The 121,896-nt window shown below is 37.2% G+C and overlaps 6 protein-coding genes and 1 long non-coding RNA gene across 17 annotated transcripts in view; 3 read left to right on the forward strand and 4 right to left on the reverse strand.

Annotated features, from left to right (window-relative positions):
* LOC139768218 (peroxidase) overlaps positions 1–154 on the reverse strand; it is a 16,147-nt gene extending 15,993 nt beyond the window's left edge. For both annotated transcript variants that reach the window (XM_071698183.1, XM_071698185.1), the window contains exon 1: positions 1–154. This exon is cut by the window's left edge. In XM_071698183.1, the coding sequence (XP_071554284.1) occupies positions 1–33 (33 nt within the window). In that variant the 5' untranslated portion in view covers positions 34–154.
* Positions 155–22,223: 22,069 nt separating this feature from the next.
* Positions 22,224–29,915, forward strand: LOC139768219 (uncharacterized). The gene is made up of 2 exons (XR_011717313.1): positions 22,224–23,039; positions 29,688–29,915. It is a non-coding gene; the product is annotated as an uncharacterized lncRNA (long non-coding RNA).
* A 10,646-nt stretch (positions 29,916–40,561) lies between these two features.
* LOC139768371 (ATP-dependent DNA helicase PIF6-like) lies at positions 40,562–41,068 on the reverse strand. Its single transcript, XM_071698490.1, has one exon. It carries the CDS (start codon positions 41,066–41,068, stop codon positions 40,562–40,564), a length of 507 nt encoding a protein of 168 aa, XP_071554591.1.
* Positions 41,069–56,521: 15,453 nt separating this feature from the next.
* LOC139768220 (salivary peroxidase/catechol oxidase) lies at positions 56,522–76,686 on the reverse strand. Of its 6 annotated transcripts, none has more exons than XM_071698188.1 (14): positions 68,555–68,972; positions 67,901–67,987; positions 65,521–65,664; positions 64,784–65,084; positions 64,347–64,564; positions 60,428–60,604; positions 59,874–60,070; positions 59,532–59,715; positions 59,084–59,426; positions 58,840–58,996; positions 58,581–58,754; positions 58,298–58,496; positions 57,971–58,076; positions 56,522–57,881 (listed from the first exon to the last, which is right to left on the reverse strand). In XM_071698188.1, the coding sequence occupies exons 1-14, from the start codon at positions 68,634–68,636 to the stop codon at positions 57,794–57,796; spliced, it is 2,457 nt and encodes an 818-aa protein (XP_071554289.1). In that variant the 5' UTR covers positions 68,637–68,972; the 3' UTR covers positions 56,522–57,793. The 6 variants fall into 6 exon arrangements, with proteins under 6 accessions (XP_071554289.1, XP_071554288.1, XP_071554293.1 ...); XM_071698187.1 differs by having other exon boundaries at positions 64,784–65,096; XM_071698192.1 differs by lacking the exons at positions 67,901–67,987; positions 68,555–68,972 and adding an exon at positions 76,449–76,686 and having other exon boundaries at positions 64,784–65,096.
* Positions 76,687–77,579: 893 nt separating this feature from the next.
* LOC139768221 (synaptic vesicle glycoprotein 2B) lies at positions 77,580–93,447 on the forward strand. Of its 5 annotated transcripts, none has more exons than XM_071698196.1 (12): positions 79,891–79,915; positions 86,844–86,906; positions 87,299–87,460; positions 89,141–89,303; positions 89,415–89,536; positions 89,823–90,070; positions 90,740–90,897; positions 91,011–91,209; positions 91,293–91,407; positions 91,955–92,114; positions 92,554–92,681; positions 92,804–93,447. In XM_071698196.1, exons 1-12 carry the CDS (start codon positions 79,906–79,908, stop codon positions 92,872–92,874), a joined length of 1,599 nt encoding a protein of 532 aa, XP_071554297.1. In that variant the 5' UTR covers positions 79,891–79,905; the 3' UTR covers positions 92,875–93,447. The 5 variants fall into 5 exon arrangements, with proteins under 5 accessions (XP_071554298.1, XP_071554297.1, XP_071554294.1 ...); XM_071698193.1 differs by lacking the exon at positions 79,891–79,915 and adding an exon at positions 81,573–81,721; XM_071698195.1 differs by lacking the exon at positions 79,891–79,915 and adding an exon at positions 82,419–82,723.
* Positions 93,448–93,662: 215 nt separating this feature from the next.
* LOC139768224 (sorting nexin-4) lies at positions 93,663–98,450 on the forward strand. Its single transcript, XM_071698200.1, has 10 exons — positions 93,663–94,097; positions 94,613–94,719; positions 94,848–95,064; positions 95,150–95,255; positions 95,356–95,465; positions 95,916–96,053; positions 96,229–96,439; positions 96,998–97,130; positions 97,208–97,322; positions 97,405–98,450. The coding sequence occupies exons 1-10, from the start codon at positions 94,020–94,022 to the stop codon at positions 97,453–97,455; spliced, it is 1,266 nt and encodes a 421-aa protein (XP_071554301.1). The 5' UTR covers positions 93,663–94,019; the 3' UTR covers positions 97,456–98,450.
* Positions 98,451–98,926: 476 nt separating this feature from the next.
* LOC139768223 (pyrokinin-1 receptor) lies at positions 98,927–119,894 on the reverse strand. The gene is made up of 3 exons (XM_071698198.1): positions 118,294–119,894; positions 102,001–102,227; positions 98,927–101,533 (listed from the first exon to the last, which is right to left on the reverse strand). Exons 1-3 carry the CDS (start codon positions 119,129–119,131, stop codon positions 100,925–100,927), a joined length of 1,674 nt encoding a protein of 557 aa, XP_071554299.1. The 5' UTR covers positions 119,132–119,894; the 3' UTR covers positions 98,927–100,924.
* Between the last annotated feature and the right edge of the window lie 2,002 nt (positions 119,895–121,896).

Below are 121,896 nucleotides of genomic sequence, written 5' to 3' on the forward strand. Positions count from 1 at the left end.
TTGTTTGCAAACATTTATCCAGAAAAAACACATTTAAGCAAAATGTTCACAAGCATTCGTAAATGTTTGTTAAAAATGCTTTTCTGGTGGGTATCCTTTACAGAGTTACTGAACGTAGATTTTACGCGGAAACCAATATTGTAGTTCCATACGGTACGATCTCAAATTAAAACTATTTTACGAAGCTCGCTAAGCAACTGCTTTTATAGAATGCCAGTTGAATATATTGTTTCTATTAAATAGCCCCTAATGCATTAGAAAATGAATTTATGAATGAATAAGCAGATGACACGAACGCTATTAGTTTACCTTGGTACTATTTTCATCTTCATGGTGATAACATTTTCTGAGACTACACGCGCAACTCTTCTGAGTAAAGTTGAATATTCCGATATATCTTTCTCGTGCAAGACGCCACAAGTATATAAATTTCAATTTTTTTTCCTAGATTATCATTAGGAATTTTTACAGCTGCAGTAAATTCAGGAAAAGATAACGTTCTGCGAAAGGTATTTTCTGGCTTGTGTGTTTACGTTTTCTTGTGTTGATCTTCATCTCACTGACATTGCGACATTGCAACTCAATTTCTCGTTAATGCATGGAAATCTAACCGCATTTGCGGTTCACTTCCCGAATGCAATTTACATACCTTTTTCACGTGATATATGCATCAAGATGTGCGTATAATGTTAATGGAGTTTGTGAAGATCGGACGTATACGAACGACAAAAAGATGCGTGGCGCATCGCTACATTATACGTATGCATCGTTTCGAATCATTATCGCTGTGATGACACACATTATTAACTATAAATTAGTGGATTAATCTCATTGTCAGATATTTCTTTTGCTGCACGTGACTTCATTAAATTGCTCTAAAGTTAACGTACCGTTATCATAATTTTATGTGCGCTGGTCACAGAAAGAAGAAGTCTGTGGCGCTGGTGTGTGTCTAAGCATAATATAATCCGATAGAACCTAATCAGTATGTACATAGAAAATTAATCACTATCTTGAGATACTAGGTGCGCAACTAAGTTTCCGGGTTTTTTTGATCAATAAAAAATGGAAAATTTCAAGAGAAATACAAAAAATGGTTTATTCAAAGTATCGTCCCTCGCTAGCTATACATTTTCGCCATCTCTCTGGCAATACATGAATACCGCGACAATAAAACGACGCGTCTTTGGACCGAAACCATTCATCCAACCAATTTTGCACTTCTTCGAAATTGGTCAAGTGTAGCCCAGCCAAGCCATGCGCCATCGACCGGAACAAGTGATAATCGGAAGGCGCCAGGTCTGGCGAATACGGCGGGTGCGGTAGCAGATCCCATTTCAGCGTTTTGATGGTGTCCTGGACGATGGAACTGCGATGGCACGGAGCGTTGTCGTGCTGCAATATCACTCGTTCGTGTCTCGTGTCCCATTCTGGCCGTTTTTCGAGCAATGTATGGTTTAAATTGATCAGTTGTTGTCGGTAGCGATGCCCATTGACAGTTTCGCCCGGTTTCAGCAGCTCATAGTACACGATTCCTTTCTGGTCCCACCAAACGCAGAGCATTGTCTTCTTTCCAAAACGATTTGGCCGTGCCGTCGATGTTGATTCTTCACCAGGTGAAAGCCACGATTTTTTGCGTTTGGGATTCTCTAAATATATCCACTTCTCATCGCCAGTAACAATTCGATGAAGAAAACTCTTTCTTTCATACCGCAAAAGCAAAATTTCGGAAGTGGCTCTTCGATTTTCCATCTGTCTCTCAGTCAACTCATGCGGCACCCATTTTCCTTCCTTTTGAATTTTTCCCATGGCATGTAAACGTTTGGAAATACCTTGGTGAGTCATGTTTAATGCCTCCGCAAGTTGATCTTGTGTTTGCGTATCATCTTCATCCAATAACGCTTGCAGATCGGCGTCCTCAATTGTTTTTGGTCTTCCGGAGCGCTCCTTGTCCTCAGTGTCGAAATCGCCACTTCTGAAGCGTTTAAACCAATCTTCACAGGTAGTTTTCGATGGTGCATGTTCGCCGTAGGCCTCCTCAAGCAAACGACGTGCTTCAGCTGCATTTTTTTTCAAGTTAAAGCAGAAAAGCAAAGCTTCCCGCAAATGCTGTTTATTTGGCACAAAACTCGACATCTCCGTTGTTAGAAAAAATATTTTTGCGTTGCGATATGTGTTTATATAACGACTGGTTATTGTTAACAGATGTCCAAGCTATAACTTCAGACAACTTCAGACATGTAAGTCGAGTACATGTGTTATTGGTGCTATCTATGTGTGAAACCCGGAAACTTAGTTGCGCACCTAGTAACTTAATTCTAGAAAGTAAACCACATTACACGATTTTTATAATATTTTGTATACTTGCAATTAATTTTAATAAGCAAGATATACTTTTGGTTTTCTTAAGGATGTTCTCCGGTCCTTATACTAGAGAAAATCGATTTTCTTGAAACTGTGAATATACGTTAATTTAGGTGTGCTTTATGCGTGGTATAAATTTCAGTACCTCTTCCGGTATAAAAAATAAAGATACTGAGCCTCAAAGTTTCAAAAAAAAAATTTAATTTTAATTTTTTTTAGTTTTGGCATTTTTTCCTTATAGAACTCGACGAGAGGAGCAACTTTGGTCCTCTTGGCCAACCTCGTGTCTCTTACCGTTTGGCCTGGAAAACCTTTTCATTAGTAAAAGTTGAAACTTTGAGGCTCAGTATCTTTATTTTTTATACCGGAAGAGGTACTGAAATTTATACCACGCATAAAGCACACCTAAATTAACGTATATTCACAGTTTCAAGAAAATCCTAAGAAAATCGATTTTCTCTAGTATAAGAACCGGAGAACGTCCTTAATAAATTAATTGCTGTTGCGCAAATCTTTAAATGCAGACAAAAAAGTAAGGAAGATGATTGATTACTTAATATACATATATGTTATGCAAATAGAGACTCGATTGCACCTATTTCACATTTCTAATTACAATAATATTGTAATGAATATTTTTATCGCAATGTCGATTACAAAATATGCGTAATAATATGCCTCTACGCGCGCGGAAGCATATTTGTACTGCATGTATTGCGACACATTATGAGACAGCACAAAATCGTTCGTATAAGTTCTAAGTGACGCTTGATTACGCGTACGGTACCAGAAATTAGTGTCGTAATAGCGTAACAGTAACAATAGCGATTGAAGTCAGCAATCGTGTATTGCCTTACTCTTAACACTCTTGCGATATCATATACCTAAAGTCAATTAATTTCTTATGACATGGTCAATCTGAAGGACATAACGTTACTGTTGTCGTCATTTGTTATATATAATCAATCTAGAAGTAAGAAATAATATCAAAATAATAATTACAATAACAATTGTTTTACGCGTCTTCTTTTAAGAGCATTGAAATCTTCCTTAAGTTATCTCATGCCATATGTTTTAATTCTTTAATAAGCAAAGCAAATCTTTGAAGTTATATCGATATCTAGAACTATTTTTCGTACATTAAAGAGAAAAATTTGAATTTGTTTAATGTAATTATTTTCATAATTTATGCAATATAGAATGTTAGGTTCTTCGAGCCTTGGGTGGATGACTTTAATAGATTACAGATGACGTTGCAATCTATTATTCACTAGCGAAAAATTTACAAAAGGTCCAGAAGTTACAGTTTTCTATTTTTAACGTTAATATTAGATGTCTGATTAATAAAGATTCAGATTTAATTTTAAAATGATGTTGTCTCAGGTAGCGCCTTTATATTTTCGCAAAATTTATCTCGGATCAGCGATGCTCGATATTCGATATCGCTTTTATGCATAAGCATCCTCTCCTCGGAAGGGCCACGCGAGGTCACGTTTCTCACGCTACTATCTCATTTCGCGTATATATCACACGGAATCAATGTCGCGTGAAAAGCAGTTTAATCACAGAAGCTAGGGCGTGATCATGCGGGATTGCCTTCCGGTTACGACTATAGCCTTCGCGCGCATGTAAAGGAGGTTTTCTCCATTTATTGGCAACGATTTGCACAATCTGTGGCAACTCATACCCCATTGTCGAAGGCCGACGCTATGTATTGTACAGTTGCGAGTAACAATGACGCTGATTTCGATTAGATTTTTCTCGTTACCAACGTTTATTCGTGACTGTCAGCTTTCTGTACAATATACAACTTTTCGATCTTCATCAGTGGGATAGGTGTTATTGTATGTTGCGAATGCTTACCCGGTAAAAAAACTTTAGCTGAACTATCAAGCGCAAAAGAAATGCAAATTTCATGCAAAATAAATTAATTATTCAGTAATTCCGAAATATCATTTTTAGATAATATGCTCTGAATACATTAGGTATATTTAGATGAAATTTTTTGTTTTAAATCTGTGCAACATTATACCAATTCAGTATAAGCTATTCCAAATAAAGCTTCGATTAAATATAGCGACTTAAAACTCTTGTTTTCTTACTGCAGTTCCATTGAATTATGACGTAAGAACCGTAGCGTAAAAATTAATTAATTTTTATATACAATATTACAAGAAGAGAAATTAATATGATTTCTCACTTCTGATGTTATGACATAATATTACTGCAATAAGGAAACGAGAATCTTAAATCAACGAATGTTAGAAGCATAACTCGTGTCATTTAATAAGTTTTAAACTTGCAGTAACTATCTAATAAATACCGTGAATTTCGAGTAAGTGATTCGATCATGCTCGTACGCACGAGAGAACCGGCGGAATTTACACTTAACGAACAAGAAAACTGTGAGGTAACTTACTGGAAATGCGTAGTAACTACAGTTGCAGTTAAATGTTAACGAGTTGCTTGTGCATCTTCAAGATTTATTAAGTGAAAATTTACTGTAAAACATCGCGTATTAAAAGTTACATAAATTATAATAATCAAACAGAGATATCCAATATCAAAACGTGAATATTAGTTAACTTAATATTAATTAATTTTAATTAATAAATTTAATTTAATTTTTATTCTTTTCAATGCAAGTAATTTTTAATCGATGAAATTGGGCAAATTTATTGAATTCAATTCATGACGTTTCGACATAAATTTTGGTCTTTTTCAAGTATGAATTATAGTCATAGATTCTATAATATAATAAACTCACAAAAAGTCTCAATAATTATGACATTGTGCCTAAACGACGCTATAAGCCTAAAAACTGAATTATTAAAAGGTAAGTCAAAGTAATATACCAATATGAAAGTCAAAATTAAAAGAAAGATCGCTGAAATGTTTTTCATTAAGAAGTATAATAAGAAATATAAAGAAGTACTGCACGATTAATCTACAGAAAAACACTGAAAATTTGACTGCGCACGATAGAGTAATTAACGCTGCGTAGTTTTTTGTTTTCTTCGATTTCTTGCACTATATTTACGACAACTTTAACTATTTACATTTGTTATCTTTGTTTGCTTACTTTAACTAATTTATAACGCTCATTGTCATGTGGTTTTGACGTGCTTCTCAACATGAATTCCATCCACAATATAATTTCGAGACATCAATATTATTACACTTACCAATTTTACGTTTATGTAACGCACAAAATATGTAAGCCTTGCAATTTTATATTAATTTTGATTCTCATATTACTTTTTTATAATTCAGCTTTTAGATTTATGACATAGTATTTAGGCACAATGTTATGATTATATTGAGATTTTTTGTGAGTCTACGATATTACGGAGTCTATGGCTCTAATTCACTTGAAAAGTATAAAAATTCATGGTTAAAACATCGTAAATTTAATAAATTTGGCCAATTGGATTGATTAAAAATTTAATTTACGTCCAGGTAGCAGAGTGACGTCAAATGACGTATTAATAACGTTTTAATGACGTCAATCTCTAACGTCAATAAAACGTCATTAAGACGTCTTTAGACGTCATCCTGCTACCTGGACGTTAATTATTTACTGACGAAGAAAATGTCATTGTTTTTATTTTAATTTTTTTTTAATGTTTCAGACTTACGTGATATATATATTTTTATTAATTGTGTATTAATAAACTGCATATTTTTGTATCTTATAAGATATATTATTGCAATACGCATAACGATACGCATCGACATGATTTTCCAGATTATATGTAATTATGTAATATTTTTAAATTTTATATTATATAAAATAAACAATTGCAATTATTATATACTTTACTTTAAAATGTCTTTTGTAATGTACAGGACTAACACACACGCAAGAGTAATCTTCGATATCCGCATTAACTTCAAAGATTTGATTCATTTCTCAATGAATCGTAGCGCCATAATTTGCTGTAATTAAAGTACTTGTACATGCAGGAAACAGCCAAAGTTGACGCTTTGGACCACATACTTTCGTAATTATTGATCACAGGTAAACAATTAAATCGACTAATGAGGAATCACCTCGCATGTGTATCATACATATATGGAGACTTACGAGGTTCAGCCGAATCGTTTATGTATCCCGGCAGCGTATAACATTTATGCTAAAAGGTAATTAACAATAATTATACTAGACTATATTTTTAATTACTCTGATCATGATTCATAACATGTATTATTTAGGAATTTGGCCTCTAATACGAGCAAATATCACTTTTATTTCATTCCGTCAACTTGGCAGAGAAATACTTCTTTCAAAAGAATCAAGATTTTTCAATGTTCAATAACTTTTTCAAGAATTTAGTTATAAAAATTTACATATGGGAATAAAAACAAAAATTTAAAGCTCATCCAGAATGCAGGTAAAATGTGATAACTAAAATTAGATTGAAATTGGTACAATTTCGTTTAACTTTTGTTTCTATGCTGGAAACACAGGAATCTTACATTTATTGTTTGTAAATGTAAATGCCCATAGAAAATATAACTCACTTTTTTTTGTTTTAGTCTCTGATCAATGTAAAGGAGACTGAATCTCGTACGACTGAATCTCGATTCGACCTTAGAAGGCAGTAGGGGTGTTGTGTATGCGTTGAAAACTACTTGAAGTAAAGTAATCTTGACAGTGATAATTGCTAGGTAATGTTTCGCCACGTGTTGACGGGAACAACTGAACGAGCAACAGATACGAGTCGAACTTTATAAATGACGAGAGAAAGTAGAGGGACACTAACTCGTCGACAACTCCACGTTGCCGAAAGCTTAGTTGCCTATATACTATATATCGATTGTGTAATTTAAGAAAGAATTGTTTTATATATTATATATAATTATGTATATAATATGTATAGAATTAAATTCTATAAAATTATATTTTGCTAGAAAATACAGGGTATCTCAAAAGTCCCGGAACGGTTAAATATGTCAAAAAAAGTGGAAAATATGGTAAAACGTTTTAGACAAAAGTTGTATTTAAAAAGATCTATTTACTGACCTTATCAGTTTGACCACAGGTAGTGTCGTTAAGGTCAGGGTCACTTTGAATTTTTTAAATTGGATTCCCTATTTTTTATTGCGTATTTTTGTAGCCCTTGTCGAGACATTTCAAAACACTATAATAAAGCTATCTTTCGTTAAGAATTTCCTAAAATATTTTAAATTTTGTCACAATATTTTAAATATAAAATATGAAATATCATGTAAAGTTTTCACACTACTCACTTTTTGATGACTTTACTTTGATCGAGGGGCTATTCATTCTCGAGTCAGTGAAACAACATAGGACGTTATCGACCGATTGCATACGATTAGTGTCCTTAAATTTAGTTAAATAAGGAAAGCGCTCGGCTCGAGCGTTTACGACTAAGATTCGACAGTAGTGCGCGCGTTATTCCTAACGCCAACGTTATTCCCTAACGACTGCAGTCGACTCGCACCGACTCGCTCCTTGTTGACTCTGACTCGCGCCTTATGAGTTCTGCCTCGCTCCTTATTTTCCCGACGACACCGATTCTCTACGCTATCTAATATCCTCCTTCCTTATATTCGCTATTTGTAGCGATATTCTATATACCCAATTGTGTATTTCTAATTATTTATAAAGAAATAAAGTTGAAAAAAGCGACTTTTACAAAAAGAAAAAAATATATATGAGGACAAAAAGATATTTTTTATGATAACTTTATTTTTAAAATGTGTAGGAGCATATAGAGAACAGATAAAGAAATTTTTTAATTTTTTAGAAAATGTAATAAAAAATGTGACAAAATAATTTGATTTATTATGTCAGTGAAAAAAATATTTATGAAAAAATTTTTTAATTTTATAAAAAATGTGATAAAAAATGTTAAAGAAATATAATATTTTTTTAACCCTTAAATGCCACCCGGGGTCCAGCGGACCCCAGACCCTTTAGAATGATATATTTTCAAATGTTCCCGCCAAATATGGAGCTCATATTTATTTATTTATTATTTTTTATTTTTTTGATTTTGGAGCCAACATTTTAACTGTTGGCGATCTTAATTTTTTATACTATGTTGAAATTGAAATTTTAACAATATAAGCATTTTATTCTCTTTTCTAAGCCTTGAACAACATTGAAAATAATTTTCATAACTAAATATCAAAAAATCAATAAGTAAGGAGACATTTTTCATGCTGGGGTCTTTTAGACCCCATGTGTCATTTACGAGATTCTTGAGAGGTGTGGCATTTAAGGGTTAAAGTAGCCTATATTTTTCACAGCATCCTAGGGAGTAACTATACAAAGTCATATACTATGTCAAAGTATGTAGGAATGTATAGAGAACAGACACAGACAGACATTCTATTATATATATATATATATATTTAAATATTTATTCCCTACTTGTACATATATGAACTGTTCAGGATATTTTATCCTGCAATAAACATAAACATCACATGTTATAAAAATAATCGTAAAACAATAAGATTTATACCTTTACAAAATTGTAAAACATAAACAATAAATTTGAATTTATATATTTATTTCCTACTTGTACATATATGAACTGTGGACGTTGCACATCAATAGTTATATTTATAATACACCGATATCATCCAGAAATTGAATGTTGGTCCCATTTATCTTTCTACGAAGGATGTGTTCTGTTCGGTGGTGGTGTATCTTTAAAGTTTATCTTTGATTGCATTGTTAATATCGCTACTTAAGCTAAGACCGACTTCGGTAAGTACTGGGGGCGGAACCGTATGTCTGTATTGGTCTATTGAAATATATCCGTGCACAGCCAGTTCTAGTAACATTAAATTGCCGCTGCCGTCCACATTAAACCAGTGACACAAAACACCAATAGGCTTCTTGTTTCCGCTGACATTTGCAAAAGTGTTAGAGTATTCGATACTTCTCCAAGTTTTTCCACTCATGTATGCAAAACTAAGTACAAGGCCTATTATATATTTCTCATTATTGTTCTGTTGGAACAAACACCAGTCCCCGACATGTATTTCTGTAACTATAGAATTGACTTGCTGGCTTACTGAACAGCGTTTTTTATTTTCGTATTCGCCAGTTCTGACTCTTTGCAAGCGATCATTACTGAGTTTCGAAGACTTCGAATTAAGCAGCCAACAAATTGAAGACTTACGTACAACATGCTCTTTTCCTTGAGAATCTTTAACGACTGTAAAATGACTGTTAGGCTGAATGTCTATTTTATTTTCTGAATAATCTTGTAACTCTAATGTTCCTGTAACATTAGATAAGACGTTTAAATCTTGAAGTATTTCTTCGGATTCAGCAGATGTAACTGCATATTCAGTAGTATTTGTTGTGACTGTAGAGGAGTCTTCACTATCCGAGTCAACTTCATCATAGAAAACGCCGTCATTGTTTGTGTCAAGTGTGGGTAGATTTCGAATTTGTACGTCATCTGCTGTTGTTATGTCTACTTTCATACCTAACATTGATATCATCGCAAAGGCATCTTCTTTCGCACGATGAAGTATATCTTTAATGACGGAGCAATTTGGAAGCAAAGAATTTCTGCCAACTACAACTGTGGGAGTGGATATTATTTTGTCTTGTGCTTCATAGGAAGAATTTAAATGTCTCGTTCTGGGAAATATAAGGTTTTCTCCTTGGCTTTCAAAATCTGTAACGGAAATATCTGCTTGCAACTGTATTCGTTGTATTCGATGGATTGAATCTAGAAGACTGCAATTTACAACAGTAGAGCATGTTGTACTTGTCGACCTAAAATTGTGAAAAAAACTTTCACATTGCTGGCTGCCATATTGCCAAGGTAAGAAGTGTTCGATTGAATTAATTGTCATGCATCTAAAAATGCGTTCAGTAAGCCTTGCGCGTTGAATTCAATACATAAATATGAATTGGCTGTTATGCTATTATTTGTCAATGAGTACTGTGGTTGCGATTTGATCCAGGCTCGCCACATACGCAAGAAAAAAACGCTATACCATATGTAATAAATTCTGTTTTCGATAGTTTCTGATATTGATAAAAAAGAATGGAGAACGTAATATACTATTTTCAAATAAGCTCTTGTACCTTCGCTGCCCGGGACATGATTTTGCAACAAACGCCAAATTGTAGGATCACACATTCTCAGGACCGAATTGAAATTCATTTTGTCTTTCGACGACAAATTGCTTTGGGTTAAGAGGTGTTTATCCTTTGATACGGTATCTATAAGAATCTGCAAATGTCCAGCGGAAATGAAGAAGTTTCCTAATGGCATTACTATAGAAGCATCTACCAACAATACTATAACCATCTATAGCTACTGTAGTGACAATACTATACCAACAATTACTATAGAGGCATCAATATTCTAGATTTAAGTTTGGTACCAATGTGTACAGTGTCCTGCGTGCATATAAACGTGGGCAATACATCTGCATGAAATTCTGGGATATGGAAATTGAGACTTATTGGTTCGAAGTTAGGAGTTTCAACACCAAGGTTTGATTTTATTTGCATGGCCTTCATAAGACGCGAATCTCCATCAGAAGAAATACCAACAACTGTTATGCCATGATCCTTAAGATTTTTACTGATATAGTCCCAACGTTTAATGACATGCTCGGTGCAAAACTTATTGTCAGTACCAAATACACAGAGAGGAAAACAAGGGGCGTCACTTTGTAGCGATTGAACCATTATCGTGTATAAGTAATTAGCTACTGTATTATTTTCAAAATGGTCTTGAATGGCTTTAGCAGAATTCGCTTTGAAAGAAAATGCAACTGGCATTCCGTGGTCATCGTGCGGTAAAACGAATCCCACCAATTGATTAGTATGTGAATCATATTGAATTCGACCAGTAATGCGCGTTGCATCTTCACTGAGCCAAACTAATGACGTTAAATTCCGGGCGCTCAAAAAATATTGTAATTCTGAAATGCGACAGATACCTTCAATTAACGGAACATAGGATGAATGTATATAGCGACAAACAGTGCTAACAGAAGGCAAAGGTAAATTTGCTGCTAAAGTTTTATAGAGAATGCGACCACCAACTATAAAAATATAAGCTAAAAATTGTTTCAAAACATTCTCATACGAAAATCGGCCCTTCTTATAATCTGTCTTTGCTTCTGCACACCGAACTAACATAGATAGAAATGTCGATTTTGCACCTTCATAAATTTTTTTAGACTTAACAAGATTATCATCACAGTTGCTTAAAATACTGCTTACATTTTCATTCACTTTTATTCGGACATTATCATCTTTTTCGTTTTCATTGTCGAGGCAAGCAGTCCGCAAGCTGCCCCGACATTCTATTCCCCCATATACTTGTCTAAGCTAGTGAGGACATTGACAGCCTGACCCAAAATCGTGGTTGGATCTGTTGCGTTTAAAATTTGCATTGTGCCTCCTGCTTGTGGTGCAGTCGAATTGGCGCTGTTGACATTCTCCATCACACCTCCGTGCTCTGTATTATATTACTATTATATTTCAATATTCTGTAGTCTTTATTTTTTATGGACCTAACTTAAGATTTACATACCTGAGTTCATAGTAAAATCCTGCCCACTAACACATGACACATGCGGAGGATCAGCCGATGTTTTTATTGTCTCAGCCGATTTTTTTGAATTATTTTTATTTTCAAAATGAAGTGTAAGATGTCTCTTGAAATTTGATAATATCCATCTTGATTTCGCGTTGGGATCTTTCGTCGTTGATATAATACTCGAACACACAGGACATTTCATTTTTGCCTCGTATTTTACAGCATTGTCTTTATTTTTAATAATTACGACATCAACTTGTACGTCTTCTTTGATCAATGAAAGATCAGCAGATCCCTTGTTTTCTTTTCCTTTCGCCATGCGAGCTATTTGTTTTTGCAACTTCTTGATCTCAGCTTTTGGATCGAAATGTCTGGAAGAGTCACTTGATGTTGCTGTTTGATTGGTCGACTTACTGATGCCCCAATAGTCCAGAGGTTTACTTTGAACGAATTGTACCAATTGCTTAATTAAAAGTTTGTCGCCAATTACGAATCGGAAGTCTTCAGGATTACGGTCATATATTCCGAAATAATTATTTAAGTCTGTTGTGCTTATGTCAAGGAATTTGATCATAGATGTTCTGGCAAATACTTCCAGTTCTGAGATTATGTCGTCAGTGATTTGTCGAAAAGAAAATGGATTGTTCAAATTATTAAATTGTATAATATTCTTAATGTGATTTGGAACACCCAGGTCCAACTCTGTGTGTATTTTATTCCAGAAGTGCGATCGATAATCCACTTCGTCAGTCTTTTCTTTTGCACTGTTATCACCCATAGCTGTGACCTAAATTTCAGAACAATACTGTACGGGGTCTGAAACAAACAAGTTTAAATGTTTCTACTGTTAATACCAAATAATATGTGTTAAACTGTTGATATTCCAAGTACAAGCTTGAGTCTAGTTGATTTAATTTTTATTTATTTATTTATCAGCTCCACGATTTATAGTCCCCCTTATAGAAGCTTGAGTCTCGTTTGTTTAGTTTTTATTTATTTATTTATCTGCTCCTTTATAGAATTCATTTCATGTTTTGATTCTATTCATTTGCGGCTTTTTCCCAGTCGTTCTTTTTTTTATTTTTTATTATTCAGGATTTCTTTTTATTTTCTGCCTTTTTTTCCTATTTTCCATTTATTTAGGGTTTCTTCCCATTCGTTTGAGTTTTTCGTTTTTCATTTAAAGGGCTACATACACCTGCAGGCACCGAAAATAGCCCGATATTCAAGACGTTGTTTCTCAAAAAGTATTACGAATATCGCAGCGCGGTTTTTAGCATTATATAATATGTACTTTGAGTAAAAAAAAGTGTTGCAAGCGCATTAAAACATATTAAAAATTGCAGAAGATATTCCCGTTGCTTGGCGTCAGAGGTGTTTTCAAAGTCGGTATCAACGATATGTAACAGTTGCAAACACATGTAACAAAGCACATGTGCTTTGATTGAGCTGACATAGCAACATTGATGTTATGTTACTGATACGTAAATATGGTGCTGGTTTGCTGGGGTGGGCTCATCCTAAAGTTTAGTTTGTAATAACAACACGCCATAGAATTTTCAATCAAGTGAAATTGACAATCACATGCTCGATCAAATGTCTCATATCCCCTTTATGAAGAGTGCGCGTTATCGTGAATCTGTTTTGTATCGAAGCGTTGAGGCCTCTTTTCCGCTATGCTCATTGGTCATCTCGATTCTCGTGTCGCTTGAACGTCGTCTGTTTCGTGTATGTACAGCGTACATACACGTGTCATTACGCGAGGTTATATGTTTTGTTTATTGACAGCTTGAGATTTTATTTTTATGTCATGTAATGTTCATTTTAAATATAAAAAATGCCAAATGACGCGCTCGAAGCGCGCGCTATGTATTGTACTAGTAACTTATAAGGCTGAGTTTCACTAAACTAAGTATTTAATAAATTAAGCATAGTCTTATTTATGATATATTTTACGTACGTCAATTATGTAAGAAAATTTAACTCACCTTTTCAAAATAATCAACCACATCCGATCACTGAACACATTACGTTTTTCACGAGGTTTTTCACAACCTCGGAAAACTTTCGAATAACGATATTTTGTGTATTTGCGTTGTCTGTTATGAAAACTATACAGTGGTGCACAATTGTGCCCCGCGCATGCGCGACCATGCGAGGAGAGGTACACCCTACGCGGCTTCTCCTAGCGCTGTTGGCCTGTTTAGTGATTCGACTTTACTGCGTTATGATTCACGTTTAGACGCGCTGACTCGCGCCTTGTGCGGCCTTATGCATTTAGACACGCTGAGACTCGCAAAGATTCGGGCGTGACTGCGTCGTTATGTTACATTATCCTAACGACTTCAACCGATTTTTATCTTATTCGCCTGATTCGTGAAATAGGAATGTTATCTATACAACGTAGCCCTTATTTGACGCGATTTTATATCGATTGCAAACGTTACAGAACGATTAAAAATCATGACTCGAGAATGAATTGCCCCTCGACTTTGATACTTTTATACGTAGAATAATGAATAGATACATGAACATTAACATTCATAAATATATTCATAAATTATTTATACACATTAATATTTACATATATTTTTTTTTTAACAAAGTAGCTATTACATTTTCTCAGATTTTTTTACCTGTAACGCTCTTACTAAATGCAATAGCGTTTTGCACATGTTACAAATATATTATTAATAAGATTCTGAAATAATCTTAATAATAATATTATATAACATAATTATTATATAATATTGTTATGTAATATAATTATTATATAATATAATTATAATCTTCCGAAATAATCTGCTTCTTATTATTTGTATCCTCCAAAAGTTTAATTTTTCATAATTAAACAATATTATGAGAAATTAAAATGAGATATTAAAAAACTTTCTTTGAAATACGCAATAATTTCAGTCGGTATGAACAACATTTTTATATTGAAAAATTATTTTTTTCCACTTTCAGACCACTTCGGTCGGTCATATCACGATCTCAAGAGACAGATTCGTATTCTATACGATATCGGGAAATGTAATAAAAACGACAAATAAATCGCATTACGCGACCTTACCAAAAGATAAATATAAAATTGAAGCGAATAGATCTTACCCGATCTTCCCTGCCAGAGATAACAAATCCAGCCTCGACGAATCTATTTGCTTTTGCAAATCTATAAACCATTCCGAAAGACGCATAATCTGAAATGTTTGTCGTATTGAAGAAAATATTGTGGGATCGCGAGCGACGCAGCGGCGCCCTCGCTTGGCTGAGAGTAGAATGAGGGCAGTCGCCCGATAGAAGCTATACGAGCAAGACGTTTGTGCGCTTCGTTAATAATAAAGTTCTTTTCACTATTTCCTTGTAAACCTCGTGTTTCTTTCCGTACGATCCTACAATTGGGGGCTCGTCCGGGATAACCGCGGATATCGGGATCACGGTAAGGTCGCGAGTGAAGACGACGTACGCGGGAAGAGCGACGAAGCGAGAAAGTTCTAGAAGTCGCGAGAGGCAAAGGCGAGTGCCCACGCGAAACGTGTCCGTACGCGTCGAAGAGGTGATTCGGTCCGGCGGATACGAGACAGTTTACGGCGTTCTAAAGGAGGTTTTTTGCGAGTGCGGTAACCGTAGTGAGGACGTTGGATAAGCCGATCCAACGACGAAGCTGTTGTGCGGCGACGAAGACGAAATCGCGTACAGCGGGACGTGGCAAGATGGCCTCCTCGGCGGGAAACGCGGCAAAGAACGATATGGCGACAGACGATACGACGAAGAAGACGGAACAGCTTGCTCTATCATCGACGAATAGCAGAGTGGGCTTGCGCGAAAAGCATAAGGCGACGGATGACAATCTGGGAAACGACGATGTGCTGGTGGCGGACAGCGCAGTTGATATTGACGACATGACGAAGAATCAGCTCGTAGAGCGATTACGTCAATTAAAATTGCCCGTGTCGGGGCTAAAGGCGACGCTGCGTGAGAGATTGCAGGCGGCTACACAGGAAGACGATAGCGACGAAGACGAAGACGTTAGTGACGAAGAAGATGGCGAGGACACGGTGTTGCATTGTGACGAGGACGAGGGGAAACCCCCCGCGGTCGGTCATAGCGGTGGGCGCCATAATCGAGGATCATTATCGACCGCGCGACGAGACGTGACATCGACCGCGCGACGAGACGCGACACCGCCCTCTCATTACAACCGTATGTATTACGAGGAACGCGAACCTAACCCTCTCGGCGTGAGAACGGGACAGCTCGTGTTGACATACAAAGACGTTGAAGACGCGCTGACACCTTTCAGTGGCGACGGCACACAGAACGTAGGAAGATGGTTTACGTCATTTGAAGAGACTGCTGATTTGTGCCGGTGGACCGACGTGCAGAAGATTATTTACGCGAAGAGACTATTACGCGGTTCGGCTAAACTTTTCGTAAATTTCGAGTGTCGAGTACAATCATACGGTGCGCTCAAGAAAGCGTTGATTAAAGAATTCGGTAAGACAATGAACAGTCGGCAAGTGCATAAAGAACTGAGTGCAGTGTCGAAGAAGTCGGACGAGACATATCAAGAGTATGTCTATCGCGTCCCTGGCGAAAATAATATGTTTATTGAAAGTTTATAAGAAGTTTGCTTAAGTGTTGAGTAGATGTTTTATTTGTGCTTTAAAACATTTATTAAATTGTTTATGAGATGTAAATTTGAACATGGAATTGTTTATGAGATGTTCACGGCTATGTTTAATACGCGTTCGGAAAGTGTTGTGTGGTGTTTTTCGAGTGTTACAAATGTTTACGAGGTGTTTTAAGCAGCGCTGTGAACTGCTGCTTAAAACACCTTCAAACTTCTTATAAACTCTCAATAAACATATCTATTATTTTCGCTAGAGATACATTTTATGTTTATTTAATTATTATCAGTCTTCAAAAATAAAGATACAATAAGGTTATATGAACGTTATATCAATCCAAAAGTGTGCCACACTTTACTATGAAAGTGGACTCCACGATACAACTAATACACGTTGTGCAGTTCCGTGATTTATCTATCGTTCTTATAACATCGTTCGTCGTATTTTAAATAAGAGAAACTGATCCCATTGAATGCCATCTATGATTTAAAAACGTAAATGGTTTCAAAGCGTTTCTTATAAAGTGTTTAAGTGGCATTTAATAACATAGTCTCAAACGTTTCCATTATAGTTTTCTAAATATTTAGAACCGTCTGCTAAATGTTTGTTAGCAGACGGTTTGCAACGTGCTTCGAAACAGTGTAAACATCAATAAAACTCTTCATAAATAGTGTGTAACCATTGATAAAACTCTTCATAAACAAATATAAGCACAATCTCTCACTAATAATTTTTTCCAGGGATAAAATGTTTAAGTGGTGTTTAATAACATAGTGTCAAACGTTTCCATTATAGTTTTCTAAGTATTTATAAAATGTTTTGTCAGCAGAGAGTTAACCAAGTGTTTGCAACTTACTTCCAAACAGTGTAAACATCAATAAAACTCTTCATAAATAGTGTAACCATTGATAAAACTCTTTATAAACAAATATAAACACATTCTCTCACTAAAAATTTTCGCCAGGGGTACTGGAGCTTGCCGGTCACACGGAGATGGAACTCGAGGCTAAGATACAGTACATTATCGACGGTGTTAAAGACGAAGAGGTAAACAAATCTATATTATACGGTGCGACGACGATTAAGGAGTTACGTCAGAGATTTGCGCAATACGAAATACAGAAAAGTAATCGGAGTAAGGCGCAACAACATTCGCAAACGCAAGGTAAGAAGAAGCCGGCGAGTAATGCGGGTCAGACCACGACAGCCACTGCTGGCAAACGATGTTTCAACTGTGGCGACACGAAGCATCTAGGTAAGGAGTGTCCTAATAAAGCGAAAGGGTCTAAATGTTATTCATGCGGCGAATTCGGGCATATTGCTGCAAAGTGCCCAAAAGGAGCAGACTCAGCGAGTAAAGATACTACTCCAGTAAGAGTGGATGCGCTCCGATCTCACAGTGACAAGAAGACGTATAAGAAAGTGAATATTCTAGGGAAGGATGTGTTACAGCCGTAATCGACCCTGGAAGTGATCTGCATCTCATTCGATCCAGTGTTTACGTGCATCTCGGTGCCCCTCCAATCAGGCACGAGATTACGAAGTTCAATGGCGTAGGCGCATTTAACCGGAGTACATGAGGAAGATTTACGGCAGACGTGTCCATCGATGAAATATTGTTCACTCTGGATATCGATGTAGTGCCAGACGATTATACCGGACATGATTTAATCATAGGCGGTGAGTTATCGGATTTAACTGAGATCCGTATAAGAAAACGACAAGCTGTCATAAGAAAGCTTAATGACGACGAATCGAAGACGACGACCGAAGATGCTAACTGGGCGGAAGTATTATGTATCGGCGTACAAGATAACGAAGAAAAAGAAGCGAAAGCTCAAGTTACGCTTGATCACGTGGAAGATCCGAATATTCGAGAGCGTGTACGAAAATTAGTAGAGGACTATTAACCGAGGAAGATAAAGGACAGCGGCGTGAAGATGCGTCTGATACTCAAGGACGAAATACCGGTACATCAGAATCCTCGTAGATTGTCGGCGGAGCAACGGAATGCTGTACGCAAGATCATTGACGAGTGGATCGAGAAGGGGATTATACGACCGAGCAGCTCGGAGTACGCCAGCCCAATAGTCCTGGTGAAAAAGAAAGACGGAACATGGAGGTTATGTGTCAACTATCGAGGAATAAACCGTAAGATAGTAAGGGTAAGGCAACCCTTTCCACTGATCGAAGATCAACTAGACGAACTGACAGACGACGAGGTATATTGTGTGTTAGACTTGAAAGATGGTTTCTTTCATGTACCACTGGACGAGGATAGTATCCGTTATACCGCTTTTGTGACGCCAGACGGGCAGTACGAATTTTTGATGGCGCCCTTCGGACTATGCAATTCTCCGGCGGCATTTCAACAGCTCATGCGAGAAATATTCAAGTTGGTGAAGACATATTTAGACGACGTAATCATTTCGGCGAAAAATGAAAAAGATTGCTTATCTAAGTTGGAGCAGGTCTTGAACATAGCTCGTGACTACGGTCTGAGAATAAACTGGAAGAAGTGTAAACTATTGGTACGACGTGTGGAGTATTTGGGACATATAGTGGAGGCGGGAACAGTAAGGCCATCCGAGAAGAAGATAGAGGCGGTGATGCGATTCGAGAAACCCACGAGACGCGATAAAGTACAGAGTTTCTTAGGATTAACGGGGTACTTCCGGAAATTCATACCTCAATATGCTTTGATAGCACGACCCCTGTCGCAGCTGTTAAGAAAAGGAGTAAAGTTTACGTTTGCTGCCGAGCAGGAACAAGCTTTCGAACAACTGAAGACGGCTTTGACGAACGACCCGGTGTTGAAATTATACAAGATTGGTGCCGAGACGGAACTACACACCGATGCTTCTAAACACGGTCTAGGAGCTATTCTATTGCAGAGGGATGCCGAAGATAATCAGCTTCACCCGGTGTACTACGCCAGCTGGAAGACTGTTGGAGCTGAAGAGAAGTATAGCAGCTACGAATTGGAAGTTCTAGCGGTGATCAGAGCTTTACGCAAATTTCGCGTATATTTGCTAAATATTCCCTTCCGGATTATAACGGATTGCCGAGCGTTCGTGCAGACGATGTCGAAGAAAGATATGTGTTTGAGGATAGCCCGCTGGGCACTACAACTTGAAGAATTCGATTATGAAGTGAAGCATCGAGCAGGCACAGCCATGCGTCATGTAGATGCATTGAGTCGGAATCCGGTGGAGTGTCTTACCATACACAGAATGCAAAGTGCATTGGTGGCCCAAATTAAACAAGCTCAAACGGACGACCCGGAATTACGAGAGAAGATCAAGTCGATGAAGACGGACGGTGACAAGGACTTTGGAATGTCCAACGAAGTATTATACAAACAAGATGGTGGAGAACTTTTGTTAGTCCTGCCTAAAGTCATGCAGAAGGAAGTCATCCTGCAGGCACACGAACGAGGCCATTTTGGATGGCGAAATACTGAACATCTGCTACAGCGTGAATATTGGTTTCCTCAGATGCGGTCCAAGGTACAGCAAGTTATTGGCAACTGCATACGTTGTCTGTTGGCAGAGAAGAAGAGGAAAAGCTGAAGGTCTGTTACGGCCATTACCCAAAGAAGATAGACCACTTGATACCTACCACATTGATCATCTAGGTCCAATCCCATCCACGAAGAAGAGCTACGCTCACATATTTGTTGTAGTAGACGCATTCACGAAGTTTGTTTGGTTATATCCTACTAGATCCACGACGACAGATGAAGTAATCACCCGATAACGTAAGCAAGCTATAATTTTTGAAAATCCTAGGAGGATAATTTCAGATCGAGGAACGGCGTTCACATCGCATGCTTTCAAGCAGTATTGCGAAGAAGAAAATATAGAACATAACCTGATTACGACGGGAGTTCCACGCGCGAACGGCCAGGTCGAAAGATTGAATCAATCCATCATTGCGATACTTAATAAATTGACGTCGACGAAGCCAGAAGAGTGGTATAAGCACGTAGACAAGGTGCAACAGTTTATCAACTCTTCATTTAACCGAAGTATTGGTGTCTCACCATTTGAGTTGCTAATAGGAAGAGATATGCAATTAAAAGAGGATCTACAGCTACGTGAGATTCTACAGAAGACGGCCATCGAGACTTTTCAACAAGAGAGATCTGCGATCCGCAGCGAGGCGAAGGAGAATATCCTGAAGATTCAGAAGGAGAATCGAGAGACTTTTAATAAAAAACGGAAATCTGCTACCAAGTACCGAGTTGGAGATGTCGTAGCCATTCGACGAACGCAACTAGGTCCTGGTCTAAAGGTGCACCCGAAGTTCTTGGGTCCCTACAAAATGGTCACGGTGTTACGGAGTGACCGATACATCGTAGAGAAGCTTGGAGAACACGAGGGTCCGAGACGTACGAGTACTTCAGCAGACAATCTAAAGCCATGGCCTAACCAGGCCTGGGATCCAGACATTGACGTCCCAGGAGGGAATGACAGTGACTGTGACGATGACGTAGACATCCTGAGCATCGAGGACGATGCTGACTTCAGAATGGCCGAGTGTGGGATCGCGAGCGACGCAGCGGCGCCCTCGCTTGGCTGAGAGTAGAATGAGGGCAGTCGCCCAATAGAAGCTATACGAGCAAGACGTTTGTGCGCTTCGTTAATAATAAAGTTCTTTTCACTATTTCCTTGTAAACCTCGTGTTTCTTTCCGTACGATCCTACAATATAGAAGATCATTTTAGATTTATACAGGATGCCCCATTTTATTTCTGACAGTCAAATATCTCGATATCATGTAGTTTTAGAAAAAAATGTTTTAGACAAAAATTTTATGGTTTTAAGGGGAACAGATGATGAAGATATGGACTTGACCTTGAGTGACCTTTTCAAAGTCAGCTTAATGTAATCGATGTTTTTTAAATAGAACATTTTTTATTGCATATTCTTATAGCCCTTGTCGAGACGTTTTCATCGCGCGATCTACCTCGTTATAATATATTCAGAGAACTGGACTAATTTGACTTCGTTTAAAGTCCATGTGTAAAGAGACTTTTGATTGACAAATCCCTTCAAGAAATGTTTTCCATTATCAAACATAATGTTTCGACGGAAACAATAATTACACAGAACCACAAAAAAATTTTTGGAAAATTAACTGGAATCAGAGTAGGTGTTTCTTATAGATTTTGGGTCACTGAATCCGAATTCGTAAACCGTTACGAATTCTATAAGAAACACCTACTCATCCCAGTTAATTTTCTAAAAATTTTTTTTGTGGTCCTGTGTTATCTGCTTCTCGTCTATTAAATGTGCTTATTGTTACGATAAAAGACCATATATTTATAATTGCAAGATATAATTGCGAAAAGAACGCCTAATTTAATTTAAACTTGTAAAAAATAAAATTTAAAAGAAATTTTTTTTTAAATAGTATATAAAATCTATTTGGTACGATGTCATAAATAAACGTTTTAGAATGCAATTGTAATATAAATTTTTTTATTTCCATAGAATTAATTAAACGACAAATATTAGTTTCGTGAACATAAATGTTGAACTTAAAACGTTCTGTATATATGTTACTTTATATATTATTATTTTATCATAATTTATATGTTTGTAATCATAAGATGAGAAAGGAGGCAGTAAGAGCCAAGCGCGGTAATTAGAGCGTGTACATACCCAGATAGCCAAATCTGTTCGAACAAATAATGCCAAATACTTGCTACAAATTTTGGTTTCAGAAATGGTACAAATTTGCATCAAAATTTGTTTTATCAAATGTTGTCGACAAACTGCTAGCAAATACGTATCAAAACATGCGTACACAATTGACGCCAAATTGATACCAAATATCGAGCAAAGCTTAGTAGTACCTGATAACAAATTGGCATCAAATTGCCGCTAAAATTAGTTGACAAAACCTAACACCAAATTAATGCCAAATATTGAGCAAATTTTGGTGACAAAGCTTGAGAACAAATTGACGCCAAATACCGAGCAAAGCTTAGCAACTACCTGATAACAAATTGGCACCAAATTGCTGTTAAAGTTTGTTGACTAAACCTAACGCCAAATTGATGCCAAATATTGAGCAAATTTTGGTAACAAAACTTAAGAACAAATTGACGCCAAATACCAAGCGATGTTTAGAGCGTTTCATTCAGATGGCGCGACACGTGAGTCGCCACTTTCAACGCGCCCCCACCTCCTTCCTCGCTCTTGTTCAGTGTCATGGCCGCTCTTGCTGCGTTTCTTCGGACGAGACGAGTACGTTTTCCTTCTTTCGTAACTGATTGAGCTAAGCGGCACGTATTCTGGAGACCAACCGAGCGAGATTCGACTTCCCAAGGAGAGCTCACCGCCAGGAAAAGGAAAGCTTGTGAGGGAGGATTGAGGCGAGGAGTTCGGTCCAGCGAGCAGGGCCCTTCCGATATTCTCATTTGGGACGCCATATTGGAAGATCGACATTGATCGTGGTAGTACAAGGGGCTCTGCAAGGTTAATTCTCGTCTTAAGATCTGGAATTGCTCTCATTCTTGTGGCTCTGGTTTATATTCTAGCCCTAGAATTGATCTCGTAGACAAAAGCAGAGGCCACCCTCTCTTTTCTTTTCTTTTTTTTCTTTTCTTTTCTTACTTTGATTTCAATCAGTAATCCAGACTCCTTAATTCCGCCCTGTAAGATCTGGTTAATTCTCGTCTTGAGATCTTGGAATTGCTCTCATTCTTGTGGGTCTGGTTTATATTCTAGCCCTAATGTAATTTTAATATATGCATTATAATTTTACACTGTCAAATAATAAATAATATCGTTTGATAATAATAACAACAGTATAGATAATAGTAACAATTTTATTACTTGACTTATTTCATTCTATTTTTGACAACTCGTAGGGTGTCACTGAATGTTTGGTACTTTTCTCATATTTAGATAGAGCGAGCCAAACTGAGTCGAAAAGTCATGTACCATTTTGCAATTTTCGCAATAGTTGATGAGTTATTAATGATTAAAAATCGCCGTATTAGCCCGGCCCACCGCCAAATCCAAGCGCGCGGCGAGATGCGGCCGCCCCGCGGTCGGCGCGCGGGCAGTTGTTTTCTACAAGCGGCGATGATTACGCACGAGCGGCGCGTAACGCCGGGCCCCCGTCCTGAGCGATGATAGTTTCTCGCTTTTTTAAATAGAAATAAAATTTTCTAACAACATAGAAAAATTTTTTGTGCGTACGTATGTACATACGTGTGTACATGCATACACACAGGAACATATCAATTGTACTGCTTAAAAAAGCGATTACTCAATTTACTTTTTTTCTTTTATTAAGTAACGGTTGTCTTTAAGAAAGAATATTTTCTTGATGATAGTCTTAAAATGTACAAATTTTAGAAAGAGTCTTTATCATGTACTCGAAAGAAGAATTTATACTCCTTCAAAGAACATAATAAAATTTTATCAAAGAAAAGTCAAAATAATAAATAAAGTAATATGAGGACCCTCGAGATTAAAATAGGAGAAGTCAAGGCTATGAGGGTCAGACGCAGATCACAGTGCGTAATATCAGAAATAACTGATTTATTCGTCGTTTTGATACATTACATCGATCCGTACGTTTCGGCTCAGTTTTGAGCCATCTTCAGCGGTAGTTACAGAAATTAAGTTACACACTCCGTACCGTATGGTGAGTATACTGATTCAAAGTATCAGAAAAATAGACCAATTGATCCATATCTGTAAATTTGTTCAATTAATGTTGAGATATTAAAAAGATCCCTTAGGAAACTCACCATTCGGTCTGAAAAACGTGGAATACAGAGCCATGTACATAATAAATACTCTCTGCGAGAAGACTTGACGATCTTATCGACACGACACATGCACAGCAATGATATGAAAGGTCTTGCAAGAAGAGGCATGTCGTAGGTCAACACACCGGCGAGGATTATAACAAAGCACGATTTGACACCGTCTCAAAATGACACGGATTTTTTGCATCATGCATATGTCACGGTTTTGAGCAAATTGTAATCCATGCTCATGAACTTTGGTCGTTGGCAAATCGGGGTTTTACTATTGGTACATGTAATATTGTGACGGTGTCAAATCGTGCTTTGTTATAATCCTCGCCGGTGTGTTGACCTACGACATGTCTCTTCTTGCAAGACCTTTCATATCATTGTGTGTCGTGTCGACAAGATCGTCAAGTCTTCTCGCAGAGAGTATTCATTATGTAAATGGCTCTGTATTCCACGTTTTTCAGACCGAATGGTGAGTTTTCTAAGGCATCTTTTTAATATCTCAATATTAATTGAATAAATTTAAAGATATGGATCAATTGGTCAATGTTTCTGATACTTTGAATCAGTAAACTACTCACCATACGGTACGGAGAACGTGTAACTTAACTTCTGTAACTACCGCTGAAGATGGCTCAAAGCTGAGCCAAAACGTACGGATCGATGTAATGTATCAAAACGACGAATAAATCAGTTATTTCTGATATTACGCACTGTGATCTGCGTCTGACCCTCATAGCCTTGACTTCTCCTATCAAAATAATTAGCAAATCAAATTTTTGTTTTAATTTTATATGCTTAACTGAAGAACTGAATAATTAGAATTTAGAATATTATTTAGTTTAAGTAATATTATCAAGAAAACATTCTTTGTAAAGATCATCGTTACTTAAAAGAAGAGAAAACTGAGTAATTGGTTTTCTTAGCACTAGAATGATAATTTTTTGCGTGTGCGTATACGGCACGCCGTTTTGCTATTTAATACCATCATAAAAATTCTACCAAATTAAATTGATACTCAAAGAAAAAAAATTATTATTATGTCTAGACATACTTATAATTCATCGAATTATTAATAAGCTATAATTGAAAATGCAGAATTAAAATTATGTCTAGACAAAATATTAATTCCGAATTTATTTTATGTTATGCTTAAAAAAAGGAAGAGAAAAAAAATAATTATTTTTTCTTTCTGTGGCAAGAAAATGATAGAGCGCTATCATTTCCACACACCACCTTGCGGCAGATAGCATGGCGCATTTTTTTAAGTGCAATGGTACCCCCAGTAGGTCTAATCCACTTTGCATTAAAATATTCTCATATTTTAATGCAAGAACTGTTTGAAGTGCCTTTTTCCAAATGATTAGGCCACCTCGACCCATCCATCTGTCTGGATATCGCGCGTCTAAAACATTTCGCGCCTTTCGCGAAAAATCCGCAGGAGCCCCATCGTAACTGGAAAATGCGCATTTTTCGCGACAGGCGCGAAATGTTTTAGACGCGCGATATCTGGACAGATGGATGGGTCGAAGTGGCACAATCATTTGGCCGGCGCGGTCGCCGGATATTAACGTGCTCGACTATTTCGTTTGGGGTTACATGAAAGATTTAGTCGAGTACACCGGCGTGGTGGTACAGAAACTGAGGTACGAGAAGAAATTCTCGCAGCTTTCGATACCATCACGCCGGAAATGGCGCACCGCGCGACGCGCAATATTAATCGAAGGGCCGAACTCTGTATACGAGAACGAGGAAGGCACTTCGAACAGTTCTTTCATTAAAATATGAGAATATTTTAATACAAAGTGGATTAGACCTACTAAGAATACAACTTAAAAAAATACACCATGCTATCTGCCGCAAGGTAGTGTGTGGAAATGATAGCGCTCTATCATTTTCTTGCCACAGAAAGAAAAAATAATTATTTTTTGGCTCGCGATCTTATATCGCGATTGCTATTTATGTCCGCAAAATTCACACGCAAAAAATATTATTCTAGTGCTAAGAAAACCAATTTCTCTATTTTAGTTCTCTTTTTTTAAGTAACTGTTTACTCTCTTTACTTAAAACAAGTAATATTCTGAATTCAAATTGTTTAATTCTTCAATTAAGATTATAAAATTAAAACAAAAATTCGATTTGCTTATTATTTTGACTTTTCTTTGATAAAATTTTATAATGTTCTTTGAAAGAGTATAAATTCTTTTTTCCAGTACATGATAAAGACTTTTTCTATTTGTGATGAATACATTTTAAGATTATTATCAAGAAAATATTCTTTCTTAAAGAACCCCGTTACTTACCAAAAGAAAAAAAGTAATTCCAGAATTACAATTGTGTACATAATAGAAATTCAAGTATTTAAATTGCGTACATAAGTAAAATTCGGGAATTACAATTATGTACATAATTTTAATTCCCGAAAATTTTTTATGTCATAACGTAAAATAAATTCAGAATTAATATTTTGTCTAGACATAATTGTAATTCTGCATTTTCAATTATAGCTTAACAATAATTCGATAAATTATAAGTATGTCTAGACACAATAATAATTTCTTTTCTTTGAGTATCAATTTAATTTGGTAGAATTTTTATGATGGTATTAAATAGTAAAATGGCATGCCGTATACGCACACGCAAAAAAATATCATTCTAGTGCTAAGAAAACCAATTACTCAGTTTTCTCTTCTTTTAAGTAACGATGATCTTTACAAAAAATGTTTTCTTGATAATATTACTTAAAATAAATAATATTCTAAATTCTAATTATTCAGTTCTTCAGTTAAGAATATAAAATTAAAACAAAAATTCGATTTGCTAATTATTTTGATAGGAGAAGTCAAGGCTATGAGGGTCAGACGCAGATCACAGTGCGTAATATCAGAAATAACTGATTTATTCGTTGTTTTGATACATTACATCGATCCGTACGTTTCGGCTCAGCTTTGAGCCATCTTCAGCGGTAGTTACAGAAGTTAAGTTACACGTTCTCCGTACCGTATGGTGAGTAGTTTACTGATTCAAAGTATCAGAAACATTGACCAATTGATCCATATCTTTAAATTTGTTCAATTAATATTGAGATATTAAAAAGATCCCTTAGAAAACTCACCATTCGGTCTGAAAAACGTGGAATACAGAGCCATTTACATAATGAATACTCTCTGCGAGAAGACTTGACGATCTTGTCGACACGACACACAATGATATGAAAGGTCTTGCAAGAAGAGGCATGTCGTAGGTCAACACACCGGCGAGGATTATAACAAAGCACGATTTGACACCGTCACAATATTACATGTACCAATAGTAAAACCCCGATTTGCCAACGACCAAAGTTCATGAGCATGGATTACAATTTGCTCAAAACCGTGACATATGCATGATGCAAAAAATCCGTGTCATTTTGAGACGGTGTCAAATCGTGCTTTGTTATAATCCTCGCCGGTGTGTTGACCTACGACATGCCTCTTCTTGCAAGACCTTTCATATCATTGCTGTGCATGTGTCGTGTCGATAAGATCGTCAAGTCTTCTCGCAGAGAGTATTCATTATGTACATGGCTCTGTATTCCACGTTTTTCAGACCGAATGGTGAGTTTCCTAAGGGATTTTTTTAATATCTCAACATTAATTGAACAAATTTACAGATATGGATCAATTGGTCTATTTTTCTGATACTTTGAATCAGTATACTCACCATACGGTACGGAGAACGTGTAACTTAATTTCTGTAACTACCGCTGAAGATGGCTCAAAACTGAGCCGAAACGTACGGATCGATGTAATGTATCAAAACGACGAATAAATCAGTTATTTCTGATATTACGCACTGTGATCTGCGTCTGACCCTCATAGCCTTGACTTCTCCTATTTTATAATCTCGAGGGTCCTCATATTACTTTATTTATTATTTTGACTTTTCTTTGATAAAATTTTATTATGTTCTTTGAAGGAGTATAAATTCTTCTTTCGAGTACATGATAAAGACTCTTTCTAAAATTTGTACATTTTAAGACTATCATCAAGAAAATATTCTTTCTTAAAGACAACCGTTACTTACTAAAAGAAAAAAAGTAAATTGAGTAATCGCTTTTTTAAGCAGTACAATTGATATGTTCCTGGGTGTATGCATGTACACACGTATGTACATACGTACGCACAAAAAATTTTTCTATGTTAGAAAATTTTATTTCTGTTTAAAAAAGGCGAGAAACTATCATCGCTCAGGACGGGGGCCCGGCGTTACGCGCCGCTCGTGCGTCGCGCCGTGTTATCATCGCCGCTTGTAGTAAACAACTGCCCGCACGCCGAACGCGGGGCGGCCGCATCTCACCGCGCGCTTGGATTTGGCGGTGGGCCGGGCTAATACGGCGATTTTTAATCATTAATAACTCATCAACTATCGCGAAAATTGCAAAATGGTACATGACTTTTCGACTCAGTTTGGCTCGCTCTATCTAAATATGAGAAAAGTACCAAACATTCAGTGACACCCTGTATACATTAATTGTGGCTAAGGTCTATACTATGTCATAGTGTAGATCTTAGCTACATTTCTGGCAAGTCAGTCCAAAGTATGCGGCTTTGTTCTCTATCCTTTTTATCTGTAGCAATTTTATTTCTTTTTATTTTTTAATTATTTTTTATGTATTATCTCTTATGTATCAGGTTTCTGAAGAAGACTAAGTATATAAAGTCGAAACGTAAAACGTTAATTGTATTTAAAATTTGTTTAATTAAACGAGATTTTGTTTTTAAATTTAAATTGATGACCTTTTTATAACTCGAGAAAATCAGCCAGCCTTCCATCCTATAAGTTTATTTTGTACTGTTAGTTTAATTAATTTAGTTATATTTTTTTCCATTAACATTCCATTTGTTATAGTGATTGTGCAGTAGAAAATCTGAAAAAATAAATGTTTTTAAAAAGTAAAGATAGTATATATTTTGAAATCTATGTATTTTATGTAAACATAACATTTAAATTTATTTGCAGTTTATTTTAGAACATGCCAAAAAACACCGTTTCATAAGCTTTCTAAGAAAGTTAAAAAGCAGAAAGTGAATGTTGAAGTTGTAGAAGAACTCAATTCAACAGATTCTTTAATTGAATTCGATCAGTCGCATATTCAGCAAGCACATGCTTCCGTTAAAAGCCAAAGTTCCGTAATACCAGATTTTCTTCATAATCAAAAAGAATCTGAACTTTCTCATTATTCTTAACTTTTTCATCATTCTGAACTTCCTCACCATTCTGAATTTTCTAATAATTCTGATCATTTTGAGTACTCTGAACACTTTGATTTCGAAAATAACGATAATTATAGAGATATATTTAACATTAACAGACACACCGGCAACAATAACGAGGCTCATTCAGATGACAACGATGATAATTCTGAAAACTGCGAGAATAGTGATGAGAATAAAAAATATTCGAAATGTTTCGTGAAAACAAGAGTTATAAAGAAGAGTTATAAGTGTATAAAGAGTTATACTCTTATAGTCTTAAAGAAGAGTTATAAGAGTATAAAGAATATGTAATATTATGTAATAAAATGTTTCATTCTACTTGCCGTTTAAATCTGATTAAGGCAAAATTGTAATATTAGTTTGAAATAGAAACAATTTAAAAAAATTTAAAATACAAGGAAATGCTTTAGTTTTATAACTATCATATTCTTGCAATATTAAAAATTTTACATATTCTTTCTTTGATTAAAATATTTCTCAAAATAATCTTGGAACTGTTGATGAAATATCGTGTATTTTTTTATCTGTAAAAGTTTAAAGTTTTGTTTGAATAGTTTAAAAGTTTTGTTTGAACGGTTTAAAAGTTTTGTTTGAACAGTTTTTTTCTGCTGTATATTAATTTCTATTACATCAAACACTACAAAATTCACTTCGGTTGCTTGCACCTAAATGATGTATATTATTCTTTTGTTATTTCTTTCTGACAACAGTACTGCATTATTCCATTGTAATCGACGAACTATGCACATTGTGAACATTTGTTTATTTCAATTTTGCATTCTTGCAAATAATAAATCGTGTTTCAAGTTTGAACTAGTTGTTTAAATATGCACGGTAGTTATTATTGTATGATTAAAGAAAGGAAAGTTAGTAGTATTAGGCTTATAAGAATATTGTTTTAGATGCATTTTCATAGAAATTATACTCGTGTTTTCAGTAAGATTCTATAAATCCTTCTTATACCGGCCAATGCATTATCTGCGCACGGAGTATGTGTTCCAGGCATTATATAAGATTCTCGAGTGTTTACAAATATTGTATGTGCTGTTGACAAAGTTAAATGTTTGCATATGTCAGTAAATTCACATTGTATAACATTTACTGTAATTAATATATAATTAATTATTTTATTGCCACCGTTAGATTTTATAAATGTCTTATAATGTTTTATAAATATAAAGATTTCTTTTAACATATGTATAAAATAATTTATTGTAAATCAATAAAAAATTATATGCTTTTTATAATTTAATGCTTTTAATTTTCCCTAAAAAAATATATTTTAGTATTTATTAATGGCTACGTAACAAGGCTTGCTGCAATTTGGCGTCAAGCTGTGTCATCAACATTTGCTCTGTATTTGGTGCCAATTTGCTGTTAAGTATTGTTCTCAAATCTTGTTTGATATTTGATATCAATTTGGCGTCGGGTTTTGTCAACAAACTTTGATAGCAATTTGTCAACAATTTGCTGTTAGATTGCTGGCAAGCTTTGCTCGGTATTTGGTGTCAATTTGGCGTCAAGTTCTTTTGTCAAAGTTTGCTCGCAATTTGGCACAAATTTGCTGTCGAGCTTTTGTTGGCAAGCCTTGTTCACAATATGGCGCAAATTTGCCGTTGAACTTTTGCTGTCCTGTTTTGCTCGATATTTGGCGTCAATTTGGTGTCAAGTCATGTACACAAGCTTTGCTAGCAAAACACAAGCGTATTGCAGACACAGATCGCACCGAATTTGTCGACAAGTTTTGCGCGTATTTGGTGTCAAATTGGTTACAATTTGCTGACAAATTGTTTACTGGGTATATTCTAAAAGTCATACCCAGATAGCAAAGCGTGTCTGAGCAAAATCGCGCAAACCTGTAATTGCTTATGATGCTGGCAACTTGCCGTACATTTGCTTCAATTGATTTCGAGTAATTTAATATTTGAAGCAACACGCAGGCAACATTGGATATATGTACTGCCAGCAATTTGTCGGCAAGAGAGCAGCATCAAATTTACTTCGCGTTGCTAACAATATGACAGCATTGTGTGATCCTATGAATTATTACAGCAACAGCTCGAATTTTGAATCAGACGATTTTAGACCGCAGCATAAGTTGCCAACAAGTTGCTGGCAAGTTGCTACACAAAATTGTTATCTCGTGCCGACAAATGCGGACTCACTTAATTGCCACAATTCAAATACATAAAGTTGCGAACGTTTCGACCATTTTTTGTGGTCATCCTCAGCGCAATATAAAAAGTCGATGTTAATGCAGTCAAATAAAAATTAACGAAAATATAGATATAATAAAAACTAACGAAAATATAGATAACATAAATACTAGTAATCTGTGCGGTCTCCCAATAGATGTAGATGCGGTCTGTCAGTGCATGTATGCTCCGACACAGCCAGGTATCTTCGAAATGTACTCCCAAGTTGGAAGGCCAGGATGGACAAGATACATTGGTCAGTCGAGTCAGTTTTCATGTTTTTCGAAGATACCTGCATATATACGGAACGACACACATAATATTTGGTTCACATCGCAAGCATTTCAGAATATAAATTGTGAATAACTTACAGTGAAAAAAGGATTGATCCTAACGATATAACACAGTACATGTCTAACGGTAGTCAATGCAACTTGTCGCAACGACGTGACGTATCGAGAAATAATGACAGTGTTGAACTGTCTTAAGACAATTAGGTTTGAAACTTCGAAAAATTCGATTTTTGTTTTTTTTACATATTCTGGTAATGTGATTCTTCAGGAATATTTCCCAGTTTGATTTTTTGAGAAATTCGTAAAATTGAGCTCAGAAAAGTTAAAAATGTGAGCGCTGGCCGGCAAAAAGTCCGCGTTATTCTAAACTTTAACCGTGTTTTTCTCGAAATGGCATTTTTCGCTAGTTTTGCCATGATAACTCACGAACGGCTGCAGATATCGACTTGATTTTTTTGTTTTATGAAGATAACGAATTTTTCCGTAAACTGAACCTATTTTAGCGCACAAAAATTAATTTTTTGTTACTGTTTTAACAACAAATAACTTAAATTTTTCGAAATTTTTTTTTTTCTTGGCTGCCATTGTTGTAATCTTGACGTACTCTTTTAGACTTTAGGGTAAATCTGAAGAATAGTGGCCTCCTCACCGATTTCGTTGAACTTAGGCTTAATCGACGCGTTTTTGCACAAAACGACCGAATCTGGCAGAAAAAAGTGTCGCTCTGCCCCGCAATGCGAGATATTAAACGTTAAAGTTGACAGGAATCAGGTTATGATTCTTGTCATACCGACGCCATGTAGCAACACTGAACATGCCCTGCGGCCACATACGCATGCTCAGTGGCCGCACGCGCATGCAAAACTGCGCCAATTTTAAATATGATGACTGGTCAATCATGCGGAATAATCAAGCGTCTTAATTCAAGCAGTTAGGTATCACGCTGGGAGTTTGTTTAGTTTTATAAACTATTATACACATGTGTATAAACAGTACATAAATAGGCGGGGGAAGGGGCTCCGCCTGCGGCATAATAAAACCTCCCCCGCATAATAAAACTAAACAAAACTCCCAGCGTGAAACCTAACTGCTTGAATGAAGACGCTTGATTATTTGTGTACTGTTTATACACACATGTGTATATAGTACATGTGTATAAACAGTACATAAATAGGCGGGGGAGAGCTCCACCTTAAGTGTTTAAACAGTTAAATACTTTTAAAGCGCGTCACTAACCTACATATAGGTTAGTTGACGCGCTTTAAAAGTATTTAACTGTTTAACCCCCCTCCCCATGCATGTAGTTTATAATTTCGCTTTACAACTTAGCATGTACTTTAAGTTGTAAAGCGAGTTTCACGCTTTCAACCACGGGGGGGTGCGGGGGGGCCGAAGGCCCCCCCTCGCACCGCTCGTCTGTGTGTGTGTGTGTGTGTGTGTGTGTGTCCACGCGAAACGAGGTGCCACATGGGTTCATGACGCGCTTTACAAGCTCGTTTAAGTACATGCGTGGGCGAAGGGATTTTGCTCCCCTGCACCCCCCTTTCCATGCATGTACTTTATAATTTCGCTTTACAACTTAGCATGTACTTTAAGTTGTAAAGCGCGTCATGAACCCATGTGGCACCTCGTTTCGCGTGGACACACACACACACACACACACAGACGAGGCGGTGCGAGGGGGGGCCTTCGGCCCCCCCTGCACCCCCCGTGGTTGAAAGCGTGGAACTCGCTTTACAACTTAAAGTACATGCTAAGTTGTAAAGCGAAATTATAAAGTACATGCATGGGGAGGGGGGTGCAGGGGAGCAAAATTTCCTCGCCCACGCATGTACTGGGCACACACACACACACACGTGTGTATGCCCTGCTTTATAGAAGTTGTGATTTTCGTTAAAGCAGGTCACACACACACGTGTGTATGTCCTGCTTTATAGAAGTTGTGATTTTCGTTAAAGCAGGGCACACACACACACACATACACACACACACACACACACACACGTGTGTATGCCCTGCTTTATAGAAGTTGTGATTTTCATTAAAGCAGGGCACACACACGTGTGTATGCTCTGCTTTATAGAAGTTGTGATTTTCGTTAAAGCAGGGCACACACACGTGTGTATGCCCTGCTTTATAGAAGTTGTGATTTTTGTTAAAGCAGGGCACACACATGTGTGCCCTGCTTAGGTTAGTGACGCGCTTTAAACACTTAAATACTTTTAAAGCGCGTCACTAATCTATACGCCGAAAGAATATTATTTCGAATTATGTTACACTTCTGACTTACCAACCAAACAGTTGTCACGTGACCTCTTGCATGCGCGTGCGGCTACTGAGCATGCGCATATGGCCACAGGGCATGTTCGTAGTCGCTACATCTCGTCGGTATGACAGGTCTCATAACCTGATAGTCGTCAACTTTAACTGTTAATATCTCGCTTCGCGGGGCAGAGCGACACTTTTTTCTGCCAGATTCGGTCGTTTTGTGCAAAAACGCGTCGATTAAGGGTGAAGTCCCATGGAGCCAGCGTACGGCGTACCGGCGTATGGCGTAAAGAAGCTTGGCTAATCACAGGCTTTACGCTTGTTTTCGTTACGCCAGCACAGATGTTACGCTGGTTTTTGAAGCGTTTCGGCGTTTATGCTACAATGATACACACCCACGTACACGCATACGGAATATTGCTTCATGTATGAATGTATGTGTTAAAAATTGCGCTGAAAATTTCATCGGCTGTCCCATGGGGCGTATTTATGCCGGCGTAATGATCAATAAGCCAATCACAAGACCCCTTGAGCATCCATTTTGAAAATAAGCTTTGTAAAACAACACTGTGATTGGCTTATTAATCATTACGCTGCTTAAATACGCTCCATGGGACACCATACGCCGGTACGCTATACGCTGGCTCCATGGGACTTCACCCTAAGCCTAAGTTCAACGAAATCGGTGAGGAGGCCACTATTCTTCAGATTTACCGACTTTAGGTTCAGTCTATAGAGAGGGGAATCTCACGAACAAAATGGCACCAAAAAAATTGAAAAATTCCAGCTCGTTTACCAGGAATCGTAGCAAAAACAGAGCAGTGCGCAAATCGCGCGGTCGTCTTCAATCATCAATATCACTTTTAATTATTTATATTTTGGGACATTGACGTCTCGTTTAGTTTGTTAAGAAACCACTAATAACATGCTTCAAAAAAATTGATGTATGTTTATTTGTTTGTCCACAAACGAAATTTGAATTTTACCCAATTTTTGGCCATTTAAACCTATCCAGTCCCCTTAAAGTTAAATGAAAATCGATCGACAAAAGAAACCCAGCAATAAACAATGACTGTACAATAAATATTTTCGCTCCATTATTTCGTCGACTCTCTTTCCGTGGCTCGCAGTACCTATAAAGAACTGTAAATATTTATACATAATTATTCTTTTAATTATAGACTTATACATATAAATAGACATTGCAATTTATTCGAACTTCTTTTTGCTCATAACTCCTTCGACCACTCGCGCACATTTTTTGGTCCTTTGAGCCGGATCGCCGTCACCAGTGTTCGTGTCGTATGTGAGTGAGGATCCTGACAAGCTTCTCGCGCTTCGAGTGACCGCCGGGCAGAAGACATGAATCTCGAAGTAGAGGGAATCGTCCGCTTACAAAACAGCTGTACGGCCGCATGCCGCATTTCGCGCGCGTACGAGAACTTAAAAAAGTCGGGGACAACGAAGCTCACGTTGGGGTTGGTCGAGGCGCGTCATCTCCAAGCTCTGGAAGCGAACTGGGGCAAAATTCGAGGCGCAACACGAACAATTGCTCTCGATGCCTCAAGAGTAGAGTTGCAACGAATATTAGGCAACTATTCGGTATTCTGCCTATTCGGAAACGTTTTTACCGAACCACCGAATGTTAATCAGCTATTCAGCCAAATACCGAATAGTTTTAAATATAAAACTGGAAGGAAACAGTAGCTAATAGACTGTTGCCACATTAGCCGCGGATGCGTAGTTTTAATATGCTTGTTGTACCAATGAACGTACAAATGCAAAAATGCTGGTAACAATTATTTATTATAAATAGGGATACAGCGTCAAGTATGATGCGCACACTGGTTGTGCGTCGTACCTCAAAACGTCGGGCACTTGTTTATAAAGTTTATAAAATTTACAATTTAAATCGTTTGTGCGCGTCTGGCGTAAATAATTTTTGGATAATTTTTGGACTCCTCGTTAAGTTTATAATATTATACAAAGCAAATAGTAGATACAATAAAGCAACCGTTTAGAAACCGGGTGACTCAGAGCTATCGTTAGATTTATTCGGCGGTTGTTGGAGCGACACTGAAGATTTGCTGCGGTCTCGGATTCCGCATTCATGACCGTTTGTCAGGCGCGGCGCGAGCCAAGTTACGTTCGCGATCGCGATCCTTGTGCCGCTCTTGTCTGAGTTGGTTTCTCTCGCGTAATTGTTCAGCCTTATCTGTTGAAAGAGAGAAAGCATTTATTTATCACTTGAATATTTGTCTTAATTTTCAGAAATATTCTTTTTATCTACTGTTTATTTTGTATGTAAACAATTGGCAATTATACAAACCTAGCGTCGCGGCAGATTTCAAGCCGGCGCGCTCTTCTCGGGCCTTTTGCGCGAGTTGCCTCAAATGATCCTCCTTTTTCTCTTTCTCCTTCTGAGCCAATTTCTTCTCTAACTGCGCGCGCATTTCGACAGCTTAACGGGCTTTTCTGTCAGCGATGTAAAGAGCTTCTGCTAGCTTGGCAAAGTTCTCGTTGATGTGAACTTGTTGTAAGCCCCGACCGTCCGCAACAAGACGCTTGTCTAATGGGATTGTATAACCCTGAAATATAACAGCTTTGTTTAATCCTAGGTAGAATCGAATACATATAATTATATTTCATTGTTGTCTCTCTTATGGTAGCGAGACATACGTGATGTTCAGCACGAAGTAAATATTTGCAGATACCTTTGCGTTTTTCCAATTACTTATGCACGGTGGAATTTTCCAATCGCAATCTACACGTGATCAAGCCGTGCGGCTAGCCCTTATAAGAATCTGTACATCCCGCCCACCATTAATATAACAATTAATCCTAACGTTCGATTACAGATAACGTAGGCAACGCATCGGTAAGCGAGAGTTTACACAATTTGTTTATATTTCGCTTACAAATTCCGCTCGCCGTCTTAAGAATTACAACACACACTTTTTCGTCAGTACCTTCGTGAGTTTTTATTATGCTTTCCTAATTTCCACCTTAATGGTGGCGCATTATTATCTTGTATGAAGACAACGTCGTCGATGGCTACCCAGCGAAAACAACCTAGTCAAAGTGATGTTAAATTGCCATCAAATTGACGAGGGGTATGATGTCAAAAGGAGTGATTAAAATGATGGCAAAATGATGGCTTCATGACTGCAAAACGTCCCATACCTTGATGGTGATTATGACTGTCATTTTGACGTCATTTTGATGTCTGTTTGATGTCAAAGTAAATAATTCCCTCTACAGTAATATAAATGCAAAATTAAAATTAAATTACATTGAAAAAGAGACAAAATAAAGACAGAAATATATTGCATAAGGTTTTTTAATCAGATTTAAGCTTTGTTTTATACATAAGTTGTAGGGGTTCAACAAATGCATCAAACGGTGATACTTATTTGACCTTGAGCGTAAGTATGGAGGAGCTTTCAAAATCAACTTTAAAATTTTAAATGGAAACCCCCACTTTTTATTTAATATTCTTGTAGCTGACATCAAGAGCTTTTCAAAACACTATTAATAAACTTCTTTCGGTTGAGTACTTTTTGAGATATGAGTTGACAAAGTTCAAGTACCGCCGGCATTAGCATTAGCCAAGGTGTACCGCGTGGAGGTTGCTACTAATTAATTTGAACAACTTTTGTCTGAAACACTTTTTTATTTGCCTAATATTTTTTAAGGAAAACTTGGTAACTTTTTCAATACGATATCTCGATAATTGTTTGTTGAAGGGAAATGTGGTACAGAACTTTTGACTTGATTTAGTCTCAAGAATATACTGTTCCACTAGAAAAATTAAAAGTATCCTTTATATGATCTTAATGCCTGTGGCGGCTATGAGCGCCCTGAGAAACGGCGGCTCAACCGCCACACCGCGCGCGTATAAGCACGCGCCTACGGAACGGCAACCCGTTCCACGCGCCCCGACAAGCAGGAGCACCAGCGGCACGGCAAGCGGCCGCGCGCGCTAAGGCACGTGTTCCCAGGATGACACCGGGATAACAACAAGCTCACACCGCTAGGCGGCTGAGCCTTCTCGCGTTTAATATTTCGACAGAACGGAATATAAGGCCGCACCAGGAAGGGATCTCCAGCATTTCACGGCTCGTACGCTCCCTGTAAAAGGAGATACCGAGAGTAAAGTACTTTTTCGATAACGACCACGCTGCGAAAGCACGCTAGGACCAGGCCACCAACGTCACGCCCGTCGCTGCCGCCCGTCAACTCAGCGCAGCCCCAGGAACGCCTGACGAAAGCGTGGAGGCTCATACGACTCACTTCGCCACCGTGGCCGCTCACTCGTCCGCCCAGGGACCATCTCACCACGTGGGATATCCGCCTACGCCGCCGCACATCGCCGCGGTATATCGTACCCTCATTGCTGTCGCCGCTGCCTGCATCACCGAGGGACCTCCACTCGCAGGGCACACAGACCGTGCCACCGCCGCGAGTGCACCGCGGTCTTCAGACGCAGACGGCTATCAGCGACGCCGAGGCACAGACGGATAGCGAGTGGGAGACTCCCACCTTCGAGAGAGGAACGCAGGCGTGTATCCCGTGGCCAGCAGATACACCGGCTACGCAAACGGAGTACGAGGACTTCCACCCTCGTGAGTCCGGTACGCCGCCCGGAACACCGCCGGCCTGGAAGCGCCTGAATAAGTGGGGACAACAGCCACTCCACCGGACGAGGACACAGCCCTCCATTACGTGGGCTGAGCGACCACCGCGGTAGCCCCGTACAATCGGCCCTTTTCAGGGCCACACAAATACACCACATCAACGGTCCTTCTTAGGACCACGTCCCATTACTGTACATACATGTATATAGCTGTACATACGTTATTAAGAATATATCTTGTGTCTACCAGACTTTCACGTCTCATCAATTACGGAACCTCACACTGCGCATCCTGCCGTCCTAAAGCGAGCGAACGATAGCGAGCGAAAACAAAGGTAGCCAAGGCGCTACAATGCCTACACATAAGGTCAAATTATATTATGTTCCCATTACAACACTTCAATTTTTATCAGATAAAAGTTGTTCAATTTAATTAGTAGAAAAAGATAGTACAATAAAAAATAGGGGTTTTTATGTATAACATAAAAAGTGTTTGGACTTCACTAGCTACTTACGCGACATTTGCAGCCCATTTTCTCGAAAACTATTATAGTTACTAGCTGGTTACCCGGGCTTCGCCCGGGAGTCGTTTTTCTTAAAATCGAGGTTATGTGTTTATCGCGAGCGAGCAATCTCAAAATTCCCTAAAAAACGCTAGGGTAAACCAAAGGATGATGTCGCTAATCGGTAAGTGAAATATCGGAGAAGCGGAAATGACTCAATAGTGTGAAACTTGAGTAGAAAAAGACCGGTTACGACATGTTTAATCCACGAAATCATTTATGCGGTCCATTTTGAAATTAGAAACATTTAGTTATGATTCAAATTACGAATATCAATTTCATCCGAAAGTAATAATTTGGAAAATTGATCCAATATGTGATCATTGTTAAGCAAAAAAGTTTAAAACTTAAGCACCTAAAATGTGTTATTCATGTGTAAAAGTTAAACTACCGTCTTTAAATCAACCCGACTCCTTATGGAACTCCTTTAAGAAAAACGATTCCCGGGCGAAGCCCGGGTAACCAGCTAGTTAAGTATATTATTGTTTTTATATATATTTATATACTTTGCCCAGTATATAGTATAAAAATCTGCGTTAAAATTTGTAACTTATAAAATTCTATACAAAAAACGTTCTATATTTTTTTCTCAGAATCAATCATTTTCGTGTTCGACATTTTATAAAGTTTCAACTTTTATACATCTCAGAGATAATACACTATATTCTACACCACCTTGGAGGTATAGTGTTAGGCGCGTTTTTTTTAACGTGGTGTCCCTAGTAGGCCTAATCCACTGTTTTTTTTATATAACGTTTTTTGGATAGAATTTTTTAAGTTCCATTTTTTGTATTAACTATTTTTAATGATTTTTCACTAATTGTAATGCAGATAGGTGAACTAAATATGTATTTTATTTGTATATTATAAACTGTACTCCGACAAAAATCACATTTCAATGTTACTTTAATGCTTGTTTTCCATTATCTATATTTTTCTATATATATCTATTTATCTGTCTTTTATAATAACGTTGATTCTACTTGTTTATTAGTTGATCATTGGATTTGTTTTTTAATCGTTAAAAACCTCTGTGAAAACAACATTGCGAGTTTTATTGCTCTCATCAGGAATCAGTATTGTTTGGTCCTTTGTTGAACCAATCCGTGAGAGTCCTACATATAATTGGCCGTGTGAAAAGACTTCGTTTCTGAGGTCTACGCCAACTACTTTGAAGGTTTGTCCTTGGGACTTATTAATCGTCATGGCGAAACACATTCTAACAGGAAACTGCAGCCTTTTAAACGCAAATGGCAAATCCGTAGGGACCATAGGTATTCTTGGAATTAATGCTATTTCACCGGCTGCAGGTCCTGTCAGAATGGTTGCTTCTATGATGTAAGGCATGAGACGCTTAACTTGCAGTCTCGTGCCGTTGCAAAGCCGTGGTGGTTTAAGATTTTGAAGCAGCATTATCGGGGTACCAACTTTTAGTCTCAGTTTATGTGGAGGCAATCCTGCAGGGTTAAGAGAGTTGAGAAACTCAATCGGATAGTGAATGGCTTCATCTCCATTTACCATTGTGTCTATTGACTTATAGTTTTACATTCGGTGGTGACTTTTTGTAAAACTATTTCATTAATCTCCTCTGCAGCTTTATTTTTTGCAGTTACGATTGCACGTTCGCAAAGCCAATTTGTTTCCTTTTGTGTTAAATTCTGAATATCTGGATAAACATTGTCAATAATTTGATCAATAGTTCGCACGCAAGTTCCTACAATATCAGAAATGTTAATGTAGCCATTCTGCGTTATAGAGATAGAGCCGTCACCAATTTTAAGCAAATACTCTGCAAATTGTTCTAAATTCTTGTCTCCTCGTAAATGAACTCGCATATTAATAGTCAGTCGATGTTTTTTACATGCTGCCAAATTTCAGATTTTTTCATGCAAACTTTCATAATATCCGCACGTGTTCCTTTAGGCACCACTGGTAGAGTTTGCCTGAAATCACCGATAAAAACAAATGTTACCCCACCCATTACCTTTTCTGATGTTCTCAAGTCTTTAAGGGTTCGATTGATAAAAATTTTGAGTAATTTTTTTAAAAAATATGATCGAAATAGCGTATTTTATGTTCAATAAATTTTGTTCTTAGACGTTGTCTAATAGGCGAAAAAATTCATTGAAAATCTTGCAGTCTTCATTTTGCGCAGGCTCTATTTCGGAAACGCTACATTTATTATAGAAACGCTCTTACATAGGTTTAGTACTCGTAAAGACCTGCTAAAAAACGAGCCGCCATCAAAAATAAAAAGGTCGAGGTTTGACCCCTCGCGAATTGGCGTGGAATGCCTCATATGTACTTTAAAGAAATGACAAACTAATTTGATTAAATTTATTATTTCTCGCAAAAAAAATTCATGAAAATAGCATTTTTTCCGGCCGTCACAGTGGTTTTCCCCCTTAAGGGATTGGACAAGGCCGAAAAAGCGGAGACTCTTTCCGGAAAAATGAGGGAGGTCTTCGCTGGACGTGATGACGTCAAAGTCGCGCGCCCAGTCAAAACCGCAGAGCTCCGAGTCAGTGACTTCGATGACTCAGTCACCGAGGACGGCTCCAGCGAGTAGTAGCTGAAAAGGGAGGGTGTCAACTCTCACAGGTGCAGGTGGGCCCGATAAGAAAGGCTCCCAGCGGACTGGGCTCGGCCTAGATCCGTTGTCCTCTGGCTATGGCTTTTATCGTGGCTGAGGGGGGCCGGATCCAGGTAGGCTGGGTAAAAGCAAGGGTGCAGCTGCTACAACAGCGCCCCCTCCAACGCTTCCGCTGCCTAGAGGGGGGCCACGTTCGTGCCACGTGCATGAACACGACAGATCGCAGCAACCGCTGCTACCGGTGCGGGGAGAGCGGCCACAGGGCACAAGTGTGCTCTGCCCCACTAAAATGTCCTGTATGCCCCGATTTAGGGCGCCCCGCGGGACACAGGGCAGGCAATAAGGCCTGCGTCCCTGCTAACAAGAAGAAGGGCGCAGCCCAGAAGGACCAGGAGATGGCTCCCGAATCGGGTAAGGGAAAAAGAACCCCGAACATCCCGGTCAAGTCTGCCCCTCGCGCTCCAAGGATAACAAGCGTAGAGAGGGTCAAATTCAACATCCCAGGCCGGGACAAGGAGACGAAGGAAAAGGCGACCGATTCCTCAGGGTGGGAGGAACCACCCAAGCCGAAGAGGTCTCAAGGAGAAAAGATGGAGACCGAGGAAACGGGGCCAGTGGTTAGATGGGCCGATGAGACGATGGAGATATCGGAGGACTCGACTCCCATTGCGCCTCACTAATGGCCTGCACAACCATCCTACAGGCCAACGTCAATCACGCTTGTGCCGCGCAAGATGTGTTTCTACACACCATGGCCGAGCCGTATAGGGTACCACCCTTGTTGGGCGGTATGATACACGCGACTCGGCCGCGATAACATGGAGGACCACGCCACGGCCCCCCATGCACTCGAAGGGATGCTGGGGAGGGCTACTTGGCGGTCAAATGGGGGCCCATTTCGGTGGTCGGAGTGTATATACCTCCGAGGGTGGACCTGGCCCGCTATGAAGAAATGTTGAACGCCCTGGGAGACTGCGTCAGACGACACTTTCCGGAGCCGACAGTCGTGGCGGGGGATTTCAACGCCAAGTCGGCAATGTGGAGTTCCCCGCTCATGAATAGCAAGGGCCAGGCGTTGGAGATGTGGGCGGCGAGCCTGGCCTTGTGTACGTTAAATACAGGCTCCGTAAACACCTGCGTGCGCTGGCAGGAAGGGATCGGTGATAGACATCACCTGAGCGAACCCCCCTGCCGCGCGCTTGATACGCGGCTGAAGGGTGGCCACAGAGTTAGAGACACTGTCGGACCACCTCTATATAGAGGTGTCGTCTCGGCCATCCCTCCAGCGATCCAGGCTCGCCGCAACGAGACGGAGAGAAGACTACCGAGGTGGGCCATCAAAAAGATGGACGTCGACCGCTTCCGGGCGGCCATCACGGTGTCCAACTGGCACGCGGTGGTGGCGCCTGAGGAATGGGACGTCCAAGAAGAGGCGGAAAGACTCTAGAGCATATTAACGGAAGCTTGCGACGCCGCTATGCCCAGGGTCAAGCCCAACGTCAGACGCGCCGCATACTGGTGGACGGAGAAGATAGCTGAGCTAAGGCGCTCTTCCGTCCGGATGCGGCGCGTCTGGACCAGGGCACGAGCGGGACGTGGAAACATTCCCGAGACAGAGGCCGGCGAGGACTACCGAGCTGCCAAGGCCATCAGGGCGGCCAAGGCAAAGGCTTGGGAAGAGCTTCTCCGGAAAATTGATGAGGATCCGTGGGGGCGCCCGTACAGGCTTGTCATGAACAAGCTCAGGCCGTAAGCGCCCCCAACCACGGAATCCTTGGATCCCCAATTCTTCGACGAGGTAGTGCAGACTCTCTTTCCTCAGGGGGAAGACTCATTCCGGGTAAATGAGATGCCAGAGTGGAACGAGGGACTGGGGGTTACACCAAAGGAGATCGAAAGAGCGGTCCGGAGGATTTGGAAGCGGAAAGCTCCGGGTATAGCTGGGATCCCGGGTCGCGCCTGGGCTTTGGCCGCTGGGGAGCTATCCGGCCAGATGGGGAGGCTGTTTACGAACTGTCTCAGGACCGGTCAGTTTCCTAATGCCCGTTCTAGACTGGAGGATGATCCTATTCGCGACTCATCCTAGTGAGTAGTGTAGACGGGTAAAAATCATGGATAATCAATGATTTTTATCCGTCTACACTACTCACTAGGATGAGCCGCGAGTAGGATCATCCTCCAGTTTAGAACGGGCATAAAGCCCATGGAAGAAGTTGGTCTTCCTCCCGAAGAAGGGCAGGCCGGCGGACTCACCGTCCGCATATAGGCCGATCTGTCTGCTGGGGGAGGACGGTAAACTCTTCGAGCGAATTATTGCTGAGCGCCTCCTCCGGCACATGTCCTGGGGGGATGGTCCCAATTTATTTAAGAACCAATATGGCTTCCGCGCGGGGATGTCAACTATCGACGCAATTCGTTGCGTTCAGGCCCGCGCGGAGGCCATGTGGAGGGAAGGCATGGTGTTGTTGGGCGTCTCGTTTGACATCTCGAACGCCTTCAACATCCTGCCCTGGGAGATAATAGAGAGGGCGTTGGCGTCCCTGGTAACCATCTCCGATAGAAAACGATTAAAAACGGCTATATCTGTATCGTTTTTAATCGTATCTTATCGGTTCTATCGTTGCATATTTAGAAGACAGATAAAACATTAATCGAATCGAATCGGTTTCTATCGTTTTAGATCCGAATAAAAAAAACTATACAAATTTTATAGTTATAAATCGTTTTCTATATGTACAATTATTGCCCGTCTGAATCAATCGTATATACACGATATAGTATATATCGTTATTTATGGTAATAATTTTACCGTATTCATTAATACAGATATATAAAAATAAAATAATAGACATCTCATCGATATTTATATGACTTAACTGAACCAACACATCTATCGTTTCTTATCAGGATTTTCTGACATACAACTTATCATCTTCTTTACGGCAGCAATTCGGTTCGTTTTCTATCGTATATCAATGATATAAATTGAATCCGCATCAACCAAATCGGCGATTAGTTTGCGACAATGCCGCTAGGCCGCGCATGATGGAAAGCGCTTCTCGTATTTAAAATACATCTAGTCATAATATATAAGCAGACCCCCTGCGAGGCGAAAAGCAGAGAAATCCAGTATCGTAACTGGAGGGATCTCTTCCTATAAGGACCTCCTGGCGGTAGCCGCCCCGGACACCGAACACCGAGCCCAGCGGCCTCCGACTCCTGGCGCTAGTTGCCCCGTTCCCGGCATTCTTCAAAACGATAAAAACCGATTGAAAGAAATGAATCGGTATGAATCTGTTTCCTTAATTCACGATTCGTAACGATTGAAATGGATTGACTAAAACCGATTCAAACGATTCATTAACCATATTAAAAACGATAGAAACTGATGTGCAGTTGATAAGACATTTACGATAGGATCCTAAGTATTTTGTAACGTGAGTTTCTGATGGAGTATCGTAAATAAACGATTCACTAACCATATTAAAAACGATAGAAACTGATGTGCAGCTGATAAGACATTTACAATAGAATCCCAAGTATTTTGTAACGTGAATTTCTGATAGAGTATCGTAAATAAACAATTCACTAACTATATTAAAAACGATAAGAAATTTTTTATCGTTTTCTATGGTTGGCGGTTATCAGAGGTACCACCGCGTCCCTCCCTATCTAATCAAGATTATACTTGATTACCTCCGGGACAGGGACTTGATTTATATGGACCGGGACGGGGTCTTGAGGCTAAGGCTCATAACCCGGGGAGTTCCACAGGGCTCAGTGTTGGGTCCGCTACTGTGGACGGAGAGATCTCCGCGGAGGCGTTGACGTCGCGGGGAGCGAGCGTGCACGGACTCTACCGCTTGTGCCATTGCGAATGGTGGTGGTGTCGTGGTTCGACATCGTGACGTTCTCCCGAGTGTGGTGTACGAATTCCAAGGCATTTACACGGTCATCCAGCGGATGACCATCAGGGTTTGACCCTTGCCGTTGCCAATACGTGGCGTACGAGACCCTTGCCGTTGCTAATACGTTGAGTACGAGATTTGAGGGCAGCTTCGAGATTTACGAGAAAGTGATGACCGAGGGTCACGCGGAACGGAAGGCGGCAGTAATCTTGTCCGCCATTACGGCAGTGCCCGACTTGCGGCATCCTTCCACGTGCCATTGCGAATATCTTACCTGTACCAAGGGACGGTGAAAGGGGAGAGATTCCTCCGGCTCTCCGTGACAGAGTCATAATTCGACTCTTGTTCTACTGCGTTAGCATAAGGTAACCTTCCGAAAAGTAAGCCGACGCGGAACCAGATCCATACCTCGGTGTTAATCCGAACACACGGGGATACTGCACCATCTCGCACGCGGCGGCTACGATCCTGTCCGGGCTCCCGCCGATGGAGCTTCTCGCGAATAAGCACGTCTACGTGTTTTGGCGTACGCGGGAGCTCCAGGAGCAGGGAGTGCCGATAACGGACGGGGTCCGAACGGCGGTGAGACAAGAGGCCGGGACGACTCTCTTAGCTAAATGGCGGGAGTATCTAGCCAAACCGGCGTTGGCCGGCAGGAGGGTTGTCGGAGCCGTCCAGCCATATTTGCAGGAGTGGGCAAGTAGAAAGGGTCGCGGACTCACATTCCACATGACACAGGTGCTCATCGGGCACGGGTGCTTCGGTGAGTACCTGTGTCGTATCGGGCGGGAGCGCACCACGCAGTGCCACCACTGCGGCGCGGACGTGGACTCGGCGCAGCACTGTCCGGCGTGGACGGAAAAGCGCCGGGTCCTCCGCGCCGCGGTGGGAGAGGATCTTTCCCTTCCGGCCATAGTGGCAGCGATGGTCGGGGGGGGAGAAACAGTGGAAGGCCACGGCCAGGTTTTGCGGCCGGGTCGTGGCGAGGAAAGACGAGGCCGAAAGGATCGGCGCGGCGAACAGCCCGCGCAGGATCATCCGGAAAACGGCGATGAAAACGGTGGCGTCTTTCAACGGCCAAGGGGGCTGCCTCCCCGTAGGACCCAGAGGAGACAACCCCCCGATCCCGCACCCCAGCAGTTAGGCGATGCGGGATAACCCTGATAGGGGGGAGCGAGAAGAGGGGGAGTGTATTTCCCCCTCCTCGCATGGTTTCCCCCCCGTTCTCTCTCTCTCTCTCTCTCTCTCCTCCTCTCTCTCCTCTCTCTCTCTCTCTCTCTCTCTCTCTCTCTCTCTCTCTCTCTCTCTCTCTCTCTCTCTCTCTCTCTCTCTCTCTCTCCTCTCTCTCTCTCTCTCTCTCTCTCTCTCTCTCTCTCTCTCTCTCTCTCTCTCTCTCTCTCTCTCTCTCTCTCCTCTCTCTCTCTCTCTCTCTCTCTCTCTCTCTCTCTCTCTCTCTCTCTCTCTCCTCTCTCTCTCTCTCTCTCTCTCTCTCTCTCTCTCTCTCTCTCTCTCTCTCTCTCTCTCTCAGAATAGAGGGAGAGATATCGGAGACGAGGAGCCATGGCCCACTCCGGGGTGAGGGAGGTCTCCTCCGCCTGGAGTGGGAAGAGCGCGATAAATAGACGCTCATGAGTGAGCGAGCCATTTGCCCCAAATCGGGGCGAGAGGCCTGGGGTGTCGGCGCGTTGGCGGGGATTTCCACGTGTCGATACAACCTCCCAACAACAACGGGAGGTGTGGTGGGGCGGCAGTGTCCCTGCCCCACCACGATAGAGAGTGCACCCTCCCCTCCTCCCCTCACGGGGGGAAGGGAGCAGAAGAAGGGACTTGTTCCGGAGGTGGAGGGCAAGTCTGCCCTGGCATGAAGGGGGATGTAGGAAGAGTAATTCAGTTTGTTCCCGACCCCGACAACCCCCCCCCCCCTCCCAACGCGGAGAGAAGGACACCCGCGGGGGTTTTAGTCGGTAAGAGTCCGACATAACCGCCCGGCCCCTCTCCGGGGGTATCCAATGTAGGATTTCCCCCGCGCAACAAAAAAAAAAGGTGGATCGACGAGCCTCCGGAGCTGGATGTCGTTGCTGGCTACGGCGACTACCACGGTGGAGGACGCTCAGGTCGATCCCGGGGTTTCAGTTCGTGCTCCAGTTTGCCGAACTCAACGAAGCACGCCTTTGCTGGATACAGGTAGTACCTCTATGTGTGAACCTAGCACTCCCCTACTAAAAAAAAGTTTGGGTATACGGCATAATTTAGTGCTAATTTATTGGTCTATTCCCGAATTTATTGCTCGTATCCATTCGCAGGAAATTAATATCAAAAGTGGGGGTGCTGCTTTCACGTTACGCTAGCACCTCCACTCCTGAAATAAACGTATAGAGTACCGTAAACAAAAAAACAAGTATACCATAATTTTTCGCTAATATTTTGCTCTAAAATAGTACCAAAAATATAGAATATTTATAAATGTACCGATACCATCTACCGTAATGAAGTAACCGCGTAACAGCAAAACAGCTGAAAGTTAACCGTATAAGTTTAACATTAAACTGTTTCTCCAATCAAATACGTTACTTTGGAATTTATTGCTCGTTGTTAAAATTAACAAAGTCAACCAAGAGTGTGGTCACGACAAGAGTTAAAAAAATTATTTGCTGTGTTGATTTTGGTACAAAATTGATTATATAATTTATTGCACTTAAAATATGAAGTCTGAAATTTATTGCTCCTCGTTTAACTTAACAAATTCGACCAAGAGTGCGGCGGTGCTAGGTTCACGACAAGAGTAAATGTTGGAGTAAGCGCTTCTCTACAGTTCGAATCGTTTCCATCCGGAAGCGTCAGGCGGCGCTTTCTATTCAATGGCGCTGTCCGTTCTATCTACGCTGGCGCGCTGCACACTTTTACAGAACACACTTCCTGTAATTGTTCTCGTCGCTTGTCAAGAATATAACCTGCACGATTATATTAAATAAGACTGGTTCGCCTGTATTTTACCTCCTCTCGCATTCCCATTCCTACAGGTTATGGGCCCAGTATACTGACGAAACTGTGGCTTCAAAGATGATTCGCTCAACGTGCGCGGACCTGTTCGGACGTGTTTTGTCCGGAACGAAAATTTTTTAAGTATTGCGACTGATACTGTCTGCATTGATCCTCACTCAGTTTTTTAGTGATTTCCATTTAGACTTTGCCACGCTAACAGTCATTCAGACTTTTACGCAAACAGGGGAAAATGCTGGCCATATTGACCTCGTACTAGAGGCAGGTGCCAATGCAAATCAAAGAAGAAGAAGAATGTGGCTTCGAAGAAAAAGAGGAGCTTTGCGCTGTACTGTGTATTAATATTATTGTCTTTCTGCAAGGTAAGCGGCAAGGTAAGCCGACCGTTTGTAAAAGATGGCACAAGACAATTTAAAATTAAGTATTTCATTGCTGAACGGAGGAAATTACGTTTTCTGGAAAACCAAAGTACGAGCAATACTAATACGCGACGATTTATGGGATGTTGTAAGCGAACCTAAGCCCGTACAGGTTAATGATGCGTGGATAAAGCGTAATAACAAGGCCATGGCATGCATAACTCTGAGTGTAGAGGACAATCAATTGATACATTTTGCTCATTTTGATAATGCATACGATGTATGGCAGGCGCTGTCGAGAAAGTACGAGCGTTCAACATTTGGCAGCAGGTTATATCTACGAAGAAAACTATATGGCATTCATTATCGTGGCGGACCTATGAGCAATCACATCGACTCAATTATGGAGGTGGTTGGTTTGTTACGCGGATCCGGAAAACCACTTGAGGATGAAGAAATTGTCGCAGTACTATTAGTAAGTCTCCCAGAATCATACGCAGGTCTTGTTACGGCACTTGAGGGAAGAGACGAGGCGGACTTGACAGTGGAATACGTAACCGGAAAGATGCTGGACGAATACCAGAGACGTATTGAATGCGGTGAGTCAAATGAAACCAGTTCGGAAGTGGCACTTCAGTCGGCAGTTGTGGCTTCTAAGAAAGGTAGTAATAACCAACGCATTAATTCTAACAAGGGCGAAAAAGGAAAACGAAATGACAAGAGAAATAATAAAGAGACGCAAACATGTTTCTTTTGTAGCAAACCAGGTCATGTCAAGGCCGACTGTTTCTCCTTTAAGAAATCACAGCAGCAGAAAAATACAAACACAGAACCAGGTAAATCTTCGGCGGCAAAGGCTGATGTTCAAAGCGATCACATTACTTTCAAAGTGTGCGAAGAAGTCCGAACAGCTAAGATTGGGACATGGGCGCAACGAATCATATGACGAACGAAAAAGCTTTTTTCTCAGTATTGCAAGAAACTACTACAAAAATATATCTCGCTGATGGTTCTTCTGTTAAGGCAACTGAAATCGGAGATGGTCGTTTAGCCTGCAAGATTTCAAACAATCACATTCAAATGATAGAACTAAAGAATGTGCTCTACGTTCCACAGCTTGATGGCGGATTACTTTCTGTACGAAGAATAACGGAACAAGGTCATCGAGTGATATTCAAGGGAGATACCTGCACCTTCTATCAAGGACGACAAGTCATCGCTCTCGCAGACAACGATGGAAATATGTTTAGATTGAGAACAACTGAAGTAGAAGCTTCGACTCGGGTTGCAAACGTGGCAACATGTATACATCAATGGCATCGTCGTTTAGGTCACAGGGATCCGGCTGCGATAAAGCGTCTAATAGATAAAGGATGGGCAACAGGAATAAACGTAGCTAAGTGTTCTGATAAGATAGTATGTGAACACTGCATTAAAGGAAAATTGGCTCAAACAAAATTCCCGGAAAGCAAAAGAAGAGAGAAAGAACCAATGAGACTAGTTCACTCAGATTTATGTGGACCGATGCAGACAGCTACACCGAGCGGTAACAGATATTTTTTAACTCTTATTGATGACTATTCTCGTTTTACAGTGGTGCGTTTGCTGAAATCAAAGGATGAGGTTCCTGGTATCATAAAGGAATATATTGCAGCAATGTACACAAGATTTGGTAGAAAGCCAATTGCTCTACGTACGGATAACGGTAGAGAATACGTATCATCTGAGCTAACGGAATTCTTACGGAAAGAAGGAATACAGCATCAACTCACAGTAGTTTATACCCCACAGCAGAACGGCGTGGCAGAACGCAGAAACAGGTCTTTGACGGAAGCTGCGAAGTGTATGCTTTTGGACGCTAATCTGGACAATCGTTTTTGGGGAGAAGCAGTTTTAACCGCAACGTATCTGCAGAACCGGATGACAAGTCGCAGCATCGATAAAACTCCTGTCGAATTATTCACTGGAGAAAAACCAGATATTAGTCATATTAGAGTATTTGGATCAAAGGTATATTCGCTCATTCCTAAACAAAAACGCAGAAAATGGGATGATAAAGCTGAAGAAGGCGTGCTTGTTGGTTACGATGGAAACACTAAGGGCTATCGAATTCTGGACCCAAGTACAAATCGAATTTGGATCAGTCGTTCTGTGAGAATAATAGAACACGACGTAAATCAAACTAGCTTGCATCAAATTTCACGAGGTGAAGAAGCAGAAACCAATGAAATAAAAGGAATCGAGTATGAGATGCCAGAGACAAGTTATGAAGAAACTTCAAGACCAGAAGAGGAAATTGAAGGCAACACGTCTGACGAAGAATATGAAATGCCGCTATCAACACCGGAAACACCAAGAAGACGGGTATCACAACGAGTGAATAAAGGTGTACCTCCGCAAAAACTGGTCTATAAAGTACAAACGAATTCGGTCAAGGAACCGCAATCATGGACAGAGATGTTACAACTACCATTACGAGAACGACAGCCGTGGATTACTGCAGCTGAGGAAGAAATGAGGTCTCTAAACGAGCATCAAGTATGGGAGCTGACTGATCTTCCGCCAGGGAAGAAGGCAATCACCTGCAAATGGGTTTTCAAGGCCAAACTAAATAGCGAGGGTCAAGTACACACTCACAAGGCTCGCCTGGTAGCTAGAGGTTTCTGTCAGTCTCACGGAACAGACTACGATGAGACATTCGCGCCCGTGGTCAAGCATGAAACGATTCGTATTTTACTTCTTGTAGCAGCTCACAAGAAAATGCACGTACGTCATTTGGATGTGAAGAGTGCATATTTAAATGGACTACTTGAAGAAGAGATCTATTTGGAACAACCACCAGGTTTCCAAAAGCGTGGACACGAATCTAAAGTTTTGAGACTACTAAAAAGTATCTACGGACTCAAGCAGTCAGCGCGTGCATGGAATGAGAGGGCTACCGAGGCGCTCACTGAGATGGGTTTTGAACAGAAAAGTGCTGACAAGTGCCTATATACTAGACAGGAGAAGGATGGTAGCACAACCTACTCTATGTTGATGATCTTTTGGTGGCGGGCACATCTGCAAAGGTGACTCAGGAAGTAAGCAGAGAACTTCAGGGACATTTCAACATCAGGGATTTAGGAGATGTCAGCCATTATCTCGGCATTCAGATAGAACGCGAAGCAGATGGATCGTTCTTACTCAGCCAGAAGGGGAAGATCTCCAAAATGTTGGAAGAATATGGTTTACTGGAACCAAAACCAATGGCTACACCAATGGAAACAAGTTTCTTGAGCTCAGGATCAGACAATAGTACAAGACTACCACATAATTCTCAGTACAGAAAAGCCATCGGTTCGTTGTTATACATCGCTACAGTATCCAGACCAGATATTGCTTTGGCAGTAGGTATCTTAAGCCGCTGCGTAGAAAATCCTACAGAAAAAGACTGGAAAGCAGTCAAGAGAGTAATGCGTTACCTCGCATCCACAATAAACAAGAAATTGAGATTGTCTTCCTTTGGAGAAACGGAGCTGGAATGTTTCGTAGACGCAGATTGGGCTGGAGACACAACTGACAGGAAGTCGACTAGTGGATATATATTTCGCCTGGGAAATGGAACCGTAGCTTGGTCAAGCCGTAAACAGACAACAGTAGCTATGTCATCGACAGAAGCTGAATATATTGCAGCTTCATATGCAAGTAAAGAATTGCTATGGCTTAGACAACTACTGAAAGACATGAATATTCCTATGAGGGGGCCGACCATCATCAATGAAGATAACCAGGGATGTATACACCTAATTGAATCAGACCGGTATGAAGCACGCACCAAACATATCCATGTACGGTATCATCAAATCCGAGATTTACGGGAGAAGAAAATAATAGCTGTACAATACTGTCCTTCTCATCTGATGCTGGCCGACCTGTTAACGAAACCATTACCTAGGGAACGCTTTATGGAATTGACGGACCATTTAGGAGTCCAATGATTTTTTCGAACTGATTGAAGCGAGAAGGGGTGTTGGAGTAAGCGCTTCTCTACAGTTCGAATCGTTTCCATCCGGAAGCGTCAGGCGGCGCTTTCTATTCAATGGCGCTGTCCGTTCTATCTACGCTGGCGCGCTGCACACTTTTACAGAACACACTTCCTGTAATTGTTCTCGTCGCTTGTCAAGAATATAACCTGCACGATTATATTAAATAAGACTGGTTCGCCTGTATTTTACCTCCTCTCGCATTCCCATTCCTACAGTAAAGTATGTTAAAAAAATTATTTGCTGTGTTAATTTTGGTATTAAATTGATTCTATAATTTATTGCTTTCAAAATATGTAGTCTGAAATTTATTGCTCATTGTTTAACTTAACAAATTCCACCAAGAGTGGAATTGGTGGATTTGTTGAGTTAAACAGCGAGCAATAAATTCAGTATTGGATATTTTGAGAACAATAAATTATAGAATTAATTTAATATCAAAATCAACACAGTAAATAATTTTTTTAACATATTTTACTCTTGTCATGAACTTAGCACCGCCGCAGTCTTGGTCGAATTTGTTGAGTTTAACAATGAACAATAAATTTCAGATTACATATTTTGAGAGCAGTAAATTATAGAATCAATTTAATACCAAAATTAACACAGCAAATAATTTTTTTAACATACTTCACTCTTGTCGTGAACCTAGCACCGCCGCACTCTTGATCAAGTTTGTTAAGTTAAACACGAGGAGCAATAAATTTCAGACTTTATATTTTAAGAGCAACAAAGTATAGAATCAATTTAATACCAAAATCAACACAGCAAATAATTTTTTTAACATACTTTACTCTTGTCGTGACCACACTCTTGGTTGACTTTGTTAATTTTAACAACGTGCAATAAATTCCAAAGTAACATATTTGGTTGGAAAAACAGTTCTATTTTCAGCTGTTTTGCTGTTATGCGGTTACTTTATTACGGTAGCCGGTATACATTCATAAATATTCAATATTTTTTATATCTCTTTGCACTATTTTAGAGCAAAAAATTAGCAAAAAAATTATGGTATACTTGCTTTTTTGTTTGGTACTCTATACGTGTTTTTCAGGAGTGCTAGCATAAAGTGAAGGCAGCATCCCAACTTTTGATATTAACCCTTAGTTGGCACTGTGGGTTATTAACCCTTCGCCCGTAAACTATAATTTGACTGGCATCGTCCGTAATCTGGGTCGTAAATGTCCTGTCGTTATTTTGACCTAGTAAATAATGTTCAAAAAATCTGAAAAAATTCTGTAATACTCGTATACTATCCTATTTTATAATCCCAAAGTTTATTTAGCGATTCGTTATAAAATAAATTGTTTATAAATAATTCTTTATGCAAAAAATTAATAAAAATCCATTTTTATTAAAAAAATCATATCTCATTGAATTTTAAATCAAAATGAAAAATTCCAACGAGGTTTTATAGTTAAATATGTGTACTTTCAAGAAAAAAATTCTGTATATGGGTAATTTTCAAAAAGTATAATTATTCTGAGGATTGAAAATGGCGTTTTTCGGGTTAAAGAAAAATAAGACTTTTAGCGTAATTTTTACATTATTTTATTAAAAAATCATATAAAATCGTTCAAGAACATTAAGAGTGATTTATTCTGTCCAAGAATTAGCACATGACAAACATAAATTTGTGCGATGCTTTTCACAAACGGCATTACCGCAAAGTCCACAACAAAATGATGTTTTAACATCGTCAGCGTAAGGACAGACTGAGCATCTTTTACGTTTGATTTTAGTGTTTGGATTAAATGAAGTAGTACTTTGAACACCTAAAATTTCTTTAATATTTTGTTTTAAATTAGTTCTTAGAGTATTTACAGTTGCACGAAAGTCTGGCACTGTCCGTAATCAGGGTCAATATTGGCACTGGACGCACTTTGACTCGCTGCTAGTCAAGCACACACTGGCGAATTCCAACGAAACTTTGGGCATGAGTTCTTCCCACTACCTACTTTTTTTACGAGGGAAAGCAAGCCCCCCCCCCCTTTTCATTTCGGCGGTATTCTATTTTGAATTTCGGCTTGTGCCATTTACGACCCAGATTACGGGCGAAGGATTAAACACTCCAGCCTAGTTCAGTTCTAATTCAAGCCCCTCTATAGTACGAAAATGGTACTTGTGACACCATCTCTTGTTAGTTCGAGGAAACCTCTTCCTCCTGGCTGAAATTCGTCTTTTCAACTCCAAATAAATACCTTTTTTGTGAAACAACCACTGTCAAACTATTTTTTTCCTTAAAGTGTTGTATCTCAAAAGTGTCAAGTTTAAATTTTTTGAAGAATTATGAATTTTTGAGTGAAAATAGTCATATTTTCGTTTTTTTTACGTTCACCAATTTTTGTCATACTCAATATTACATAAATTACATGTTATCAAAATAACCTATGACATCTGTTAAAACAACATTCGAAGACTATCTTGGAATTTTTTGAAGTGAAAAAAATCACAAACTTCTTCGCAGCAAGCATTTTAGTGGTTGGGGTTTGAAACGGCCCAGTGTGCCAGCTATGTAATTCTGGTAAAGTATGCCAGCTAAGGGTTAATCTCCTGCGAATGGGTACGAACAATAAATTTGGGAATAGAGTAATAAATCAGCAATAAATTAGCACTAAATTATGCCGTATACCCGAAAATTTTTTTAGTAGTGGGGGTGCTAGGTTCACAAAGATGCTACTTTTTCCTTTAAAACATTCTGAGAGGAACCGAGTTGACATACAAGTATAAGAATTAGATCAAAATAAAGGAAAAATGTATCGTACGATGCTGAATATGTTAAATTTCATTCAGAAATCAAGAAAATATAGCTTGAAACATCAGAAACAAATCCAGATTTTGCCTCGTAAAACGGAACCAAAATTTTAAGCTTCATTGATAGCAATATTTAGCTTAGCTCTTTAACTGCCTTATAACGTATTTCAAACAATTAAAACAATTTTACATTACATACTTAATAAAAAATTACTAAAATTCATAAATAGAGATTTGATATGCACAAGACCGCCTTTCCGTTGAAGTATCGCATTAGAATTTAAGCGTTAGGATTTGAGGAGTAAAGTATATTTATGCAATTATATGTATTTTCATCGTATGGTTGATAAAATGTAATTTATTCACATATAATGTTGCTTACAAGTTAATCGACTTGAGCCAAGCAATTGCAACAATAAAGTATTCGTATTTTTTAGTACGTACCTACATTTAACTGCAATATATAAATTAAAACATTATTGAAATTATTGATTGTATGTATAAATCGATTGTATAAAATCGATTATATGACAATTATTAAATTTTGTAAAAATTGTTATTTAAGTAATTATTTTTGGCAGACGTTATGTAAATTTTCAACGTATAAAAAATCCTTCGGTAACGCTACTTGTAAACGGAATTATATATAAAAAAGTAAGAAATTGATTTTTGATATTTCTGCTGTATCTTAAATATTACAACTTATGATACGTCCATTAAGTTATTGCTTCCATTTATAGCTTCATTCTATTCACTCTTCGAGTTATTTTCAAAAGTAAAAAATGCATCTTTTTATTTCTTTTGTAATACTTCATGTCTTTGTCTCGTGTATCCTTTCTTTATCCTTCTATATATTTCTTTTTATATATTATCCATATTAATATTTATATTTAAATTTGCAGATCTTTATATTCCATATTTATTGACCAGATGCTTACAATCTCGTGTAACGAGAGAACAATATATTGCAATTATCGCTTAAATAAAAATCATATGCGCTTCTATATTCTAAATCATCACAAATTGTTCAGTCGCTAAGTAATTTCAACTTCAGCCTCGATTCAGTATAACCGTCTACAAAAACATAAATACGGCAGTAACACTCTTGTGTTCCACTGTTTTCACACATTCATCTCAATACGTATGCACGAGAATATCTATGGATGTGCTTACACGTATATCAGACTATATAATATCAAACTGTCACAAAATACAGTCTTACAAGCGAAGCCAATCGCAAAGTGAACCCTAATGTCGGCTTTCTCGACGGCTAAGAATCGATCGTTTATCCGTTTGTTCACCTGCAATCGTCGGTTTGCACCTGCGTCATTCAGTCTCATTCCATCTGCTGGATATTTTCTTAATCGACTAGTCACTGTTTTCGCTGTTGCTTTGCCTTTTACTGCCTCAATCACTTCATCATGGCGTGCGCGACATCGTCGCCGCAACACTTGGCGACGATTCTAATGAGACTATTACGTAGTCTGACATAATCGCTTTTTCTACGCTCCCATTTTCGTTGTGCGCTAAGCCTTTTTCCTCAGGCCCGCACTACGTCTACGGGCGAACGGATACCATTTGTTGTGTGACCAGTCAATTGATTAAGGACTTCAACGATATGCTTTCGCTCTCTCCGCCCAGGCAAAGAGGTCCACGCTGGGTATCGCCTCAAAGTCTGTGCAGCGTCTCAATTCGTTCCTGAAGCATTACAGAAGCAATAAAGAATTAAGCGTGCGATAAATTTTGGTTATTAAAATTAAGTTGAACCACAGACTCTCGGAACTTACCCTGCCTGCGGCTTGAGGAACACATTGTACTGCATATGCGTGATGTCATCACCATTGTCGCAGAATATCCGCGCTAAGGTGACGTTACGCACTTGAGTCAATTGTTCTGTAACAAAAAGATAATTGATCAGATTCGAAAGTTTGTAACAATACATGCAATTCGGGAAACATTAGATGACATATAGGCTGCGTTCGGTTTGGGCGCTCACGCGCTGTAAGCATCATTCTATCTTCGTTGCACATCGAATATCAAACGAAGATAGAGCGATGCTTACAGCGCGTGAGCGCCCAAACCGAACGCAGCCATAGAAGCAATATTCAGCGTACCAGGTGTGAAAGGATGCGGTTGCGTCGCGGAGTCATAGAAGAACCTATCGGTCCGCCGGGTTCTGGAGAATTGTTCGTAAATAAGGCAGCGGAAGGTTGGACCGATCATGCCATCGTCCGCTGGTCTCTCCGCCATACCACCCACAATAAGATCGACGTCATTGGGATGGGAATAGATTGTGCGCAGTTTTCTCATCATCTAGTAACAGAACGATAACATATTGATAATTATAATTCGTAAGAACATCAAATATAAAAGGAGCGATTTGTTTCGAGAGCTTACCTCCACAGGAATGTAATCTAGGAAATCGTCAAAAGTCTTGGCAGCAGGAAGTCCGCAGTATCTACGGTAATAATTGTAACCTGGGAGGCCATGATCGCGGCCACGTTCAATATCCAAGCTAATGGCATCCAAGCCTAAATCGTTGCCATTGCTAGTGTACAATTTGCTTGTCATCTGTAACGCAAGGGTATATCATCGTAAAAAATTCTTCATCCAACGAACATTTTTATACGAAAGGAAAACTTAATGCCATACTTACGTCTGGAATGAGACTAATGTCCATTTTCTGGCTGGTTTGAGTAGCAAGACCACGGAGCAATCCATCAAACACCTCCTCTGATTCGATTACGCGCGGATTGAAGAAATGCTCCGCTAGCTGTAGCGTTTTGTTCTGTTGGCGTAAATTGTCTGGCAAGCTGAAACAAGAAGATCATTCATATTTCTCTACATTTGCGATCGGCAAATCACCGCAGGATTTATTTCCGGCACGTCGTAACGCTTACCTCAGCTTTCCCTGCATCAGCGAATTCAAGAAACGCAGCGCTGCGGTGGCGGCTTCGTTGCTGACCGCCGGCTCGTCATCGGAATTATAGTTACGGCTGTAATTATTCCCTACGATGAGCCCGATGGCTCGAGTGTATCTTCTGCCCAACAAGATGGGCAACCACTCCTTGTACGTGATATGTTGAATCTCCGCGATCACGATGCGCCTGGCCTCTTGGTACAAAATCTCGTCCGACCAGTCCGGATTCAATCTGGCAAGTGTGTTGGCGACGCGATTGTGTTCACGGTGCCAAACCGTATGAATCACAGCTAACTGAGGATGAACGTTCACGCGATCGTCACCTAGTAAACGCGTATTTGTTAGAATGTTGTAAAACGCCTTGTGCGTAACAAATATATAAATTCCTAGTTATTAGATAGATGAATGTGTAGAATTAAGATTCTCACCGGAATTGTAGCAATTCTCTCCGCATTGCGACGTAAGTTCGGCATCTCCTCTTGGCAAGTAAGCGTGATTGTTTTGAACGTCGATGCGAAGACGTCCTCCTTCGAAAGTGCGAAGTTCGCGAGATTTCTTCATAGTAGAACCGTAAACCGTGGAACCATCCAGAAAGTGACTCACTTGGTTCATCTGCAAGTTCATACACAAATTCACATATAATTGCGCTAAAATTTGGAATTATAATTGAGCAGTCTTGAGTCAATTTTCTTATACTTTCTTAAAGTAAAGAATTTAATTCCAACATTCTTTGATTTAATATAGGTATGATCCGTATGATAATTACTTACTTGTTCCACAGGTCCGAAAGTACATTCCGATCTTAAGACAGGTAACGACCGAACGTAATTCATGCACCGAACGTAATGTTGGCCGTAAACGGGATCGCGGTCTGACACACTGATCGGAAAACAATCTGGATGAACGTGACGTGGTGACAAAGTATCTCCATCCGGCTGACAGCAAGAGATTGGTTTTCCGGTTGAGACTGCAATTAAAAAATAATTTTTTTTAATGACTTGATTACGTCAACAAGAATTGTCTTTACAATCGACATATCGCTACTTGATCTTTGCTTCGACATATTAGAAGAAACATTATTTATAATTTTTAGTCTCTGGCATCAGAGTTTACATTGTTGCGAAATAAGAACTTTTTGTAAGTTCGCGTTACGCGATACGGAGTTGTTGACTTTTATAAGAGAGAAGAGTTATATGTTTCGCCACAAAATATACATATATTCCAGTTTGTTTTAATCGTAAAAGGCCATGCTTCTTGCATAACAAATGAGAAGTCAGTCGATTAAAATTAGCCACTTAAATTTACCCGTGCAGGGTATACTTACCCATTTTACGAACTGGGGTGTGGGCCATGTCGTGAGCGATGAATTGGCTCCATTCCATCACAGCCAGTGTTCTGCTAGCATCCGATTGATCGTTCGCAGTGGACAAAGCGGCGCTTACGAGCCTCGGGCTTGGCAGTGGTTTCTTCGTTTGTCCGACACGCCTCGGTTCTTGGATGCCTGCTTCCCAAACCGAACATTAGATCTGTGTCGCGTTAATGGCTTGAAGTCGCAAAATCGGAGTAAATCGGTGCTACTTTGGCGCGGGACGCAGTGCTTTGCTCTCGCCGAAGATACTCGCGAGATAAAACATAAATTATAATCATCGAGTCACGCGAGCAAAATTATAACGAAAAAAGATACGATACGATTTCCTGACAATTCGCAGTAAACCGATCAGCCGAACGAACAGTCATCGTATTACAGATCTGATCAATCGTGATTACTCCGATTTTAGCGAGCTTACAATTAAACGCGTGCGCGCGCGCGCTCAAAATAGTACGTTTGGCAGTGCAGCACGAGAGGAAACCATTAATGACTATAAATCTTCTAGCTATAAATAGGCGAGTGTACCGCCGGCTGTGCTAATCTTGAGATCCTAGCTGCGCCTACAACCTGCCTTGTCCGCGCGATAAATTCAGGGAACGATCAGAGGAGTAATTTCGCATCGCGAACGTATCCGGGACGAATCGTAAACAGGAATTATCATCGTTGGGGGGAGGGGAGGGGTTCGTACCCTGCATTCTCACCGGAGGATCGGTAATCTCGCTCCTGACGCTGATCGGTCCCTGAAAAATCCTAAATCTCGTGCTGCAATGCGAGACTGCTAGCGAGTATTACCTCGACTACAACGACTCCGACGTTCTGATGCGTTATCGAACGACGAGCCGTCTGTTGAGTCGCTGTTTAAGCAGACTGGCAGAGACGCGATTGTGTAACTGCAACCACGAAATAACGGCTTGCGTCCTAAGGCCAGCCGTATATATATATATATATATATATATATATAATCAACGCCCTGGTATCGAAGTTACGGCCGCCTGGATCGAAAACGCTCGCAGAAACGTCCCCGAACTTATGTATAATATAGATGATCGATGAAGGCGTTCGAACGAGCGAACTGAGCTGGGAGGAGGTTCTGAATGTAATTTTAAATGTATCGAAAATACACCGCGACGGTAGACTGCAGAAACGTTGACAATGTCCAAAAGCAATTTCGATGATTGATCGATTGATTGTTAAGACGAGAAATTCGTATTATATGTGACAGAAAAGAGGGTTCCATTTAATCGAGTTCAAACTAAGAATGCTTCAATTTTTTTGGAAGTATATGTCACAATGGGTTGCGTTCGTTATAATATTGAATGTGACAATTAGAACTATCTATTAAGTGCGACTGCGAATCGCGCATTCCCAAGCCAAGTTCCCTCATTCGGGTACCTTCGCGCGAGCTGCGTAAATTGCCGCAAATTGAACAGAAAAAACAACTCGAACTAGTGTTACATAATAAATATGATACATTATTAGGTATATCCGAATTAGTTTACATACACATTCTACTGCTGGATACAATCTCCCGACCGGGGCACCCTATTGTAGGCAGTATTATTCACTGCTACACTCAGGCATTTTATGCTCTATATGCCTTATCGCATAACAACTGTAATGCAAATCACAGAATATAATTTGTTAAGCCAATCGACGAACGTTTATCCATTAGCGCCAAGGATTAGTGTGTGTGTGTGTGTGTGTATACGTTTTTGTATGTATGTACGTATGCACATATATGCATTGTAGATGTATGTATAGCACACACGCACACATACATACACAACACAAATATACATATGTATGAATGTGTATTACAGAGGTGTCGTGATAAGTGGGATAGATGGGTTAGTAGGTCGAGGTTGCTGGTTGATGAGACTGTGGACATTCAAGATGCCGTTCTTGCTTTGATTATAAAATCAAAACAAGAAGCGGCGACTTCTAATCGTCAAACCTCAGACGATATCGGACTCGAATAGTAGAAAAAATCCTGCCGTGACGCAAATCGCGCAAATAATAATTTTTCATAATATACATTTTCCGCGAATCTGTTTAAATCAAATTAGCGTCGTGAGTTCCGTATATAGAGCAAACTTTCCAATATCGTCGCTTTGTTTATACACTAGAACTCACCGCGCAATATTATAATGAAAATATCAATTATCTTTTGGATGTTTGCTTTCTATGAGCACGTTGACTGAAACAGTATTTATGTAATTATATTTCTATTATATATATAACATTCGCAAAATGTCGAATCCTCTCATCCACATCTGATATATTTGATAAAATGTATGATTCTCTCTTATTTCACTTATTCTTATATTCCCATCATTTTTAATATTTTGATGAGTGAATTCGACATTTTATCTTATAGTTTTAGTATACTACGTTAGAGACAGAAGAGAGATACAAAGAAATAATGATTAGTCATAATCAGTATTTAACTCTAGAATACAAATTGATTCTGATTGATTATATATATTATAATTTACTGTAATTGTCACTCACATTTGACTAGTTTTTTTAAATGTATATAAATATTTCCTTTTAACTCGATAGATATCAATTCGTATTTCTAGAGTTAAAGTATGTTAACAAAAACGCTTAACTGTGAATCCTAAATGTCCTAAGATGTATCTAGGATAAATTTCCTATATCTCGAAAGGCGTGTAAAAACGCAAAAGCTAGTGTGACACATCAACACGAAAGGCATTGACGTAACGCGAGGAATGCAATGTGTCTTGTTTAGCGAAGTTTTTTGTTCCATGTAACGAGAAGCTCGAGAATTTTGCGAGTCTACAGAAAGGAGATACAATAATGCCGGTATCCTTATCTGACCCGAGTGGTCCAAGGTTAAAAACAAACCATACATCTCTCTTTATCTACGTTAGCGGAATCGCGGTATGACACATGTATTATTATCATTCGACTGCGACTGTCCGAGCCGATAACGTGCAGCCATCATTACCATATTGCATGTTGTTATTTCGGTCTCTTTTGCGAACGAAAAGTTTACGCGTGACTAAACGGTTCGAATTTTTATTACCGTATATCGTTTACACGATGACGCATTCCCATCGCTACGTCTTTTCGATACACACGTGGTATCTAATAAATATGCAATTGCGAAACATCGTATAAAATAACATTCAACTAACACCGGTCACTGTCGCGACATACGCGATAAATATTATCAGTCCGCGTAATTAAGAGATAAAAATCATATATATATTTTCCTGTAATGGTCGCAATCTTACAATCCAGGATGATTTTTTACATTGTGCATTATGACATTGTTTTCTCTTGCTATCATTGATAAGCTCTCGATTCGAAAAACTCACATACGCGTTTACAAACTGCGGTTTATTTTACCTAAAAAAAGAATCTCGTTTTGTTCGAAACTGATCCTTACAGGAGGAAATAATCATCCCTTCGAAAATAGGATGGATGGGTGCGTTGGATGGGAAATTTTGAGGGAGAAGAAGGAAAGCGCCAAACGTTCAGAGGCTGTAAATAATTGTACGATTATTATTCCACACAAATTTAACGACAAAGATTTTACGAGAAGAAGACGCGCGTTTACAACAAACCGCTCTATCACAAAATTTCTTCCCGTGCAAAGTTTCCGGGGAGAGAGAAAGGGGTTGATTCGCTCGCGGGGGCTGCTATCGGTCCGCGATACGGGGTCGAAAGTACGATGACGCGCGGTCAGCAATTATTTCCCTAAGTACGGCGACGTACGGCCGAGATGCAATTCAAACCTGGACGGGATGATGAGAACGATGCCATATCGCGAGCTAATGCAGTTGACAAATCGGAGGGTGGGCTAGAGAAAGTGGGAAGCGCGATCACAAGAGGAAGCGACACTTACCGTCGAAGTATTGGGAGAACAGTACTCTGGTGTACGCGGTCATCGCGCTGCCCCAGCTTGGATTGTCAATGTTGTTGCAGGTGCCGTCGATGCTGCGGTATTTGGACGTCTCGTCACATTCTACGCTATGCACCGCGGCACAAGATTCACCAAGCGGGGTGCCCTGCAGGCCCAGCGTCGATATGTACCGAGCACAGTCGTTCTTATCTAAGCCGAATCTGCGAGTGAAGATCAATAGGACGCGATCAGATTGAGTTTCTTGAACAAAGGGCGCGGGAGATACGACGATCAATAACCATGTAACATCGACCCGCGATTACTAATAATATCATAAAATCTCGATAACTCATATAGGATATCAAATTTCGATAGTTAATAATTAAGAGATAGTTTGTGCTAACGAAAAAATACCTTTAAGCGGCTATTCGGAAGCGTACCTTCGGCAGTTTTGTTGCACGAGATACGATGACGCTTTCGTTGCTACGATGGCATCGATGCTCCTGTCAAAAGCATCCTCGGAAGGATAAGAATTCCAGAATTGCTTCTCGGCCGGGCTTCGTGCCTCGAGCCCGACCCCGGCGTTCGCGATATTATTCTCAAGGGTGCTCAAGCGATCGATTAACGTTTGCGCGAACGCGATTGAGTTGTTCAGAGTTGCTCCATCAATCCTGGGAAATCTTCGATTTTCAAAACGACCGGTATCCACGATTGCTCCGGAACCGTAATTAGATGGCAATCCTGAAATCATTTCTTTGAAATATTTCGAAATAATGAATAAAGATGTAATTTAAATAGCGGATAAGTTAAAAACACGATAGTATCCAAAAATGATCTGTAATTTAACTTAAGCCCTCATTCCAAAATAAATATCAGTCACTTGAGCATGTCTGGACCATTTCCAAATATTGCTAAATCGACGCGAGACTAAAGATAGCTAATAAACGAAATTGTGTTACAATTTATTTCTTCGACAGCGTGCAATTCTATACAGAATGATATGTGACGTACGGTACAATGCTTAAAATGCAACACAACATCGTTAATTGTAACACCGAGATTTTTCCAAAGTATCGGTGCACTTATGGAAGCTAATAAATCGCTAATGCGATTGCCCTCGATATTTTACGAGGTGAAATTAATACCACTTCGTAAATGAATGAGTAGCTACACTTACCGGTGTAACTGGCAAGGTAATTCTGCAGAGAGTCGGGTAGCCTGTAGGTGCCGATCGAGTGTGAGTGACCCAGAAGTCCCATCGTCTGCAGGGATATCCAGAGGATGGCCAGAGTGGCAACGGAGCCCGCCATAACACCGCCGGCTGCACAAAACGGAATGACTGACCAGACTGACTAACGTAAGATCGCCGAGACGCGCTCCTCTTGCATCCCAATACGTGACTCACGCGCGCGATCGGTCTACGTTAGCTTGCATGCGCGACGCAAAGAGAACGACTCGGACTCTCTCGTCACGAATGAAAATGTTGTATTAATATCGTGCGGCTCGCCCGAAAGGATGTCACCGCGCCCCCTCCCCCACCCCCGCTTGGCTCCGGTCCCATTAACAAATACCGGATATACATGACACATGTGCACGAGTGATTGTTGATTAATTAAATCGTTGGTAAAATAAAAAAATATCTCATCATTTTTTTACTACGAATTTATTTTCGTACAACGTTATCGTATTTTCAGTGTACATTTGTTGTCAAATATGTCTGGTAATCAGGCCTTGAGTCTTATCTCGTGTTGACATTGAACACGATCTTCGTGTCATTCAAAGAAATTAAATATAATTAAAAAAATAGGATTGTTTATAGGAGAGAGAGTCTTTAATACTATTAAATTTATTAACTTTAAATAATAAACAAATGTTCAATTTTTTCAATTGATTTGTCTGATCATTCGGTACGGTCACACTGGCTTCGTCCAATGCATCTACGTTACGCTTACATATATATTGTATATCGCTTATTTGCTACAACATGACATAAAGAATTATCATTTTTTAGTTGCAAAGAATGTTTGCAAAAGAATGACGACAATTTAATATACTGAATAAAGATCTGATATATACTTATGTATAGAATTATCATTTTTTAGTTGCAAAGAATGTTTGCAAAAGAATGACGAGAATTTAATATATTATACTGAATAAAGATCTGATATATATGTATATTATAGCTAGATACTTTTATTCCTTTATAATCAGATTATTGCACAAAAATTGCATTTAAAAATTATATTAAAAAATTTTAATGATTCAAAACATTCAAGCTTATTATTTTCTGGAAAACTTTGTTTTTAAGTTATCATTGTTGCAGCTTTGTATTTGGTATTTATTCGATAAATTTTCATTTTCCTATTCGTAGTACTTAGGATAAAAACATCAAACATTCTTTGCGTTTCACGCGTTCGCCGAATGTTTTTATTATTAAAATGTCATAATAGATATTCCAAAGAGGTTTTCGCCGAGACAATCGAAATGCCGTTATCAACCTTTGTACCGATTTATGAAATTTATCGAAGAAAATTGCCAAAAGATTGTGAGGAAAACGCCCTATATCGTATAGCAAATGAAACATTCTTTATTATGCAATGCGATGCAAAACCGTAGACGAATCGTCTGACCTCGATGAACTTGTAATGAAAAGTACATATAGCGTTTCATTGAACCAACGATGACACTCGCAAACAATTTTTAAAGGCAACACGCGAGTCTTATAGATTTAAAAATGAGTATAATTTGGAGAGTTTACAGATACGGGCAGGATGAAGAAATAAAAATACTTCTTATCGCATGCATTGCTAAGTTTAGACAATCAATCTAACCTGTACTCAAATGTACGAATAGTTCACCCACGCAGACACCGGCCTGCAAATTCTTTTACGTTCTTCCGCGACCTTCGCGCGTGTTCTCTCGATTATTTATAGACCGTGTTTTAGCGGGACTATCAGCAAAACGATACGCGTCTGTGTGTGCAGTTCCTATCCATATCTCGTTAACGTGGTAAACACGTCCGCGGCGCGGCTGTTCAAGTGTTCACGTGCATCGCACATGACTAGATGCTAGCTCGACTCGTTATCACGTTGATACTGCGCTCCTTCTCAGCCCCGATATAGTGAGAGTTTTGACAACGACGAGATAATAAGAGACTTTAGGATTTTTTTCTTGCTCGGCATTACAAGTCAAAGAGTCAAATATTAACGGCTAAAAATCTCTTATCGATAAACTAGGTTCACGGTCACTTTTTGAGATAATTTCATACGATTTTATTAGAAATAAGCTAATTGTAAGTGAAATCTGTATGAGCTAGAAAAAGAGTTGCGAGAAAAATAAAGCAGCGGTGGGCGCGAAAATTACTTTCTACCCGGGAAAAAATTATATATATATATGTATAACACTATATATAAAATATATCTATGTTTTCTTTCCTTTGTGTAAAAGAATGTATATAAGAGAAAGAATTTTTCGCGGGTAGTTTAAGGGGTTGAAAAATAATTCTTGTTAATATATAGCATTATATGCACTAACAATTGCATTCTGATAATACTTACTCGTTAAAATATGATGCGTTATTGCGGTTTTAAGCTCGTTGGATTTCGGTTCTAACATGACAGCTGAAATGCCTCTCGAGCGGTTATCTAATCGGAGCACGCGCAAGTTATAATTTCTCACAGTTGTTCCGAATTCAGAGAAGCGATCGTACCGAAGAAATATACTTTTATACGATGATGCTATTGACATGTATGCAAATCGTAGCCGCTTGACATGCGACATCATCATGGAAGTCTTTTCTATATGCGATTGCGCGAGCAGTGCAAATCAACAAATTACAAATGCGAGACGCGTGCACTTGCGAGACACGTGAACAGCAATGATGGCGTCGCTAATATTAGCACGTTCTAGTAAACAGATTCCAGCTCGTTAAGGAATGAGCTAGAATAAAGAAGAAATCGCGTTTTTTCTCGATTTCCTTTAGGTACGTAATATGCGCGCGTGCGCGCAATGCGGCGTGACATGTTCGAGATCGAAACCAAGTATGTTTCACGTTAAAAACGTCATGTCAGCGATAGCGGTATCACTTCTACATTTTCCGAAGAAGCTAGTATTTCGAATCTCGGAAACATTTTCCGAGATTCGATGTTTCAAACATTTCGACACCGCGATGTTTCCTATCAATATTCCCAGATACATTGACAAATCATTACCGGATACATGATCCATGGGCTTTTCTAATCCGTGCATCGCGTAGACCCAGCGATTGTTGTCGACTGGTGCGATAAGAAGCATCCTCCAACGATCCAATCCGGTAACGACGAGACGCGGTCTTTGTTACGGGCACGTAGGTATTGATTAATTCGCCAGTGCGAATTCGGCCTCGTATCACGGCGCCCAGTTCTATATTCTATTTCACTGAATTTTCGCGACGTTGCCTCGAAAGGCTTCGAGAGCGAACAAAATGCGAAACTCGCGACTACCCGTGACGCGTCTTTAAGTTCGTGTCAGGTGTACGCGAGGAAGTGGACGCGTGGCGGCCGACAAAGACGCACTTCGACGATGGCGATACATAACGACGGAGTTTCGCGCTGCGAATGCACAGATTTCCCTCTCCATTCCGCCTTTTCTATCTCGCTCGCGAACCCGTTGGAGAACCTTCCTGCCATCTCGTTCATTCATTTATTTACGCCCCCCCCCCTCCCCCGCCTCTATCCTGCTCCCTCTTTTATCTTCAGGGTCGACATGAATCGACCTGAATTGGAGTATTGACTGGACCTACTAATACCCGATCATCGGAGTATTTGAGTACACAGACTCTGCTTAATGTGCGCGAGTAATACTATTCGGAGTACCTACTATTCGGATATATATTATACACAAGTACTCATATCAGCTATACTACCTGGATATCCAGATAATTCGGACATCTAAATATTTCCGCTGATAAAACGAGCATTTGGATAAGACAGCTCGAATATTTGGATGAAATTTTGTACCGCATACGCGATCATCTACATATTTTCTCGGGTAACTGATTAATCAACTATCCAAAATTATTGGATTCGAATCATTGGACCTACTATTGACTCTTGTTGGCGACCAGGATTCTCTAGTCCTGATGCATCCTAGATACGCTACTGAGCACTCCGCATATATATTGTCCATCTTACTTCCACTCGTCGTTTCCACATACAGTTAAATCCGCTTTAACATCTCGCTCCATTCTCGCACTCTTTCTCTCTCATTCGAGCGGTCTCTCTCGATCACGTGCACACGTTACGCACATTGATTCCTCAAAGGTTCTCCAGCTCACTCTTTCCTACGCTCTTTTCATTCATCTCGCTTCGCACGATAACTCGTCCGCGTTTCCATTGGCTCGCTACTTCCCCACCGAGAACGAGTCACCTTATTTAACTTGGGAAAAAAATTCTATCACTCGGTGAGCACGTGCTCGTCCACCTCCCTCCCTCCACCGCGGCTCATTGCATGCCGGCTTTCAGAGTGTTGCCGTTAAGTTCTCGTTTCTTCCTTCGATTATCTCAATTCTTTAACGCGCACTTTTATTAGCATAGCCAAACATTTAAATGTAAGAAATTTTAATAAAGAAAATATCTAAGAATTTAATCCAGACATCGCTCCTCGTGTCTTTTCACGTGTACCGATAATTAATTGACGTTTTCTTGTAATCGCAACTCAAATACTGTCGGAATTTATCATTATAATTGGTCTTTAATGTATAATTAAGGAATCTCCTTTTTTATTATATATTATTATTGCACTTTTTGTATTCAAAAATTACCAAAATATTTTGAATTTACTAACATTTATTGCTTCTATCAAACGTAGGATCAAATTGTGAATCTTATCTAAGATAGGAGCGAAAAAAGCGATAGAATCGTGATCGAAGGCAGTAAAGTTTTATATGTTCAAATCCTTTGTTATTTCCAACAGAGTACATATTACGCTTTTATCGTGGATAAGATTTGCAATCGGACTTTTTATAACAGTATAATATGTTCAATAACAGCTCTGCACAAAATCTATACTTTGGGACACAAAAAGGCGATTTCATCCTTTAGAGCTTAGGGTATCAATTTATTTTAGGTCTACTTTATGGAGAGACCTGTAGCCCCTGTAGGTCTTCTGCCACTTTCGTGCAATCCCCTACAGGTCTCCCAGTACTTTTCCACTACTTTCGCCGTAGAAATATACAAGGTGTCCCAAACGCATGCCCGCATAATACTCTCGGTTAAATTATGTCTCTATTAAATCTTAACGGAACTTTTCTTTGGTAAAAATAGAACCGACGATACGTATTATTATATATTTATATTATATTTTTAGTCTCGATAAACAAACCGTAAAAATAGCAGCAGAAAGAGGATAAGTTCAACGACGCTTCTAAATTCTGAGAAGAATTGCTCCGCTCGTGTATGGCATTCTCGCGTGATTGGCTCAACAAACCCATAATTAAATTGTAGATACAATTTATTAAATCACCGTCGAGTGATTCGCATATAAAACAACACTCTGCGCGTGCATGAGATTTGCGCATACATGCGCGCGAATACTATGTGGAACCATAAAGACTCGATTAAAAGGCATCATTGCCAATAAAAGAATAATAGCACGTATATAAAGTTCTGGCACTCATTCGATTAAGTGGGACCTTGACGATAAAACTATTAAGGTTAGCCTGAGGGAAGTTTATAAAAAGAACTGATCGATCTATGACATTTGTTGTAGGCAAAGGTATAACAACGATCGAATGAGCAACATTGCGTATTTTAATTTTGATCTATTTATATTTCTGTTAGAATATTTTGGTACAATATTATGAAAAAAATTAAAAAGTATATAAAGACTCTCCCGAATAAATTATTAGGCGAGAAAGGAGGCAATAAGAGCGAAGCAGGCTCTTATTGCCTCCTTTCTCACCTAACAATATTATGAGTATACCTACACATTACACATACAGCAAACCCGGATTTATCTCTGTATATGATACAAACTCGTAAATAACGATTCGATAAACTTTATCGATAACGTTAATAAATATTTTTACTTTAATTGATCTTCTTATTAACAGTAAAGATAACTAGCAAATGTCAATTACAAGATTTAAAAAAGCTTTTTTTAATTTTTTTTTTCATTTAAGTCTTGATTCGTCTAGATTAGATCACAGCAAGCTAATCAGGAAGATAAATGTTGTTATCTCTCTGCTCTCTCTCTCTCTCTCTCTCTCTCTCTCTCTCTCTCTCTCTCTCTCTCTCTCTCTCTCTCTCTCTCTCACTCAAAATGAACTTATTTCTCGGAAAAATCGGTTTACTCCGGTTCGGCACTACAACTAATCAATGGGAGTCTCCCGGTGACGGAACTTTCTCGTTGCAATGAATTCTCAACACGACGCGGCGCGTCGCCGACTTCGACGAATCGGGAGCGCGGGGCTTACCTAGGTACGACTTCTTGCAACGCTCTACTCGTAGATAATTGTTCGGACAGCCGAGCACTTCAACGCCCATCTTTTTCCCCTCTGGAGTAAATGTCGAGCGGGCCACGGAGAGCCCTGCTTGCTCGCGGAAGTTGGAACCGTCGACGACGAGGTTCTCCTTGCGGGGACACGTCGGCGCACACTGGCTATGTATATAGACGCGCCAAATGTCCACCCCGGATCAATATACCCAGATAACGGTCCCTCTATCGTGCCCCTTTCCGCGCACCCTCAAGATCGCGGATGCCGATCGAGGATCCTCTCGCGAACGCGCGAATGATCTCGATGCTAGCTGATGTGGAATTGCGAATTTCTCCTATGGCGAATTAACGTAAATGACGCACTGTCCAAGCTACGGAGCAGCTGATTCTGAACCGTATCGACCACCCGAATTGGTTTCTCCCACTCTACTCCTATCCCATTGGACAGGTTTTTCAACCCCCGCTGGCGCATGCGTCTTTCAGCGCAAAAAGCAGAAGACCCGGCATCGCCCTTTGAATCAATACGTTAGTATTATTTGCGTCGAGAATGTCAATGTCACGATGCTAATTGTATATCGATAGACAAGACCTATTTCAAAATTATTGCCTTTAATTTTAATAAATTCTCTATTTAATTGCAGTCGACGCGCGCGTTGCCTTAATTAAAACAATAGCGATTTGAAACAATCAAAAATGAAGAGCAATGCAAATGATAAAGAAATATATAATAATAAAATTTTCAAGATTTATTTAAATAAAATTTTATCACTTCCTTGAAGAAATTGAAGAAGATTTTCGTAGAATTTTCAATGAGAGTTAAAAATTATTCAGAATTCTTTGATTTTTTTGGCCAAAATGTTGACATTAAATTAAAATTTTGTGTCAGAAATCGCGTATGGAATCAATTCAATCCTCTATAATTATCGCTATTAAAAGTAAGTCATAGAAAGAGAACAAAACGGCCTCGAAATAGATCAAATCTCAACCTAAACGCGATACGTAAGTACTCGGAATAAGATGCGAAGAAGACTTTGGCCGGTCTAACCAGCACGTGATACGAGCGTGATAATTAATTAACCGTTTCGCGTGATGTTCCTCCTAAACTGTCCTTTTCTCATATCTTTTTTTATTTCGCCTCCTTTTTCTTTTAAAAGAAATCCAATTGCACTGGCTATATATGCAATTTCACTTCCTCTCTTCGTCATTTGTTCTCTCTTGCAATTCGTATAATTTCCGGTAAAAAATTGTTTATATAAAAATGTATATAAATGTATATGATTATATATAAAATATGTTTGTTTTCTTTTTTTTTGTATAATATCTGTTCGTATATGTAGGAAAAATAAGAAAAAGAATTAAAAATTAATTAAAAGTATAATTTTTGTATTGTTTTTTCTATTAAAAAATTAAAGTTTGAGGAAAAATTGCCTATATATGTACAATTATGAACAAATGTAATAATTTGTATATAAAATATAATTATACATAGAATATTGTATAATCTAAATCACAATTTTACTTTTTAAGAAAAACAAAGCAAAAGTTTTTTTTAAATTATTTGTCAATTCTTCTTCTTATTATTATTTTTTCTACATGTATATGTAGACAAATATTATATAAGAGAGTCTTGATAATATGTCCAAATATAAACATTTTAAAATTATGTGTATATGTATTTTTTTATAAAAACTTTTTACCGGGTTCGTAAATAGGGCTATATCATTTTCTTCATTATGATTTTGATAACCGAAATACATATTGGTGAAATTATAAATAAAAAGTAATTAATTTTCAGCTTCTAATAATTAAATTCTTTTAATAATTTTCCGATTAGTAATAAGAATATATTTACTTAATCGTTTCATTTATATTTTAGTAGATATTTTAAATTTCTGTAAAACAAAATTCGTGAAGAACGCTTATCAAAACAGTTTTCTTTTTCAAAAGAAGAAATTGTTAAATCGGAGGATATACATACAGCTTGTTGCAACTACAATACAAATGGAACCTACAGAGTCATCTAAAGATTTAAGCAGATACTCCTTAACACATATAGCATTTATCACACAACGATAAATTGATTACCTAGTCAGCTGAATTTTGTAAGCGAATTATGCACCCGGGGAAAAAAAATCTCTTATAATGTCTTATATGCTCAGATAAGAAGCGATCTTATATGCTCAATGCTTATATATGAATTTTGGCCTGATAAGATCTTACATGGTCATATATAATTATATAAGGACATATAAAAAATATCTCTTATATAATGTCTTATATGTTCATATAAGAAGCGATCTTATATGCTCATATATGAATTTTGGCCTGATAAGAGCTTATATGGTCATATATGATTATATAAGATTATATATAAGGACATATATATATTTAAATAAGTTTCAGAAAATCGTTATTTTCAAATGTTATTTTTTAAGTGTGCCACTTTATTATAAGAGTGGCACGATACAATTGATACACGGAGAGAATTTTTTGTTATATTTTACTCTTAAATTCACTACAAACTTGGGACAACTTGGCAACCAAGGAATTTTTTAAATATACAAAAGACATTTTACAAACAACGTGATGAAAATGACCAAGCAGATTGGTAAATTTTGAAAAATTATTGAAATTTCCTAGATATATTTTAGTAAAATTAATCAAACATATTTATATTTTAATGTAATAGATATTAATTTTTTTTATTATGGTAGATATTAATCAGAATAGCTCGCATAAAATTCTTGGTGGTACATGTTGTCCCACAACTACCATGATTTCAGGCTAAATTTTAAGAGAAAATTCTCTCCGTGTACAAAAATTGTGCCGCTCCATAGCGCGAGACAGTGTCGTGTCTTTTGATACCGTTCTTATAACACTGTTTGACTTTTAAATACGAGAAACAGATCCCATATTGAATGCCATCTATCGGATACTTTGAGATACAATATTGTGATCTGATCATATATAATCTTATATAACTATATATAAGTTCATATATGATTATATTATTTTCAGTAGTTTAAAGTTTAAATTATGTTTGCAAAGTAATAGTACGATTAATATATTTATTTATAAGAACTATAATATAATTATATTATATTTCCACGAATTATTACAGGTAATTTTACTATTTACGAAAATATTTAATAAAAATTAATGTCAATTAAAAAAAATTAAGTATTTTATGCAAAATTAGAAAAAAAGGGAAACTTAAAATAACACAAGCAATGAGAAGTGTCGTTTTTGATCGAAGCGGATCTTGGTGCTTAATAATATTTCACAATATCAATTATTATTATAAATACATTTTTCAGTTTTTTAAACTGCGTGCCAATATGGACTTTGTCGGACTTAAAACGCAATTGTATAAACTGAAACTAGAAATAATATCTCATATTAATTTGATTGTCAAGTAAAATAATATACTAGAAAAATATTTATAACAGTTATACAAACTTATGGATAGATCCGAGTATATGTTCATATATATGACTATCTTTAACCTTATAAATATACTTTTACATGATCAGACATGATAATATATAAGCATATAAGACCATATATGGCTATATAAGGTTATACTTAAAGAGGTTTTATGGAATATATAATGATATATTTTCATATATAGCCATATAATATTGTTCAAGATTATATTTCCATTTCTTATATGACCATTATAATTATATATCTACTAATATGAACAAATAAGAGGTATTTTTCCCCGGGTATATAATTATATATCCTCATATATGGCCATATATAATTATATACTCTCATATATAGCCAATAATATTGTTTAAGATTATATTTTCCATTTCTTATATGATCATATATAATCATATATCTACTAATATAAACTAATACGAACTAATATGAACAAATAAGAGGTTTTTTTTCCCGGGCACCGCATTGTAATACTGTAAATAATATAAATTTAAAATAGAATCTCATTTTGTTGTCAAATTACACGGTTTTGGTAGAATTAATTTTTGATGGGAGTTAATTTGGACGCGACGTATACCGTACAAGTATTGATTTCTAGCGGGGAAGGTCCTTGAACAGGTGTAAAAAGTAATAAATTATTTCTGATTTGGCTATCCATTTATGTATATACATTGTGTATTTCGATCGATCGCGAGTCCGGATTTTCGGGCATAAAGAGAAACAGATTTTTTCGTATATTAATGAATACGATATCAAATGAGTCAATGTATTGCCTATATCTTTTCTGAATTAATTAAATATCAGAAGAAGATGTTTTCTATTTTTAAAACCGAGCTCTGTTTACCTAGCATCTTAGAATTACGTCCGATGTGCCCTGCAAACCGCTGTACACGTGTGTAACTTTATTCGATACTTAACGATTCACTGGCTTATTTCGCTAACGTGTCATAAGTTTCTCGATAACTTTATTCGATACCTAACAATTCACTGGGTTATTTCGCTAACGTATCATCCCTCACGGCGGATGCGATTGCGGTGTACGCGTTAAGCATTCGAGAAGTTTGAGACTACCACCCCTCTTCGCACGATTTCAACCGTCAAACTCTTTAAATTCCAAATTACGATGGATATTACTACGAAAATACTTGAAGTGCATTTTATTAATATATAAGCAAGGATACTTACGCAAAATGACGTTTTTCAATCGACTGAAATTTTTGCGAGAAGACACCAATATTGTTGACGAGGCAAACTGATCGCTTTGTCAAACAACACAGTCGCTTTATATTGAAGAGTACAATTTCCAGGCCCGCCAGCAACGTCGCCTCCCCTTTTCGCTGCGATACGACTGTTATCTTGGAGTTTCAGATAACGGGTGGGAAGATAGCTGTTTCCCGGGGTCGTTTCGGATCGACCCTTATCCCGGACGGAGAAGTATCATGGCTTATGACGCGGTTACGCGCCTTATATAGTCCCGAGAAATCGACAGACACATGGTGACGACACGCGACAAATTGGAGGAAGAAATGTGTACGAGTAGAGAGGGAGATACGATTCGCAGAAGCAACTGCGAAAACAAAGGGCCCGATCTTTATGAATTATTTATAAACGGATAGCGTCACTGGACGATACATTTCGTTAGAAATGAGAATTTTCCGTTCAACTAATGCGGCTGGTTGTCATATTTCAATTTGTAAATAAAACCAGCTGATAACTATTCCGCGAAACGTAAATTATAACAGTGCAAAGTACATATTTTTCATTCGATTCTAATAAAATCGACGAGAGTTCCTTTATATTTATTAGCTATGTTTCTTAAGATCCATCGGTCGAGATGTAATTGAATACTGACGGACAATATTTCCTGCGAACTTGACTAACACAACCGCAAAAAATGGAGCAATCGGGAAAAAAAGCGTGGCAGTGAATACCCTGCTTTATTTTGCGGAAATCCCAGACTTAATCAGTATCTCCTACGTTCTCTACTACGGAAAAAAACGTACGTCATTAAAGCAAAGATGTCGCATATATCTGTATAATAGATAAATATGGATAAAGAATGGTTCTTGTGCCGTGCCAACGCGAATGATTATTTCAGACGAGAGAGAAAAGCGTCCCATTCCATTTTGCGACGCGTGCGAGTGCATGACCAGTGACACATATCAACGACGGGGCCAACGATCCTCTTGACATGCGATCTCAAGTTAGAAATTGTTTTCATTCGCGGTGCAAAGTCTCCTTACGGTCTACAGAAAAACACGCGCTCTTTCGTAAGCTAGTATACAATGAAGCGGATAATACCAGTGATAGTTGTTACGCATAACTGATTTCAGGTCGAAATCAAACGAGGTTTAATGTATTTATCACAATTTTGTGTTTCTCGGAATACAAAATACAACTTCTTGAGGCCGTGCGTGACGTATCTTTTTCTGATTAATTTACTCTTTTGAGATATAATGTCTCATTAATTTTTTACTCGTGTCATATTGTCCGAAACGTTTATCGAGATATCATATTTCATATTCGCTCTTTTGCAGAACAAGGTAACTTTTTGTTTTTTTAATTTGCTTCTATATTGCTTATATAAACGTTTTGCGTGAGTTTTGCTCGAAGAATATTTATATTCTGATAAAACATAGTTAACAGATAGCTTTCCAGTGAATTAAGATTACAATATCACATTATGTAACCTTCAGAAATCGTAATGCTGAATAAATATTTATGTGCTAAACGAGACTTGCGCGTAGTAAGGTTTTTCCATATGTAACGACTTGAAACGCCATTAAAAGTTAGCATCAATTAAGATACCATTTCTTTAACGAGGAAACTTTATCTGTATAAATTATCGGAAATAACATAAAATTGTTACAATTAATGCTCTCAAAATTAAAAACTGACAGCAAATTAACCAGGCGGTGTCCATTAAATCCGACCTTTTTCGGATGGCATGATCGGCGTTCCACGTGCACAAAATAAGACGCAAATCATTAATGCTCATTCACTAACAGCTATGCAAATTGCGAAGCGCGTGCAGGGTTAACGTCAGAAATAGATTGAGAGTTATCGAGGTTTGTCGGATCGTTTGTAAATTATGCATCGCCGGGTGCTACAGACGCGCGATATCGCTCGATTTATTCGTATAATGCCACGGGAATTAAGTGCTAATTAGGTTTTTATCGCACAACTCGCAAGTGCATATGATCGGCCGAGCAAATATTACTATCGAGAACGGTTTATCTGGTAAATTTTTACTTTTAATGAAAAGTATTATTTTTTATAAACTTTGTTAATAACAGATAAATAACTACTCAAATAACTGCTGCTCGATTGCTATATTTTTCGTCGATGCGACGACCAGTGTTCGTGACAATAAACTATACGGCGTATAATGACCCGCGCTGAATGATATTACACAGTTGAAAAATTTGTGTTAAATTTAACATAAATCACGTATCCCAAATGGTCCACTCAATTTTTTGGATCTGTTAAATAATAACACTGATACCAATGTTAATATTTTAACAAAAGAGAAATGTAATTTTGATCGTAATTTGAAGTTAATTGTGTGTACAATTAACGTAACTTTTCTAATGAAATTATATGTAAGAAATGTTTTTATATTTTACAAATGTTATAACTCGAACTTTTGATTGTTATAGTATGTAAAAATTACACTATATTTATTTATTAAATTTTATATTTCTTAATAAAGGTTTATATTAACGTAACATTTTATTTTGTTAAATAGTAAGTATACAAAAATGTTATTTTTAGAAATTCTAGAAATGTTGCAGATATTTTATTAATATAAATTATATAGATGTGTTGGGTTTATAAATTATAGATACATATATATATATATATATATACATATATTAAATACTTATTAATATAAATACATACATATATTGATATACTTTATTTCAAGATAATATTTCGAAATACAATTTTAGGTGAAGGATTTAACCCTTAAATGCCACACCTCTCAAGAATCTCGTAAATGACACATGGGGTCTAAAAGACCCCAGCATGAAAAATGTCTCCTTACTTATTGATTTTTTGATATTTAGTTATGAAAATTATTTTCAATGTTGTTCAAGGTTTAGAAAAGAGAATAAAATGCTTATATTGTTAAAATTTCAATTTCAACATAGTATAAAAAATTAAGATCGCCAACAGTTAAAATATTGGCTCCAAAATCAAAAAAATAAAAAATAATAAATAAATAAATATAAGCTCCATTTTTGGAGGGAACATTTGAAAATATATCATACTAAAGGGTCTGGGGTCCGCTGGACCCCGGGTGGCATTTAAGGGTTAAACTCTAACAATAACTTACCCCAAACAACATAATAGTTTAATTAACATATAGGCTGCGTTTGGGAACATATGGGAAGCGCGCTATCAGCACTGTTGTATCATTCTATCCTTGTTTTACATCTAATAAACAATAAAGATAAAATAACACAATAGCGCTGATAGCGCACTCCCCGAACGCACCCATCATAGTAACAGTTAAAATATACGTGCATGACAAGATAAAGTAGATAAAATAGTTCTGGTACTTCTATTAATAACACAGTATAACAAGACAATGAAACACGTCAAGACGTTTTGAGGCCACATCGAAATCACACGAAGAATGGTAATAAGTAAGTATAGTCATCCCCACTTCTGTCATAGAATAAAATCAACACTCCTTTTCTGTAAATTTTAACACATTTAATGATAAAATACGTGCAAATTGTGTTACTTTAACATATTTTTTTAATTATTTTAATAACGTTACATTTTATATTTGTTAAATTCAGTTAACGTAGCATGTGTTTTTACACATGAATGTGTTGATTACTTAACACAAAAACTTTAACCAGCAGATTTTTTTTTACAAAAGTACACAAATTCCAACTGTGTAGTCATCATAATTCTCATTAACCAAAGGAAATGACACGCCCTTCAAGCAATTGCAGCAGCTTTAATGCCGCGATATTATTACCTAATGTCCGTTAGCTATATTAATTAATCAAAATTAAAAATGCAAATTTGTGAGTACATTAGTGAACTAACACAGAGCTGACAAGTTCGATTTTTCCGTAGATGACAAAAAAAGGTACTGCATATGTTACCATAAGTTAATACACTATAACGTACACTTCCTGCCTTGTAAATAATTCATATAGTATAAGGTAATCCATGTTAATAGTTTCGTCAGAATAATGCTGTAATTTTTTATTCTATATGATTCTGTATGAAGAAAAGAGCGCATGGTCCGCTTTTTCTATCGTTGGCCGAGATCGTCATTTCGTAACATGATCATCGGTTAATCGGCTTAAAAGCGGAAGGTCAAACGTAATTAAAGTCAAGCGACGCGTTAAAGCTGCCCATTCTATTTTATCTTTCTCTACAAATCACCATTCGCGTGTTTTATTAGTGCTAGTTTATCTTTGCAAATATACTTGCACGTATAATTATATTTACATTACATAATTATCTATTTGCATATTGTATGTGCATATTGCAATGCTATATGAACTTTTCTTCTCCAATTTCCCACGTCTTCGCAAATTAGCGTAACTTAAAAAAAAATCATATATGTTGTAGAAACTGAAATGTGTCTTTGTAGAAGAATATGATTTTATAATCTTATCAAAAGAGATTTAAAACAAAACTCAAACTTTCGATATACGAAACACCTAACATACACAACGACTAAATACATTATATAATTACTTATTTACATTTACGTGTCCGCGATGAGTATAGTATAGGCGCCTATAGCATTTATTTGCAGAATAATTAATAATGCAATGCATTATTATCTTTCTCACAAAGCCTACTTCCAGGTAAACGTAAATTCTTCGACACCGACGAATTTACAGATTCGTCATGTCTTGACTCACGGTAGTCTTCCGAAAGCCGCGTGTCGTCAATTAAGATTAAGAAGTTATCACGCGCCCGCACATAAAGATAAGATAGATCGTAATTTGCGACCCCCGAAGCACCATAAGACAAACAGTGAGTAACGACTTTATGTGCTAAGGAATTTGGAATTTCACTTCGCATCGTACACTGGAATAATTTACATACTAAACAGACTGTCTGCTACATTTGATCAGCAATATGCAATTCGTTCGCCTGACGGGCCGGTTTACGTGATGATGGTCACTTTGTGGCTTTCACGGAAGTTGGGCAGAAGCTGCAATAATCTATGCATTTTTGTTGTTGATATTTGCGATTGAAAATCGCGGATGAGCTCGTAAAAATATATACAGTCTCGTTATCATCGCTTTTGTTTACTGAATCGTGATAGTACAGGACACCTGCGATGTACAAAACATATATAAGGCCCGATGCCGATTTTGGCATTGTTCCTACGATGGCGCTCGGGAAAGGTGAATTTGCGAAGAGATCCGATAATGGAACAATTCCGAGCGGAAAGATACCGACGAAAATGGAACGTACGTATTATAGGATGAGATCTGACATCTTACTATTTGTTTTTTTTCCCCATATGTATGTCATTATAATCGTCGTCTAAAAAGGGTTCTGAATTTCGATATACATTGATATTTTTTTGCGATCTTTTTTGATCGGCGATTGCATTCCATCAAAATGTCATTCTGTCCAAAAAATCTCGCGGTTCTAGACCGCGTATAGCATATGATCCGAACTGGTGAACTATGCGCGGCGGTCAAACCAGTATGCATTAGGCATTAATTTTCGAGTAGAATCCTGATTTTAATCTCGATTCGGTTAATGCAAAAATTCCATGCGACACGCGAGTGTGCGTTCAACCTGCGTCAGAAAGAGACAAACAACATGCCTCGACGACATTCGAATTTCTCAACTGTCTTTTTTGTATCGTGCAGGACCTTTGCGCAAAAATGAGGCTATTATAAATGTGCAAGTCCGTGGAATGCAGTCCGTGCAAATTTTGCGGACCAAACAAATGTGCCTCCGCGCTACCTCTGGCAGGCCACTTGCGAGCGTTTGAAAAGAAACACCGTAGAGTTTTCTTATATATCTAATGAGCGCGGAATGATATATATTCACGTGTTCTCGCGCGGGTGTGGGTGCGGGAGATGGCTTTTTCTCGTTGATACGCGAGAAAATTATATAGGTTCATTTAGGAACCTGTTCCGCCCCACCGCGTAACGCGATGGACGCCTGTCGTCGTCGACATCGCCACCGTCTTCTTCGCACTTCTTTCGTCTCGACGATACTTTTGTAGCGAATCCAACCAGCGAAATCAGTTTAACGGTTGTCGCGCACCACTGTGCATGTGCAACTGAAGAAACATCCCTCTCAGGGTGGTGCACGCGCGACGACGACGCTAGGATCGCCGATTAAGAGTTGCTGCTGGTGCATCGCGAATTTATTTTACTGCCCGATCCCTGCGTATCTCACTCTCGAAATCCTTCGACGACGATAGAAAAAGATATCTTTAATGAAACCTAAAGGCAAGTTATACCGCCAACTCCCCATCATGAGATTTTTGCAAGTGTCATTATTCATTTTTGTATTTTTGAACTCTTAGATAAGTTTCTAGAAATGTTTTTGTGTGATATTATTATCAAATATATATAGATTATAAGAAATAATATTATAAGAAAAAAAATATGCATAAGTTTGAATACACTGTATAAAAAATGTACACATATATACGTACACTCAAATGCCAGAAAAACTGAGATATTTGTCTAGTAATGCGTAGGCCCTTCTTTTAATCGGATTACCGCAGCAACACGACAACACGACGATACGACAATTGCAGAGAAATCTGTCTATGTATGTACTTTAATTACGGAAGATACCATTGAATGCGCGCATGTGATGGCATGTACTGAGAATGGAAGCAACTCTCAATTTTTCTAATGAGTGTATATACATATATTTGTATTTATTACACAGCATATTCAAACTTTTAACAAGATGCCAAAAAATGGTGTCTTTAATTTAGCATATCTTTATTTATTACCACCTATGTCTAACATTATCTTTTATTTAATATTAAATACATCATACATTTAATATTAAAATATTAAAATATTTTTATTTTTATATTAAATTCATCGCGCGTATATTTATTGACGTGACGTGGCGGTCGGTAAGTTTCTCCTTTCATTAATATTATTTATCGTTATTAAATAATGCCTAAATGAGTCACTCGATAAATATTATTTGACAAGATATCAGAGTATCGTATATTAAATTTAAAAACACCTGTATGTATGGTTTTAAAACAATTTTTCTTTTACGGAATTCACAGTTGTAATCCTTATAAATTATAAATTAATTGAATTCACAATTTGTGGAGAGAACAAAAATTTATTTTTATAAAATTTAATTATTCTACTTATTATATTAATAATTTTGTAAGTATAAGTGTAAGTAAGTATAACCACTTACAAACATATTTCTCCACATTTTGTACCATTTTCTTGTTTGAATATCTATTTTATTACAAAAGTTTCTCGATTTCTTTAACTGCGTATATAATTATATCACTTAACTGTCTGTTGTTTGAAAAAAAAATTTACGGATGCAAGTTAGCGATTCATAAATATAAGTATATGTAATACGTAATGACCTTCTGCGTCAATATCTCACAATATTTCTTCAACTGTGTGTAAATGTGGAACAGTTGATCGGAAATCGATCAAATGTAATCCATTAATCACGATCGCTTAAATACGATAATACGCATAATGTCGAAGTAAGAATTGCTTGTATTAATATTTATTTCCATATTTACGTAAAATTATGTTTAGTATAGTTTTTACAAAAAATTGAGCTTTTATCTTTAAATAAATTTTGAAAATTTTTGCAATATATATAAATATATACAATATACATATATAAAATCTACATATGTCATTATATCGTACGTATTATCATATACATATATGAGAAAATTAAGATAAATAATTTAAATTATAATCAAATTATGAATTGGCTGCAGTGCCGTGTTGAATAATATGTCAAATATATACAAACAAATTACTCAATCTTTGTTTATTAAGTAATTTAAACTGCAAAGAAGATTAAATTACACAAAAGTGCATTGCATTTTTTAAAAAATAAGACATTTTTACTGTTGAGTTGTTCTATTAAAAGGATTAATATATTACAATGTTTTTATCAAAGCAAAATCAAAATGTCATCCCATGTCTTTTTTTGCAAATTCTACATTATTATCATTATAACCGACGCTAATTTTTAAAATAATTGAATTAGAGATATTATAACAAATTTACAAGTATTTATATTATTATAACAAATCGATTTTTTTTTAAACCAACATCCTTTGTTTTGTTGGAAAGGTGGCCGTTTAATTTTCACTTTTTCAAAATTTACAAATATATTTACAAATATTTTAATTATTTTGAAAAGAAGAAAACAAGAAATATTAGCAGAATAAATAAAATAAATAAAAATATTACAAATTATTAAAAGTTGTTACTAAATTATCATAAAATTACAAAATTATTTTAAATAATTATTTAATTATATACTAAATTACATACAAAATACATACATGATCAAAAATCATACATACAATTGCCTTACAGTTTTAAACGCTGTTCATTATCGTTAATGTCTGTTTTACGTTATGTAAGCAAACGCGTTAAGAATTTAATTAAAATACTTTACAGAATGCAAATTTCTAGTTGCAAACAGCGCAATGTAGGCTTAACTTCTGTAAGTCTTTGTCTCTCTTTCTCTTTCATATGTATGTATAGAATACAAAAAAGTAACACATTAGGAATTGTATAATGCACACATTAAAAATTATTAAAATAGGCTTGCTGGCTGTAATTAATTATAATGTTTAGCGTTATAGGCGTGGTTTAGAAATGTTCCACTTTTTTATCTTCTAAGAAATTAGCATTTATAAAGAACAGGTCGAGAGAAATATAATTGCTACGTAAAATGAGTCTAATATGCCTGGTATGATTAACGGTTTCTCTTTCCATTTTTTTATTTTCTATTTTTTAAATCTCTTTCTACTTCAATTTTGCTTCTCTTCTATTTTATATTTCAGCACAATATCAACGTATTCCACACGCATTAACATTTGCATCACTGAAAATGTCAAAAATGTCAAAATGTCAAATCATAAATATTTAAAAATATTCGCGAAATTTTAGTACACTTAAATACACGTATATTTCATGTGTCTCGGTGCGAGACAGATGAAAATGTTTAGCTTAAACGAATCCAAGTGATAAAAAAAATACATGAACTTAGCGTTGATTTGTCGCATGTTTAACATACCGTCATGCGTTTAAGCAATACCTAAATGATAATAAAGGAATGTGTATGTTGCATCACCGCGTTAGATTATCTCAAATGCAAGTGCATTGTTTTATCATTATTTGGATATACTACAGAAAGGTGCTTTAACGAGCTTGCTAAATTATATTATTGATTAAAACATTATAGCTCTATAACTCATTTTCGCAATTTCGCAATTTCGCATTTTCGCAATTTATTATTAATTACACAAATAAATATCTCAAAAAACTTAAAATTTTATTTCATCATATTTTTTGAGAAAGCATTTTTTTATGCTATTAAGTAAACTCAAAGGGAATCTGCAGTCTTCAATTAATTTCACCAATAAGGTATCGAAAAATTCGCTGAGTTTGAGAACGCTTGTAAACATACACTTCAGATAATTCTTGTGTGGATATTTTGGACAGCATATTAGAACGAACATTGTCAATAAATCGTTAGTCGGGTACGATCCGTATTCGTTGATTGACGTTATCTTTCGGTCTTTCCGATCCGTGCATAATTCTCAACTTCGAGATAATGGCATTGCGATTACGAATTATCATGCAAATTTAAAGTGTGTCTAACAAATTGCATTAGCATTTTATACTAAACTTGCGACGTTTCCTGCAAAGCAAGTTTTATGAAATTAGTGTAGTCTCACGCGAAACGATTATCATAATTATCTTTTCTCGCATCGTGAGTATCTTTCCGCGTGTTGCTGAAGAAGATCTGTGTTTAACTTGCAGTTGCATAACGACTTTAAAAAATACAAATTTAATTATATCAAGTATTTCGCGCAGTTACGGTGTAAAGTATAAAGAATACAATTACTTGACGTGTTCTATGAGATATCTATCTTTTACAGTTAATTACAGTTAATTACAGTTAATTACGTATTTATAAATTATAGTGAAAACGCATTTGTAAATAAAAATAAGTTGTATAGTGATATTATCGTTGTATACAGTGCTGAATAAAACTGACACATCCGCGAAGATAGTATATATTCTGTTTTGGTAACATTAACGGCATTTCAAGCGTCGTGGCAATATTGACTGTTTCTCGCAATAAGTTCGTACAACGAACATCGATTATACGTGCGTAGTTAATGCAAATGTAGCCGTGTTTGACGATAGGTCAGAAAAATGGTTTTTAGACGCTTTCTTGATTTACTTACGTATAGATCGTATAGATACAGACGTATGCGTTGTATATCAGGTATTAATTCAATTTTAATTATATAACTCTAAAGCAACTATGTTATCGGGATTTATAACTAATCGCTATTTTCGCTTCTAGGTGAGGAAGTAAGGTCTGAGGATTCAGGTCCCGCAGACTTTGAACGGGCAATTGTAGCAGCAGGTAAGTAAAAATAAATAAATTATACAAATTATATTGTGTTATGTTTATAAGTCTCGGTATTACTTATTTAACACACGTTTATCGCCACATGGAATAATTTGTTTAATATTGTCATTTTATTTTGTCTTCAAGAAGAACAGTAGTGATGTATGCTTAACTAACTTTTTAACAAATATTTATAATAAATAAAAACAAAAGTCTGATTGAATTTCTGCTGACGCACTACATGTGCACGTGACTGTCTAAATATTATTCGTTCCATGACATTGCGACATATCAATATATCCACGATGATGGTCCTCACGACGTTGAACATGTTAATAGAGAATGTGATACATTGAAAACAGAACTGATTTAATACACACATTAAAATATTTTTATCTGCGTACCAGGATATGGAAAATTTAATTATTTGCTACTGCTGGCGGTACTGCCGGCCAGTTTCTCCAGTATCTTCTCGTCGTCGGCGATGTCCTACGTGCTACCATCCGCCGAATGTGATCTCCAGCTAACGATGTTCGACAAGGGGCTGCTGAATTCGATGGCGTTCGTAGGTAGTATCTCGATCCGTCTAACAATTGCATAACAACGCTTTATTACAGGTGCCAGAGAGCTCAGTGAGAGCCCTGGAGCGCCTAGAGCTTGGCACACTTAGAGTCTCTATGATTATCGTGCGGTGTACACTACCGGTTCGTTGTAGGCAATAGTGAGAGCAAACGCGAACTCACGGTAAATACCGTACCATTTTATTTCTTGTCGCATGCGAATTCCGACCGACCGATTATATTTCGGCCGGCCGTTTTCAACGATCGCTTTCGGTCTCCGCGAGCAACTAGTGGCAGATTAATGGGTCTCTATAGACCCATTAAAAGGTACAGCCATCACGGGGCTCTCCTCGCAACTGGCAATGGCATTGAAATAACTTTGAATCAATTATAGACATTTGCAATTTTCCATCGTTATGTGTCTCGTTAATTTAAAACTAATAATAAGATAACATTATTTTTAATTACGATAAGTTTATGAAACACGCAATGAAGTTTATGAATTATTTTTAATAAGGTATAAACATAACTATATTTTTATATTTTATCAAAAAATTGTACAGGTTCTTATTTGCACGACTAGTCACTAAAGAAAAAAAAACAGGATATTAAAATATTTAGTTTGGATTTTCAAGAAACCAAAAAATATAGAAAATACAATGAGAATTTAAGCCGCCAGTGAATAATGAAAAAATCAGTGTAGGTATCATTTATTCGACCCAACTGGCCAACTTTATTTAAAACACGCTACGTTTCGACCGTGTATTTCGGTCCTTTTCAAGCGTCTGGGTACAAATTATTAATTAGTTAAGCATAATGCCCACGTAAGCCACATCTAAAAACTAAACATCGAACTACTCTGTTCTCCCCTCTTAAACAACACAAGCGATCGTGTTTTGTTTTTCCGTATGCCCGCTCATTATCAGTACTTCCAAAGATCTGACAAGTCCTTCGACGATCGAACGAGTAATGAACATGTCGTTCCAACGTACATTTTTATACTTTAATCCCTTGGAGATCAACAAACAAATTATGTAAGCGCTTAAATTCTGTAAAATATTTCTACTTATGGACTTATACTCACGTTGCACTTCGTAACCTTCGATGTTTAGTTTTTAGATGTGGCTTAGTGGGCATTATGCTTAACTAATTAATAATTTGTATCCAGACGCTTGAAAAGGACCGAAATACACGGTCGAAACGTAGCGTGTTTTAAATAAAGTTGGCCAGTTGGGTCGAATAAACGATACCTACACTGATATAGAAAACAGTTTAAATATTAATTTAGTATCACGCTTAAAGGTAAAGGTTGGATAAAAAACCAACAAGGAAAGAACAGTTACATTTGCATTATGTAAATTTCCATCTTGTCCCTCGATTCTGACTAGAGTTGATTTCTCGCGACACAGAAAGTAGGCGTTTTTATCTTCGATAATTTCGGCTGAAATCCTTTAATTTTCACAATCTAGCTAGGAGGCCCCTAGGCGCGTATCTGTCGAATAATGCAGCATTGATCTTACCGTAAATTCATGACATATCGCAAATGCAGGAACAAAATTACTTCAGAACGCAAACGATTTATTTTGGCAGCATATTATTTCTCATCCTTTTTTATTTTAATATCGCAAGTCCTGGTGGGAAAATCCAGGTACGAAGGTAGAATCGACTGACCGGTTGGTTTGTTTTCAGGAATGATCTGTACGGTGTTTTTCTGGGGTTACGTGACCGACATGTTCGGCCGTAAGAAAATAATGTTCTACGGTTACCTGCTTACCGGTCTACTAAGCGTGGCAACGTGTTTCTCGCACAGATCTTGGCTTTTAATAACGTTCAAATTTTTTGACGGTATGATGTAAGTGGGAATTGCCAGTCGGTGCGGTATGACATCACTGAATATTTTTTTGAATATTTTGTTATATATAAATGTTACGTAAGAGTTGACATCGCGATCGACAAATTGCAGCATATCTGGCCCGTACGCGGCGCTTATGTCGTACTTGGCGGAAATACACAATGAGGCACATCGATCGAGGTCGTACATGTGGCTTGGCGTGTTCTTCTCACTCGGAAACATTTCCCTGCCATGTAAGTGCAGCCTTGACACATCTTATCTATAGATCGACGGGGGGTTAAATTATAAAGCGCCGATTTTTAAGCCGGTAATGCGTGCAATGCAATGGTGCAATATACATATTGCTGCATTGTGTGAAACTCGTTGGGAACAAGAAGAGTTAAAGTTGATTTAGAGATTTAAAATAAAAGCGTGGAAAAGAGAGCGCGCAATATTTTATTTTATTCAGATACATATACACATTTTATGGCAAATAAACTTGAATACAGTTAAATTTGATTTTTATTTTTTAACTCGCAGGTATAGCATGGCTTATAATACCTCAAAAGTGGTACATCACATTTTTAAGCGAAACAAAGATCGAGATAAATTCCTGGAGAGTGTTCTTAGCCATTTGTTCACTACCCGAGTTCCTAGCGTGCATCGCTCTTTTCGCTTTCCCAGAGAGTCCGCGTTTCCTTATTCTGAAGGGTCGGCATGACGAGGCATTGAGTGTCTTCAAGAAAATCTACTCGCTCAACACTGGAAAGGATCCTGACACGTACCCGGTAATATGCGTATGAATGACGATGTTATATTTAAAGATAATAAGCAATGTATTTATTTGAAATAATTAAGATTTTAATCTACAACTGTTGTAGATTAAATTGCTTGATCTGTTAACACAAATAACTTTCAATTGAGTCGCGCAAATAAAATTCAATTGTAAAAACATGATGCCTTATCGAGTCATTTCGACAATGTTTTAAAATACGCACGATAGCTGCGTACAGCGTGATTACAAAATCATTATATTTATTTAAATACATTATTTGTTTCATTGCATTGACTTTAATAATTTTAATAACTTTATGTATATACAGAATTGATTAGTAACAAGATAAATCAATACAATAAGTATGAAAGATGTACATGTAAAAGATAAGGCTAATGCCTATTTATATAAAAAAAGATATGTTATTCGGAACATAAAATAAACAGAGTGAAAAGTTGGACACGGTAAACGGAACGCAAAGATAAAAGTGTAGAACAAAGCGTACAACAAATAAGCGTACAACATAAACGAAACCTATACTAAAACATATATTATGTAAAAGAACGCGTAATGAAATTGTAAGAAATGAGAATTTGATAAATCGAGTGGCTGTAGAACGGAAGGAAGTTAATGTGGTAATAATAATATATAATAATACGGTTGATTTATTATTAATTGATAGATAAAGAGTCTGGAAGATGAATATTCAGTTGAATCATGCGGGGAACGTATACAGGACAAGCTGAAAAACTGTTGGAAGAGAATAAAGCCACTTTTCTTGCGATCCAATATCTTCAGATTGATACTTATATCGATGATACAACTTGGAGCAACGATAGGGTCAGTTTAACCAACCTTTCGTCTCCCTTTTCTTTCTTCAATTTTAATTTAAAAAAAAAATGGAGTCACCAAAATAAATGGAGCTTCGAGAGTTCAATTAATGCCGATTGCAGGTCAAACTCACTCCGGCTTTGGCTGCCGCAGCTGTTCGCGATGATCGAGAGTTACAAAAGTACTCTCATGAAGGACGACAGTCAGGTGTCGGGTTTGCAGCCTTCATTCTGTTACATGCTAGGCCAGGAAAAGTCGCATCATAATTCTACGCAGTATATCAACGAGATGATGCATAACTCTACAACGATATGCGTTCCGGTAAGTCCGCTAATTCGTAAATTTTGATCGCAACGCAGGAAACAAAATATAAATCCTGGAAGTTACATGCACGTCAATTTCAGGCGGAGCTGAATTCTAGAGTCTTCATCAATTCGATCGTCATTGCTGTGACGAGCGTTATCGGTTATACTATAGCTGGTTCTTTGATTACTGTTGTAGGAAAGAGGAAGCTAATGGGTAAGACGATGAAATAATTTGGTAGTGAAGAAATATCGACTTTATTTATAAAATAACATTGCGAATAATAATATTGAACGATATTACGCAATACTATCATTTTATTATAATTATCCTATATTTTATTATAATTTCATTATTAATTTTATTATAATTAATAATAAGAGAAATAGGATCGTAACAATATACAATCAATTAGAATCAAAAGCCATGCGATCCAAGCCTAGGTCTTTGACGGCCTTATGTTAGTCGATTTAATTGTGAGTTATGTGAGTCGATTTAATTCCGGGGAGGGAAGGGTTTTAATTCTAACAATAACTGTGTTTTAAAGTCCGACAAATAATCGGCGCGCAGTTTGTTGGAAAAATTATATGTATATATATATATATATATATATATATATATATATATATATACAGAAACTAACATAAAGCCGTCAAAGACCTAGGCTTGGATCGCATGGCTTTTGATTCTAATTGATTGATTTTATTATAATTATTTATACACTATTATCTGTAATTGTTATAATTATTTGATTTCTGTGCAGCGATTTGTTTCGTCGTCGCTGCTGCTTGTTGCGCTTCACTGTATTGGGCTGAAGATACTAACGGTATCCTCGGATTGTCCTCGGTGTTTGTCGCTATGACGAGTATAGGCGGTGCAACTGTCATTAATGTTATTGTTGATAATTTTCCTACATATCTAAGGTACGGAAATTTATTCTTAATTACATATCATTGTTCCAGTTAGAAATGATTAGTCGAATCGACATCAACTTGACGTCGATGTGTCGATGAATGGTCGATATCGAATATTGATTGATATTTTGGTCATCTTTGACCTCATCATGATATATGTTAATTGAGTAATTACGAATGTTTCTATAAGATTTCTATTTTTCGACAAATTCTGCATCAAATACATAAATGTATTGTGTGCTTTCCGATTTTGTACTGATTTGATATAGAATTAGCCAAAAGGCAAGAGAAATCTGGCAAAAATATTCGCAATATTGCTCCGATTAACATAACATTATATAAAAACAAACGTCGATTCGACCAATCATTTCTATCTGGATATTACATTATATTTTATTGTTTACCCTATTATCGATCTATCTAATATCAATATTTTTTCTTGTTCTAGAACTATGGCGGTTAGCACAACTATGATGATGGGAAGAATTGGCGCAGTAATCGGCAATTTACTATTTCCCGTTTTATTTAATCTATCGTGTTTAGGACCATTCGTTATGATCGGCTCAGCCTCTTTAGGTAAAAACAACATTAATTGTATATATTAAATGCATATTAAATTACATCTTTATCTCTACATTGAATATAACTTTTTACGTATGTATAAAAATGTTTCTTAAACATTTCTGCTTATTTTACAGTGTCTGCACTTCTGGTTGTTATTCTCCCCCGAAAACCGACGCAAGGTGACAAACCGAAGGATATTGTTTGACCTTTCTGCAGATATGTCCCACGATGATTTTGTAATTTGTTTTATTATTTGTCGAAAAATCGACATGTAAATAGCTTTCCGTCTATATATGCACTTTAATAATCGCCGTCGCCGTTTTATATCCGCGCAATATCTTTCATTATGTAAATACGCACGCTCATCTAGTAAATAAGGCTATATTCGCTCCTACCTACTATATTCTATATACATGTATATAGAATAAATGAATTGTACGGTCGCGCAATGTGTGTGTGTGTGTGTGTGTGTGTGTGTGTGTGTGTGTGTGTGTGTGTGTGTGTGTGTGTGTGTGTGTGTGTGTGTGTGTGTGTGTGTGTGTGTGTGTGTGTGTGTGTGTGTGTGTGTGTGTGTGTGTTCGACATGCGTATGAGAGAAACGTATTTTAAGTACGTCCCGCAACTGCAATGTTTAAAGTCGTAAAAAAATATCTCTGTCATCGATTGTTCTAATCTTATTTATCACAATCTATTGTTATAAACATAACAACAACAAAGAAAATGTAATTATGATGCAACGCAAAAAATGTAATAAAAAAATTATTTTATTACTATATAACGCCTTCTTCACCCCTTCTATATGCAACGCGTGCGACGCAAAAAAGAGCGCAACAAGAAACCGCTGGCTGTTCTGTGGAGTGCGTGGAGACGTCTCTAGAGAAAAGCGTCAACGTCAGCGTAGCCAACGTATCTTTTTCGTAGGATCTTTTTCGCTTCATTCGACTGCGTTAACACGTAAAATCATCGTTGAGAAAAACGTCCGTGTAATGAATCACAAAATCGTCAGATGGGCGCCTTTCGGTGCCCATAATTTCTATACGCCTTCCTCACAATTCGACGTATTTTAAGTTTGACCGTATTCTCACGGTAATACAGTGACTGTATTACAGATTACAGTATCAGTAGCTGGGACCGGTTCTCGGTTGGACTGCCGCGATTGTGCGCAGCATGTTACAGCTTGCCTTACAGCCCTAGTGCGACCTGCGACGCGGCACTCGGCAGTATCGATACGACCAGTGGTGGTAGCAGGTCGGCGGCGTCGGGCGACCCGACGTGATGCGAAAGACTAAATTGGAGTACCGCTGGCTGGGCCCGTAGGTATAGTTGCAGGCAAAACGGCGACGTGAAACCATGGAAGAGGTCTTTCAGAACGGCAACTATCAGAGGGAGGCTAACGCCAACATGACCGCCATGGAGACGCGAAAAGAGGTAAAGGGCCTTGGCTCGCTTTTTCACACGCATTCGTCTGTGGCAAATCGATAAGTCGCTCTCTCTCTCTTTCTCTCTTTCGTCGCAGTCAATCGCAGTCGGCCTTTTTCGGAGTCGCGCTGCCTCGCTCGTCGCCCACGGCGAGTTGCGCGACTCCGGAATTTCGGAAAGACCACCTCCCGGCCGAGCGTTCGATGGATTGAACAAATTTAGAGACGTCGATTAATTGATTTAATTTTAATTAACTCGCGAATGTGTGTCGCGCAGTGATCACCGGAGCACCGCGCAGCGCCTCTCAATTGGTGTCAGTGACTCGTATTCTATTCTCCCCTCGATCCCCTCGTATACCCTCGTATATTGTGTGAGCCCAGCTGTTGCGTACTAATGTTTGCTTCGGCAAAACCGCGACATTCCGCACGAATAATAAGGAAAACAGATGGAGAACGAAGGCAGTGTCTCTCAAACTCTCGCGAACGTTTCGAGATGGACTGTTATGCCGCGTCAATATATTTCAGGACTGCCTGCTCGATCATATGGAGATCTCAATAGTGGAGGCTGAGAAGAGGGCGAATAGAGCACTTAATTTAAGAGAATTCTACACGGTATACCTCATTGAAACTAAGTAAGTAAAAAGGCAAAAATACGAATCGTGTAACAGAGTTTATTGCGAACTGATATGAGTTTTATTTAGGAAATACTATTACATGTGGTTATTTATTATGTATGATTTCTTTCTCCTTTCTTTTACAGAGTCACTGACCCAGATTTCAAAAACGCGCTAACTAGGATAAGCTCGTTATGGCGGCGATATACTGAGTTTGAATTGCTTCGTGCTTATCTGGAGATTTCGTATCCCTACATCGTGTTGCCACCGCTGCCGGAAAAGAAGGTTCTCTACGCTTGGCAGAAAGTGACGACTGACACGTTCGATCCCGACTTCGTTGATCGCAGAAGAGCTGGACTCGAGGTACGTTTCCGATTTGCAATTATAACAGTACCGTACGATAAATGTTGTATACTAGGAAAGTCATAGAAAATATTTCTGCGCACAGAATTTCCTTATAAGAGTTGCATCGCATCCTATACTTTCGCGCGACGAACATTTCATGGGATTTCTTCAGCAGAAGGACGGTTGGAGAGAAAGTGTTAAAGAAACAGGTAATTTTTATTTTTTACGCATGATAAAAAAAATCATAGAAACATTAAGTTAAAGATTAAGAAATATCTTAGATAATCATATTTATTATTTTTTGCATAGGGTATTTGCAGATCGCGGAATCGAAACTGAAAGCACTTAGCGTAGCGGTACGACTAAGAAAGCCGGACAAACGGTTCGAAACTATAAAAAATTATGGAATTGAGCTGCAGGTATGCTACAAATTAAAATTAAAAAGTACATAAAGGCTCGCTTGAATAAATCAATAAGTAAAAAGGAGGCAATATAAGAGCCAAGCGCAGTAATTAATGCGCAATATAAACGTTAGAGTGTCAGTGTTAGAGTTTAACCCAGTCAAATTAGATAAAATATAAACGAATTGCGCTGAAGATGACCAAAAAAAAGTCGAAACGTCCGCTAATCTTATGATGTAATGACTAAGAATATATAATATTGCGCAAGAATTACTGCGCTTGGCTCTTTTATTGCCTCCTTTTTACTTAACGAATTAAAATGTTATCTTCGTAACATTATATGTTTTATTTTAACAAAATAGATTTTTTAATGACCAGCGATCTTTGAGAATTTGTTCGCCCATATCAATAATATTTTAATTATGATGCACGTGTTGTCGGTGTGCCTTCAAATAATTATTTTTGCAGAATAACTTGTGCAATCTCCTGCGAGTGCGCGCACGGCTCGTTGAAAAGCAGCACAGTCTGTACAAGTTGCACGCAAATTATGGGCGTGTCTTCAGCGAATGGAGTGCCATAGAGAAAGGAATGGGCGACGAACTGCAGGTATTTCTTATTATAAAAAGTAACGCCGTAATCGTGCCGATAAAGCGGGAAACATCGATTTTATTTGCTAACGTCGAAAAATAGAAAGAGCAACGCGATTTGATAAAAAAAAAAGAAAAAAAAAAGAAATGCAGTTTAAGTTTGCAAAACACCGCATTACAGCTTGTTTTCTTAGAAATCGGGACACTACTTGGACTCGTTAGCGGCGACGATAGATACCACGCTCGAGGAGGAAGAGCTCATAGCTGATCAGCTGAAGGAATGGCTGTTCGGTGCGTCAGCGTTGCAGGCTGTGGTTAGACGCAGAGAAGCTCTGCAATTGGCTAAGGACGAAGCGCACGATGCCTTGACTGCCGCGTTTGAACAGAAAGACAAAGTCATGCAAGGTACGTAATAAGATCCAAAAGTTTCTAGCCTAAGGATATAAAAAAGGTGTAAAAAAGATGATACAATAAAACAACCATTTTTATTTTTCAATACAATTATCCTTTGTTTCAATACGAAATTAATTTTTCTATACCACCAAAAAAATATTCTGAATTTTTATCCTTAAAATGGTTTAACATTATCCTATAATTTCGATTTAGCTTCTAGTGATTATTCCTTATTTTTTCAAAATTGAAGTCCGATTTTTATGGAAAAAATATTATCGGTGATGAAGAAGTGATCTTTTCGCTTAAGTTAAACTATTTTAACGACAAAAATTTAGAATATCTTTTTAATGGTATAGAAAAATTAATTCATTGTTCTAAAAAAATGTATTGAATTAAAGTGATTATATTAAAAAATGAAAATTGTTGTTTTATTTTATCGTCTTTTATTTATCCTTGGGCCAGAAACTTTTGGACTTTACTATACGCATTAGAATAACTGTGCCCGAAATATAACGTTTGAATTTGGTTTGGTTACATATACACTCGGGAATGCAAAACTTTGTTTTCAAGGTAAAGCTGGTTTGATGTCGCGCTTATTTGGCTCTGTGGACACTGAGGAGGTTCGCGAATTAAAAATCCTTCAGCTGGAGCAGCGAATTGCGCAGCACGACGAAACTGTGAAGCAAGTGGATGAAGATTTGAAGTAAAACCACGTTTCTAGACATTATCTTAATCGATATCCGATGATAACGTTAATAATTTTAATAAATCACCGTATAGGTCGTTCTCCATTAAAGCCATGATGGACATTGAGAGGTTCCAACATCAAAAAGTCGTTGATCTGAAAGAAACTTTGGCAGGTTATTGCGTTCTGCAATTTAAATTAGCTAGGAAGGTCGATATATTAAATTTCATATTCTACGGTATTCGTGTTTCGCGATGCTTCTTGACGATAACATTATTCTTCGTTGTTACAGGGTCTCCAAGCTTGGCAGCACATCAAAGGTTGTCTCGAAAGTATACCGTGAAAAGTTTACGACACTTCGCGAAACAGACTGTCACAGAACAATAATCGTCTTCACGTTTCTCATACGATATACATTCCTGTATCTGTAAGCTCTCACTCATGCCATACGCTTATCACATGGATGTACATGATTGTTACTATTTAAAATATCAGACTATAAGGAATATTATATGTATATGTATGTATAATTCATGTTGGATATATATATATATATAAATATGTCGGAACACTATTTAAATATTTATATGTATTTAGTACACCGCTTACGCGAAAGATCGTACTTAATCGTGTACACCAAATTATGATACGTGAATCGTATGACTTGTAAAATTTGCTATATGCAAATGACGATAGATGTAATTATCGTGATGTAATTTTTTATACACTGCCCTTCCATCGTTCGAGAGATAGACACGTTAATTCCATTTTCCACAATTAAATCAAATTTAATTACTTTTATGTAGAATTATATTTGTTTTCGAATGAACGTAAAACGTATTTGTTATAATATCCATTATTGAAAATCGATATGCGCGACAAAAACTCTTGTATATCATTAATTATGCTATTATTTATTATATATATTTATATCCATATATTTTCAGTATTATTGTTACATTAGAAAAATTATTGGCATTTAGGATACGAATCTTTTTCCGTTAGTTTGTAAGTTTCATGATTAAAAAGATCATGGCGTATTAACATATACCTAAGATTTATAGAATCGTTATTAATTTTATTATATATCTCAATTGCGTGAATCTCAAATATGTTTTGTAAAAATTATGCATAATATTCCTATGCAAGGATACTTGTTTAATTATTTCTTCCTATTGCATTTAAGTATAGAAAAGTATACCATTTCTATGTGTTTGCACTTTATATTTATTTTCTATATAGGCACACAATTATATCGTCTCATATATTATACATTTTTATATATATCTGGCTTTATGTTATAATGAGCAGGCAATTAAATATATATAATTCAATTAGCGTCTATGTCTCTTTATTGACTGACATAGTTATATAGGCTTTCAAATCTTTTTCTTTTCCGAAAGGAAAAATACTTTTTTGCTATTCAATCAATTGAATAGCAAAAACTACGTTATTATATTATATATTTTTGGTACGTAGTGTGCAAATGTATTTTGAAATGTAAAATATATATTTTCTCCTGAATTATCTACACACACGTGCGATTTCAGAGAATCACTTTCCGCCAACTCAAATATGTTCCTGCTCAACTGTCAAAATATGAAAGATAATTTTATCTGGTTGGGACTTCGCTGGAATTCCCGAAATAATTTTCAAGGATGTGAGTACGAATATATATATCGTACTATTTAATATTTATAATTAGTAGAAAATTATAAACGATGCGTTATGTATGAGAAATTTAACAAAATTGCTTTTATCAAATAGAATTAATTTGCGATTAGTTGAAGGGAATAAGAGAATAAAAAACCAGGTAAATTTCAGACACGTGTTACAGATGTCCATCTGTAATTATCAAAAATATCGATGCCTGAAGATATCGATACATATACAGTTACAAACAACATTCAGTAAGACACGCCGATAAAAATAAATAAAGAATTTTACAGTTAACGACTTATACTTATATTATTTACATAACAAATAATATCACATTATAAAAATTCAATCGATATGAGAAGAACCACGGTACCTTACATTAAATTATATTCTACAGCATTACATTCTACGAATAACACGAAAGGATCTGCCTGTGCAACATTTGCAGACTTTAATCTGAAATAACCAGGTAGCAAGATGACGTCTAATTGACGTCTAGACACGTCTCTAGACGTCAATTAGACGTCATTAAAACGTCATCTGACGTCACTCTGCTACTGGGGAAACTCGAAACATGTAGTTTGTACTAATTTTATCAGGTCAACTGAATTAACTTTACAGCATATTTTCACAAGGAAAACATTTCCAGGTAAGAGAGCATTTAGATTTTATTTAGAAATTAAATGTCGTTGTAGCTCATGCAATTTGCGGCACGCAATGTCAAAAACATGTACACGCGACGCGTTTTAAGATGCCTGACACGTCCATGAAACCGGGTTATCCGAAATGATCGCTTCTACTTGATTTCATAACTTACTTGAAGCGCGTATTTTACATTATACATTACACGAGCATAGCTGCTTTAAACAGTCGACTTAATTGTTAGAATGACTTATGTACAATGGTCGATGATAATTGAAACACTTATTATGATATTTCCGTACTTGGCAACAAATTTGATAGTTTTTTTTTTTCAAAAACAATGGACAAAGAAGAAATTAGATCAAGTTTGGATTCAGTTCCCGAACGCTTTAGAAATAAAATTTTGTTGCACATTATTTTATTTTTAACGTCAGTAAATATACAAATTGGATATCAAAGAGAATTCACAAAATTAAAAAGCATAACTCGTCGTGTACTTGTCGTATACTTATGTTTATCATTCGAGTTTTAATAAATTGGAGTTATGAGAAAATCTCTCTCTAATGATCAATGACCGCATGCTTGATGAGAATGCGTCTCGAGAAGATTTACAAGAGTCGAATAGCAGTATATGGTATTTGATTCATATATTGACTTACCATGATATACGAATCGCAATATTTCTGACATGTTTACTCTTTCGATGCTCCGGATTTATTAGATTTTATGCAACATTGGATGCTAGCATTCAGCAGTCGTACAAAATTGCGCAAAACTTGTTTTGGCAAATAGGTGTTTAAAAAAAAATGTTAACACTTATTCATGGAAGTAACTTTTTTAGAGAAACAGAACTAATAACACAAAATATTATAGTAACAAATGTATTTTTTGTCTTCAGAGTCTCCATTCTTATTAACACCATCATTGCAATGTGCGAGATCTCCGACGGAAAATTGTAAATGTGATTGCAACAATTAATATCCAAAGAAACGTGCCTCAGAGACCACTGGAGACCACCCGGAGAAGATTCCAAGAATGTGCTGATAATGATGGTGAACAAATGGAGACTTTTCGAAGACAAAATACATTTGTTATACAATATCTTGTGTTATCAGTTCTGTTTCTGTAAAAAAGTTACTTTTATATAAGTGTTAATATTCTTTTGAAGCACCCTGTAATAAATCAGCACGTTGATTTTATAGATTTTTCTAGAGGTCTCTCTACTTTCTATGTTCGTTGGACACCCATTAGGACGTTGTTAAATTAATCATGAGATAGAGTTACAAGTTACAAGAATCATTTATCTCAGTCTTCTCCATTCCTAAAGAAATCCTCAAACTTTAAACGACCTCGCTTTCAGATCGCCGTCGCAGTTGAAAGTCGAGCGGCGCTATCATCATCTCCAGGTCGTTAGATAATGGCGTTGCTTCGTCGACATGAATAATGCAGAAAAATCGACGAAAAAAAAGTCAGTCTTCTCGAAGATCTCGAATCGCGAAAATATCCGTGTCCTACACGGGTCGTTGTTCGTTGTTGTCGCGGACGTTCCACATGGTCATCGACAGCTCCTCGCGAGGATTTCCGGCCTCGTCGAACACGTGATCTTCCGGTACGGTCGAACCCCTGGGAAACCTGAGGACCGTCAAGCCGGGCAGCCACTTGAAGAATCTCCACCATTTCTTCTCGGAACTGTCGATCCTGGTCACATTCTTGTAACTCGTTCTTTTAGTCCACGAACCCTTCTGACTCCTGCGAATTGACCGAGCTTTGTGACGTCCGCTGCTCGGTGATCGCAGGCTGTTCTTCGTCGATGAGACGTCGTTGTTATTCCTCGTTTCTTTAGCGGGTCCGCTTCGTACCGAGTTTGTCCGAGTTGTACCCAGAACGCTGGTAGATACCAGTGGGTTTTCTGGATCATTTACGGGCCGTTTTTGACTCTCCTCCATGGAATTCCCCGAACCTTCCATGCTGTCGACAATTATGCCTCCTGCATCGGTCCCCGCCATCCTTGAGCCGTAAGCACCGATGGTCCTTTGTTGGGATCGCGACAAGCTGGAATAGGATCGTTGCTCGTTACGTGCTGGCAATCCACGGAGTCTGAAGCTCTTCGATAATGTCTCCTGGAATGGGTCAGACTGGATTTACTTATAACAATAATCGAGAAAAAAAGTTTATTTACTAAAAAAATATATGAATTGAAGATTTTTGGAAATTATTGTGTCTGCAATGTTTCAATATGTTCGTTCAATATACCAACACTTGTTTCACGACACTTGTTAAATTGTTAATTTGAAGTTGTTATTATGTAATTTTTATTCTTTGTGAAATACTAGAATCCTTCTAATCAGAGTCTGGCCATACGGTAGCAACTTTTGATTGGTTCGCCATTTTTTGGCAAAAGCAAGAGAAACGGAAAGAGAAAGAGATAAAAAGGAGACATAGAAAGAGACATAGAAAGAAAGAGAAAGCAAACAGTGAATGTATATCCTTCTCTCTCGCAAAATTTTGCTAGAACTGCAAGTTGGCCGGACTCTGATTAGAGAAAGACTCTAGTGAAATACCTTGTGAAGGTTTCTGTTTTGCTCACCATAAACGCCATACGGAATTTGTTCGACATAATATTGTAAAGGATTGGGTTGATTGTAGTGGACACGTAATATAAAACGCCTGACACGTAGGTCATTAGAAGGTAAACGAACTCCATCCATGGGCCGTTCGATGTGATGTGATCTTCTGTATTAGTGCCATATATAGCGATCAATCGTTGCACGTGAAATGGAGCCCAACAAATAAAGAATGCTATCACAACAGCGACTGCAACAAATATTTCGAATAATATATAATAGTCAGATACAAATATCATTGTTTACCTACTTATTTTGTATCTTTGTGATGAATAAAGTATCATCAGTATTATTCCGCGTTTTTTAAGTAACTGATTGTTATTCGTAAGATAGCTAGGTTGATCAAATGTCAGTATCGGTAGACGTTATGCATTTACAATGTTAACGATTTTGAAAGTGCATGTTTAAGTGGCATTAAGCAACTAAGATTAATAGCATATTGAACGTCAGACAAGTGTCACGGTCATGTACACAGGCATGTACAAAGATTCCACTGCTTTCGCACTATAAATACGCACTAAATAACGAGGTGACAAAAGCTATATAATTTTACTTTCAGTGATAGAGAGATAAAAGTAGATGGCATTGGATAAATTTAATTCGGATAAATTTAATATTTCTGCGAGGTCAAAGAGCTTTTGCGTGGATCAATAAACGTAGAATAACACGTTCCAAATATTGCAACGAGTTAATAACTTGCATTAGGCAGGATCTGTAGAATTAATGCAAATGAAATTTGCCGTTAATAAAATTTAACTCAATTTATTACTAAATTACATAATATCACTTTTTCAGCGAAAATTACAAAGCACACTGTAACGATTTGAACCTTATATTTAAGTACGTCGTAAAGCGTATCGTAGAGTGACCGATGCATTTTCCATCGCATTAATGGCTTGTGCATTTTTATGGAGCAAAATACGGTTGTTCTTCACGCAAGTGGGATATTATTGAATAGTTTTATAATTGAATTTTCCAGCGAGCAAGCGTTCATGAGAATTTAGTAATTAAATTTTTTTCACATTATAATGTTATAATTTCTACATTATCATTTATTTATGTCACTTGGTGCGTTTTTTACAAACTACATTAAATCGTCCGATATATATCGCGATTGCGTGTGTATACTAAATCGATTTGAAAATAAAAGTACATCCTTGATCACGATGAGAATATTGTTTGTATATTTAGAATTACTGCATTGTCACTTTCCGACATCAATCTTATTATGCGTTTTTACAAAGAACTTTATCGAAAGCGCGTTTTGTTCGCGCTGTGTAAGTTTAATGAATATAACACGTTGTCAGTATATTTTCTTGTATCCCGAAAAGTATTCGCTGAAATAATTACATTGGTTATATTTATTACCAAAACAACAGAATATTTGTGTAATTCAATTTGCAGCTGTATCGGATTATATTTTTCTTTAATGTTGCAATACAGTATCAATTAACGTGGGCTATAAATGTCAGAAGTTATGCGATATATGTATTTGCTTCGTCAAAATTAATAAAAACTTTAAAAAATATGCAATACTGCCATAAAATTGTACAACAACTTAAAATTCATTAACATTAATTATTATAATCAATGTCAAAGAATTAAATTGTAATATAATTATAATTAAAAATTTCATAATTTATATAATATGTCGAAATAAATGTCTAAAAATAATTCTAAGTGAGTAAAGGATTGTGTACAACATTTATGGTTTAAAAAATATTCATGAAGTACTGGCTATTATATGTTTAAGTCAATACATTTACACAATAAGAAGTTTTTCTTACATTTCGCTGTCATTAAAGAGAGAGGAAATGCTATACAGAACTCTATAAAGAAGTTATTATGATTCAATTTATGCCGTAAAAAAAGGATTAGCTACTATAGCAAATTTAGTTGCAAAATAGGGATAACTAACATTTTTTGCAGCAAGAGCTATAATTTAGCAATAATAGCAAAACCTTTTGTTAAAGTTTTCTACTACTGCTAAATTATAGCTAACGCTGCAAAAATGTTAGTTATCCCTATTTTACAACTAAATTTGTTATAATAGCTAATCCTCTTTTTCCGCGATGACATACGTTAGGAATAAGAAGTTGAGATGTGCAACTAACGTATAAAAAAAGTGTGCAAATTAGAAACTTGCACATTGCTTCCTCATCATTACAGATCGCTACCATTGCTCCTATTTTATTTCGCTCACAAAGTTCCTCTTATGAGGAAGCTTGTATTTTATTTGATGCATAATTATTAGTATTTATTAGTTTGGCTTCCTCATAGAGGAAGCTTTATGAGCGAAATAAAATAGGAGCAATGGTAGCGATCTGTAATGATGAGGAAGCAATGTGCAAGTTTCTAATTTGCACACTTTTTTTCATTTTAAATTTAACTTTTTTATGAATTGAAAAATTGTCAGCTTAGTAGCACAAGTAGGGTTTTATAATTGACGCAATATCAAATCGATGTTGACTTTGGGAGTTCAGGTTACATGGTCCATATATGGACTTCGCATATGGACCTTTAATCGAGTATAAAGCTGGGTCTAATGAACCAAATCTTAAAGAATTATATATGAAATAGGGGTAGAAAAGACTGAAGAATATAACATAATTAGAAAAGTTGCCAATAATTAATACTAAATTGTCCAAAAACATCAATTTTTAAAAAGTCTTAAGCGGTTGAGACTTGAAGTATAGTCTTTAAGGGTTAAAGTTTTATAATATTGGCAATTATTCTAATTCTATTATATTCTTCAGTCTTTTCTACCCCTATTTCATATATAATTCTTTAAGATTTGGTTAATCAGTTCTTGAATTATAGAAATTTCGGTAAATTTGGCACACACATACACACACACATACATACACACACACACATACACACACCCACATACACACATACGGACATTTATTTAAACTTGCGATTTTTCGACGTTTTAGAACATTTTGAACACATTGGCAGCGGCAACTAAAAAAAATCTTTTTATACGAAAACAAAGCTTCCTCTATGAGGAAGCAAAATTTGTTACAAATCTTAATGCGGCAGGCAAGCACAACAAGTTTTGTTTGTTGAGACATGGATTAGTTTAGAAGAATATCGAATAAGTATGTCTCCCCGAAGGAAACGTCTATTGTGGTCTCTGGATTTTTCCGATCTGCGTATTTTCCTTTGCAAATTACGTTTAGAACTTTGAACCACTTGATTACCATGCGAAAAGAAATCTTTATGCAATGAGTGGCGCTTATACGTAATTATTCCTATCCGATGTTATATCATATTATTTCTACTTGCTATCCATTATTTCGTGCAAGTATCATTACGAGCAATCGTCCATAATTATGGTATTATGCAACTTTGTAATATAACTTCTCCTCTTTCTGGCAATTCTGGCCTTTTATTTATAACTTATTACAAGGGACACAGTAAACAAGAGTAAAATAAGAATAAATATAAGTGCTATATGTCATTAACATATAAGAAAATTAATATGTTAAAAATGATACTTCTTCTGTAGAAAATAATTCTGTATACCTAGTATTAAAATGTATCTGTCTCACCGCTTCTATGAAAATGGCTGAAAATAGAGTTGAGATACACAATTTATAACTTTCTATTAAATTGTTAATTAAATGTCACATAACGTTAATTCACAACTAACTACATATTTGACTCTCAGCCTACTTTTTCCTTGTTATTTGTTAATTTCAATATCGAGAGCCTGTTTAGTTAACTATCTATTTATTAAAATTTATTTTACATAAATATAATATGTTTGCTGTACAGTAAATAATACGTTTTATAAAATAAATTAGAAATATAATAATAGATTTCATAGAAATATATCTTCTTAGTCGTTTTGCTCGATTTTGAGTATCGTGATCTTTCTGCATATAACTGTATGCGTCAAAGACCTACAATTTAACGCCGATTCCAAATGGCTCTCTAGATAATAGTGCTCATGGCACGATACTCTCGGTTGCCTTTTCTTTCCGAGAGATGACGATCGAATAAAATCCAATAATTTTTTATCGGATTTGATCTCGGATCTTGGTCGGTTTATTACAACAGCGCACATCTCTATACCACGATCGCCACTACAGAAATATGTATATACATATATAGAGTGATTAAAAAATACTTGTACAAACTTTGGAGATGATTTCTCCACACATAAACAAGAAAAAATGTCATATATATGTGCAAAAATGTCTAATTTATAAATTATAATCGAAAGATACGTTCGACAAAAACTAACCGAATACATCTATGACCAATGTAATACGTCTTCAGTTCAATTGTTTATCTACTTATAATTTATAACAAATGCTCAAAATGTCCTCCTACTTCAGCATGCATAGACACGACGGATCATGGATTGTCGCAAACTCTTTCAAAGATCCCGGTTGCAGATGAATTCGCAGGCATGATGCGTTGGCAAAGAGTCTCTTCATTTGTAATTTTAGTTGAATAAACTAGGGCTTTTTTATAAGTGTCTCCACAGATAAAAATCTAATGGATTTAGGCCAAGTAAACGTGCAGGCCTGAAATGTAATCTTTCGGTTATAACTCATAAACCAGACATTTCCGGACATATATATATATATATATATATATATAACATTTTTTCTTGTTTATGTGTGGAGAACTCGTCTCCAAAGTTTGTACAAGTATTTCTGAATCACCCTGTATACATTAAATTATAATTAATTTTATAAAAATAAAATTAACAATTTTATAAAAATCTTTTTAATTGTTATATTTTTAGAGACAAAAAAAAGAGAACAGAAAATATCTATAGTCGTCTGAATAATCAGAGTGACCTACTTTTTAGGCAACGCCATTTACCTTTCTAATTTTTTACATAAATTAGATTACTCAGATAATTTCGAGCATATATTTCGATCTTTTTTTCTTTCGATCTCTCTTTCATATTAGTTAAATCACAAATTTCCTATATTTTTGTTTAAACATTTTTAATTATTAATATCTCACATCTAACAATGTAAACTTATGTAAATTATTTATAATTGTGTGAGCCCTTATTTAATAGCAAATTATATTTCAATGATAAAAGTGCAGTATATAAATGGAGGATCTTAAATATCTTAGCGTCCAATGTGTTGTAGGTGTATATCAGAAAACGGGAAGCGGAAGATATTCTTCAATCTGATCAATTTCCGTTTTACTCGCACGCTTTTCCGTTAGGGGAAAAAAGTCGTGGGTAGATGACAAATTTTCGGCATCGTTTGCGCAATACACGTTATATCATTTATGATTAATGTGCGCTCTTGTTTTTGGTTAAATCTATTATACTTAACGTAGAATTTAACGTGAGATCTTGTCGCGAATAGCGCTAAAGTTGGCAGAAAGTTTAGCAATTTTAACTATTAACGGCACAAGAGAAAGCACATCATCGTGATGAAATCGTGTGTTGAAAGGCTGACCTTATTAAACTTGCGTAGACAGAATTTACATTGTAAACACGATACACTTGCATTCGAGATATACTAAAGCATATAATGACTGCGCAGTACCATTCGACGAGTTTACTTTGAACATAATTTGTCACGTGAATAATTTTCAAACTAAATTATCATGCTGAATAATATTTTACGAGATGATTCTAACGGAGAATGTACTGTACTTATTAAATAATAATTCGTAAAGGACAATGTATAGCTTGCTAGAATGTAATTGAATCTTATATGATACATGAGTGTGATATTTTTATCTAAAACGAGGTAAATAATAAACGAAGAATATACGGACGGTTTACAGCTTATTTACATAATGCGAAATTAATGAGCAATATATCGACGAAGAAACAGGTTTGTTTTTTTTGCCGTGTCATGTGTAATACTCCTCGTTACGTGCACACAACATGCAACACTTATCGTCAATTAGTTCACTTATAGAATTGTATAACATGATGTGAATAATTAATAATTCAAGGTGTATTAAGTTATTTTTAGTTTTGTCGTTACATAGTTAATAATTAATGATAATTAGAAAAAGAAACAAAAAGCAAAATAACAGATATATACGTTAACTCGTATGTTTCAATTTTATAGCAATTTAATAATTATTATTCTTTCTCGTTATGATATATTCAACGCAAGCGGAATAATTTGAATCTAATATGTAATTTGCAGAATTTTGTGAAAGCATTTAGGCATTGTCGGCTGCTTGAATGCAATGAACTACTATTGATCAGCTCAGACGCATGAGGTGCGTATGTTACGCAGAGTATGTTGACGTTATCACGGATTATCTTATATTATTTGAATTGTAATTTTCCATTGCAAATTTTATTATAAAATCAATAATGATAAACAATGGTAATAACAATGATGATGAAATGATTTATTTGATTTGACGAAGTAATTAAAGACACATTGTTATTTCGTCTCTGTCGGTGATTAGATAATAAAATCTTTACGGATGACTGATTTATGAAATTTCAATAATTACTGGAACAAATTATTCTTCTCGTATTAAGAGAGTTTTTTTGTTTTTATACGTGAAAGAATTTTATTAACCTCCGACGTGCATTTCATGTCAGTGCAAATAATAATAATAACAGTTTGCGAGTCGATCATCGTAGAAAAATGCGTTCTTTATTACATGCAACTTCCGCTGCGCGCGATGGATACTAAAAAAAAATGTTGCTGAAAAAATCGCTGTTATAAGAGACTCATTCGCCCATAGGGACATTACCAAGAGAGTAAGATTCGTCCATAATCCATCTATCTCGTATCTCTTCTCTTCGTTTTCCCTCCCGAGTAACTTGGGGTCATTGTTGTATCGATTCCGTATGTTTTGTTTTCATCTCGGAGTTATCGACTTATAGGAATAAACTAAAATAGGTGCTCTTGTTTCCATTTTTCAAAAATTATACTAATTGCGAAATCTTCATACATATATCCCCGTACATGCTACTTATAAAGTTTTGTGAGTATTGCATGGGCATAAAAAATATGTCACGGATGTACGAATGCATGTGCGCAAGAACCAACAAATTAACATAGATATTAGATCCGATATCGGACCATTATTGTGTTCATCGGAGCATGTGCTCATTGTAGCAAGTCATACATCTCATTGAGGGTGAGAAAGATAAAAGTATGTGAAATGTGTTTATAAATATAGATATCTAAAAGAGATGAAAAATAATAATGTTATCGAAAATGGTATATTTTACTTATATAACATTATTTTCTATAAGCGTTTAAATATTTACATCAAGAGTTGTACACTTTTCCTCGGTAGGAAACTCAAATTACTAAATTAAATATTGTTTTTCCGGAAGAATCAGCTTCGGGAATCGGGAGCTCAGAATTGTCACGATAATCAAGTGCGAACAGTTTGATCACTCGAGCCACCGAAAGCGAGCATTTTTCATAGCTCCACGTGTGCGATGTAATATCTTGGAAAAACATCCGCGTCGTACGGAGCATCCCCTCTCGTTTACCCCACAACTGATGGTTATCCTCTTTCGTGACGTGCTTCCGCAATTCATCCTTCTCGCTATTATCGGAAACTGACGGCGATTTATCCTACGGACATAGATTCGTCTTTTTCCCCGATGACATCCCCGTATTTTCCAACCACACCGATCAACAGCACGAAAAACACAAGCACGTGCACTGAATATTCAGACGCGCAAAAAATATTTCGCCATGTTTGTACCAACAATCATCGTACGATAATCATAGATTATGTATTTTATAACGAGCTTATAATCGATCTTTTCACAACAGAAATGTGTTATTAACGAAAAAAAAATGAAGATAATCTTAATTTGTGTTAGAAACAATATTTCTTTTTTCTCGCGTATTTTTTCGACCTAAATTGTGTGTATTGAGAAAATGCGAGATAATCTTTACTGTCAAGAATTGATGAATAGCCTTGTCTGTATAACGACTAATTTGCGTCTATCACAAAAATTCAATCAATCAATTGACAATCAGTAACGCATGTATGTTCAACAGAATAAATTTGCCATTATATTGTTGGATTTGTCCATATTATGCTCGATTAGAGTGACAGACGTTCGATCGCTGTACTTGATAATAAATAAGCTTACTAATGAAACACCGGTATCAGATATAATAAATGTCTGCGCTTGATTAATGGAGTAATGTCATTATTTTTTATATTATTTTATACATATATATTCCAATTATAAATGTACGGTTAAATCACAGATTGTGTACATAAAATGTACAATTATCATATATAAATTTCCAATGTAACTTTCCAATGTAAACTGTGCCGGTAACTAATCCTATTTCAGTCAAACAGTTTAATCAAAAGTTTAATTAAAAGTCAGCAGTGTGATACGAGGATATAACTGCTTTTCGTAGTCGTTAGGATCATGGAATGTTATTGAATGAAAATCGTGTGAGCGCGTGCCTTTACCGAGATGTCGATCGATAAACTAATTGCAACTTGTAGCGCTATATTTTTCCGAACAATCTTTGCTGTACCGAGTAGATTGATATTTTATCATCCATTTTATCGCGCGTGTTTCTGTTCATTAAGATGATAAATCGTTGAATCGAACCGCGTGCGCGTATACTCGTGCAAATATTATGATAAAATGATATAATAGAATTAAATCCTAGCGTATTACACGATTTACACGACGTTACAACGCGCGAAATTATACGAGACGTCTGCGACACCATCGTACACGCGACATCCTAATGTACCGTGTTGCGTTCCTATCGATCATCGGCGAATATTTTCTAGGAGAGCTTTCCGATAATTACTAATTACACCGTTTCTTTCGAGCGACTTTGATAGAATTGTACACTTCGCGCGACTTTGATAGAGTTTCACGAAGGAGAGAGAGAGAGTACGCAAACTTTTATGTATGTCTTTCTTTATTTTACATGTACACCTCTTCGACGCGATGATCGTGAATGATCGTAACGTCTCGAAAGTTATATATGATCGATATTTAATTAGATTTTATTTGGGTGTTCTAATTAGATTTACACAATCGGTTAACTTTTATCGTGTCTGTCACAGGAGAGATCCTCATGATGAACAGAATGTTAAAGTTAATTGGATGGGTGAACCTTTCGGTGCTGTATCGATAAAGTGTAATTTCTTTCGCTCAGCGTGTGTCTTCGATAATTGCAAGTTGACCGCGTTTACTAGAAGATACCTCATCACTCGCGATCGGATGATAAACGCGGCCGTAGAAAGACATTTCTCTGTTACGTTAACCCTTACATTTAACGAGAACATTACGTGTTCAAGGGCATGTAAGGACAGATGAGACTCGTACATCATTAGTTGTTTCTACTGCAAATATTATTTCATCTTATCGCGAATAAATTTTGTGTATGCATGAAATTTATTTATCGCAGATAAAAGATATTTACGCAATACTGACTCAAACATATTAACTACTAAAATATATTAATTATAGTAATAAATAATGTTATTATTAATCATTTATAGTTAAAAAGAACTTTGCAGTATATCTTCCCAGCAAATTACTTTACCGAGTATTTTAAAAATATATAATTTAATACATCAGAGAGAATGTCACGCCTGTCACATTTCGTCATATTTTTCTCGCTGTACCTACATTTTATTCAAGCAATTGTTTCAATTTTCTCTAGGAAAATATGGCTGACACACACGGAATCGTTGGCTTTAATTTTTCACGTGGCAGTGAAAAGGAATTAAATACGTCCCCATCGGTTTATCTTAATGCGTGTACGATGTAGTATTTTTCATGTTATTCATGCATGTGATTACAGTGCGCCTATCATGTTGATTGCTTTATTTATTCGAACTTGACGGAGAGAAGTTAGGTTGATTAAAGTATACTCACGCGCAAGATTAAAGCGCAACAGTTTCTACGTGTGCCCTATCCTACTAGTGCTCGGAATTTTCCAATGATCGAACAATTCGAGCGAGTCGACTTTGATCACAGGTGTTAAATTATTCGGGATCTTTCGTGAAACAATCGAGAGGGCAAATTGCGCGTCGCAGAAGGAATTTATAAGAGCGACTCGGCAGCAAGAATAATTCGAAACGTGCAGGATACGAAATGTAATCATATCGACAGTTAGCAGTTAAGTAATCGATATCTCGTGAGCTTAAGCTGGATTACATAAATAATCCGACACGATAAGTTACGTCGCCCCACCATACAGAAATGTATTCAAAATAATGTATGTAAATAAACGTACTTTGGAATGCCGCATTCTTAGTGAGATGTTCTACATATCGTTTATACGCGATTTACTTTGAAGCATCGCCGTGTGTCGACTCGACGCATCGCGCCAAATCTAAATGCGACCTTAAATTCACTCCCGGAGGCGCCTCGTAACAATACAATTCACGCAGAGAGGTAACATCCCCGCTAATTGAAAATTAACTTTCCATTCCGGAAAGATAAAATCTTATACTTTGATTTTCATGGTAATCATATGTTACAGTTGCAATTAAACCTAAAAGGAAATCAAGTAAAGTTAGTAAAGCGTGTAATGAAAATATAAGAAGAAAAATAAATAAACTGATTCTTCGCGGATGACATAAGACCTGTTCGTTTTCGCTGAACTTCTAAACTAGTGCAATAAGTTAGAATGAAACAAATATATTTTCTTTCATTCTAACTTATTGCACTAGTTCAGAAGTGCAGCGAAAAAGAACAGAGCAACAGTCTTTTTTACATCTTGAAGTGGCGTGTCCAAATATGAACAAACAATATACAGTGAAAGAGAATATCGTCGGTAAGTTACACCACCGGGACGACATCTCTTGAAGACAAGAGCATGAACACGCGATGTCGTTGCTCGTTCAAAAATGTATGTACATAATAAGAAAATAAGTATAAATTCCAGCTGACTCAGATCTTATCAAACTTTTAAGAGAAAGAATGCCTGCCAATGTGTTGGGTTAAACGAGGTCCTGCTATATTTAGCTTTCGAAACGTATTTAATAAAAGGTCGGATGAGTATAAATAATTATTGATTCTGAATATACTCTGCTACGTAGGAATCATAAGAATGAGCATATAAATTTATATATATTGGAGTATTTTTGCGCTTTACTTTACTATGCAAATAATCTTGATTTGAAATGTAGAATTAAGCGGCAGTCGATCATCCACAATAAAGAAGTATTGATCGTGAAGAAATAACCGACCACGACCGAGCTCTCTTGCATCGCGAGAGAGAGTTTGCACATTCGATACAGTAATATACTATCCGGCAGATCTGTTTACCCAGAGAAATAACGCAACATGCAATACCGTAAATATATATAACACATGCAGATGCATTTGCGTGCTCTGCGAAATAAGTTCGGACAATGTTTGTCCACCTATAATACAATTATCGAATCGTATAACGAAACGATTAACCGTGCGTTTTTTTCATATCCTCTCTCTTTTTTTTCATGCATGGGTAAACAGCACGTGCAACAATTTATACTATCGATTTGCTGATTCGCGCTGATTAAGAGATTAATTCAGAACGCGTAAAGTGAATAACTTCACTGAGGAAAAAAATCTATTAATCCCCAAAAATATTTAGTCCGAGCAACTAAACATGTTAGTTAGTTAACTAAACATTAGTTGTCTCAACAATTATTAAGTTGCACTAAAAAAGGTATAATGCATTTATGTCAACCTTTAAAATTTTTTAATCAAGAATTAATTAATTCAACTAATGTTTAGTTAAACTAACTAAAATGTTTAGTTGCTCGTATCGGATTAAATATTTTTTAGGATTAACAAATTTTTTTCTCAGTGTTCTACTATTGATTTCAGTTAATGTGCTTACGGGGATGAAAAAAAAAAGTAACTCGCTGTTATCATAAATCTGCTTCGCAAAACTAAAAACTTGAAAAATTAAAACGAAGTTAAATATTCGTCATACATATCTCGCATCGTATTCGTGCATTCTATTTCGTTCAAATATTAATTTACATGTATAATTAGAAGAGACAAACTAAATCTCAATTTATTGCTGGCATTGCTGCCTCCTTTTTACAACGGTATCGCGGTAATTGATTTTACCGTGGTATATCGTGTTTGTTTCGTACCGCGAGTTGTCATTACGAAAATCATATATTTGGAGAGTTATTTTTACATATGAAAAGAATTAATTGCAATATGAGTAATTTTAGTCGTTATGAAGACTTTTATATCAATTTTTATCTTCGAAAGATATGGGAAATCGTAACACGCCATTCTGATGTGTACTTCCGTAAACAACTTTCGTTGTAGAAATTGTGCGTTGACAGTTTGACAAATAGAAGGAGATTGATAACTATGCGAGTAATTTTATTAACCTTTAGAGGACGGGAAGCCTATTTTTAGGCTCCAAACTATTATATATAAGGGTTTCTTTGAGTCGCCGAGTTTCATAATTCCGGGAATCTCTAAGGGAAACAAATAAGAATGCCCAGTGCGTAGTATGTTCAGAAAAAGATATTCGAAGACCAAAAAGGTATTCGAAGACCAAAGTTTATGTGTCGTGAGTACGATATGCCTCTGTGTACCTTGCTTCGAAATATATCACACAAAACAACATTCCTAAATATATGCATAAACGTCGTAAATAAAAACTTTTTTCTCACAAAGTCCTTATAAATTTATTTGCATTTTTGGTAATTATCCAGAATAGGGCCTTTTCTGAATTTTGATATTTTTTTGCGGTTCTCTGGATAAAAATCTTTGTTGTGACTCCGACAATAATAATCAATCGGGGGAGTCCAAAGAATATGTAATCTACTTTATTTTTTACCTATTTTTTTTTTAAGTATCCTTCAACTTTCCACGCGAACGTTCAATTTTCTTTTACTTGAAAGTACACATACCTATCAGCAATTTTTTTTGTTTTTCCTTTAAATAAAACAAGGATAGACATATGATTTAACTATTAGTTAGTTTACCAATAAATTGAAACAACCGGCCCTTAGTATTGACACAAACGGTTATACTTCTCAGTTACATTTGTTAATAATTTTTTAATAAATAACGAGCGACGGCCAAAATCATATTTACGCTTTCTAAAACATAAAATTGTATAGGGTAGGTAGTCCAACAATGAATCATGTAAATTTCAAAGGCTTATATCTCTCTCAATTGTGTTGAAGATCTGTGTTTTTGCATACAGTTCATGAATTTAGTTGACTACTGAATAAGATGACTCGTAAGTTATTTTTTAAAGTTTAGCCACAATTTCAATTTTTTTAAAACAATGTCAAATGGGGTGTGTACACAATGAACCTAGCCATTTTTAACAATAAACTATATGTTTTATACCGTGAATTGTTAGGGTTATTTTAGTTTTATCATGTTTTAAAATTGGTTTTTTAGGAAAGAGATAATTATGAAACATGATAAGTAAGGTTAGTATAGTATGAATTTAAATTAAAGCCAACTTAATTATATATGTTACGTTTTTATTATTTACAACTTACAATTAAAATTATTATTTTTAATCAGACTTTTTCTCACTTGGATTATTACTTATTGTAGAAACTAGTCAGTTTAATCAGACTTATAACACAGATAACTAGTCAAAAACAAAATGGTTTACTGTAGACCATATAACATTTTTTACAATAATCTCCAAAATAATACGATAAAATAATGCAACAGAAATAAGTTGCTTACAGAATTATAAACCCAAATACACATGCAAGACAATAGAATAATGGAAAAAATAATAGATATAACAACAACAACAACATGAAAAATACGTAAAACTTACAAAAAAAAAACTTAGTTTGTCACCCAACCCAAAATTCACAAAATGTGGCCTCAAACGGCCGTCCTTCGCGTGATCTGCCGGTCGACTGGGGAGCCGAAGAGGGTTTCATATACGAGTCGTTGCATGACAACAGCACAATCTGGTAACGTCACATTTATCGCAAAATATCGCGAAATATCGCAATAGTTCATAGTGTACTACTGGTTCATTGTTGGACTACCTACCCTGTATATACATTTCAATATGCCAAACTATTTTCTGCTTTAACGTGACGCACATGTGAATATCTATATTCAGCACAAATAGGTTTTCAGCTTGTTTGTGCTGAAAAAAATAGGTAGGTTACATATTCTCCTCCGATTGATTATCAGTATTGGAGTAACAACAAAGATGTTTACTAAGAGAGCCGCGAAAAAAATACCGAAATTCGGAAAAGACCCTATTCTGAATATAATTACCGCACTTTTTACCTCTTTTCAAAATATATTTTTATAACGAGATTTTGCAAGAAAGTATTTCCATATTTCTTACTCGAAACTAAATATAAATAATAATTTTTTTTTAATTTTACAATTATATGAATGTTTTATGTAATTTTCCCATTTTTGTCAATCTACCGGACGAGAAGCTTATTTTTAGGTTTCACGGGGGTCGCTTATTTTTCGTATAACACTTTAACACATATCTACATAAAAGTGATAAGTAAAAATCATAAAAAGTCGTGAAAAAAAACCTGCTCGTCTTCTAAAGATTAAGAATGAATTTGATATTGATTGATTTATGCAATAACGTGCGTCGTTTTATTTACTATTTTCTTGGTAGACATCGATCCCATTGCGCACTTCAAGTTCGGTGTTCAGAGTAACACCCGCAATTTAAATTAGATTTTCGAAGTCTCAAACTTTTAAGAAGTAATTAAGATTTATGAGTAAAAATTTAATTTAAATCTCGTTTTAATTTGTAATTGTTATTTGTAATGTAGTGCAACAGAAAAATCAAACTAGCTAAATAACTAGCGAAGTAAGAGCAAGAATTAGTTGCGCAATGCAAATTAATATCAGCTAGAGTCTAGACTGTGGAAATTAATAGAATGATCGCCATGTTTACACGTGCATTACGACCTTGAATTAGCCAACTCTACTCGCTAACGATTAACTTTAATCGCTTAAAACTCTGAAGCTATTGTAATTTTGATATCCTCATGCCTCAAGATGATCTTGATTCTAATTAATCTTTAAAACATGCAATTATAATTATTTATTAATTAATACTTCCTCCAGCAATACAATTGCGTTTACAATCGGTCCATTTGTGTAATATTATAAAAAATATAAAAATTTGAAATGTTGTAATTACTTGAAAACACAAATGCAAAAATTAATAAAATAGAATACCTATAAAAATTAGCAGAAGTGAAAAAATAAATTTATAATATATAAAAATTTAATATGAGTCTTATACAATTTAACAGGAAATCTTGACTAATAATTTCTAAATAAATAAATTGAACTTAAAACTGAATATATTTATTTATATTAGCAATATCATTTTTTTTTATATTGACGAAATTCCACAAAGTCATGAAAACAGCGCGGGCATAGCGAGTGCATTGTTGTGTTCTCTAATAGTATCATGAATGATAATCTTCTTTTGCATATTGCGTTGCGTTGAAATCAAGTTTGCCCCCAGGCCAAAGTTTTAATATTAATTCCACGATATTTGTGGCAGTCTCGAACAATTCTAAACAGTTTAGTGTTTGACTTATATTTTTCAACGAAAATTTATGCAGTGGTTAAAAGGGATACATTTAACATATTGAATAAAGCAGGATGGCACATAAACCACTTTTTTCATGTAATTTTTAGCGACGTATTTCACGCTGCATAAAACAAAATTCATATACCTCGAGATATATACACACACAAACACATAAACATAGGATTAATAAATTGGTGTCTTTTATTAACTTTTGGAATTGTTTTTCTCTTAAATGTAGAATTATTATTATGTACTGTAGGAATAAATCGACCTTCCGCGTGCAGAAATTATTTTGCGTCTTTATTTATTAATTTTTTATTAATCGCAGTTTTAATAACTGTTATTATCACAGCATATTGACATTTCACATTTATCATGAAATAATAATGCGCATTTATAAGAGCAATCCATGCGATCATTACAGCGTCGCGGCTGGAATAGTGTAATAATTATTTGCGGTTTACTGGATCGTTCACGTAAAAACAAAATGATTCATGAAACAATCGACTCCCAATGTTGCGTTTTCTTACGTAAAATATTAACAAGCGATTTACTCTTGTATATTTATTTAAATTCGCTATTAAGAGTCCTCCACATTACCGGTTTCTAAAGAGAGATCCGGCCATTTACCCATAATTATTTATCTCAACTAGTTTGACACTCAAAGTTTATAATATAAATAAAGGGGATGAGACTGAACACATCGCGGACGGAGAGGAAATGGTGCGAGAGCCTCGCATCTCACCTCACCTAGCATCTTCAACACCCTCCTGGACGATCTCCCGGGATAATGTCTGCAGTTTCTCATCGACTCGTTTCTGCCCGGCACAGACATGTTCGAGTTCCTGAGCTTGAGGCCGATCAGTATGTAGAGAAACGTGATCAGGCACATCGGTATCACGAAGAACAGGAATGTGGACAGCTCGAACGAGTGGCTGACAATGATCCTCTTGACCGTACACATTACCATGTCGGGATGCTTGATGTGCCGGACCACGCCGAACTGCAGGGCTTGCGGTAACGCGAACAACAATGCCACCAGCCATATCACCAGAATCAATTTGACCGCGCGGGACAGATTCGAAAGGGTCTGCGAGAGGAACGGATGGCAAATCGCCACGTATCTCTCGACGGTGAAGGCGGCGATGGTGAGGACTGACGCGTTCGTCGACGTTTCCGAGGCGAGGCCGCGCAGCACGCAGAAACCCTCGCCGAAAATGTATGGGTACTTGCACCAGACCAGGTACATCTCCGCCGGTAGGCCCGACACCAACAGCAACAGGTCGGACACCGCCAGGCTAAAGAGATAATAGTTCGTGGCGGTGTGCATAGACTTGTTGCGCGCAATCACGATGCACGTGCTAACGTTGCCGATGATGCCCGTGAGGAAAATCGCCGCGTAGATTATCGTCACCGGGATCACCACGTACAGAGAGTCCCGATACGAGCCGGGCGAGAGGTCCGTGGACCCCAGGACGTCCGTGTACGTATCATTGAAGTAATGCTCCGAGGACGACTCCGGAATGTCATCGTAGATGGCTTTTAAGTACGTGCCGTTTGACAGAATGGACAACACCGTCGGGGCCATCGCGGTCTTGATCACTTGATGCGCGCGTACTTGGGAAGTCCTTTGCTCCTTGGCATTCTGAATCAGCACTTTCGGCAATTGATTCTTTTCCGATAATTTGCAGGGAAATTGCAACGTTCTTTTACTCCTACCGGCCGTCAATTTAATCTCATACAATCAAGTTTTGATCTGCTGCACGCACCGTTAAGTTCTTCTTTATCTGTTTAAGTTTCTCTTCGTTTCCTTTTTGCTACGAATAAATTGGCTTCTCTGGATATAGAAGATGGAAACGAGAGAAACTCGATGTCTATTTCACTTAATTTTGAAGTTCAATCTCGAAAAGTTGCCGAATGAAATTACGTGTAGTTATCTTCTTCTTGTACCGAGGTTGCGGATCTTCCTACATTTTCGATCTACCGTAGAAATTTGTTTCAAGCTCGGGGCAATAATTTGTTATCATTTACTTTATTACCGAAGCGTACACGAGTTTGAGATCACGAACCTCACGAAATGTCTCGCGAAGTGAATCGAAGACGATACGAATGCCGCGATACGGCTTTTTATTGGATGCCAATTCGAGTCTATCTCTTTTAATTTTCGAAATGACAAGGTGCTGTTTATTTAGCTTCTTCATGTATGCCGGAGATCTGGAGCACGTGGCGATCTTACACGGGAAACAATCTCGCGCGGCCTTGCCCGCGGTTTGTTTTTCCTCGGGCGTTCGTTCGCGCAAAGTGCAACACCGCCGTTACGGACGCCGGTTGAATCACGACTGCCGACGTCGCGACGCGCCGAAGAACGCCGGCCGTCCGTCTATCCGGTAGATTCAGCGCTGGCGCGCCGATGTATATCTCTCGACGCCTCAAGTTTACCAGGTTTTCCCGTTTTTACGTATTCTTTTTCTTCGACGAATCATGAATGGCAGTGATGGTAAACCCCACTTTTTTTTTTTTACAACCAAGTCTTCGAATCGTGTACCTCTGCGTCTCAAGTAACTACGTTCGATTTTCACATTTATTCGCAGCCGTAACGTTGTGCGAGTTTGCTATTTCGTCCCAACTCACAGACTAAATTATATTTATGTATTTATTCAGTGACTCGACGAGAGCGAGAGAGAAAGAGAAAAGAGGGCAATCTCCCTCCTGTTTGCCAATGTCGCCCTTAACTCCTTATCGCGCTATGCATTTATATCTCTATGATTTCATTTTGGAAGAAACAAAATTTATGCAAATGTATTCTACATCTTAGATTTTAAATAAAAAAATACAATATTCTGCTTTTTATTACCATGCGTCTTGCATGTTTGAGGGGCAACTGTGTTTTTAAAAAAACTTTCACATTGCGATGGTATACTTCTTGATTGATGCAGATTGTCCAGAAATGTATTGACAATTTATCCGATAAAATGCGGTAGAATCAAAATACCAGAGATTCCTGGTATTTTAAATAATAAAAATAGTAATACCTCTTAAAAGAAAATTGCCTTATATCGGTATAAGTCGTCTTGACTTTTCTTGGAAATCTTGTAGTCTACAAACCAAACGCAATTAACGACGTTAAGTTCTGATACAGTTATGATGAAAATTCTCCACTCCAATTTATTTCTTCTATTTTAGTGTACGCTTTTAGATGTCTGTAAACAGCAGCGCGAAAAAAGTTGTTATACGCAAAGAAAAAGTGCGAATGCAAAAATATCTGAAAATATTGTCTTCTCTGAAAATGCTCTCTATTATTGTTTTATCGTCCATTGTCTTAATCAAAGTTGAATTAAGTAGTCAGATCTTTAGAAATCCGTATAAACACAAATATGACAAGCAATTATCTAATGGCAATCACGAAATTGGCGAAGCAATACATAATCGCGTGTATTTCCATTACACGTGCCGCATGCGCTTCCGTATATATGTCGCATGCGCCTCATTCATCTCATTACATAAGTCGAAACTGCATAAACTAGCTTCGAATCAAACCGCGCGCAAAAAGCGGGATCAATGTATAAAATATTAGTTGTAGGAGCAAAATAAAATTGTATCGGATTATTTTAATATTCTCAAGCGTTTCGTCGAACAAACGAAACTAACTCAAAATCGTCCGCTCAAAATTAAGCGGAGCATTTGTGTTAGCGTGCAATTTACTTATCTATCAAATTAATTTGCGAGCAATAATCAGATTACTGAACGTCATTACGCGTTGAAATGGATTATCATCCTGCGAGTGCGAACTCGTTCCGATAATAGTGTCACCTAGCCTGGAATGATCTGTATTCGAGGTGCTATAACGTTATCGAAACAGGGTTGGAGTGCGATGTCGTTCGCCGCCACTCTCACAATTTGTGGCGACCTTGGAGAGAGCGTCGTGGACATCGTAAGGTTCGTAATGCAACATGACCACCCCTTTGCCAATCAGATAGCATTTGAAACCTCAGCCCCATGATTCTGTCAATTCACTGCGTTTTTCACTACGCTTCCTTTATCTTTATCTTTACACTGTGATTCTGTACCAGCAGCCAATTACCTTCTTCTTCTTCTCATTTATCAGCGATTCCTGTATTTTAAAGTGTCAACTGTCCGTCTCAACTTTAACGTCTTCATGAAGACGTATAACCGAAATTATTACTTTTGTCAGAGATCATTGTGTCAGTATACCCTTAAGCGTGTTGAGGACAAAATCGAGTAATAGTGCACGGTATGCATGCGTTGTATGGATGAACAATTCTTGGGCTTTGAACTGTGCGTCAATTATTTGGACAAACTGTGAAGCTAATCCACATATTATCTCGTTTAATT

The sequence above is a fragment of the Temnothorax nylanderi genome, unplaced genomic scaffold (genome assembly GCF_030848795.1).
Source record: "Temnothorax nylanderi isolate EJ_2023f unplaced genomic scaffold, tnyl_v1.0 TNYL_tig0015_pilon, whole genome shotgun sequence".
In the NCBI taxonomy this organism is placed as follows: Eukaryota; Metazoa; Arthropoda; class Insecta; order Hymenoptera; family Formicidae; genus Temnothorax; species Temnothorax nylanderi.

Excerpts from the sequence above, each read along its gene's own strand:
- LOC139768224 (XM_071698200.1), top strand. The coding sequence starts at position 94,020 with ATGGAAGAGGTCTTTCAGAACGGCAACTATCAGAGGGAGGCTAACGCC. Across the intron at positions 95,256-95,355 it reads AGAAAGTGTTAAAGAAACAG|GGTATTTGCAGATCGCGGAA; the intron begins GTAATTTTTATT and ends TTTTTTGCATAG. Across the intron at positions 96,440-96,997 it reads GAAAGACAAAGTCATGCAAG|GTAAAGCTGGTTTGATGTCG; the intron begins GTACGTAATAAG and ends TTTGTTTTCAAG.
- LOC139768371 (XM_071698490.1), bottom strand. The coding sequence starts at position 41,068 with ATGGTAAATGGAGATGAAGCCATTCACTATCCGATTGAGTTTCTCAAC.
- LOC139768220 (XM_071698187.1), bottom strand. The coding sequence starts at position 68,636 with ATGCTTCTTATCGCACCAGTCGACAACAATCGCTGGGTCTACGCGATG. Across the intron at positions 58,997-59,083 it reads CTGATGCAGGGAAAGCTGAG|CTTGCCAGACAATTTACGCC; the intron begins GTAAGCGTTACG and ends TTCTTGTTTCAG. Across the intron at positions 58,077-58,297 it reads ACCGCATCCTTTCACACCTG|AACAATTGACTCAAGTGCGT; the intron begins GTACGCTGAATA and ends TTTTTGTTACAG.
- LOC139768221 (XM_071698193.1), top strand. The coding sequence starts at position 81,589 with ATGTACAAAACATATATAAGGCCCGATGCCGATTTTGGCATTGTTCCT. Across the intron at positions 86,907-87,298 it reads ACGGGCAATTGTAGCAGCAG|GATATGGAAAATTTAATTAT; the intron begins GTAAGTAAAAAT and ends TCTGCGTACCAG. Across the intron at positions 92,115-92,553 it reads AATTTTCCTACATATCTAAG|AACTATGGCGGTTAGCACAA; the intron begins GTACGGAAATTT and ends TTCTTGTTCTAG.
- LOC139768223 (XM_071698198.1), bottom strand. The coding sequence starts at position 119,131 with ATGGCCCCGACGGTGTTGTCCATTCTGTCAAACGGCACGTACTTAAAA. Across the intron at positions 102,228-118,293 it reads GAGGGTGTTGAAGATGCTAG|TCGCTGTTGTGATAGCATTC; the intron begins GTGAGGTGAGAT and ends TATTTGTTGCAG. Across the intron at positions 101,534-102,000 it reads AATTCCGTATGGCGTTTATG|GAGACATTATCGAAGAGCTT; the intron begins GTGAGCAAAACA and ends GACCCATTCCAG.